Source organism: Stomoxys calcitrans, chromosome 2 (genome assembly GCF_963082655.1).
Source record: "Stomoxys calcitrans chromosome 2, idStoCalc2.1, whole genome shotgun sequence".
NCBI lineage: Eukaryota > Metazoa > Arthropoda > Insecta > Diptera > Muscidae > Stomoxys > Stomoxys calcitrans.
In genome coordinates, this window is record NC_081553.1 from 156,323,274 (window position 1) to 156,445,169 (window position 121,896).

The 121,896-nt window shown below is 38.8% G+C and overlaps 1 protein-coding gene and 2 long non-coding RNA genes across 3 annotated transcripts; 1 reads left to right on the forward strand and 2 right to left on the reverse strand.

Annotated features, from left to right (window-relative positions):
- The first annotated feature begins 4,644 nt into the window (after positions 1-4,644).
- On the forward strand, positions 4,645-5,729 carry LOC106091544 (uncharacterized). Its single transcript, XR_001222015.2, has 3 exons — positions 4,645-4,777; positions 4,830-4,928; positions 5,526-5,729. It is a non-coding gene; the product is annotated as an uncharacterized LOC106091544 (long non-coding RNA).
- Positions 5,730-10,576: 4,847 nt separating this feature from the next.
- On the reverse strand, positions 10,577-114,075 carry LOC106091543 (proton-associated sugar transporter A). Its single transcript, XM_059363490.1, has 8 exons — positions 114,040-114,075; positions 113,503-113,949; positions 80,819-81,081; positions 80,454-80,738; positions 61,940-62,271; positions 28,174-28,619; positions 11,094-11,268; positions 10,577-11,026 (listed from the first exon to the last, which is right to left on the reverse strand). Exons 2-8 carry the CDS (start codon positions 113,688-113,690, stop codon positions 10,796-10,798), a joined length of 1,920 nt encoding a protein of 639 aa, XP_059219473.1. The 5' UTR covers positions 113,691-113,949; positions 114,040-114,075; the 3' UTR covers positions 10,577-10,795.
- On the reverse strand, positions 30,268-31,682 carry LOC131995214 (uncharacterized). The gene is made up of 3 exons (XR_009397269.1): positions 31,615-31,682; positions 31,040-31,284; positions 30,268-30,981 (listed from the first exon to the last, which is right to left on the reverse strand). It is a non-coding gene; the product is annotated as an uncharacterized LOC131995214 (long non-coding RNA).
- Positions 114,076-121,896: the final 7,821 nt, after the last annotated feature.

Here is a 121,896-nt window from a genome sequence, read left to right on the forward strand (position 1 = left end):
ATACTAATTTCGTCATTCTGTTTGTAACTACTCGAAATATTCGTCTGAGACCCCATAAAGTATATATATTCTTGATCGTCGTGAAATTTTATGTCGATCTAGCCATGTCCGTCCGTCTGTCCGTCCGTCCGTCCGTCCGTCTGTCTGTCGAAAGCACGCTAACTTTCGAAGGAGTAAAGCTAGCCGCTTGAAATTTTGCACAAATACTTCTTATTAGTGTAGGTCGGTTGGTATTGTAAATGGGCCATATCGGTCCATGTTTTGATATAGCTGCCATATAAACCGATATTGGGTCTTGACTTCTTGAGCCTCTAGCGTGCGCAATTCTTATCCGATTGGAATGAAATTTTGCATAACGTGTTTTGCTATGATATCCAACAACTGTGCTTAGTATGGTTAAAATCGGTCCATAACCTGATATAGCTGCCATATAAACCGATCTTGGGTCTTGACTTCTTGAGCCTCTAGCGTGCGCAATTCTTATCCGATTGAAATGAAATTTTGCACGACGTGTTTTGTTATTATATCCAACAACTGTGCCAAGTATGGTTCAAATCGGTCCATAACCTGATATAGCTACCATATAAACCGATCTTGGGTCTTGACTTCTTGACCCTCTACAGGGCGCAATTCTTATCTGATTGGAATGGAATTTCGCACGACGTGTTTTGTTATGATACCCAACAACTGTGCCAAGTATGGTTCAAATCGGTTCATAACCTGATATAGCTACCATATAAACCGATCTTGGGTCTTGACTTCTTGACCCCCTAGAGGGCACAATTCTTATCCGATTTGAATGAATTTTTGCACGAAGTATTTCGTTATGATATCCAACAACTGTGCCAGGTATGGTTCAAATCGGTTCATAACCTGATATAGCTGTCATATAAACAGATCTGGGGATTTGATTTCTTGAGCTTCTGGAGGGCGCAATTCCTATCCGATTTGGCTGAAATTTTGCATGACGTATTTTATTTTTACTTTCAACAACTGTGTCAAATAAGGTTCAAATCGGTTCATAACCTGATATAGCTGCCATATAAACCGATCTGGGATCTTGACTTCTTGACCCCTAGAGGTCGCAATTATTATCCGATATGCCTGAAATTTTGTACGATGGATCCTCTCATGACCATCAACAAACGTGTTTATTATGGTCTGAATCGGTCTATAGCCCGATACAGATCCCATATAAATCGTTCTCTCTATTTTACTTCGTGAGTCCCAATGGGCGCAATTCTTATACGAATTGGCTGAAATTTTACACAGGTCTCCAACATATAATTTAATTGTGGTCCGAACCGGACCATATCTTGATATCGTTTTAATAGCAGAGCAACTCTTTTCTTATATCCTTTTTTGCCTAAGAAGAGATGCCGGGAAAAGAACTCGACAAATGCGATCCATGGTGGAGGGTATATAAGATTCGGCCCGGCCGAACTTAGCACGCTTTTACTTGTTACTTTCAACAACTGTGTCAAATAAGGTTCAAATCGGTTCATAACCTGATATAGCTGCCATATAAGCCGATCTGGGATCTTGACTTCTTGACCCCTAGAGGTCGCAATTATTATCCGATATGCCTGAAATTTTGTACGACGGATCCTCTCATGACCATCAATCCCATATAAATCGTTCTCCCTATTTTATTTCGTGAGCCCCAATGGGCGCAATTCTTATACGAATTGGCTGAAATTTTACACAGGTCTCTAACATATAATTTAATTGTGGTCCGAACCGGACCATATCTTGATATCGTTTAAATAGCAGAGCAACTCTTTTCTTATATCCTTTTTTGCCTAAGAAGAGATGCCGGGAAAAGAACTCGACAAATGCGATCCATGGTGGAGGGTATATAAGATTCGGCCCGGCCGAACTTAGCACGCTTTTACTTGTTTCTTCTAACAGGGTCACAGTGCCTCGATCTGCCTTTCTTACAAGTAGAAAAACTTCAATATTGCTTTTACATTTCTACGAAAAAATAACTGCTTCGTATTCATTTAAGTAACAGGTTTTAATGAATTTTCTACATTTTTTAAATGAATTGTTTTATTGTCCCAATTATTTTGAACAACCTAAAATTGGACTTTTTGTGGTTATAGAACTTTCTTGGTTAAATATCTGTACATGTCACGGCACTTTTATAACAAGAAAAGTTTTTCAGAGTTTTTTTTTATGAACATAACTATGTATAAAGTAACTTATGACATTTCTCTCCGCAACGAAAACTATACTAGAGCTACGTACTGTCCTTTATAAGAGAATTTAAAAATACCCAAATAATTTAGTTAAACGATACTATATCATAAGTAATGGGCAAAGACCCAACAGCTGCCGCGGTGGCATCAGACCGTAGCATGTTGTCCAACCCTCCTATAGGTGTGAGTGCCTTGGCATCTGTAGTCGAGAGTAATGTTTCAAGGGCACAACCAGTTTTCATACTAACAAACGAGGAAGAGACGGATAAACCTGAAGGATGCGCAGTTCGTCCTCAGCTTTTAAGTAAAGGTTGTGTTTCCGACTAAAATTCAGATAGCGACAGTGTCAATGAAACAGTCATCGCAGCCGGAACGAGAGATGAGTACAGAGGGATAACGGCAGTAGTGAGCGAGGACTTTGCTAAGCTTACAAGAAGACCGAGAAAGCAATCCGGGGTGCGTCGAAGCGTCGAGCGAAAGGGATTGAACTTACATTTTAAGCACTTCTGCGGCAGCTGGAGAGAGAATTAGATCTCTCAAAAATCATAACACTGCTAAAACGTTGAAAAAGAGCTCCCCACTTTCAACTACTCAGGAAAGACTAATCCAGCCCTCCCGCAATTAAGACTTCAAACTGTGTCCTGCGGAATAGGAACGAAGGAATCGCATACGGCCCCTGAGTCTTCATGAACAGTCCTTCAAAAGGACGCCAAAGCCATCACGGAAGGGGAAGATGGTCGCTATGAAAGGTAAGGAGGTTCTTTCTTCTAGCGCTGAAACTCACGCTATAGATCATGTATATCTACCTTACGGCTTCTGGGCGGTAGATACCAATCCACAAGATGATAATTTGGGTGGTCTCTGCGAATACAGAACAGAATATTATTCCACCGCGTGTCACAGAGCAGACGAGACCACACTGGCGCTGCATAACTTACCACCGACCGGCCAATTGCTTTGTATGTAGTCAAAAAGGTTTCTTTATCAGCATCCCAAGTGCTGCCAGCAAGTGACATGAGGACCTTGTTTCTGCTTTTGACTTTATCGCAAATTGCTGTGGCATGTGGGGAGAATGTATAAGAGCTGTCAAATGTGACGCCAAGTATTTTGAGAGGTAGACGTTCAACCTATCGTTTTGGTAGGGTTTTTCAACATACACACAATTAATTAATTACTGAATAACTCACCAGGGATGACTCAAAATAAATTCACTTTTTATCGTTTCTGTGTATTCGTTAAGAGTGCAGAATAAAACCATGGTTGTCGAGGGGCCAAATACAGTTCCAAAGGGTCCTACCGCTTAAAGTTTCAGCAAAAAGAGGCACAAGTTCTGATATTGACTATAACTGGTACGAGTGTTAAGGAATCTCTTCCAAATTTTGTTGATTCTCTGTAGGGAATGCGTTAATCGGAAAACAGGGCTATATGGCACCAGCGTAGAAATCTGGGTATGCACCTCTAGCGAAATTTTCGGTTGCAACCGAGAAACTTATGTCCCCACTGAATAATAGTTGCGTAGAATGCAAGATTTCGACAAACAACAATTTTTAATTTTGGCCAAATATTAATCATTTTACATATGTACTAAAATTAATCGGCCTATCAAAACATACATTTTCATTCGTAATTGCAAGAAAAAAATCTTCAATGTCTGCAATGCAAGCGAAATTTTCGGCAAATGTATCGGCAACGAAAACTTCTCTTAGAATATGTCTATGCATTTCTTATGGTAACGAAAATTTTGCAGAGGTGCATACTGCCCTTAACGGCGAAAATGGGTTGTAAAAGAGCATTTCTGTGCTTAAATCGGGAGATCGGCATAGTTATACCTTGAAATTGGGGCAAAAATACGAAATTGGGATCACAAGATTTCTTTACCACATAATTACCAGGTAGTGCACCGTAAACAGCTCAGTATAATTTTTTCTCCCGAAGTGCACTATATGTCAACGAGTTTTGGTCGTGTGTGTGCATTCTAGTGAAAAACACATACAAACAACGAAAAATGATGCGAACTAGTAATATACACAGCATCAGAGTTGCACTAATCACTGATTTTGAGTGATAGGGCACTCAATATTGTGTTGTTGGGAAACTGCCACTGCCACTGCCTGTAAATGAATATATTTTGGGTGTTATATCAAGATAAACGCATCTTTGAGCATAAGGCGGCAGGGTGACTTCAACAAACAGACGGTCGGCCAAGTCTAAATTCTCTAAAAATAAGGATGATCTATTACTTTGCAGTGTTGAAAACGTATATCTGATGTGTTTCAAATGGAACTGCATCTTTTTTTTTCTTTGGTATTGCGTATAAAAACATATGCCGCATATTTGGGTTTGGTAGGATTTTTCTTAAATTTTGGTTTGGTAGGATTTTTCTTAAATTTTGGTAGGAAATAATTTTCTTGAGTGGCAACACTGGTTATCGATTGTTATTTTTTTCTATCGAAATTTTGATAAAGTTTGCAAAATTAAAAAAAATCAAAGCTGACAAAAGAACGCTAACAGCAGCAAGAAAATTGCGCTTCTCAATGTTGATTTCAATTAAAAAACTTTAAAAGTTCCACCTTATGGTAATTTTTCTAAATATTCGGCTTACGATAACTTGTAATCCTATCATTTTAGGAATCATTAATATTGTGAGAAATTTTGGCTAAACTCGAAAACATTCTTAAACAACATTGAGCCTACTGCTTAACATTTTGCAAAAATTAATTAATTTATGTAAGTTTTTAATGAGACGAATCAGCCTTTGTTTAGGTCTCACAACTATATATTTTTTAAACTTTGTTTCTTGGGTTATTATGACACGCAACGGTTGGTAAATAATCTCATAGGTGAGATTTTGGGCATCTAGATATATAGGGTTATTGGCCGATTTGGACTATGCTGAGCTTGGCAGTTAAAAGTCATAACAGAGTCCATTGTGACACCACAGTAGCGACAAACCAAGGCCTCTGGTGGAAATCAAATCCGCGATTCCCTCATTGGCAATACGAGCATGCAACCAACTCGGTTACCGGGGAGCCAATAGGAACTTAGTTTTTTAATAAAAGTTAAAAAAATACTCTAAAAAGTATCAAAAAAACAAAAACTAAAATAATGATGCATGTGTTACTACCACCATACTCTCTTCGGTATATTACTAATATATGTAACACCTACAGACTTCGTGTCTTGGGAAACCTTTGGTTTGGAACATTTCTTTCATTGACATCATTCACTATAAGTGATGAAATACGAAATTTACCAAAATTTAAGATACTTGTTTTTATGCATATATTATTGGCGGTACTTATGTGAATTTTATTGTAATTACAGATTTCATTTCTTTGGAGACTCATGGTTAAATTTGATGTGGGATATTTCTTCTTTTGACACTATGCCCCTTAAGTAGAATATTGTAGGAGATTTTGGTTAAATTAGCTAAAATATGCTAAAATAACACTTTAAGGCGTCAGCAAATAATTTTTGTATGAAATTTGCAAATTTATATTTTAACTTCATTAAAAAGTTTTATATGTACATGTATAGCCTATTTGAAAACTTCTAGTGAAATTTGATGGAGAATATTTCATCCTTTGAGACTTTTTCTAAAAAATGAAGTTTCATGTTCTAAATAATATGACAGAAATTCAAGCAAAAAAAGTTGAATACAATTTTGTGTTTTTTGCCGAAATTGTTAACGAGGTTTTCACGATATGTAATAGTAACTTATAGTCGAATTTGGTAAGAAAAAATTTTCACATCATCCTCCTAAAATGAAGTTTTATTGGCGTTTGGCATCAATTTTCAAAAAGTATTATTTTATTCCTAAAATGTACTTTACCATTTTGGTGATAGCTGGCGTTCAGGTTAAGTTTGGGGTTTAGATGCAAATAGAGGCCTATAGTATCATTTTATGGCGAAATTTTTTGTAGAATATTTTGACCAGCCAAAAGTTAATTTAAAATGAGTTGTAATGCTTTTTCAAAAACGGGACCAAAAAGACCACTAAGTGAGTCGATTGAGGGTTAAAATGTTTTACAAAAGTATTTGTCGCAGCTTTGTCTGTAATATTGCCAACAAGTAAAAGCGTGCTAAGTTCGGCCGGGCCGAATCTTATATACCCTCCACCATGGATCGCATTTGTCGAGTTCTTTTCCCGGCATCACTTCTTAGGCAAAAAAGGATATAAGAAAAGAGTTGCCCTGCTATTAAAACGATATCAAGATATGGTCCGGTTCGGACCACAATTAAATTATATGTTGGAGACCTGTGTAAAATTTCAGTCAATTCGTATAAGAATTGCGCCCATTGGGGCTCACGAAGTAAAATAGAGAGAACGATTTATATGGGATCTGTATCGGGCTATAGACCGATTCAGACCATAATAAACACGTTTGTTGATGGTCATGAGAGGATCCGTCGTACAAAATTTCAGGCATATCGGATAATAACTGCAACCTCTAGGAGTCAAGAAGTCAAGACCCAAGATCGGTTTATATGGCAGCTATATAAGGTTATGGACTGATTTAAACCATACTTGGCACAGTTGTTGGATATCATAATAAAACACGTCGTGCAAAATTTCATCCCAATCGGATAAGAATTGCGCACTCTAGAGGCTCAAGAAGTCAAGACCCAAGATCGGTTTATATGGCAGCTATATCAGGTTATGAACCGATTTGAACCATACTTAGCACAGTTGTTGGATATCATAACAAAACACGTCGTGCGAAATTCCATTTCAATCGGATAAGAATTGCGCCCTCTAGAGGCTCAAGAAGTCAAGACCCAAGATCGGTTTATATGGCAGCTATATCAGGTTATGGACCGATTTGAACCATACTTGGCACAATTGTTGGATATCATAAAAAAACACGCCGTACAAAATTTCATTCGAATCGGATAAGAATTGCGCACTCTAGAGGCTCAAGAAGTCAAGACCCAAGATCGGTTTATATGGCAGCTATATCAAAACATGAACCGATATGGCCCATTTACAATACCAACCGACCTACACTAATAAGAAGTATTTGTGCAAAATTTCAAGCGGCTAGCTTTACTCCTTCGGAAGTTAGCGTGCTTTCGACAGACAGACGGACGGACGGACGGACAGACGGACGGACATGGCTAGATCGACATAAAATGTCACGACGATCAAGAATATATATACTTTATGGGGTCTCAGACGAATATTTCGAGTAGTTACAAACAGAATGACGAAATTAGTATACCCCCCATCTTATGGTGGAGGGTATAAAAATTTTAAAGTTACTGAAATTAACGATAGTATCGATAGTTATCGATTTTTTTTTTTAAATATCGAATGTTGCGAATATAAATAGTTTGCCAGCTCTTGTGTGTGGCCTGATGCCATGATGATACAATCACCTGGTACATCCGGTAGGTTTCCACCAGATTCTCGGTCCCAAGGATGTGGAACAATGAAGAGGGTCTACCCATACAAATTGTGAGCTGCGAGTATAGAGGGGACATCTTTTCGCTCCGCTATCTACACTGCCTGGGGCGCAATGATCGACTTGGTAAGAAAGATGGACATCCCCCAGCTCAAAAAGGAGACGGTCCTCATCAAGGAATGGGCAGCAACGGGCGCGACGGACGACATTTTAAGATTCTTAGGCAAGCAAAACCAAGGTTTGGTCGCGGAGAAATGGGAGGTCTTCCACAGAGAAGGTAAGGAGTAAGGAACTCTCCTTGTGGTTGACATTGGATGGATATTATCGCAAAAGTTAATTTTTTTGCAAAAGTAACCTGCGTGATGTTACCAACGATAATTCACAAAATAGAAGTAATACAGGGTGACTCTAACGCAAAAAAATCAGCATGTACGGAAATTATCAATGATTTTTAGCTACTGTCGCCAGAATATTAAGCTGTGAATAAACTAATTCCATTCCGGAGGACGTATGTGGACTTCGTTCATAAAAGTGGGAATACCAAATTAAAGGGGAGATCAACACTTTTAATTTGGTATACCACACTTAACCCAGAACTGTTTTTCGTAAAAAACTTCCAGATTTTTGTTTTGAAGCTGGATGTCTGGACACAAATTCAATCTAGAAGCCATTAATGAACTTCCTTAAAAAAAGTGCTGCCCTCCAGTTTCTTAACAGAAATCTGGAAGGATTATTCTACGAAAAACAGTTCTGGGGTAAGTGTAGTATAAAAAATTAAAGGTATTGATCTCTCCTTTAATTCGGTATACGCACTTTTTTGAACGAAGTCCTTTTATGGCTTCCACACTGGATCTAGTGTCCTGACCTCCAGTTTCAAAATAGAAATCTGGAAGGATTGTGGTACGAAAAATTGATATCCCCTTCAATTTGGCATGTCGACTTTGTTGAACGAAGGCATTTACGTTCTACAGAATGGAATTAGTTTATTCACAGCTTAATATTCTGGCGACGGTAGCTAAAAACGGTTGATAATTTCTGTACATGTTGATTTTTTTGCGTAAGAGTCAATACAGGTTGACTCTTACTGCCATCTTGCGAGTTATCGTTGGTGGTTATCGTTGGTAACTTCACGCAGGTGTAAAACTAAACAAAAATAAGCAATCAGACGCTGAATGTATCCTTTAAGATACACTGGGCCTATAGAGGGCGCAATTTACCTCCGATTAGACTAACATTTTGTACAATGATTTCTCTCATGACTTCTAACTGACTTTATAAGCCTTTGTTTTATTTGGTCTGTGCATTATAAATCGATCTCCTGTTTTTTACTTCTCATTTTCAGTTGGTATATAGGTGATGGGAAATTAACGATAGTATCGATATTTATTATTAAAACTATCGAAAATATCGAATGTTGCGATTATCGATAGTTTGTCAGCTCTAGTGCAGTGATGGAAAACTCAATCAGCCTAAAGACGATGTGTCCATCACACACTCCTAAGTACCATTTACTGAAGGACCAATGATTGAGGTCATTCACCGGCGCGAAACAGCTACACACGCTCTGATAGAGAAAATCAGCAAGGGCAAGATTCATATTGCCTTAATTCAAGAGCCGTGGACGATTCGAAACAAAGGGCGAAGCTCTGACAGAATTCTTGACTACGAACGACCTAATTACACTTATACACCTTAATTTGGTAATACCGCTACCATTGTTAAAAGGATGAGGTAGGAAGTTTTAGATGTGACAATATGTCCGAAAAATCTGATCGTTGAAGGATTGGAGGAGCTCCGTGAAGTAGGATTGAAATGGGGCTTGGATCCGAGGACGGCCCATTGGCTCCACAGGAGCGTGTTAAGACCAATACTTACTTACGCCTCAGTAGTTTGATGGACGGCGATGGAGTGAAAATGCAACGTAAAGATAATACAACAGGTTCAGAGAATTTGTTGATGAGGACTACATCTACTAGGGCACTAGAGACTATTCTAGACATTTGACCCATAGACATACAGTTTAGTATTAGGCAGCCACCGCGGCTATGAGACTTAAGACGATGAAAGAATAAATAGAGGATAGGACACGTCATATCATCGCGGTATAATCGAGGCGATGATAGGAAACTGTACGTAGGATGACGAAGATCCTATGGGGTGATCCGGATCGTGAAAAGACGAGTCTATTTATGAAAGGAAGTAAGAAGGAGATCAGTATAGCTTTCGGTATCATAGCGGGACACACGAGCTCACTTGTGCAATATCGGTGCGGCAAGTGATAGCATGTGGGAAAGATGATGAGGCGTTGGAGCATTTCCTATGTCATTATCTGGCTTTGGCAGCTAACAGATACCGGCAATTAGGTAGGAACATAATACCAGACATGAACCAACTTAGGGGCGTGGTATGGAAAACAATTAAGGATTTTGTAAGTAGCACAGAATTCCCAAACTTCAATGATAGTTTAATATATTCTTAATTTTGCACCTTATTATTAAATCTATAAATCTTTAAATGAAGGTCAAAATATCCTTCGAAGGCTCAAAATTTGCTTTCTGACTGGTGTGCTCCACAAATAGCGTCTTGCAAATAAGAGCGTCATTAAATGTTGAAATTTAAAATTAAAGTTCATTATTTGGATTTTTCAAAAATACAAATTTAAGAGTCATCTGCGAAGTAAACTTAGCAACAGTCAGCGATCGAAATTCGAATCGCAAGGTTATGTCTGTTGGTATAAATCGACTTAAAATTTTGATGATTCGCTTCTTTGGCTGACGTTCATTACCAAAATCCTTAGATCAAGGACAAAATTCTGAAGTTAGAATAAACTTTTGTATTAGTGTGGAATTTGGATGTAATAAAAGAGCACAGCAGACAAACCGAGAATGGATACCGATTGATCCATATATATGGGACCTATCGCCCATTTAGAATCCCAATCGGCCTAAACAAAAAAAATATTCGTGAAAATTTTGGAGTAAATAGCTTTATTCATTCGTAAAATAGCGTACTTCTGCAGACGGGCGGACATCGCAAAATCGTCTTTTAAGATTATGGTTGCATTCTATACTGGATAGATTGGTTGGATGACTGGAGTATCACGACATTTTGCTGTTAACTGAATATACATATACATACATACTACATACGGGTATGTTTTTAAAAATGCTTTTGAGAACCCTTATATTATTAAAGATCTAGGTACATAATTTGTGTTGCTGATAAAGCACCACAAAAGCTAAGAAAACTTGCTGTGCCAACCACTGCTGTAGTAGTCCCAGATACAGATACGATTGTCCCCATGCATATTGACAATATGAACTGAGCGAGGAAGACCATGCTGCTAACAATTGCTACATCTGTACCTAAGCCTCGAACACCAGATCCCAATTTTGCCGCTCCATCTGTATCCAGTTCGAACTGTTAAAAAAATGTGCATACATAAAATAATTAAAAAAAACAAACAAATGAGTTCTTTATTACTTACTGTCCCCATGGAATGGTAGTGCGCAATCAGGAGATAAGGCATTGTAAAAAGGGTAGAATACATAACACCTGCTGCCCAACTAAATAAAATTACGCTGGTTTTAGCCCTTGTTATTGCCATTAACATCATTCCGCAGCAGTAGAATAGTAGACCGCCTACATAAACGTTTTTAGCTCTGAAAAAATTAAAAAAATATATATTTTTGAATTATTCCAAGTCATTGTTTCTTATATAACTTCTTAAAATGCAGTAGTTAATGGTGGGTATAAATTAATTTAGTTCCAGATACGGGTTGACATTGAGTTTTAGTATTGACCTTATAAAAAATGAAGTTTACGAAACAAATAACAAAAAGACATCAACATGATCTGTTGATTTTTTCCGTTTCATTTTGTTATTGGCATATACATTGGACGAACGTGAATTTTATGTACCAATCTAGCAGGCCCGTTGCGCTTCGCTACACCCTAAAATGACTGAGAAAATATATAATGCAAGTTGCAATTACACGTCATGTGCTTCACATATGTGCTGTCACATGCAGAAAAAAGTGGTTCATTAAAATAATTAAAAAAACTTATTCGAGTTAATTTGGAATTTGGCAAGTAATTTTATTAAACCAAAATTCTATTCAACAAGTAAAATATTCCTTTGCTAGACAATGCTTTTATTAAGTCATGATAAAAGTTTCGTTGTTTTCAGTTCAACGATCCGTAAAATCAATTTTCTTTAAGCTGAATACAAATTTGTAAAAAAATATTTCATAAAGTTTTCTAAATTTGAATAGTTTTGAGCAACTTGAAAAAGCACAAGTTTTGACTTGAATTTTTTTTTTAAATGTAGTTGTTTTGTAAGATTTTTTAACTAAACTGAGCGAAACCACAAACTTTCTAGGAATACCAAGATTTGCTTAATTCAATTAAAAATTTCTTAATTAAATTGCCATATTCAATTGAAATTTTTATATCCCCCACCATAGGATGGGGGTATACTAATTTCGTCATTCTGTTTGTAACACCCCGAAATATTCGTCTTAGACCCCATAAAGTATATATATTCATGATCCTCATGACATTTTATGTCGATCTAGCCATGTCCGCCCGTCCGTTCGTCTGTCTAGCCGCTGAAATTTTGCACAAATACTTCTTATTAGTGTAGGTCGGTTGGGATTGTAAGTGGGCCATATCGGTCCATGTTTTGATATAGCTGCCATATAAACCAATCTTGGATCTTGCCTTCTTGAGCCCCTACAGGGCGCTATTTTTACCCGATTTGGCTGAAATTTTGAACGACGTGTTTTGTCATGACTTCCATGAACTGTGCCAATTATGATTTAAATCGGTCCATAACCTGATATAGCTGCCATATAAACCGATCTTGAATTTTGACTTCTTGAGCCACTAGTAGACGCAATTCTTATCCGATTTGGTTGAAATTTTGCATGAGTTGTTATGATTTCCAACAACTGTGCCAAGAACGGGTGAAATCGATGCATAACCTGATATAGCTGTCATATAAACCAATCTGGGGTCTTGACTTTTTGAGCCTTTAGAGGGCGCAAATCCTATACGATTTCGCCAAATTTTGAACGAAGTATTTCGTTATGACTTATTATTATTATTATTATTTATTAATAGATTGATTAAGAAATACAAAATAATACATGCATGTATATAATATTGATTCTTAAGCATACAATCTATATATGGCTTAGCACATATGCTGCTTGCCATGTTAAAATATTTAATCATTTATATAATTTTCAAACATCAAAACAGTTTATTATTAATTTTCTATATTTGATACAGCTTTCTAAATAAGAGTACAGAGAGGTAAGATTCGTGCCATTTAGTATGTTTAATGTTTCATTTTCTTCGAGACTTATTTTGTTAAAATAAAGTTTCCTAAATTCTTTCAAAATAGGACATTTTCCAATAAAATGTAAAGTATTTTCAGGTTCATCTGTGTTACAGATAGAACATATGCCAGTAGTGTTACTTCGAAATGCCCTGGAATTCAGATCAAGCAATCCACCTCTGGCTTTAATGATCAAGCTGGTAGCACGAGCAGAAAGATTCTCTGTCAGTGTTGGGATCATATTATAATCAAGATATGGGTAGAGATCGTGAAACTGAGAATTTCTGGCTGCCGATTCAAAACTATATCGTTCCTTTACATTCAAGGCATCAATTATTTCCCTCCAATAGGCGCATAAGGGCAATCTATTGTTGGCGGGCAGATAGTTCAAATCCTGACATAATTCCGACCACACTTTTGCCCAGGAAATATTTAGTTTAAGGATTTCCTCTGCTAGAATTCGAGGAAGTCTACTAACTTCTAGTTGAAGTACCCTCTTGATGTAAAGAAAATGAGTTTTAAGGGTGGAGGAGTATAAGGAGTATAGTCCGGATTCTAGATACAACATATAATTAGGTGTGTTGTCAGGTAAGTAAAACATCTTTTTAATGAAAAAACGAAACAACTTTTCAACATCATCATATTTTTCGTAACCCCATACTTGAGCAGCATAACACATGATAGACTTTGAACAAGAGTCAAATATTTTTAATTTATTATCGTGAGAGATTCTTGGGTTATTTATATATTTCGACCACGTGGAGTTAATAGCAATTTTCGATGCCGATAATTTGTTCTTTAAATGGTCTTTGAAAGACAAATTGTACGCGATTTCCACACCGAGATAAGTATATCTGTTAACTATTTCTATATCTTCATCGTTGTAGCGGAAACGAAGACCGGACGATATCCTAGTACTCTTTCTAAAAACCATAACTTTCGACTTAGTAAGGTTTACTTTTAAGCTCCATGTACTGCAATATTCCTGCAAAGTGTCAATCATAATCTGTAAATCTTTAGGTGTATCAGACAAGATCACAATATCGTCGGCATAGAGTAGTATCTTCACGTGTGTGTTCGCGATATTTATTCCTCCAGTTAGAGCATCGGGTAAGTCATTTAAATATAGTGAAAAAAGAACTGGGCTAAGAATACATCCCTGTTTCACTCCCGACTCTACAGGAAAATATTCCGAGTATGTATTTCCATCCCATACTCTGCTTTTAGTATTCTTGTACAGTAATGTCACTATCGATACAATTTTCGTTGAAAGTCCTAAAGATGAGAGTTTGTAGAACAGACTGTTTCTTGGGATAAGATCAAAAGCCGCGGAAAAATCAACAAAAAAGGCATAAGTGGTCTTACCTTTAGCCTGGTTCAACTTCACAATGCTAACTAAATTGAAAATGTTGTCAATCGTAGAATAATCCTTTCTGAAGCCAGCCTGAAATTCATTCAAAATACTATTCATTGACAACCAATTCGTTATCCTATTCAAAAGAATAGAGTTGAAAATTTTACAAACCGAGTCAATAAGCGATAAGCCTCTGTAGTTGCTTGGTACGTTTACATCCCCTTTTTTGTGTAATGGAATCAGAATGGATTCAGTGAATGTGATTGGTATGTCTCCCTTAAGGAAGATTTGATTGAAAACGTATAACAGTTTTTGAAGGAAACATCTGGGAGCATGTCTGTAGAACTCATAAGGGATACCATCCTGCCCTGGGGACTTATTCGGTTTCAACTTCCTTATAACATTATATAATTCATAATATTCAATAGGGGAATCTAAGAACGGGTCTACGAAAAACGGCATGCACCAACTAATTTCCTGGGATTGACCAGACTTATCCAAAAGCGAGCTGAAATATCGTTTGAACTCATTTGCATCAATGTTTCCTTTCATGCTGTTCGAACTGGTACTTAATGATTTAGATAGTTCCCACCATTCCTTGCTACACTTTACTTCGTCTAACCTCATCAAGTTGTTGTTAAAATATTCCAACTTCTTTTCACTACACAGCCTTCGAAAACTTTTCCTTGATGAGTAATAGAGCCTCCTATTGTTCTCCGTATTCATTCTTTTGTACAATTTTAGCCTTCTGTACATAACAGACCGTGCACGGAAGCAAGACCAATCAAACCATCTTTGCCTAGGTTCAAAAAATTTTCTATTCCTCCTGTGGATATGAGCCTGTCTAATTGCCCGAGAAATGCTCTCGACCATAACATCAACAGGTAAACTATTTATTTGACCTAGATCAAGTAGCATGGAATTAAGTTTTCGTACATACTGTGCTTTATATATTCCTTTCCAATAAAGACGGTGTTGAATGTTGTTATCGCCTCCACTGCCCATTAGCCTAGGAATTCTGATTTGAAGGCACAAAGGCATGTGGTCAGAATATGGTTTAGGGGGAATCACAAGTTTCTCGACATAATGAATGAAAGTAGTGGAACAGATACAGTAATCAATAACAGAGTTACCCATTACACCGCAGAAACTGTATTCTCCCTCAACGTCGCCATCTATCCTACCATTTAATATAATACCGCCAATGTTCTCAACAATGTTCAATAGTTGTTTCCCACGAGAGTTTGTAGTTATATCTTTGGACTTTCTAACGGAATTAATATGAGAAATACCACGAATCATGTTGTTGTCTAAAATCTGGACGTTGCCAATTCTGGCATTCATATCTCCCATTAGGCAAAAGTTTGTTGGGCCAAGATCCAATAAAAAGGAGTCAAATTTTTCAGCCTCATGCTTCCAGCTAGTACAGTTTATGTAGATGGGAATTAAATAGACTGTGTTACCGCAAATATTTAAAGATAGAAATGGATAAGAGTATGACGTTATAAAGTTAGCTTTGAGTGAGATTTTTAACTCTTTTTTGAATCCATAGAGGCCTCCTCCACTTGCTCTACCAAATCTATTCATTTTAATTGCGTCCACCCAGTGTAGGTAGTAGTTTTTGAGGTATGACGAAAAGTTTGATCGTTTATTTGCAGTTACATGTGTTTCAAATAAAAGGAAAACATCAAAATTATTTAAAAAAGTTACAAAATTACCAGAATTGAGACAACTTTGTAGATTTGAAACATTATAAGATAGTATATGGCACGAATCAAACTGCTATTGTGTGAAAGAACCTGAGCTTACATTACTTGAATTAACTGGTTTTTGACAGTGAACTTCAAAAGAACAATTTCGTTATGACTTTCAACAACTGTGCAAAGTATGATTCAAATCGGTCCATAACCTGATATAGTGAAACTATTTTGAACGGATATTTATTCAAATTGAACTATTTGCCACTAATTACCTGATGGGTAAAACTTACTAAAAATTTGATTTTTTTCTTTGTTTTAATATATGTAACTTTAACCAAATTAGATTAAAATTTGCCAAACTTTTTTTATTATATTATTGTATAATAAGTGTTTTACTTTATTTTATGCGCCCTATTTTTCTGAGTGGAGGGAAATTTTTACCTTTTTAAATGAAACACTGTAAAATGCCGTACAAATTAACAATTGTTGGTTTTATTGAATAAAACTTAAATGATGAGTTGAAGTACATGATTTGATACACTCAAAAAAAGGTGACTCAATGGTTGAGTTAGGTAAGTTTAGGTAAGAGTGGCAGTCCATTGCAGACTTACTTAGACAATTTAAAGTCTATTGTGATACCAAGGCTTCTGGCGGGAATCGAACCCACGACCCCTGCACTGGTAATCCAAGCACGCTACCGACTCGGCTACCGGGGCGCCCCACGTGAGTTAAAATAAACTTCTTTCGAATAAACTTAAACATAGCGCTTAAGACACTTTTATTCGTTTTTAGTTAATGTAGATTTAAAATATAATTACATCAAATGAACTTCGTTATGGTTCAACGTTTTATAAATTAAACTAAATTATGCTTTACTCAGTGCATATGGTGAACAATCGTGAAAGATATTTTTAACTGAAATCAACACAATTCACTTATTCTGTTGATGAAATAAAATATCCAAAATAATAAGTGTGTGGTAATACATCTGAACAACATTTAGGCAACATTTCGGCTTCTATTCCGTTCAGATTAAACCAATGCGCATGAAGTGATTCATTTAGTTGTTGATGTATTATTTATGCTCATATTAATCCTTTGTTTAATTTTATCAATATATTTTAAATTTACACGTTACGAATATAAATTTCGTATATATTAACTATTAAAATAAAAACATACACACATTTAGTTTTCAATGGCTTTGGAAAATTTTCCACGACCTTTCTTGGAAAATGCGTACATCACACTGAGCGTTATGCATCACGGGAATGGTTTGCAGCTGTTACCTGTGTGTGTGTTGCTGACGCCTTTTTGTCGGCGGCACATGCGAATGATGCATAACTGCACAGCCCAGGCGAATAGAGGAAAATGTAAAACGCGAATTTTCCTTTTTAAATAAAAATTTGTGTCAGTAATAAAGCTTTAAAGGCTTCTAAGGCATTTTATGTAGAGTTTCTAAAGTGGATCTATTTATTCTATACAAAGTGAAGTCACAAATCAAACGTTCTTGTATTATGATATTCATGTGATTAATGTATGACTGACAACAACGTGTTTAAAAAGCACCTTTGTAATTGCATTAAAGCTATGTTTGGTATTATAGGTTATAGGTTTATAAGAAGCATTGAACTCAACATAACAATATGTTTATATTGGGTAAATAAAAACGTTGTTTGCTATAGAATTATTTAACTTGTTGAGAAGAAACTTGGTTAAGTAAAATGACTTGCCAAACCCACGTTAGTGAACTATTTGCCAGTAATTACAGATGTGTAAAACTAACTAAAAATTTGCATTTTTTTCTTTTTCTGTTATGAAAAATTGAATATCCTCAATCGAGAGACATTTATACCGGTGATTTCAACGGTTTATTCTGCAAAAAAATATTCCAAAGCAACCTCGCAATGGACTAAAATTGCTGGTGATATGATCGGTAATTTATGTTAATAGGGGTAATTATACCCCAAACTTCTTGCAGGGATGAGTATCGCTTTTACAAACAGCTCAAAACTGGTTCTCGTTTCACGTTTCCTCTTGGTCTGTAAGTAATGGAAGTGATTGTTGACTAACGTAAAAACAAAAGGAAAACGAAGATAATGAAATTTACACTGTTAAACAGCTAAAAATGTTTGCAAAAATGATTACAATAAAACATAAAAAAATAATAGCTTCGCTGCAATTTCTATGTCAAAAATTATTAAAGCAATTAACAACTTGTTTGAAAAGTTGTTATAAGTAAGTCAATACCATGTTTAATCGGTCAAATTTACGTCTATATTTATTCTGTGTACCCTTGTTCTAATTTTAAGTGTAATATTCGTACTCTACTCCTATAGACCTTTTACTTGAGCTCTTTTGTTTACACAGCGCTCTTTTGTTTTGTTTATTCTAGCTGGAGATCATATTCAATGCTTTTTATTCAGAGAATGGCACAGCAAAGAACTTATTAAAGTTCGGCAAGTGTGTGTTGTTGACAAAACACTTTGACTGGCATGGTAGATCATTATTTCTGATACGCCATGTTTCTTCATCCACACCTTTAACCAATTGATTATGGTGCTCTACATACCCAGCGACTATTGAGTCAATAGTCGTTGGGTATGTATTCAATTTGACAAAAGGTGTTGAAGAAGATACAAGGCGTATCAGAAATTACGAACCACTATGCCAGTCGAAGTGTTTCGACAACAGCAAGTTCTTTGCTATGCTATTGCACAGTGTTGCCAAATCCAAAAATCTTGGATACACGAAACTTCACAAAGTCAATGTGTAGCAATTATGCACAATTTCGGGACCCTACTGGGTTCAGAGGCTTATCCATGGGTCTTGAAAGTTGGTCACCTCCAGTATGTCAAATTTTGTATTGCTTCCCAAACAGTCAGTTATGGACCGATCGGATTGATTCTTTTTTTAAAGATTCAACCGAAAGCTCTTAAAAGTTTAAACATTGGACTTACAACGATTTTTTTTTTTAAATTTTTTTCAAGAACCGTCGGTATTTCTGAAATTTTGAAACTATTTGTAAACCGTTTGAGGGGTTATAAAAATCTACGAGTATTGAAAAAAAATTGTGCAATTTGTTACTTTCTGTTAAAAGTTATTTGCTTCAGAATCTAAAATTTCCGAAAACCTCAACATTTTGATTTTTTTTGCTAAAAATGTAACAGTTGAGTAGAGCGGACGTGATTTCATTTCGCTTCTCGAAGAAAAAAACCCGTATCTCGGAATAAGTACATATTACGAAAAAGTTTAAAGCCTTTCAGGAGTAGGATCAAAAGGTCCAAAGACCCTGCAGTGGTGGCATCAGACCGTAGCATATTGTCCTCCCCTCCTATAGATGTGGGTGCCTTGGCACCTGTAGTCGAGAGTATTGCTTCAAGCGCACAACCAGTCGTCAGACTAACAAATGAGGAAGAGATCGATAAGCCGGAGGGATGCACAGTTCGTCCCCAGCCTTTTAGTGAAGGTGGTGTTTCCAAGCAAACCGTGAAAGCGGACATGGAACCATTACCGGCTTTCTCAAGTTTCGGATAGACAAAGATCCTTATATTAAAACATCAGGTAGTGCAGTGACGGAAAATACAATGCAACCTAAAGAAAAGGGAGCGGACGATGAGACCATAACCTATTCCCAAGAAGCTCATTTACTCACGAATTGGAAGACGATAGAAGATAGGCAAAAATCCTAATATTGGAACATCAGATAGTGAAGGGACGGAAGACTCAATGCAACCTAACGAACACAGACCCGATGGTGGTACCATTACCGACTTTCTCAAGATTTGGATACGCAAAGAACCTTTTACTGAAACAGCAGGCAGTGCAGTGACTAGAAAGTCAATGCAGCTTAAAGAACGGAACGGACGGTGAGACCATCACCCACTCTCAAGAATCCCAGTTAATGGAGGATCACTGATTGAGGTCATCTAGATAAACCTCCAACGGAGCGAGACAGCTACACACGCTCTGATGGAGAAAATGAGCAAGGGCAAGATTCATATTGCCTTCATTCAGGAGCCATTGGCGATCTGGAACAAAGTTTCTGGACTGAACCGAGGCCCTGCGTTATTTTTCATATAAATTTAAATGATATATTTTCCCCAGAGTTGTTGACGTCGGATGCAACAGTGAGATAGGGAGCATACCTGACAGGTGGAACATACCTGCCATCACTTTATCTGCCTTTTGACTCTTCGACACCGCCACCCACTTCGGAGCTGCAACGGTTGGTGAGGAAAGCAAAACAGACAGGAAAAAAAAGGTACTAATAGGGTGCGATGCGAACTCTCACCACATTTCGTATGGTAGTACTAACATTAATAAGCGCGGCCAAACCTCGGCAGAGTTCTTGAATACTAACGACATGATAATAATGTTAGTACTGGGATGTGTACTACACACGGCTCAAGGAAAACAAAAAGATTACCAGAGCGGCAAATCGTGCCTCCTGGAAGCTTTTCTGCGAACAGGTCGATAGCTTTAATATCGCCGCCAAGATGAAAAACTTTCTCTCAAAAACCCATGTACTGAAACGTAGACGACGTGGGACTGAGAGCGGAGACAACGGAGGACATGTTGAAGCTTTTGATGAAAACGCATTTTCCACGGGATACGAAGGGTCTCACGGAGATACTGGAATCTTTAAATAATGAGGATGATTGAAGGGTTATCATAACGGAATTTATGGTGAAGGAATCCTTGAAGAGCTTCAAACCATTTAAGTCACCAGGACCTGATGAAATATTTCCGGCGTTACTACAAACGGAGGTCGACTAACTGGCGCCTCATCTGGCAACTATTTTCACAGCGTGCCTAGGACTTCCATATACTCCGCAAGTCTGGCAGGAGACCAGGGTGGTATTTATATCCAAGCCTGGAAAGACAAGTTATGTGACATCAAAGACCTACAGACCTTTAAGCCTTACTTACTTTTTACTGGAAATCATCGAACTTATTGTAGACCGGGTGGAGAAGTGGATAAACCATCCGCTAAGCAACAGGTGGATAAATTGTGGGTAACCTATTACGGATGCTGACTGAGTGGGATTTGCTATGCAGCCGATGGGATCTGCTATGCAGATGATGTTATAATACATCTTAGGGGTAAGGATCCGAACCAGTTATGCAGAAGGGTGGAAAGGGTCTTGCTTATGGCATTTGACTGTGCTAGACCCAGGGGTCTCAATGATAACCCAGAGAAGACTGAAATATGCCCTTTCACGGGGAAGACGAATGCGGACCAATTTAACGCACCACGTTCTCTCAATAAAACGGTCTCGATGTTTGACAAGGTCAAATACTTAAGAGTGATCTTGGGTAGGAAACTTATTGGGAAGTGTCTCACTCAGGAGCGTACTGAGATGGCTCACAGATGATGGGAATTATGTAGACAGGCCATAGGCTCGAAACAGGGCCTGAATCCAAGGATAGTTCACTGGGTCTACAGGAGCGTGATTAGACCAATACTTACATTCACCTCAGTAGTTTGGTTGACTGCTATGGAGAAAAAGTGCAACATGAGAACAATGGATTGAGATACCTGAGACGACACTTGAGGAACTCTAGTATTTCCATCTGGATGATCATGTGATACGGATGGATCAAAGCTGGAGGTCAGAGTGGGCCTGGGGGTCTACATTCAGAACGAAGGACTGAGATCTGTTTTAGACTGCCTGACCATAATACCGTCCTGCAGGCGGAGATGCGGGCGATCACGGAATGCATAAGCTGGTGTCGTGCTAAGCGAGGTCGTGGAGTGTAAACTTCTTTATGGACAGTAAAATTGCCGTAAGGGCAATACCGGGACGGTAAGATCACGAACAGTCTTGCAGTGTAAGAAGGAGATTAACGCCTTCTCTGAGGATGGCACAATCCGCATCGTTTGGGTGGCGGGCCATAACGGAGCAAGGGCGAATGAAAGGGCAAACGATTGGCAATGAACTTGGTTAACCCGAAGCCTTTTGGGTCGACGCAGTCCGAGTTAAGGCCGTGGGCGACTGTGGAACAGCGAAACAGTCGATAGGACGGCGAAAATCCTATGCGATCGTGGGAGGACGAGGCTATCACTGAAAGGAAGTAAGGAGGAGGTCAGTATAGCTTTTGGTATCATAACGGAACAAATGGGACTACGAGAATAGGTGCGGCAAGTGATAGAATGTGTAGGGCATGTGGGGAAGATGATGAGACGTTAGAGCATTTCTTATGCCATTGCCCGGCTCACGCGGCTAAAAGACACCGGTACTTAGGTGGGGACATAACACCAGACATAAACCAACTTAGCGGAGTGGTATGGATTAATTAAGGATTTTTGTAGGTAGCACGGAGTTCCTAATATAAAACTTTCTTTTTCAAGGTTACTTTTTAATTTTTAGAGCGCACAACAAACCGATTACTGGCTTAGGGTATGTCCATAGTGGCATGGGGCGGATTAATATCCGCACCCTCTTTTCAACCTAATCTTACCTAATATTTATCTGGTACAATAAATAAAAAAATGTTACACAAAAAGAGACATGCCAATCCTAAAAACATTAAGGGAAAGAACTTACCATCAGGGACAAAGATAGCTTGAAAAACGCACAAGACAAGCAAGAGGGAAATATGATTAGCCAAACAAAATTAAATCATAATAAAAATATCTCTTTTAATGTAGAAAAGTGAGCGAAAATATCCCTTAGACATGTTGGACAGAAATCGGTACGAAGATTGTTCCGAAATTGTTCAGACGTGTCGGACATCCGACATTTGGTTTGCTGGATAGATACACACATACTCACTCATTTTTTGGCAATAATTTAATATCTACTTTGCTGAGATCCTATTACGAGTACAAAATATTAAATTAGGGTTATTGTATTCATTTGACACCATGAAAAAACTCATAACAAAAAATGTTGACTGTTTTTTAAGGGAGTATATCTTTTACAAGCTGCTATTAAAAATGTTACAAAAGTGCATTTACACATTTAGAGGACCGTATATTCCTTTTTTCACTCCGCGCCAACTAAAAATTGTTTATATTAAACTAGTTCTTACAACGTGATAGAATTCATACTGACAAGCCTATACAATTAATAGTTGTTGTTGTTGTAGCAGTGTGTTGTACACTGAGGCGGTAGCCCTTGCCGATGAAGGAATCCATCGAGTCAATCCGGTACGTACAACTAGTAACAAGCTTCAGTAAAAATTTGAAGCTTATTACAAATTTGTACATCAGATTCGTAGGTAACTCTCAAGGAACTTTAATTTTATACCCATTTTGTGAAGCCCCGTAGACACCTTGGACCAAAATCTTATAACAGATGTGTACTCAACTTCCAAACAGCTTTCATTTGATACCCATATTGTCCCAACCGGTAAATATGTCCTGTCCGTCCGCCTCCCCTTCGGATATCAAAAAATGTAGTTCCATATTTTCGCCGGGAGCTCTACCATCTGTGAAAATTCCATGAAAATCGGTTGAGCCGTTTTTGAGTCTATACGGAACAGACAAACAAACGAGGCGCAACAATTTCATTTTTATATAATAGAAGACTGTAACCAAATCTAGTAAGAATTTAAGCCTCTTGGGGCTCAAGATGTCAAAAAGGTATTCGGTTTATATGGGGACTATGCCTATGTAGTATTGGACTTATCGAGACATTATCCAGTGTAGGTATTAGAGGGCATAGTGTACTTTGTATACTAAATTTCAGCCAATCGGATAAAAGTTAAGGCTTATAAGAGAGAAGCGCCCCGGAAGCTGAGTTGATATCGAGTTCGGATCACCAATGCGGGGTTGTAGGTTGGACTCTGACCAGAATCTTTGATTTGTTATATAACAATGGCCAAAAATTGAGGTAGTGAATCTGATTTAAGACTGCCATTATAACTTAAATTGTCCTAACACTACATGAATAAAAATAACCTGCGCGAAATTTCAAGCGGATAGTTTAATTCGTTCGAACGGATGGATAAGTGAAATTGACCAAGGGCATATTTTAGGATCTTATAAACAAAATGATTCGATTAGAATACCTAATACGAGTAAAGTGGTGGTTGGTTTACGAACCAAGTTTCACTTTACCAATTGTTGTTTTTATCGCTACTACGCCTTTTGTTGTAATAATTTGGGCTCGCTTGATGCTTCTCTTTCTAAATTAAAATTTGATTACAACATGCATTCAACCATCGATTTGATAAGCTCTGCAAACTAAATGCAAAGAAAATCTTTCATTTTGAAAATTATTTAACTGGGACATAGGGTATAATAATCATTTTGCAAGAGGAGTGGGAGTTCCCGGGATTGAATAATATATCCCGATTTCTTGGGAAGCGAATAAAACTGGGAAAAGTGTGCGGCAGCTGCTGCGGCTATGAGACTAAAGGCAATGGGAGAATGGATAGAGGATACGATCAGATCGCACCATCGTGATATAATCGAGGCGACGATAGGAAACCTGGTACACGCAGAAAAATGGTGAGCATAAAATAAAGTAAAAAATTTGATTAAAATTAGTTAGCCCATTTTAATCTAATTTGGTTCGGCGCGATTTTAGTAAGTTTTACATGTTTGCAATAAGTTGCAAATATTGGGTTGCCCAAAAAGTAATTGTCGGTAATATAGTAGTAATATAGTCGGCGGTGACAAATTTTTTCAACGGCTTGTGACTCTGTAATTGCATTCTTTCTTCTGTCAGTTATCAGCTGTTACTTTTAGCTTGCTTTAGAAAAAGAGTGCGCGAAATTTTGTTTACATTTGTTTGTTTGGCGTCAATTTTAATATGGGTGCCACGTGTATTGAAAGAAATTCATTTAACAAACCGAATCAACGCTTGTGATATGCGCCTTAAACGCAATGAATTCGATCCGTTTTTAAAACGAATCATAACTGGAGATGAAAAATGGATTGTTTACAACCACGTTAGTCGAAACGATCATGGTCCAAGCATGGTGAACCAGCTCAAACCACTTCAAAGGCTGATATCCACCAAAAGAGGTTATGCTGTCTGTTTGGTGGGATTGGAAGGGTGTGGTATATTTTGAGCTGCTGCCAAGGAACCAAACGAATTGAATACAGCCATCAAGGAGAAGCGACCAGAATTGGTCAATCGTAAAGGTGTCATATTCCACCAGGACAACGCTAGACCGCACACATCTTTGGTCACTCGCCAAAAACTGAGTGAGCTTGGCTGGGAACTTTTGATGCATCCACCATATAGCCCTGACCTTGCACCATCAGACTACCATTTATTTCGATCTTTGCAGAACTCCTTAAATGGTAAAACTTTCGGCAATGATGAGGCTATAAAATCGCACTTGGTTCAGTTTTTTGCAGATAAAGGCCAGAAGTTCTATGAGCGTGGAATACTAAATTTGCCAGGAAGATGGCAAAAGGTTATCGAACAAAACGGCAATTATATATTTGATTAAAGTTCATTCTTAGTTTTAATAAAAATGCATTTACTTTCTTTTTAAAAATCCGCAATTACTTTTTAGGCAACCCAATATATGGGAGCTATATTTAAATCTGAACCTATTTCGACCAAACTTTATGGATATTGTGGAAGTCGTCGCGGAAAGCGTTGCACAAAATTTTGGGAATATTGGTAATGCGCTTGCAGTGGCTCTAGCATATATATATATATATATATATATATATATATATAAATATATATATATATATATAAATATATATATATATATATATATATATATATATATATATATATATAAATATATATATATATATATATATATATATATATATATATATATATATATATATATATATATATATATATATATATATATATATATATATATATGAAAGCTATATCTAAATCTAAACCAATTTTTATGAAATGCACCAGTAATGTCTAGAGAAAATCCTTCCTGCCAAATTTCGACCGAATCGGCTGGCAAATGACTATTTTATTGCATTATTACTGCAAATTGGACGAACATATATATGGGAGCTATATCTAAATCTGAACCTATTTTTTTCAATTTCAAAAGGCTTCGTCTCTAGGCCGAAAAAAATGCCTGTACCAATTTGAGATCAAAGAGAGACCAAAGACGATCAGATGAAAACTGCGACCTGTAGTTTGTACACAAATTAACATGGACAGACGGACATAGCTAAATCGAATCAGAAAGTGATATTGAGTCGATCGGTATACTATCAATCTTTTCTTACAAATGGTCAAATTTCCAATCAATTGTCTAATTAAAGATAAAATAAGGCCAATTAGTTTTTCTAATAAATGTGAGCCAATTTTCAATTAAATTTTTAATTGAAAAATTTACTCCAAAATATGGTTATGATCAATTTTATGATTGAATACATTTTTAGTTCCAATTAAATTAATTGACAAATTTTTATGTTTTTTTAATCTAAGTTTCATTGAAAATGGAACCATTTACACAATACACTTTTCGGTGCTTTACGCATTCATTTTTATACCCTCCACCATAAGATGGGGGGTATACTAATTTCGTCATTCTGTTTGTAACTACTCGAAATATTCGTCTGAGACCCCATAAAGTATATATATTCTTGATCGTCGTAACATTTTATGTCGATCTAGCCATGTCCGTCCGTCTGTCCGTCCGTCCGTCCGTCCGTCCGTCCGTCCGTCCGTCCGTCCGTCCTTTCGTCCGTCCGTCTGTCTGTCGAAAGCACGCTAACTTCCGAAGGAGTAAAGCTAGCCGCTTGAAATTTTGCACAAATACTTCTTATTAGTGTAGGTCGGTTGGTATTGTAAATGGGCCATATCGGTCCATGTTTTGATATAGCTGCCATATAAACCGATCTTGGGTCTTGACTTCTTGAGCCTCTAGAGTGCGCAATTCTTATCCGATTGGAATGAAACTTTGCACGACGTGTTTCGTTATGATATCCAACAACTGCGCCAAGTATAGTTCAAATCGGTCCATAACCTGATATAGCTGCCATATAAACCGATCTTGGGTCTTGACTTCTTGAGCCTCTAGCGTGCGCAATTCTTATCCGATCAGAATGAAATTTTGCACGACATGTTTTGTTATTATATTGAACAACTGTGCCAAGTATGGTTCAAATCGGTCCATAACCTGATATAGCTGCCATATAAACCGATCTTGGGTCTTGACTTCTTGAGCCTCTAGAGTGCGCAATTCTTATCCGATTGAAATGAAATTTTGCACGACGTGTTTTGTTATTATATCCAACAACTGTGCCAAGTATGGTTTAAATCGGTCCATAACCTTATATAGCTGCCATATAAACCGATCTTGGGTCTTGAATTCTTGAGCCTCTAGAGTGCGCAATTCTTATGCGATTGAAATGAAATTTTGCACGACGTGTTTTGTTATTATATCCAACAACTGTGCCAAGTATGGTTTAAATCGGTCCATAACCTGATATAGCTGCCATATAAACCGATCTTGGGTCTTGACTTCTTGAGCCTCTAGAGATCACAATTCTTATCCGATTTGAATGAATTTTTGCACGGAGTATTTCGTTATGATATCCAACAACTGTGCCAAGTATGGTTGAAATCGGTCCATAACCTTATATAGCTGTTATATAAACAGATCTGGGGATTTGACTTCTTGAGCTTTTAGAGGGCGCTATTCCTATCCGATTTGGCTGAAATTTTGCATGACGTATTTTATTTTTACTTTCAACAACTGTGTCAAATAAGGTTCAAATCGGTTCATAACCTGATATAGCTGCCATATAAACCGATCTGGGATCTTGACTTCTTGACCCCTAGAGGTCGCAATTATTATATTATGATATGCCTGAAATATTGTACGACGGATCCTCTCATGACCATCAACAAACGTGTTTATTATGGTCTTATTCGGTCTATAGATACAGATCCCATATTTATACAGATCCCATATAAATCATTCTCTCTATTTTACTTCGTGAGCCCCAATGGGCGCAATTCTTATACGAATTGGCTGAAATTTTACACAGGTCTCCAACATATAATTTAATTGTGGTCCGAACCGGACCATATCTTGATATCGTTTTAATAGCAGGGCAACTCTTTTCTTATATCCTTTTTTGCCTAAGAAGAGATGCCGGGAAAAGAACTCGACAAATGCGATCCATGGTGGAGGGTATATAAGGTTCGGCCCGGCCGAACTTAGCACGCTTTTACTTGTTTTTATGTAAAGTATGTATTGTACTTACTTGAATCGCTGTATGAGTTTCTCTATAACTAGTGAATAACAAGCACATGACAGCGAATACATAGCCATTCCCCAACAACCAAACCGGACGCCTTCTTCGTATAAAATTTGCGACTTTGATCCTTCCAAAGCCTTTGGGTCCCCTTTAAAAACGGCCTCGCCCACAAAGTCCGTGAAATACAATGAGTAGCAGACATGTGCCATCCAGCAAAAGAGATTTGTCAAACAGACCATACGCATGGAGTGAGGCATGTATACAATAGATAATAAGTAGTGGGACAGTGTTTCTACTGCCTGTTCGGCTTCAGCAGTTTGGTTTTCAGTTGTGTACAGGGGGGGTTGTGTGCTGTCAGAATTAATAAACGAGGTTTCACCAACGGCATTATTGTCTGTTTCATCACCGAAGTAATCGGATTGCTCTGGGACAGTTGGTTGTGGATTTTCAAACTAAAAAGGAGAAAAAAAAACTTAGTGGTAGATTTTTCTACTCATACACACAGAAAATTGCATCGTTTGTTAAAAAATTGTAAATTTTCCTGCAATAAATTATTTTCAAATTTAAACAACCGAAAGTATAAATTGGTTGTCAGCAGGTACTCGCTTTCTAAGTCAACATATAGGTGTATTCTCAATAAAAAAATAAGTTTTAGGAAGAACTTCGATAAGCAAAAATTCTAAAGTTAGAGACAATATTCATTTTGTAGGATATCTGCCAATTTGAATTCTCTAGGACTATTTGCAAATCGCGAAAACAAAAATAATTTAAAGACACAAAAAATCTATAAAAAAAAAACGAACGGGGACCGCCTCTCACCAAAAACATCCCCTAAAGGGGACAAATTTACGACCATAACAACATGGGGCTCAAATGAAAGGTATTTGGGAGTAAAGCACGAATTTGATATCAATATTCGGGAAAAGTGGCTATGGGTCACCCCACCCCCACAACAACACCCAAATAGGAAGTATTTGTTGACTATTGCAATACGAGGCTCAAATAAGAGGGTTTTCAGAGTAGAACACGAATCCGATATATATTTTCAAGGCCAACTCACTGAGTGGCCGCTCATCCTCCAAAACACCCCCCAAGCCGGTCATGTTTGCCGACTATGGAAATATGGGGCTCAAATTAAAGGTATGTGGCAATAGACCACGGATCTGATATCAACATTAGGGGCAAACTGTCTACCGGACGTCCCATTGTCATAACAACCCCCAAATAGGACGTATTTGCTTACCAAGGCAATTTGGGTCTTAAAGTGGAACTAAATATTCATAGTTTCTAGGGCGAATACCCCAAACCGGACATATTTGCTGAGTTTTAAAATAAGGAGTTTAAATGAGATTAGAAAACGAATTTGATATCCCATTTTGAGGCCAATGGCAAAATGGGGTTCAAATAAATGATATGGATATATTGTATGAGAATAGATTACATTGTTGATATATTTTCCGGGCTTAGTATTTGGGGGACCACCCCAATCGCCAAACACCCCTAAATCGAGCATATTTACCCACCATGTCAATGTGGAGCTTAAATGAAAGGTATTGGGGTTAGAGCAAGAATTGATACCCATTTTCGGGACCAATTTTCTGGGGTCTACCCCTTTCCCAAAATACCCCACAAACATCAATTTTTTAGTGACCATCGCAATATGGGGCTCAAATAAAGGTATTTGGGAGTAGAATACGGATTTGATATCCAAATGTAGGACCATATATTTAGGGCATCACCCCAAAACACCATCAAAGGGAAAACATTTTTCGAACATGTCAATATGTGGCTCAAATGAAAGGTATTTGAGATTAGAAAACGAATTTGATAATCTATTTTGGGACCATGTGTTACGGCGACGCCTCATCCTGTAAACTCCTCTTAAGCCAATGGCAATATAGGGCTTAAATAAACGGTATTTGAGAGAAGAGCACGATGCTGATATTTTTTCAGGCTCAAGTATCTGGGGGACCACCTCTCCCCCAAAAATACCATTAAATCAGACATCATGAGAATATCGGGCTGAAATGAAGTATTTTAAGAATGGAGTACACCTTACATCCTAACTTAAATTCGTAGACCAATAAATATCATATGGGATTCAGATAAAAGCACTTATATTGTTAAGCTGTTAGTCAAGCAATATACTATTTTCGTAGCATGGTATTTCACTAAAACATCTTTAATTGTCGAAAATAAATATTCCAAGGAAACTTTTGTTCCATATAAAGTAAAAGAAAGCGCAGCGGAGCGGGCCCGGGTCAACTAGTTGTAAATATAGGAGGCCAATTGGTCGGTTCCGAACGTGAAATAAAATTTTCACCGAACTCGACATTCAATAAGTCCATTGTTACGCTTGCTGTGTCGCATGTGGCACCGCCTTGTTGAAGCCACATATCATGAAAGACAAACTCTTGCATTTTGGGCAAAAAAAAAATTAGATACCATCTCACGTTAGCGCTCATCATGCACAGGTATGTTACGATTCGCCTTATCTTTCAAGAAGTACGGCCCAATGATGCCACCAGCCCATAAACCTCCACCAAACTGTGACTTTTCCTGGCAATTCTGCTTATTTATGTACCCATTGAGACAAAAATGAGCTTCGAACTTTCATTAACTTTCTGAACTTTCTTAACAGAGCACGCATTTTGATAATAAAATTCAATAATTTGTTTGTGAGATGTTTGCCCCTGTTTCCTAATGAAATGTTAAAAAAACTTGCAGTATACAATTGCCATTTCTTGCGGGCTTTAACTTTCAACCCGATATTGAAAGAAACAAGTAAAAGCGGAATCTTGGGAACCATGGCTTCTGCAAAAAATTCATACAAAATAAATTAAGTTAAAGGACATAATTTCATTCTACATACCAAACTTCTATCAATCCAGCAAAAATTAACACTTCTACGAACCGAACAAGGATGATCGAGAGTCGGTTTATATGGGAGCTATATCAGGTTTTAGACTAATTCGGACCGTACTTGGCACAGTTGTTGGAAGTCACAACAGAACACTACATGGAAAATTTCAGCAATCGGACAAAAATTGCGGCTTGTAAGGGCTCAAAAAATCAAATCGGGAGATCGGTTTATATGGGGGGCTCGGCCCCCACCCCCTATAGAAAAAAAAAACATTTTATTTATACTAACTATATTAAACACAAAATTTTATATCTATAATATTCTGCAGACAGAATTTTGATCAGACCAGGACCAGCTTAAAATTATTTTTTTTAAGTGAACAATTTTAATGAAATTTTTTCTTAACAAATTTGAAAGAAATTTTTTCTAAAGATAAAATTTCAGCGTAATATTTTTAAAGACAACATTTCATCACAATGTTTTCTAAAGACAATATTTTAATAATTCAGCGTTTTGTTTCTTTCTCTTCAGCCCGGGCCGGGCCCCCCAATTAAATTATTTTCTTTTAGACAAAATTTCATTACTATTTTTCCCAAAGACAATATTTCAATAAAATGTTTTCTAAAGACTACATTTTAATGATTATTTTCTCAAGACTATATTTCAGTGAAAAATTTTCTAAAGACAAACTTTTGCCCAGACTATCTTGAAATTATTTTATGAAGTCAAAATTTCAATAAAATTTTTTTGTGCCTGCTCAATGCATTTTGCGACACTATATTTTTTTATTATGCTTTCTGTCCCAAATAGAAACAAAAACAGAATGAAATATCAGAAAATGAATTTTTTTTCTATGTGTAAGCATAGAATTTGAAAGATTTTTTTCCTAAAGGCAAACTTTCAATAAAATATTGTCTAACGGCAAAATGTTGCTCAGTCTTGGGCATCCTCGAAATTATTTTTCCAAAAGAAAGATTTCGATAAATTTCAATAACATCTTTTCAAACGAAAACTTTTTGCTAAAATTTTTTCTATAGACAATTTTTAATAAATATTTTTTAACAAAATTTAACCCATAACGCTTGACCCTCGATTCCCTTGTCCAATTCGGATGACATTTTATATATTCATAATTTAGGGCATTTATATAGACGTAGTCACTTTTTTTTGAAACAAAATTTTTTTGACGGAAATTAAAAAAAAAATCATTTAAATATATGTTTTGTTTTATTTCCTAAGCCACAATGTGTTTATAAAAAAAATCAATTTTAACATGTTATAATAATGTGGCGAAGAAACTTGGATTTAATTACATCGACATAAAATAGCACCAGCTGGCTTATCGCCATAAATTTATTTTTTTAGTATAGAAACCATCAAATGCAACAAGTCACTAAAATGGAGTCCAGAAATCTCACTCCTAAGAATTTTGAGTATAATTTTTGTTGGATATTGTTGGATGTAAAAATTGTCGACTTTGGACAAGCCAATTTTCCCCAAAACATGGTCTTATATTACGGGAAAATTAGTTTTTATCCAGTTTTAGTCATCCACTTTACGCCAATCCAAATTTCATTAGGATACCTCTTTCCTAGCCCGAGCTGAAATTTTTTTAAGACAGCTTCATTCATGGGTACTTTCTATCCATTCGTATTTAATGGGTTAATGACATTTTCTTTAAAGACCGCCTAGATTAATTCATTTACATTTTAAAATAATTATTTCAAATGAAAAAATTCCGTTTTGTGTTTGGAATTTCATAATTCACGATATAGTATTTAAGGCAATTGATGCGTGGCTCATAGTGAGTTAGGATCGAAATCTATCAGACAATAGCAAGCAGCGTTGATTCTAGTAGAAATTTGTAAGTTCTGCAGGTTTCGACGCAGTGAATTATTTTTTAAAAAATCTTAAAATTTACTTTTTGTATTATTGATTTTCTTCCAAAAAATCTTTTTACAATGAAAGATTACAATGGAAAGATCTTACTACCCACCTTAAATAAAGAAATGTTTTAAAGTAATATTAGTCGGCAGACTTTTATCAATGGGAGTTTTATATGAAACTTACAGTTGTCGCTAGGTCATTCGACATCAATTATTTATTTATTTCATCTACCGAGCGCAAATTAGTGAGCAAAGAAAGAAAAAAGTTTACAACTGCAATAACATGAAATTCTCTTCGTATTTCTGATATCTAGTTTTACCACATTTTCTTATTTTATCTCCAATAAATTAGGAAAACTTTAGTGCTTATAAAGACATTATGCAAATTATAGGAATATACTCCAATTCACTTGATATATCCTGCCATGTAAGACAGAAAAATTCAAGTTACTGTAATCGCGATAAGAGATATTCGCCACTTCCTCGCTCACGGTAAAATTGTGCGCTATAAAAATAAGATTGTGTTTCGAAAAACAAGGTACGGAAATCTGATCGTGGATTGTTCACAAAAAAACAGAACTAAGAGTGTATTTGAAGCAGCTGTAAAAAGAGTGGGGTTTGTAAATTTGTAGGTGAAAGGCCTAGTTTAAGCTATCTCCTTCCTTTAATTTATTTTTTATACGCCAATAGTTGGATGCAAGTTTTATCGCACATCTTTTCCATCAAAAAAAGTATTTTCGATCGATTTTAATAAAGTACGGAGTAGAAAATAGCGGCATCATTTAAGCAGAACGTAGATGGCTTGTCGTACAAATTGGTCAAAACTTATTTTTTTGAATTATTTAACATTTATATTTAGTTGCCCAATTTTTTCAATTTGTTTGAATAACATTTTATGGCAATAAAAGTCGTTTAAAATCAATTGACAGACATAAACAAAAACCTATTAAAATCTTAAAACTTGTTTGAGAATAAACAAACAAAACAAAATTTTATATATAAAAATCATTTTGTGTTTGTTTGTTTGCATGTTTGTGTGTTCCTTATATGTAGTTTCAGAAACGGCTGAACCGATTTTCTTGAAATTTCCACAGATGGTACATATTGACCCCGTGGTGAAAATAGGGTACTACATTTTTTGATATCTGAAGGTGGGGCGGACCCTCCCCCTTACCCTAATTTTCAGAAACGCCAGATCTCAGAGCTGGGTGGTGCGATTTAAGCGAAATATTGTGTGCTTTCATATATTGTAGTACCCCAAAAATAAAATTTGGGGGACTGTCCCACCCTAAACCCTACCAAACATATATTTACACAAATCCCGACAATATGGGACTCAAATGAAAGGTATTTAGGATAAGAAAACGTATCTGATATCCAATTGTCGGACCCCAAGCCCCAAACCACCCCTAAGTCTGACATATTTACCGACCATGGCAATATGGGACTCAAATGAAAGGTATTTGCGAGTAGAATACGAATCTGATACCCAAATGAGGGACCACGTTTCTAGGAGTCCACCCTTTCCCAAAACACCCTCCAAACAGGACTTATTTACTGACCATGGGAATATGGGGCCTAAATAAAAGGTATTTGAATGCACAATACGAATCTGATATCCAAATATGGGACCAAGTGTTTGGGGGGCCGCCTCTCACCAAAAACATCCCCCAAAGGGGACAAATTTACGACCATAGCAATATGGGGCTCAAATGAAAGGTCTTTGGGAGTAAAGCACGAATTTGATATCAATACTCGGGAAAAGTGTCTATGGGGCCACCCCACCTCCACAATACCACCCAAATAGTAAGTATTTTCTGACTATGGAAATATGAGGCTCAAATAAGAGGGTTTTTAAACTAGAACACAAATCCGATATATATTTTCAAGGCCAACTCACTGAGTGGCCGCGCATCCCCCAAAACACCACCCCAATCCGAGCATGTTTGCCGACTATGGAAATATGGGGCTCAAATTAAAGGTATGTGGGAGTAGACCACGTATCTGATATCAAAATTAGGGGCCAACTGTCTAGCGGACGTCCTACCACCATAACAACCCCCAAATAGGACGTATTTGCTCACCAAGACAATTTGGGTCTTAAAGAGAGTGGGACTAAATATTTTTAGGGCCAATACCCCAAACCGGACATATTTGCTGACTTTTGCAATAAGGAGTTTAAATGAGATTAGAAAACGAATTAGATATCCAATTTTGAGGCCAATGGCAATATGGGGTTCAAATAAATGATATATAGATATATAAGAATAGGGCACGTTGGTGATATATTTTCAGGGCTTAGAATTTGGGGACCACCCCACTCCCCAAAACACCTAAATCGGGCATATTTACCGACCGTGACAATGTGGGGCTTAAATGAAAGGTATTGGGGGTTGAGCAAGAATTGATACCCATTTTCGGGATCAATTTTCTGAGGGTCTACCCCTTTCCCAAAATACCCCACAAACATCAATTTTTACTGACCATCGCAATATGGGGCTCAAATAAATGTATTTGGGAGTAGAATACGAATTTCATATCCAAATGTAGGACCATGTACTAAGGGCATCACCCCTTTCCCAAAACACCCCCAAAGAAAAAAATTGTTCGACCATGCCAATATGTGGCTCAAATGAAAGGTATTTGAGATTAGAAAACGAATTTGATAACCAATTTTGGGGCCATGTGTTTGGGGGACGCCTCATCCTGTAAACTCCTCTTCAGCCAATGGCAATATGGGGTTTACATAAATGGCATTTGAGACAAGAGCACGATGCTGGTATTTTTCAGGCTCAAGTGTCTGGGGGACCACCTCACCCCCGAAAACACCTCTAAATACGGGAAAACATGAGAACATCGGGCTGAAATGAAGTATTTTAAGAATGGAGTACACCTTACATCCAAACTTAAATTCGTAGACCAATAAAGTTCATATCGGATTCAGATAAAGGCACTTATATTGTAAAACTGTTAGTCAAGCGATATACTATTTTCGTAGCATGGTATTTTACTAAAAGATCTTTAATTGTCAAAAATAAATATGAAATATGAAGGTTTTGAAAGATAAAGATCGGCCTATAAATAGTGTGTACAAAGTTTAGCTCTGACTTTAACTAAATGTCACCGCCTATGGGCCAATTCCTGCACCCAATAGCGACTAAATTTTCAAAAAAAAGTTTGAGGTATCTTCACCAATTTCACAGTAACAGAAGAATTTAGGCAAATTTGGAAAAATGTGGGGTGGCCCCCCCAAATAAAATACTGCCTACGTCCCTGATGGGAGATATATCCAAATCTGAACCGATGTGATCCATTTGCAATCCCTAACGACATATATCAATGTTAAGTGTCTGTGTAAAATTTCAAGCGGCTAGCTTTACGCGCTATCGAGATTTCGACAGACGGACGGACATATTTTAGCAGTTCGGCCCGACCGGACTTAGCACGCTTTTACTTGTTGTGATTAATTTATAACTCCGGCGATATGCCAAAAATGTTACTAAAATCCATCCCACACATGATAATGCCATACGAAGGAAAAAATATTTTATATATTTATAATATCTTTAACGGCATAAAACTTTTTTAAAGTTTCTTAAATTTAATTTTTTTTCTAAAAATGTACTTCGACTTTGCGCTTCTTTTTATTTTACCCACAAAATTATTTTGTTGTTTGAATTGTGTCTAGCGTAGACCAACAGGTTTTGTTCTTGTTCATATTAAAATAGAAAAGCAAAATAGAAACCCTTTAATCAGTGTATGCAAAACGTTGGGTCATATTAGGTAAACCTATTTATTTACACACCGTGCCCTATGAACTGTCATTAAGTTAACAACATCAAACTGAGCAGGATCTCCGACTACCTGAAGGGCGGATGGTGTACTTGAGGAGGATGAGACTTCGAGTCAGGGACTGGATTGGGTGTCTACTCTGATGCACTTAATATCAGTATGTCTCTGAGACTGCCGGACGAGTGTACGGTCTTTCAAGCAGAGGTCTGTGCCATTGCAGTAGCCGCAATAGAAATTCTGGCAAGGGGCCTACCGCCCTCGAAACTCAGAATTTATGCGGACACTATGGCGGCGCTCAAGGCCTTGGGGTCGAGTATGGCGAGGTCGAGATGCGTGGCGGATTGTTTGGAATCCTTGGATAGGTTCCGGGCCTATGATGTGACGCTGACATGGTTTCCCGGGCATGAGGAGATTCCGGACGAGTGCGCCAGGAGTGGTTTGTCTGCGCCGGGCGGACCAGTCATCGGTTTTGCCTACGTGCCATTTGTCGAGCTACTGAACTTAGTAAAGGGGAAAGCCTGGGCGGCGTCCGTGGCGAGATGGGACCCGGTGGATGGTTGCCGGACTGCGAAGGCGCTATGGCCGGTCATCGACCGGAGGAGGACGAGGGAATTGCTGGCGTTCGATAAGGGTCGATGAGTACTTTGACAGGGGTCATAACCGGACACTGTGCCACAGGCCACATGGCGGCGCGCATGGAGATACCGCACAATGACTTCTGTAGGAGTTGCCTCGATGAGGATGAGGAGGAGACCATTGAGCACTTGCTTTGTTCCTGTCCGGATCTGCAGAGACGTAGGCTTTTCTCACTGGAGAGCCGTTTCTTCTGTGATCTGGGTGAACTTGCGAACGTACCTCTGGTATCTCTCCTGAGATTTGTTGAGGGAACAAGATGGTTCCGCAGGGGCGCTGACACGGGCTCCGGCGTAGGTAGGTCGCCGGCAATCATTTGATATGTTTGTGCTATGTACAAAAATATATATTTGTTGTCAAAAACATAAAAAATATTATAAGTGAAAGTAAAGCACTTTCAATTCAATTGAAAAAAAAATACTTCAGGTATTTAGAAAAATTAATGTAATAGAAATTTAACACGATCGAGATCAATTTTTTAGTAGCCATGTTGGATTTGTATTTTCTTTGAAGGCAACGATTTTCGCTTTAAAGTTATCAATTTATCCATTTTGTCGTTATTTCTTCCATTCATTTTAACTGTTTTTCTTTTAACGTACATACCGAAACGATGCACTAACAACAACCCCTCTACTGCTGCTGTAAGTCCAGCTGCTTCGTCAGTCAGTCTCTTCTCCTCATAATGACCTCCACCAGTTCTTTTAATGAATGAAGCCTTATTAAATGTCAGCTTCTTTTTCACATTATGCTTTTGATATGCATAAACCTAAAATATTGATACACATATTAAACATAATATTTTCAAATTATCCTTGGCCTTGGTTTGTGCCAACATTTATACGAGACATAGAGTCTCTGCTAATTTCCAAAACTTTATAAAAATGGCACAAATCTTGATCTCAAGGTTGTAAAACGAATTCAAATTGATTTCTCAGACCAACCGAAATTTTACAATTCGATTGATAAATCTCGAAATAAAATGCCTTGATTAGGCCCCGGCTTCTTTAATGACCTCCAACATTTTTGTAAAGTATAGTCCCAATCGGTCCATAACCCTCATATAAACATCCCGATTTTACTTCCTAAGTGCCTAGATGGCGTAATTATTATTTGATTTGATTTTGTTTTTGATTATTTCACTTGATTTTTATTTTTCTTGCAATTTCCAACATCCATGCCACGTATGGTCTGAATCCGTGGGTATTGCTCCCATATAAACAGGTTATCCGACTTTACTTCTTAAGCACATACCGGAAGCAATTCCTAGCCGAGTTTTAAAGAAACAAGTAAAAACGCATTAAGTTCGGTCGTGCTGAACTTTGGATACCCACTACCCTTATATATTTATTATCCTATATTATCATAAACCTTTCGTAGAGCAGAGATAAGCATGTCCGCCTATGACGCTGAACGCTGAGGCCTAGTGTAACTCAATGTTCCAAATTTCAGCGAAATCGGGTAACAAATGGGGCTTTAATCGGTTTAAAATCCTTAATCGGAAGATCGGTCTACATGGCAGCTAATCTTATATATAAAAATCAATTTGTGTTTGTTTGTAGGTTTGTTTGTTTGTTTGTTTGTACGTTTGTGTGTTCCTTATAGACCCAGAAACGGCTGAACCGATTTTCTTGAAATTTCCACAGATGGTGCATAATGACCCCGTGGTGAAAATGGGGTACTACATTTTTTGATATCTGAAGGGGGGGCGGACCCTCCCCCTTGCCCTAATTTTCAGAAACACCAGATCTCGGAGATGGGTGGTGCGATGGGTGTGTGCTCTCATATAGTACCCAAACATATATTTAGACCAATCACGACAATATGGGATAAAAATGAAAGGTATTTAGAATAAGAAAACGTATCAGATATCCAATTGTCGGACCAAGTGCTAGGGGGACCACCCCAAGCCTCAAAACACCCCTAAATCGGACATATTTACCGATCATGGCAATATGGGACTCAAATGAAAGGTATTTTCGAGTAGAATACGAATCTGATATCCAAATGTGGGACCACGTTTCTGGGGGTCCACCCCTTCCCCAAAACACCCCCCCAAACAGGACTTATTTAGTGACCATGGGAATATGGGGCTTAAATAAAAGGTATTTGAGTGGAGAATTGAAATCTGATATCCAAATATGGGACCAAGTGTTTGGGGGCCGCCTCTCCCCAAAAACATCCCCCAAAGGGGACAAATTTACGACCATAACCATATGGAGCTCAAATGAAAGGTCTTTGGGAGTAAAGCACGAATCTGATATCAATATTTGGGAAAAGTGTCTATGGGCCCACCCCACTCCCACAACAATACCCAAATAGTAAGTATTTGCTGACTTTTGCAATATAAGGCTCAAATAAGAGGGTTTTTAGAGTGGAACACGAATCCGATATATTTTTCCAATGCCAACTAACTGAGTGGCCGTCCATCCCCCAAAACACCCCCCAAGCCGGCCACGTTTGCTCACCAAGACAATTTGGGTCTTAAGGAGAGTGGAACTAAATATTTATAGTTTTTAGGGCCAATACCCCAAACCGGACATATTTGCTGACTTTTGCAATAAGGAGTTTAAATGAGATTAGAAAACGAATTTGATATCCAATTTTGAGACCAATGGCAAAATGGAGTTCAAATAAATGATATATAGATATATGAGGATAGAACACGATGCTGATATATTTTCCGGGCATAGCGTTTGGGGGACCAGCTCAATCCCCAAATCACCCCTAAATCGGTCATATTTACCGACGATGTCAATGTGGAGCTTAAATGAAAGGTATTGGGGTTAGAGCAAGAATCGATACCCACTTTCGGGACCAATTTTCTGGGGGTCTACCACTTTCCCAAAATACCCCACAAACATCAATTTTTTAGTGACCATCGCAATATGGGGCTCAAATAAAGGTATTTGGGAGTAGAATTCGAATTTGATATCCAAATGTAGAACCATATATTAAGGGCATCACCCCTTTCCCAAAACACCCCCAAAGAAAAAAATTGTTCGACCATGGCAATATGTGGCTCAAATGGAAGGTATTTGAGATTAGAAAACGAATTTGATAACCAATTTTGGGGCCATGTGTTTGGGGGACGCCTCATCCTGTAAACTCCTCTTCAGCCAATGGCAATCTGTGGTTTAAATAAATTGTATTTGAGACAAGAGCACGATGCTGATATTTTTCCAGGCTCAAGTATCTGGGGGGACCACCTCACCCCCGAAAACACCTCTAAATACGGGAAAACATGAGAATATCGGGCTGAAATGAAGTATTTTAAGAATGGAGTACACCTTACATCCAAACTTAAATTCGTAGACCAATAAAGTTCATATGGGATTCAGATAAAGGTACTTATAATGTAAAACTGTTAGTCAAGCGATATACTATTTTCGTAGTATGGTATTGTAAAGGGTGATTTTTTTGAGGTTAGGATTTTCATGCATTAGTATTTGACAGATCACGTGGGAGCAACGCTTGCAAATCATTGAATTTTATTACCAAAATCAGTGTTCGGTTCGAAATGTGTTCAAATTTTGACAATTTTGTTCAGCGATGAGGCTCATTTCTGGTTGAATGGCTACGTAAATAAGCAAAATTGCCGCATTTGGAGTGAAGAGCAACCAGAAGCCGTTCAAGAACTGCCCATGCATCCCGAAAAATGCACTGTTTGGTGTGGTTTGTACGCTGGTGGAATCATTGGACCGTATTTTTTCAAAGATGCTGTTGGACGCAACGTTACGGTGAATGAACACATTTCGAACCGAACACTGATTTTGGTAATAAAATTCAATGATTTGCAAGCGTTGCTCGTTAGTAAGTCTATTCATGATGAAATGTCAAAGCATACTGAGCATCTTTCTCTTTGACACCATGTCTGAAATCCCACGTGATCTGTCAAATACTAATGCATGAAAATCCTAACCTCAAAAAAATCACCCTTTACTAAAATATCTTTAATTGTCGAAAATAAATATTCCAAGGAAAATTTTGTTCTATATAAAGTAAAAGAATGCGCAGCAGAGCGGGCCCGGGTCAGCTAGTAAGATAATAAAGGAAGAAAAAAAAAAACATAATTAAAGCCATAAGCTTTGACATTGTTAAAAAAGGTAGACCATTCACAGATGCTAAAAGAATTATTGTCGAAACAATGAAAAAACTAAATTATATTCATATATTTAGAATCACTACTCTTGCGACGTAAAAATGTTCCCCGTAATACTGTTAATTTTTGAGCAATAATAAAAGCAAAATTTTATCTAAATTTTTTTTCTTGTTTAGAAAAGACATCGAAAACATAACTTAGAAATGAATAGATTTTCCCCTTATTTGTAAACTAAAATTGTTTTAAGTCTTTTTCAATTTTTTCCACATTTTTCCACATTGGAAAATCCATGTTTGTCGCGATTACTTTTTTTATTTACAAATGTAAATAGAAAAATAATATCTAATAATAAATTCTTCCAAGTCTTTTCTTCAAAATCTTTTATTTAAAACAAAGTAGTGTGAAAATAATAATTATCACATTAAAATAAAAATAAATTCTTCCATATAGATTTATATATATATTGCAACTATGTTTTACATAGTAATAACTTCTAAACAGGAATTTCTTTTATTAACAAAAAATATTTTTTATCCACTACCAAAATATTTTCTTACTATTTACGTTTCATTCAAATTTTCTTACAAAGCGTGAAAAAAATAACACACCCCACACGCGTTAACATGTCGATGTCTGTTTGAGCACTGAATGCTGGCACAGAATTTCTTGCTGTGCCTTTTAGTCTCGTTCACACTCACTATCCCATTTTCATTTTGGCCAAAAAATTCGCTGCCGCTCCACTCCCGCCCCGGAAAAACACCCCTGCTCCGCCCCGAATCCGTGGTTTCTACTTAGAATTGCAACAGTTAAAAAAAATAGAAGACAGAGAAAGACCAAACCAATCAAGTGCCAATAAAAATCCATCCACAGCAAATGAATAGGCTAGGTTGGGTTTGGGTAGTAGTCTACCATCAGACTCACTTAGATGTTTTCGTCCATTGTGATACGACTGGAACAGAAGAAGGAAGATGCTTTTTAGTTCCTACCGTTGAACCATCCAGATCGCTTTAAATATCTTAATCAGACAGGCGCTCAAAGAAATGAGCAACCAAGGTGGAACTCCCTCTGACTGCTAGTGCGGGACACACATACAGAAGGTGTTCTATAATCTCTTCTTCTTCGATGCCCTCACAGCTTCTGCAAAAGTCGTTGCTGGCAACCTTCGGTCTGCCAGTTTGTTTTCCGATTAGAAAGCGGCCTGTCATGACGGACACAATGATTAAGACGCCTGTTCTAGCCAGTGACAGCAAAGCGGTAGACCTATTCAAGAAATTCGTTCTCCAGGGATTAAATCGCTGTCTGAGAAGATAATAATGCCAATAGTCATTTTGGCAGTATATCTTAGCCATTCAACCACTTCCTTAATTGCAAGGATCTCCGCTTGATACACACTGCAGTAGTCGGGTAATGTTTTAACCCCAAAGCCTATCTGGTCGTCTAGTTTGGAACCATCCATATAGAAGTCTAAGTAACTTCTATTCTCACAGTGTCCGTAGCCGCCACATGACCAAAGAGAAAGCTCCCTTAACCTCACAGCAGTGGTCGTAGCAATTTGTCTAGCCACAATGTCCAGAGGCATTAGATGTGGTATTAAATTCAGTGCATCAGATGGTGTCGTCCTCAGTGCGGCTGTGATGCACAAACAAGCCATCCTTTGGATCCGGTTGACTATTGCACAGTTGGTCCATTATAGGTCTGACATCTGCAGTATATACCAAATGCATGAAGAGCGATCTAAATCCCCATATTTTGCCAATTGCGCTCTGGCAGGTGCATAGGGATAGCAAAACACCCAGGTATTTTGCGCTTTCTATAAATGGAACATTCTCTCCTCCCAAAGAGACAGGTGCCATTGTAGGTAACCTGCATCTCCTGCAGAAGAGAACTACTTCTGTATTTATACCTAGACCACTTTTGGTAGCCCACTTCGCTGTTGCACGTAGAGCTTCCTGAAGTGTATCTCTTTTTGTCGAATTGTCGAGCACTTTTGTCACATTGAACCGCTTCTTCAGGTGTCGAAAAACTTTGACTTCTCATTTTATTTTTTACGTACGGGAATAAAAAGAAGTCATTCGGTGCCAAGTCAAAACTATACGGCGGATGACTCATCAAACCGATGTTGTTGAGCAGGTGTGTGAGAGATCGAATTGTCGTGGTGAAGAGTGTTCCATCTTCGGCGGTTGGTTTTCCTGATTTCTTGGAAGACAACTGGCAAACAAATGGTGGTGTACCACTCAGAATTGACTGTTCAGCGTTGTTCTAGTAGTACGTTTGCGACATGTTCAGTTTTTCTGAAAAAAACAGGCGATCATTCGCTTGGAAGTTCTTCGTGCACGAGCAACTTTTATTGAACTTGGCTTATCTTGAAACACCCATACAGCCGAATGCTGTTTACTTTCGGGCTCATACGCGTAAATCCACGATTCATAACCTGCCACGATGTCATAGATGTGTTTCGATGCACCGCGATCGTATTTTTGGAGCATTTCTTTCGACCAATCGACACGAGCCTTTTTTGAGCGATTGACAAATTATGACGATCTTGCAATGTCAGGGTTTTGAAACAACAACTGATTTTGGAAGACCTTCAGGAAATTCGTCTAGGAGTGAACTACGACCTCGGTCGAATTCACCATACCATCGATAAACACTGGTCCTTATTGGAGCTTCATCGCCAAAAATTGAATTAAGTTCATCGATGCACTGTTGTTGAGTCGAAAGTTGTAAAAAATATCCCACGAAAATGTTCACGATTTAATTCCATTTTTTGGGGGAGGATAGCGCTCGTATGTCAAAACGTTCTAAGTACGCATAACCTCAAAAATGTCAAGCTTACGATAGAGTTGTCAATTGGCAGTTTGCAAAACAAGGGATGTCCAATCCCGAAATATAAAGGCAACCCTCGTATATGACATGCTGAAACAAGCAGAGTATATCTCCCTAAGCCAAGGAACCAGTCTATCAGGCACAGATTGTAATTCAACCGGTGATACATCATCAGGGCCTGGCGGCTTAAAGGAGTCGAAACTTCTTATCACCCAAAGGATTTTCGGCTCAGACACAATCTGCCTAATAACCTCCGAGGAATGCATACCAGTGACAACCTCTTCTGGCGCAACGATTTCCATTGGAGAATTTCCCGGGAAATGTGTACCAACGAGTAGTTCTAGAGTTACCTCACTAGACACTGCCCATACGTTCTCTGACTTCTGTATATTCCCTATCATAATAGGTCTCGAGAACATAATCTTCCTTAGTCTAGAGGCCTCAGAGCTGCAAAGTTCTACCCAGGATTTTTTCTGAGCCTTTCTCAGCACGCCCTTATATTTTCTTAGCTCAGCCTAATAGATGTCCCAATCGTGTGATGCTCTTGTGCTTTTCGGTCTGGTCCGACATGGCGGTCGCTTTTTGCCCTTTGGCTTGGCGTTAGGACATGCTGACACAAGCGAGTCATTCAGGGTCTTCGTGATCCGCTTGACCATTATGTCTATATCCTCCACAGTTGCCACTTCCTTTTCTGGTTTAGAAGGGATAGACGTGCAGACGTGTATACTGGCTTGAAAAAAATAATCCAGCTTCTGAGAATCAATTTGCAATTCTTGGCAGCTAGACGGAAAGTGGTGAGAGTTAAAACCAAGATGAATCCTCTATACCACCACCAACCTATGTGTATAATGTAAGGAATATTTAACTATTGATGTCGCTTCTGTTTCAAGCCATACCTGATCAATACGAAATAAAATCTCTGTATAGTGATCACACTCAGAAAAGAATTTGCTGAAAACAGCAAACACTGTATGCTAACTATTATAGTATAGTATTATCGAAAAAGTACTCTTGTTTGAAATTTGATTTGACTGATTGCTAAAAAGTCTGTTGTTTGCTGAAAATCTTGTTAATCTATTTATTTATTTATTTATACTATTTTATTATTTATTTATAATATGTACCAAATTTCAGATAATGATAATTATTGGGAATAAACAACCACGAAGTACGTGCTCAACAAACTGTGTGTGCCCTAATTGCACAACAGTTTGTTTGTTATCATATCAAATTCAGCAGTTTTATGTTTTTAATATTTTGCAGATTTTTGACGATTTTGATAGAACAATAGCAGGGAAAATGTTTGCTAACTGCAACTGTCATATGTTTGCTATGTCACCGTACAGAGAAAAAGTTGGCCGAAAATTTAAGATTTTTCCTTCTTCGTTTCCTTTCCTTAGTTTAAGCAAAGAACTAAAACTTGAAAATAAAGATCTTATTTTTTTATTTAATTTCCTATTTACTAACGGACACGATCATACCTTTCGATCGCTGATTGGTTCTTATTTTAAGTCACAGTTGACTGTCCAATTTTTTTTTCCAAAAATTGTTTTTTTTTAAACTTAACATCTTAACCGAAAACAAAAACTAAACATTTAAAGACGTTCCTATTTCTAAGTCTAATTTGTGTCTTTAACTAAGGTACACCATTGTCTTGTCCCAAAGCCAATTCCATAACTTTCAACCATACTTTGACATGCACTTTAGATTTTTGTCTTTAATAAAAAGACGCAAAATCACGGATCTTTTAACCTATCATCTAAAATAAAAACTCCTTGATATAAGAAAAAATATCTTTCACCAAAGAAAATGCTTCCTTAAAAAGTCATAAAATTTTTCATCTTTAAATTATGTTTACTTATCTTTGGATCGAATCTTTGAAATTGGGACCAACATTTTTTCAGTGTACAAACCAAAAAATTAAAAAGGGTTCAAAATGATCCTTAAAATTATGCATACTATAGACGTTAAAGTATTGAAGCATGAGCTTCTGAGGCCGGAGTCGGACTATTGAGCCGGTGTTGGGTTGTGGTTCGGAGTTGAGCACGCTTGGTCCGACTCCGAACCTCTCGTTGACTCCGGCTTAATACACCGTATTCTTGGAATTAAAGGCCACAATTCCCTTTGAGTTCACGATCTATACCTAATATTTGTTAATAATTGTTCTACTAATAGAACTCGTGAAAATCTTTAACGAGGTACTAACTCAGTGGTAACTTCGTTCGCCCTTATCTTCTAATTTTATTACCATCCTACGTACACATGCGCACACATGTGCTTTATGACATACTTGATAGGGTCGTAGTAATTGTCTATAACACACAGTACACAGGCGCCACGAACCTAAACATCAAATAGATATGAAACACTTATGCTTCACATTCCTTATCATGGGAAGTGCAATATCTCTACGCCTTATCGCAATATTCATGACTTTAAAATCTATTTTCTATGCGACTAAACATCATCGAAACATATGTTCATATTTTTATGAACATTCTCCCGGGGGCACAAATTTATATAGGTATATGATTCAATTTAGGTATAAGATTAAATTAAAGTAAAATACTTAGAATTATATTACTACAACTACCAGTATAAGGAAGTATGATTTTCTTGCAATGATGGACGCTATTTCCGAAGCCTTGGTGATTAACATCGGACAAAATAGATAATCATCAACGATAGTAATGGTGCTCTGTACAACTATCGTGTCAAATTTATCGTAGTCTAGCTTGGATATTCTACTTCATTCGGCAGGGGTAACTCCTCCAAGTTTTAGTGTTCAAGGGGCCATACTTTATTCAATACTCCATCTTTAGACTTCACCGTCACCACTCTCACAATTCCATCCTTCCCCGGATGAACGTCTATTACTCTCGCTAATTGGCCAAAGAGCTGGATTTGTTTCCTCGTTCCTGGGGATCACAACTTGTCCTACTAGAATATTTTTCCTTGCGATTCTCCTTCCATTTTCTCCAAAAATGAATTTTAATCCTTTGAAGTAGTTTTCATCTATCCATATACCCAAGGTTTCCTTCTTCTAATCTTGTTGGATGCTCTAATAACGGTTTTGCATTGCATTTTTACTGATTTAATGGTTTTGAATATAATACAGCTTCGACCTGTGCCATTACTATACTCAACTCCTTGTAAGTCAGCTTTGTTTCTATTTCATATTCTCCATAATTTGATTTCCACCATGCAAGGTGTATAGGTGAGGTTGCCTGATGATATTATCCCCTAAACTCGATTTCTGAATAAGTTTCGGATGTTTTTGGTAGTATGGCAAGGATGAGAATTGCAGTCTTCATACTACCCACATTACTCCAAATTGGTCTAATCGTGGAAATAGTGAAGCCAATTTGCTACGATGATCTAAAACACCAGGAACTGCCAACTGCTTCAACTCATTAGGCCATTCCCGTTCTTGATGTTGCTTAATAGGAATTCGTTCAGCCTGTGTAATGTTTTGTTTTATTACCTTTTACTCTTTTAATAAATCGTAAGACATATACCAAGATTCTTTTTTGTTTGGTGAATGATGAAAACTTCAACAGCCTTTCGTTTATAAAGAGTAACTTTTTAGCTTATTATCTTTTTGGCAACACGCACGTTTCGTGTTTTGTTTCACTGTCAAACATTTTCAGTTTGGTCTATAATTTAACCATGAATCGTCTTACAAACGAACAACGCTTATAAATTATTGAATTTTGTGATCCAAATGCGTGTCCTGTTAAGAAAGTTCATCGCTCTTTTCTTCCATTTTATGGTCAGTTTAGTCAACCCACTGAAGCGGCTATTTTGGGCTATTGTGACTAAATTTCACATCAAATTTACCTCATTGGACATTAAACCACAAACAAGCTTACGTAGAGTGCGAACTGAAGAAAATATCGCGCCTGTATCGGCAAGTCTTAATGATGACCATCAATTATCGATTCGTCACCGTTCGCAGAAATTGAGCCTATGTTACTCAACAACGTGGACAATTTTGCTGAAGGATTTAGGGATGAAGCCTTTCAAAATACAGCTGATGCAAGAATTGAAGTCGAACGACCTACCGCAACGCAGAATTTTTGGTGAATGGGCTCTTGGAAAGTTGGCCGAAGATCCACTTTTTTATAGCGACGAAGCTAATTTTTGCCTCAATGGGTACGTAAATAAGCAGAATTGTCGATTTGGAGTAAAGATCAGCCAGAAGCATTGCAAGTTCTGGTGGCATCATTGGACCATACTTCTTCAAAGATGATGTGAATAGTACCGTAACTGTGAATGGTGGGCGCTACCGTGAGATGATATCCAACATTTTTTTTTACCAAAATGGAAGAGCTTGACTTGCATGACATTTGGTTTCAACAAGACGGTGCCTTATGCCACACAGCACTCGTAACAATGGACTTATTGAGAGTCGAGTTCGGTGAACATTTTATTTCACGATCGGGACTGCTCAATTGGCCACCTACATCGTGCGATTTAACGCCTTTAGACTATGTTTTGTATTTGTTCTTAAAGTACTTTTGTATTTCTGCCATCTATTGTTCTGCAGGGTTGGCTTTTTTGTCTTCTAACAGGCTTCTTGTCTTGTTTGTTAGTTTTTCAATTTGATGGAAAACAAGTAAAAAGGCGTTGGATACCAACCACTACCAAAAATGCATACCTTATGCCCCATAGCAGCTATATCGAAATATGTTCCGATGTGGACCAAATACTAATAAGAACAAGTCATTGTTCAATTGTGTATAACAAAATACCGATAGTTTTAGGAGCTATATCTAAGAATAAACCGATCTGAACCATATGCGACACGGATGTCGAAAAGCCTAATATAAGTCACTCTGTCAAATTTCAGTGAAATGGGATTATAAATGCGCCTTTTATGTGAGCAAGACTTTAAATCGAGATATCGGTCGATATGGCAGCTATATCCAAATCTTCACCGTTTAGGGCCAAGTTGCAGAAACATGTCGAAGAGCCTTACACAACCCACTGTCCCAAATTTCGGCGAAATCGGACAATAAATGCGCCGTTTATGGCCCCAAAACCTTAAATAGAGAGATCGGACTATATGGCACCTATATCCAAATCTGGACCGATCTGTGTCATATTGCAGATGTATTTAGAGGGGCTTAACTTAACTCACTATCCCAAATTTCGACGACATCGGACAATAAATGCGTCTTTTATGGGCCCAAAGCCTTAAATCTAGAGATCGGTCTATATGGCAGCTATATTCAAATCTGGACCGATCTGGGCCAAGTTGAAGAATGATGTGGACTGCCCTAACACAACTCACTGTCCCAAATTTCAGCAAAATCGGAAAATAAATGTGGCTTTTATGGGCCTAAGACCCTATAACGGCTGATCGGTCTATATGGCAGCTATTTCCAAATCTGAACCGATCTGGGCCAAAGTGAAGAAGGATGTCAACTGGTCTAACACAACTCACTGTCCAAAATTTCAGCGTAATCGACTAATAAATGTGGCTTTTATGGGCCTAAGACCCTAAATCGGCGGATCGGTCTATATGGGGGCTATATGAACATATAGTCCGATGTAACCCATCATAGAACTTAATCTGCCTATGGACAAAAAAAGAATCTATGCAAACTTTCAGCTCTATATCTCTATTTTTAAAGACTGTAGCGTGATTTCAACTAACAGACGGACGGACATGGCTAGATCGTCCTAGATTTTTACGCTGATCACGAATATATATACTTTATAGGGTCGGAAATGGATATTTCGATGTGTTGCAAACGGAATGACAAAATGAATTAACCCCTATCCTTCGGTGGTGGGTATAAAAATGTCAATGAAATATTGGTCATCATTTGTACCATATGCAAATATTTTCGTGTGGTTTATTTTAAATTCCTCACTTCATTTTATTTTAATGTTATGGCCTTGAAGTGTTTTTTGTTTTCTTCTTTGAAAAATATTCGTCGTTATATTTTTCTGAGGGTTATTTTTCCAACCTTTGGACTTCCCTGCAATTATCGCTAGTTACAAAATTTTCGAAGGACCAATTTTCTTTAATATAAACGCCACACTTTCTTTTGAGTATAAGATCTATACTAAATATTTATTGATAAATGTTCTATTACTAGAACTCATGAAAATCTGAAAACGTATCTTCTAATTTTATTACTATTAGTGCAAATGAGTTTTATGACGTACATAAAAGGGTCGTAGTAATTGTCCATAACAAAAAGCACACAGGCGCCACGAACCTAAACATCAAATAGCCATGAAGCACTTATGCTTCACATTTCTTATCATGGGAAGCGCATTATCTCTACGCCTTATCGCAATATTCGTGACTTTAATTTTTCTATTTCTATTTTCTATGTGACTAAAACATCACCCAAATATATGTTCATATTTGTATTAACACTCTGTCCCAGGGTCGTCGGAGTCGCGATAGGCTCCGCAGCCCTGGTTACTAGACTTTGAATATCATAGCAAATTTCGAAGCTTCTCGACCAATGAAAATTTTTCCTTTTTGCACAAACTGTCAATAATATGGTCATAACTATTGTACGTGGTGAATTTTTAAGCTCAGTTTTTTTTTGTTTTTATATCCTTCACCATAGAATGGGGGTATACACATTCCGTCATTCCGTTTGTAACTCATCAAAATATTGATCTGTGATCTAACAAAGTATATACATATATTATTGATCGTATTGAAGTTTTAAATCGATTTAGCCATGTCCGTCCGTCTGTCTGTCTGTCTGAAGGAATGAAGTTAAGCGCTTGGAATTTTGCGCAAATACTTCTTATTAGTGCAAGTCTGTTGGGATGGGCTAAATCGGTCCATGTTTTGGTATAGATGGCATATAAACCGATCTCGGATCTTGACTTCGGAGAAGGAGAGGGCTTAATTATTATCCGATTTAGCTGATATTGAGAATATATGCAGTGTTTTATTTTATCTTCCATCAAACATGAAAAGTATGGTCTAAATCGGTTTTTAACCTGATATAGCACCCATATAAACCGATCTCCCGATTCTTATCCATTTGGCTGAAAGTTTGTTCAGTGATTCCACTATGGTCTCCAACATCCAAACCAAGTATGGCAAATTTTATCAGTTATCCTTTGTGTGCCTATAAAGAGATACCGGGCAAAGAACTTTACAAATACGATCCATGATGGAGATTATATAAGATTCTGCCCGGCCGAACTTAGTACACTTTAATCTAATAAACACTTCAATTTTCATCATTAGCTGGAAATTTGTTTGAATCGAAAAATTGGTTTTTGTTGCCCTGCAGCTCAGGTACAAATGGTTCATAAGGTCCTACAAAAATTCCATAGGAACAGGGGCCAAATTTCTCATATATCAATGAGTGCTGTCCTTTCAAGTTTAAGATCAATGATCTTAAACAGCATCAGGAGGGATAACCACCGCGGAGCATGTCTTCGGATATTCTTAACAGAATTCGAACCGAGGCGTACGGCGCCATAGACGGACATGCTTACCTCTGCGCCACGATGGCTACCGTTCCAAAGTTCATTTAATTCAACATTGTTATTAATGTTGTTTAAAATGAGCTTAATAAAATAATTTCTCGATTAGGCTTGGAGAACATTTGCTTATAATGCTGTGGAGAACACCTGCTGCACATCGAAGAGCGCATCAAAGAAGAAAGAAGATGTTTGGGAATGAACTAGTTTTGCTTAGACGCATGCCATCTGTAAAATGCTTAATATCTAGGAACAAACAAATACAAAACACTTATCGCCTATTTCCATACGCAGGCTATTTTACACTTTTAACTACCCGAGTAAAAAAAATTGATATGGCCAGATCGAATTATAACTGCCATTAGATATATTTGGATCAAAACATATCTAATTAGATACAATTTGGATTTTCAAATTGTATCTAATTAAATCTCCAGAAGATTTACCATGAAGAAAGCCCGACCCAGAGGGTCGCTGGCAGCCACAGCACTAGGTACGACAATTGCGCCCTCTATAGGCTCAGGAAGTCAAGACCCAAGATCGGTTTATATGACAGGTATATCAAAACATGGACCGATTTGGCCCATTTACAATGTCAACTGACTTACACAAATAAGAATTATTCGTACAAAATTTCACGCGGCTACCTTTACTCCTTCGAAAGTTAGTGCGCTTTCGACAGACAGACGGACGGACATGGCTAGATCGACTTAAATGACATGACGATCAAGAATATATATACTTTATGGGGTCTCGGATGAATATTTTGAGGAGTTACAAATAGAATGACGAAATTAGTATACGCCCATCCTATGGTGGAGGGTATAAAAAGAAAAATTAAAGAACTTTGTTTGGTTACATTTGTTACGAAAATGCAACGGAAACTCAGTTTTCATTTCATGTTGGCTCAAATTGATAAACTTTCCATTCACGCTTTTAATGAATGTCATATTTCCACATAGTTAAGCACTTAGTACCACAAATTAAAATGTTTCCAAAGAGTTTTGTACCCACCACCACAGGAAAGGAGGTATATTCATTTAGTCATTCCGTTTGCAACATCGTAATATCCATTTCATACCCTAAAAAGTATATATATTTCTAATCGTGATTTTTCGAACATCTTTCAGCTGAAATCTGAATATAATACCCACCTATAAGAACAATGAATATCACTTACTTCTACATTCGTGTACCTACATATGCTCAATCTACAATAAAAGTTAGTGTACAATCTAAATTGGTTGCTTTTTTATTTCGGGATTAGAGAACAAAAATAAATATTAATCATCGAAAGTTGTTTATGGTTTTTCAAAATATTCCCCATTAAGATTTATACACTTTTCCATGCGTTTGAACCAATTGTCGAAAAACGTTGACCTCACATTTTATTTTTTATGTACGGGAATAAAAAGAAGCCTTTCGGTGCCAAGTCAGGACTAAACATCGGATGACTCATCGAATCGATGTTTGGAGTGCTCAAAAATGCAGTTGTTTGAGTCAATGTGTGGGAGCTCCAATTGTCGTGGTGAAGAGTGATCCGTCTTCGGCGGTTGGTTTTCCTTATTTCTTGGAAGACAACTGACAAACAAATGGTGGTGTACCACTCAGAATTGACTGTTCTGCGTTGCGACGTGTCCAGTTTTACCGAAAAAACAGGCGATAATTTGCTTGGAAGTGCTTCGTGCGCGAGCAACTTCTGTTGGATTTGGCTCATCTTGATACACTCATACAGTCGACTGCTATTTACTTTCGGGCTCATATGAGTAAATCCACGATTTATCATCTGTCACGATGTCATAGACGTGTTTCGAAGCATTGCGATCGTATTTTGGAGCGTTTCTTTCGACCAATCGACACGAGAACAAACTTTTTTAACGGTCAAATGTTTCTGCAATATTGAATGCATTCTGGTACCTAGATCTTGGTTAAGCCAAGCCTAGATTTTGGTTAAGCCAAGATCTACCCAAGTACGCCACATGTCCCCCAAAACAAATATAGCAAATTGGGATCCCACAGAGAGATGATGCCGGTTATTTACCTTGGCAGAAAACTTAAATGGAAGAAACACATCCAAGCTAAATGGAAGGCTCCCCTTATACCGTCCCATTGTGTAAGGAAGATTTTTTTGAAAATAGAGAGACGCCTTCATATTTTTCCTTTTGATCCTAATAAATGAAATACGAAATATCATGAAGATCGGTTAGCGATAATACGTACCGCAAAGGCATTCAAAATTGGAAAAGTGATTTTTTTGGGACCCATTGGAGGATTTTAGGTCTTATAATTTAATTTGTGCACAAAGTAAGTCCTTATATGGCACTTATTGTTAACTGAGCACAAGTTGCATTTAGAAGCACTAGTTTTGCACTAAATATTGACTCAGAATTACAATCCTAGTTCGCTTTAACCATGTCCGTCTGGGCGCGAATCTGCCTGTTTGCTTTTTGTAACCAAGGTACAGGTAGCATATGATATCAAATCATCATGAAATTTTTCACATATGTATCACTTTTTTGACTTAACTTTATTGAGATAAGTCGTGTACAAAGAAGCGAACCATTCCATAAAATAATTTGGAAATGTCTGAAGAATCACTGAAAAAAAACGTAAGTGCAACAGTTAAGCATGGTGGTGGTTCAATAATGGTTTGGGGTTTTTATTGATGGAACAATGGAAGCCAAAGCGTATGTAACCATTTTAAAATGGGTTTCCAAGATAAAGAATTTATGTTCCAGGAAAATAACGACCCCACCAACACAGCACATATAGAAAATCTTTGGTCACATTTGGAATCCCGGATTGGACAACTCCAAATTTCATCTAGGTCAATCCTCAAACAAGTGTCGCGGTAATAATGGGACAAAATCACTCCAGAAATGTGTCGAAAATTGTTAGAATCGATGCCAAGACGATTGGACGCCATCTGTTCCAATAAGGATTATCATCATACAAAGTACTAAATGTGATCAATATATATTCCTAATTTTGTGATAAATTTACCGACGAATACGTTTGCGGGAAAGTTTTTTTATTTGAGGTTTAGTCACCTTTCAGAATTCTTTCGATTGGTATAGTAGTAATGTAATTTTTTAAACGATCCTCACAAAATTTTAATGTTGCTAAATTTTGGCCGAAATTTCTACTTCTAAGCAAAAAAAATGTTTAAAAATTCTAAAAATTTCACCTTAAGGTGGGTATTAAGTTCCGATTTCACAGTAAAACCCCATATAAAAAAATGCTGACATAAATCTGTGAAAACATTTTCATTTACGATTTACTTTACTTTAATTGGCTATGACAGAATATTTGTTCCAATAGCCGAGCTTATAATAGCGTTCCAAGTGCCCCGATCTTCTGCGCTTATTCTAAACTCTCTGACACCAAGTTTCGGGCTTTTGGTCTTCCCGGTTTGCTTGTACCACCGTGTTTGCCTTCAAAAGACTTCTTTGCTGGTCCTTCGTCATCCGTTCTGACAACATGACCTAGCCAACGCAGCCGTTGTATTCTGATGCGTGTATGCTATGCTATCGCTCGTGGTTCATACGTCGCCTATATTCTCCCATATCGCAAACTGGTAGATATATTTTACGAAGAATCTTTCTCTCAAATACTCCAAGCACTGCCTCATCTGCTTTCACTGTTACCTATGTTTCAGAACCATAAAACAGCACGGGTAGTATCAGTGTCTTGTATAGTGTAAGAGAGATGGACTTATTTCTAAACTGGTTACTTAGTCCAAAGTAGCATCTGTTCGCCAGTACTATTCTTAGCTTTATCTCAAAATTGGTGTCATTCATTTCGGTTACGGCTGTGCCGAGGTAGATAAAGTTACTGACTGTCTCAATGTTGTGGTTCCCTACTTTCTCCATTTTCTTTATCTGATCGGTTGTGCAGCTTTTTGGGAGTTGAAATCATCCATTTCGACTTATCTCCATTTACTGCCAGAACCATTTTCAACTGACTCTCTTTCGATTCTTTCAAAGGCTGCAGTTACTACTTCCGGTGACCGACCTATGATATCAAGGTCGTCGGCATAGGCGAGTAGCATGTGTTCTCTTGTGATTGGTGTGCCATATCCATCCACGTCTGCATCTCGTATAATCTTTTCCAACAGGATCTTAAGAGATCACACGATAGGCTGTCTCCTTGTCTGAAACATCGTTTGGTATTAAATGGTTCGGAGAGATTCTTTCCTATTCTTACTGAGGAACGCGTATCAGCAAGTGTCATCCTGCAGAGTCTTATTAATTTTGCATGGATACCAAACTCAGACTTGGCTTGAAATACCTTTGAACGTAAAGGAGTATCGAAGGCGGCTTTGTAGTCAACAAAGAGATTGTAGATGTTGATTTGTCCTTCTCGGGTCTTTTTCAGGATTTGGCGCAGTGTGAATATCTGGTCCAGGGTGGATTCACCAGGTTTAAAGCCGCATTGATAGGGCCCAATTATCTCATTGATTGTAGAGTTTAATCTTTCACACAGTACGCTCGAGAGTATCTTGTATGCGATGGGGAGGAGACTTATTCCTCTGTAGTTGGCACATTCCGTCGTGTTTCCTTTCTTGTGTACGGGACATAGTATGCTGAGGTTCTAATCATCGGGTATGCGCTCTTCTAGCCAGATTGCGCAGATAAGCTGATACATACGCCTTATCAGCGTGACGCCTTCGGTCTTAAATAGTTCAGCGGGTAACCCGTCGGCTCCTGCTGCCTTGTTGTTCTTTAGTCGGGTCACTGCTACTTGGACCTCATTCTGACTAGAAGGTAAACATTCTATACCATCATCAGGGATTGGTTCTGCGGTATCCTCTTCGCCGCCAACATCGGACACTAGCAGTTGGGTAAAATGTTCTTTCCATATCCTCAGCATATTATCTGTGTCAGTTACCAGATTTCCTTCTTTGTCTCTGCAGGAGGATGTGCCTGCACCAAAGCCATCGGTTTGATGTTTAATTCTTTGGTAGAATTTCCGGACTTCATTTTGACTCCTGTACATCTCAATTCGCTTACACTAACACTCACATCTTTCCATTTCCTTTTTATTTCTGCGGAATAGACTTTCTCCTCTCTCCTTTTCTCCCGATACTCTCCTTCATCTGGCGCGTTGCTAGTGATTGCAGGGTAGCTCTATAAGCCGCGTTCTTGGCTTGCATCTCGACACTCTTGGTCGTACCATGGGTTTCTTGAAGGAGGCTTCCGGTACCCAAGTACGGAATTCGCGTCATTTTCCATGGAGTGGGCAATAGTTTGCATTTTCCATGGAGTGGGATTTGGTTTTCCTCTGCCCTATTATATCATCGGAACAAGGAGTGCTTTCATCAAGCAGTTGGGTCAGTCGAGTGGAGTATGCCGCTGCCATTTGTTGTGTTTGCAGCTTTTCAATGTCCAGATTCCGTGCAGTGTCAGATCGTACTTTCCTCGCCATGTTCAAACGGGTGCGAACCTTTGCTGCAACAAGGTAATGGCCCGAATCTATGTTCGCTCCACGGATCGAACGTACATCTAACACGCTGGATGAATGCCTTCCATCTATCACAACGTGATCAATTTCACTTCCTTTCACTTCCTGTAAGGCGGTAATGTCTGCCTTGTACTTCTCTAATACATCCGCCAGCGCGTATACTGCACCTTCTCTATAAAGAGTGTGGACATTCCAAGTGCAGATCCGCAAAACATGCTCCTTTTTTCGTTTGCGTGGGTTGTCAAGGTTGGGGGGGTCCGTTTTTACTATTTCTTTGTTTCTCATAGTAGTTCTCATAGTTTTCCGGGGGCGGGTTACTGGCCCAGCGCCCAAACCGCATGGGTTTTGTGGGATTGCACATGTATCCTTCGTTGTGGCGAGCCACTTGCTGCAAGATCCGACGCTCGCCTCCAGCCGCCCCTAACCTAGGAACAGACGCTGATGTTGGTCATTGGTTATTTGAAGGCGCCAATAACTCGCCTTGTCATCTCGAGTATCATTGGCACTCAGTATTTAATTAGGAGCCAGTGCCACCTGACTCTTCACTGAGACTCTCCTCTCGAAAATCGCTGACTGCCTTCGGCCGCATTTGCAGTTACTCCGCATAAAAACGGAGTTTTCCACCATCCGCAATCTGTGGACGCGCCCGGTAGCTTTCAGCTAAGCTTCTCGTGATAACGATGGACACCACGCAAGTAGACCCGATAAATATAGCAATTTTTTGCTCACCAATTGCTATATAATACACAGGTGTGTGTGTTCGTTAACTTATATTACTGTAACATTTTGGCCAATAAAAATTTGCAAAAGAGTAAGAAACTTCTGCGGGGGATAAAACATCCAGCAGAAATTCGCAACCTCTCATTTCTAAAACTCTCAGAATGTTTTTCGCTCTTACACACACACAATAACTCTCTCTCTTACTAAAAAACGAACGACTTTCCGTAAAAATGTGTGCAAATTTTTGAGTACGCGACCACTCTCATTGCTGCGTAGTGTTGCCATATCTTCTAAATTACCTTAAAAGTGGGCGAGAAAACCAAATTTGTTAACAGTTGGTTTATCCCCACGATAAATTAATGTGGCGGTTTGCCAACACGATCTTTATTTTTTCTACGAGAAACCCGTACTAAGTGTTTAAAGTGTTTGCCCTTTATGAAATCAGCTGACGCAAAGTGGAATATAATCGAAAAAAATGGTAAAAAATATGCCATTTGAGAACGGAAGGAGATACCTCTTTCAAATTTGGCATGGTTAGAACTGAGGTGTTATCGAGTGTTTTATTATATAAAACATACATTTTTATTCGTAGTTGCCAGAAAAAATTCACCAGTCTCCTTTGTCACTCTGTTACGCAAAGAAAATATCATTTGAGCTGCGTACCTGCAAGTGAAATTTTCGGTAACGGAACCGGTAACGAAAAATTTGCCAGAGGTGCATACTGCGCTTTAAGGCGAAGATCGTTATGTTTTTGAATGAAATAAAATGCGAAGTTTTAAATTTTCGTCAAAAATCCTTTCCTTTGCGCAGACGGAGTTCCTAAAAAATTTACCACAGATGAAGGACAAATTTACGACTAATGTTTAACAGCACTTTCCTATTAAAAGAGATTTGTTTGTTGCAAAAATATATCAAACGTTTTATTCTATTGCGTATGGAGGCAATCAATTGAGGCCGAGGTTGGGGCGAGACACTTTTTTATCGGCATATTCTTCGATTGAGGGAAATATTATAGTTCATGCTACACGGACGGATCAAAGCTACAAGGGAACAGATCTTGCGCCTGTATTGAGGACCCAGAGACCAAGCTCCGTTTTCTCTTGTTGGCCATTTTAGGTTAGGTAAGGTTTAGGTGGCAATCAGACGTTTTCGTCCATTGCTGGCCAAAGGAGGAATGCGTTAAGTGGAACAGTAACGCGAGTTTGTCTAGTATGAACATCTTCTCGGACAGTTAACTGTCTATAAGGGCAATAACAACCAAGACGGTAGGGTCAAGTACAGTTTTGGAGTTCAGAGTCAACTAAGTCCTTACGACCCACTTGACTCCTTAACTAAAAGTAACATTATCGTAATATTTAAAAAAAAAAATACCTTGTTAACCAGCACCGATAGCTTGAGATGGTACAGTGTCATTTAGGGATTATGTCAGGAGCACGAAAATCCTTGAACAGATTGACTGTTCATGATTTAGGGCCACATCAAGCCGATTACCGACTTAGGGTTGGCATTCTACTCTGCTTTCGGAACAGTCGCGGAAATTTTTAATTGTTCCGCGAGCGGAATTTGATCAAAATCTGCACTTATGGTTTAATTTGTTTTTTCTCAAATAAATAAAATAGCACAAAGAAAAAATTAACCATTGAAACCAATACAATGCCAATACAATTTCTTTTTGCCATTTTCCTCACTCTAAACAGAGTACTATTTTTTCGCCTATATTCCTCCAGCGTTTCGCCGACTTTTTTTATATGGAGTTTGACAGCATTGCGCCTAAAAAGCTGAACAGAATACTCTGTTTTGGGTACATATGTGGCTTAAGAAGGGTTAAGGGTTTTGCAGACCAGCACCAATAATTCGAAAAAATACATGCTCTATTTTTATTAACAACTAGCTGACCCGGGCCCGCACCGGTGCGACTTCTTTTACTTTATATGGAACAAAATTTTCCTCGGAATATTTATTTTCGACAATTGAAGAGCTCTTAGAGAAATACCATGCTACGAAAATAGTATATCGGTTGACAAACAGTTTAACAATATAAGTGCCTTTATCAGATTCCCATCTTTATTGGTATACGAATTTAAGTTTGGATGTAAAATACTTTATTTCAGCCCGATATTCTCATGATATCTGATTTAAGGGTGTTTTCGGGGGAGAGGTGGTCCCCTAGACACTTGGCCCTAAAAAATATTAGCATAGTGATCTTCTTTCAAATACCATTTATTTAAGCCCCATATTGCCATTGGTTTAGGGGAGTTTACACGATGAGGCGTCCTCCAAACACATGGCTCCAAAATAGGTTATCAAATTCGTTTTCTAATCTCAAATACCTTTCATTTGAGCCACATATTAGCATGGTCGAAAAATGTTTACCCTTTGGGGGGTGTTTTGGGGAAAGGGTTATGCCCTAAATACATGATCCTACATTTGGATATCAAATTCGTATTCTACTTCCAAATACCTTTATTTAAGCCCCATATTGCGATGGTCAGTAAAAAATTGCTGTTTGTGGGGTATTTTGGGAAAGAGGTAGTCCCCCTAATACCTTTCATTTAAACTCCACATTGACATGGTCGGTAAATATGCCCGATTTAGGGGTGTTTTGGGGATTGGGGTGATCCCCCAAACACTAAGCCCGGAAAATATATCAGCAACGTGCTCTATTCTCATATATCTACATATCATTTATTTCAACCCCATATTGCCATTGGCCTCAAAATTGGATGTCAAATTCGTTTTCTAATCTGATTTAAACTCCTTATTGGAAAAGTCAGCAAATATGTCCGCTTTGGGGTATTGACCCCAAAAACTATGAATATTTAGTTCCACTCTCTTTAAGACCCAAATTGTCTTGGTGAGCAAATACGTCCTATTTGGGGGTTGTTATGGTGGTGGGATGTCCGCTAGATATTTGGCCCCTAATGTTGATATCAGATAAGTGGTCTACTCCCATAAACCTTTAATTTGAGCCCCATATTTCCATAGTCGGCAAACATGGCCGGCTTGTGTGGTGTTTTGGGGGATTGAGTTGGCCTTGAAAATATGTATTGGATTCGTGTTCTACTCTAAAAACCCTCTTATTTGAGCCTAATATTGCAATAGTAGTATAGGGTGGCCCCATAGACACTTTTCCCGAATATTGATATCAGTTTCTTGTTTTACTCCCAAAGACCTTTCATTTGAGCCCCACATTGTTTGGTCGTAAATTTGTCTTCTTTGGGGGATGTTGTCGGGAATGGGCGGCCGCTCAAACACTTGGCCCCACACTCTCTTTAAGACCCAAATTGTCTTGTCCTTTGTCCTATTTGGGGGTTGTTATGGTGGTGGGACGTCCGCCAGACAGTTGGCCCCTCATGTTGATATCAGATACGTGGGCTACTCCTACATACCTTTAATTTGAACCCCATATTTCCATAGTCAGCAAACATGACCGACTTGGGGGGTGCTTTGGGGGATGGGCGGCCACTCAGTGAGTTGGCCTTGAAAATATATATCGGTTTCGTGTTCCACTTTAAAAACCCTCTTATATGAGCCTCATATTGCAATAGTCAGAAAATACTTACTATTTGGGTAGTGTTGTGGGGGTGGCGTGGCCCCATAGACACTTTTCCCGAATATTGATATCAAATTCATGCTTTACTCCCAAAAACCTTTCATTTGAGCCCCATATTGCTATGGTCGTAAATTTGTCCCCTTTGGGAGATGTTTTTGGTGAGAGGCGGCCCCCAAATACCTGGTCCCATATTTGGATATCAGATTCGTACACTACATTCAAATACATTTTATTTAATTTATGTTTGGTAGGTTTTAGGGTGGGGCACATCCGCTAAATCAGACAGATTCTTTTAATTTAATAGTTATTTTACTTTTAATAGTTATTTGATGAAATTTTAAAGTCAGTTTATAAAGCAAAATGTGTGTAAAGCTGGTTTAAAACCGATTGTGTCAACAAATTTGTATTCAAACACATATTAGGATATTTTAGGCAAATGGTTAAATGCTGAACGGGCTACTTACCCCATTCGATTTTTCATCTGCTGTATTCAAATCCGTGTCACCCAAAGCTCCATAATTTATAGATCCATCTTCTAAGCGGTCTGTCTCATTTTTACATGATTTTGTTTTTGCTGGAGTTAAAGCCCAAAGCGGGATTTCTTTAAAACTTGATATAGTTAACGAGACGCAAATTATAAAGATAACAGTTATTATCGTAAATACTGCTTTTACATGTCCACCTAAACGGCGACCAATAGAAGTAGCGTCCCAATTAATGCCTCCCATGGAGTATCCCATAAATCCGCCAAGTCCTGCCATTATCGTAAATGTCGATAAGCCTTTAGCATGATCGTCTGAAAAGAAAATAGTATTAAATTCGTTAAAAAATATTGAGCAATTCATGATGGAAATGTTGTTTGGCCGTTCTGAAATTTTTATAGCCACCACAAGATGTAACCTTATCTAATTAATACAGTTGGTGTGGATATCGCTTAAATTAAACTACGACGCTGACCCAAAACTTAAAGATTTCGACCTTGATCTATGGATTTTGGTAGTGATTTGTTTCAGCTAAACATATGTGGATTCCCGGACAAAATTATTGGCACAATGATATTTAGCGATAAGAACAACAAATATATACAATAAGGCCGAATCTTATATACCATCCACCATGGATCGCAATTGTTAAGTTCTTTAAATTACTTTTTGAAATATATATGAGCTATATGAAGTTATTGACCGACATAAACCGTACAAGTCATAGAAAAATATCACCTCGAAAATTTCAGGAAAATTAAATAATAGATGCGCCCTCAAGTGGCGCAGAAAGTCAAATTGGGAGATGGATAAGAATTGCGCTATCTAGGACTCAAATCAAATCAGGAGATCGATTTATATGACAGCTATATCAGGATATTGACTGATTTAGGTCATACTCAGTACAATTGTTTGAAGTCATACCAAAACGATATGTGCAAAATTTCAACCAAATTGGATAGCAATTGCACCCTCCAGAAGCTCAAGAAGTCTAATCGGGAGATCGGTTTATATAGCAGCTATACCAGGATATGGGCTGGTTTAGACCATGCTTAACACAGTTGTTGGAAGGCATACCAAAACGATATGTGCAAAATTTCAGCCAAATCGGATATAAATTGCGCCCGATTTATATGGCGGCTATATCAGGTTATGTACTGATTTAGACTATACTTAGCACAGTTGTTGGAAATCATAACAAAACACCGCACGCAAAAATTCAGCCAAATCGGATAAGAATTGCCCCTTCTAGAAGCTCAAGAAGTCTAATCGGGAGATCGGTTTATATGGCAGCTATATCCGTATATGGGCTGATTTAGACCATGCTTAGCACAGTTTTTGCAAGTCAAAACAAAACACTTTATGCAAAATTTCGCCCAAATCGGATAAGATTTGATTTATATGGCAGCTACATCAAAACATGGATCGATTTCGAACATTTACAATCCCAATCGACCTACACTAATAAGAAGTATTTTTTGCAAAATTTCAAGTTAGCGTGCTTTCGACAGACAAATGTCATGACGATCAAGAATATATATACTTTAAGGGTTTTTATACAAATATTTCGAGGTGTTACAAACGGAATGGTGAAATTACTATAACTCCATCCTATGGTGGAGGTTATAAAAACAAGGAAAAAATTTTTGAATTTTTCTGCAATAATTTATTTAGCAAAAATTTGTTGTTGAAAGGCACTCTGTGGAAGCCAACATATAACAACAAAAACAAATATAATTCATAAGCAACAAAACAAAACCATTAAACAGTAGCACATGTGATTTGATGTGAAGTTGTGGTTTGTTTTATTTTCTTTGATCGGCTCGCGCCGTTTGTTTTCGTTCGTTTATAGCCGCTCTCGGCGGTTTCTCCGTCATGCTCTCTACTCTACTCTAAAACAGGGATGATAAATGAGGTTAGCGAAATGGTATTGAAAACAAGTTAAATTGGTGCTTTTTGTAGTACCATTACTTGATTATGGCCGTAACTTCCTCTTATTACTAAAAACAAGTAAAAGCGTGCTAAGTTTGGCCGAATCTTGGGAACCCACCTCCATGATTTCTGCTAAAATATGGGAGATATATCTGGTTATAGACTTGGTACAGTTGTTGAGAGTCATAACAGAACACTATATGCAAAATTTCGGCAAAACGGGATAAAAATTGCGGCTTGTAAGGGCTCAAGAAGTCCCATCGAGAGATCGGTTTTTGTGGGAGCTATATCAGGTTATAGACCGGTAGTCATAACAGAACACTATTTGCAAAATTTCAGCCAAATCGGACAAAAATTGCAGCTTCGAAGAGCTCAAGAAGTCAAATCGGGAGATCGGTTAATATGGGAGCTATATGAGGTTAAAGAACGATTTAAACCGTACTTTGCACAATTGTTGGAAGTCACAACAGAACACTATGTGCTTGGCATAGTTGTTGGTAGTCATAACAGAACACTATGTGCAAAATTTGAGCCTAATCGGACAAAAATTGCGGCTTGTAAGGGCTCATGATGTCAAATCGGAAGATCGGTTTATATGGGAGCTATATCGGAATCTGAACCGATATGATCCATTTGCAATCTCTAACGACCTACATCAATATTAAGTATGTGAGCAAAATTTCAAGTGGCTAGCTTCACGCCTCCGACCGCTGTCGTGATTTCGACAGACGGACGGACATGGCTAGTTCGACTCAGAATGAGGAGACGATCAAGAACATATATTCTTTATGGGGTTCTAGATTAATATTTCGAGGTGTTACAAACGGAATGACTAGATTAGTATACTCCTATCCTATGGTGGTGAGTATAAAAATTCGTTTATAGGCATAACAATGGGGAATACCTATAACATCTGCAGGTCATTTCATTCGTATATAAAGCAACTGTATTTTGACTGCGAAAATTCCTTTTAAAAACAGTGGGAATAACTTATGTCTGTGAGTACAGTCTGATTCTAGTTTTCAGTTCATTGATAAGGGACGTCCTTGTTATGGCCGAATCTAACTTTATTTGATGAGATAGCTCCCATATAGACCGAAAATTAAGAAATGTTTAACGCTTGAAGGCAAATAGAGCATATTTTTCGTTAGATTACTTTTAAATAAGGAAACATTAGTTGCATTCGACTATTCTATATCTCTTCCAACCATGTTCCAAATAGTTTATGTACAGACTCACATTCCGATGTAGTCGCCATATTATTGACCAATTTCTTAATTGCCTTTTTGTGCTCACGAAGGGCTCATTCAGTCGATTTCTATGACAGGCTCACAGAGATCCAACCAACCCTCTGCTTTTTTTATACCCTCCACCATAGGATGGGTGGTATACTAATTTCGTCATTCTGATTGTAACTACTCGAAATATTCGTCTGAGACCCCATAGAGTATATATATTCTTGATCGTCGGGACATTTTATGTTGATCTAGCCATGTCCGTCCGTCCGTCTGTCTGTCGAAAGCACGCTAACTTCCGAAGGAGTAAAGCTAGCCGCTTGAAATTTTGCACAAATACTCCTTATTAGTGTAGGTCGGTTGGTATTGTAAATGGGCCATATCGGTCCATGTTTTGATAAAGCTGCCATATAAACCGATCTTGGGTCTTGACTTCTTGAGCCTCTAGAGTGCGCAGTTCTTATCCGATTGGAATGAAATTTTGCACGACGTGTTTTGTTATGATATCCAACAACTGTGCCAAGTATGGTTCAAATCGGTCCATAACCTAATATAGCTTCCATATAAACCGATCTTGGGTCTTGACTTCTTGAGCCTCTAGAGTGCGCAATTCTTATCCGATTGGAATGAAATTTTGCGCGACGTGTTTTGTTATGATATCCAACAACTGTGCCAGTATGGTTTAAATGGGTCCATAACCTGACACATCTGCCATATAAATCGATCTTGGGTCTTGACTTCTTGAACCTCTAGAGTGCGCAATTCTTATCCGATTTGAATGACATTTTGCACGACGTGTTTTGTTATGATATCCAACAACTGTGCCAAGTATGGTTAAAATCGGTCCATAACCTGATATAGCTGCCATATAAACCGATCTGGGATCTAGACTTCTTGAGCCTCTAGAGGTCGCAATTATTATCCGATATGCCTGAAATTTTGTACGACGGATCCTCTCATGACCATCAACGAACTTGTTTATTATGGTCTGAATCGGTCTATAGCCCGATGCAGCTCCCATATAAATCGTTCTCTCTATTTTACTTCTTGAGCCCCCAATGGGCGCAATTCTTATTCGAATTGGCTGAAATTTTACACAGTTCTTTAACATATAATTTAATGTGGTCCGAACCAGACCATATCTTGATATCGCTCCAATAGCAGAGCAAAGCTTTTCTTATATCTTTTTTTTTGCCTAAGAAGAGATGCCGGGAAAAGAACTCGACAGATGCGATACATGGTGGAGGGTATATAAGATTCGGCCCGTCCGAACTTAGCACGCTTTTACTTGTTTTATTTAAGTCCATAGATAATAAATACCCTTACAGACTAATAACAATATATTTACAAATGTATTAACCTAAGAATTTAAAAATAATATAATTTTCCTTTTTAAACTTTCTCGATTCTTAGATAGATCTTTTACATTTTTCAGTTGATTAAATTGATAACATAGGTGTCGAAAAGCATCATTATTGGCATAGATGGTTTTATAATAAGAAATTTTCAAAAGATCAAAATATCTGGTAGGTCTGATAGGAACGTTAAAGAAAATTCGACTCAAAAGAAAGCAGGAATCTATTTGACCATGAATTTATTTAGTCAAAAACGTAATGTTTAGCATGGTTCTACGACTTTTTAACATAGAAAGCTTTTTAAGATTTAATCGGTACTCATACGAAGGTAATGAACTTCTGTCCCACCCATTTCGACGGAGACAAAATAGTAGAAATTGTTTTTTTAACTGATTCTATCAAATCAGAATGAATATTGTAGTACGGATCTCATACCACTGAACCGTACTCGAGATTACTTCTAACTAGCTACGTATATAAGTTTTTCGTCACAGAGAAATCATTAAGTTCTTTACTCCAGCGTTTCATAAAGCCAAGAGCACTACGTGCTTTGTTTACAACCATTGAGATGTGTTGTCGGAAGTTTAAGCGTTGATCTAGAAGAAATCCAAGGTCTTTAAAGCTATAGACTCCTTCAAGTTGATTGGAAGCCAAAAAGTAGCTAGTTTTAAGAGAGGTTATTCTTGAAAATGATATGTGTTTGCATTTGGAAATATTAAGTTCCATAAAGTTCTGGTTGCACCATTCGTAAAGAGTATCAAGGTCATACTGAAGATAACACTGTTCATCAGAGTCTCTCGTTGATCTGAAGATCTTAACATCATCTGCATACATCAAAATATTCGAGTGCTTTAAAGCAAAAGGGAGATCGTACTTTAGCTTTATATCTAAGAAAGTTCGGTAAACTATTACAACGGCGCTTTGTAGTAGGATTTAGGATTTGATTTCAATTGATTTCTAATTTTATTCAAATAACTACCATGCGCCAATTTGTTTTCTTTATTACATTCGCATCTTGTTAATGAATACATCAAAAAGTCAGACGTTGAGCCTGAGCGTTTAAACCTTTTATATAATTTATTCTTCTTGTTCTTCAGCCTAGAAAGATTGGTTGTATCCCATGGAGATGCGTTGCAAAAAGTAGTTTTAGGGACAGATTGAGAAATAAAGTCAAGTTGCACAGTATAAAAAGTTGAAATCATTTCATTGATATCTTTAGATCTGAAAATTTCATTCCAATAAACAGATGAGAGTAGTGAGTTCTGTTTGATGTAATCAGTTTTAGCAAAACAGTACATTTTTCAATTGCTACATCTCTTTTAACTTTAAGAGTGGGATAGGGTATAAGTAATTTGAGTGTCGGATGATATCTATCCTCAGGACTTACAACCGGATCATTAGAACTTAAACATAGCTCAGATGGTTGATTAACGAAAACAGGATCGAGTAATTTAGAAAATGAATTGTTTATATAATTAATTTGAAAAAGACCAAAATTTAACAATATGCCGATGCATTCATCAGAAATGCCATTTGGTATCACTGGTGTTAAATCATTTGACTCGGACGAATGAATCCAGTTAATTTGAGGAAGATTAAAATCACCAAGGGCAATCAATGTGTCTCTTGGTTGAGACGACTTAAATGCTGATTGGATTGCAGATACGTGTTTTAAATAAATATCCTCACATGAAGAGGGTAGAACGTAAGAACATAAAATAAATATTGAAACATTTTTCAAAAATATTTTTACGGCTACAAATTCAATATCCAAGGAAGATTCCACTATTATTTCTTCAGAAGGAAATTCAGTGGAGATCGCTATTAGCACACCACCGCCAGATTTTTTCATTTTATCGTTCCGATCACGCCTATATATTTGATATTTAGAATGTAATATTTCAGAGTCGTATACCTTATTCTGAAGACAAGGGTCGCAATTAATGTTTATTGAAAAGCTCTACTCAATAAAATTACAACAAGGAAACTCTCTATTTATTTGTGAGAGGATTACAGCAGTTTCACTAGAAACTCTTTTATTAGTGTTATTGTTTTGTTTGTAGTCTTCTTTTTCAACTTTGCAAAAACTTAATATGCACTTTTGTTTTTGATTTGTTATGTCTTCTAATGCACTTTTTAATATATTCAACGCAAGAAATGTGTCACCAGATTGATTCATTCAAAATCGTGTTTTTATTTTTATTCGTAGTGATCACAACTGAAACTATGAAAAATTGCGTTTTTAATGCGAGCTTTAAAGAACACGTCCACTCTCAATGACAGCTTAGAAGTTATTTGTTAGTTTAAGGTTCACGGAAACCATCGTCGTAGGTATACAAATGTTTAATCCTGCTCCTTTTTACTTGTTCAGGTGACTGGCAAATGCCGTTACTGCAAGTAATATCCTCAGCATTGGAGTTTTACATTTATATCATTAATAATATTCACGAAAAACTTTAGGAATAATGAATGGATTTTTGCTAAAGCCGATAGGTAATGATGAAGCCAATTATAAAGTTTAAACTCTACAATTTTTTAAGTCTTCGAATATATATAATGAAAATTGGATAGTCTCGAAAAAGTACCAAAAGGCTCGCGGGGATACCGTGGTACTTTTGATATTTAAAAAGTATCAAAAAAAGTACCAATATATCAAAATTCTCATCCCTGCACTTAAACAGCTATGCCCAAAATGAAAATGGAACTGTATTAGAGATGATAAATGAATTTGGCAAAATGGTATTAAAAACAACAAAAAAGGCACCATTTTTTACTCCATACGGTCATAAAAAAAACAAAACAAAAATAATGTAAACAGTTTTGGGAGTTTTTCTCAAATCATGTGGATATGGGCTGCAATGTAAACGGTGTAGAAAATTTTCCAATTTTTATACCCTCCACCATAGGATGGGGGGTATACTAATTTCGTCATTCTGTTTGTAACACCTCGAAATATGCATCTAAGACCCCATAAAGTATATGTATTCTTAATCGTCATGCATTTTGTACTTTTTGGCACAAAAATTTACGATTTGTGAAAAAACATTCAGTCACCCAACATATTTTTCCTAGTTGTATACATGTCAAATTTCGGAGCTCTAGCTCAATTCGTATAGAAAGTATTAATTAGTAGCAAATGTGGTACTAAACGTACATTTTCTCCCATATCCTGTACTATTTTTATACCCTCCACCATAAGATGGGGGGTATACTAATTTTGTCATTCTGATTGTAACTACTCGAAATATACGTCTGAGACCCCATAAAGTATATATATTCTTGATCGTCGTGAAATTTTATGTCGATCTAGCCATGTCCGTCCGTCTGTCTGTCGAAAGCACGCTAACTTCCGAAGGAGTAAAGCTAGCCGCTTGAAATTTTGCACAAATACTTCTTATTAGTGTAGGTCGGTTGGTATTGTAAATGGGCCATATCGGCCCATGTTTTGATATAGCTGCCATATAAACCGATCTTGGGTCTTGACTTCTTGAGCCTCTAGAGGGCGCAATTCTTATCAGATTGGAATGAAATTTTGCACGACGTGTTTTGTTATGATATCCAACATTTGTGCCAAGTATGGTTCAAATCGGTCCATAACCTTATATAGCTGTCATATAAACCGATCTTGGATCTTGACTTCTTGAGCCTCTAGAGGGCGCAATTCTTATGCAATTTGAATGAATTTTGGCTTGTAGTATTTTGTTATGATATCCAACAACTGTACCAAATATGGTTCAAATCGGTTCATAACCTGATATAGCTGCCATATAAACCGATCTGGGATCTTGACTTCTTGAGCCTCTACAGGCCGCAATTATTATCCGATTTGCCTAAAAATTTGTACGACGGATCCTCTCATGAACATTAACATACCTGTTTATTATGGTCTGAATCGGTCTATAGCCCGATACAGCTCCCATATAAATCGATCTCTCTATTTTAGTTCTTGAGCCCACAAAGAGCGCAATTCTTATTCGAATTGGCTGACATTTTACACAGGTCTCCAACATATAATTTAATTGTAGTCCAAACCGGACCATATCTTGATATCGCTCTAATAGCAGAGCAAATCTTTTCTTTTATTTTTTTTTTTTGCCTAAGAAGAGATGTCGAGAAAAGAACTCGACAAAAGCGATCCATGGTGGAGGGTATATAAGATTCGGCCCGGCCGAACTTAGCACGCTTTTACTTGTTTATATTTCACAACAACAATCAATTTGTGCCAAATTTCGGAGTTCTAGCTCTAACCGTTCGCCTAGTGCAGAGTTCACTTTTTTCGTACCTTTTATTTTTTTAACTATATGGTATAAAGTTATTAAAATAAAAAAACACAGCAATTAATGATATCGGTTATTTCGTGCCATAACGACATCCAAAGTTGAATGAACTTCTTTCTAAGGAATTAATTTTATAAAATCCCACTAAAAAGTGTTTGGTGAAGTTTATCTAATTTTGCGGATTTTTGGGGTCAAAGTTGTTTGATTGGGTTTCAGGGTGGGGATTGCGAATTGCTGTGTGGCAATAGATATGGAACATTATATATAACACAATAGTAGATGTATGCTCACACTCAAACAATTTTTAATCTCAATATTAGTTAAAATGAACTAAATGTGTACAATATTGAACATTATATAGCGATAAGAATTTTTAACCTCAATATTAGTTAAAATGAACTAAATGTGTACAATATTGAACTTTATATAGCGATAAGAATTTTATGCTCGTTGTTCGTTCAAGAATTTCTTAACAGCTAGGGAATTATTTTACCATATTATTCATTCACTTTAAACTTCCCACAAAATTATCTTAGTTCATAAGGACTTAAACTGAAATTAAAATTATTAAAAAAAATCTCCTTTCCTATCTTTGGACGATCCAAGTGGAGATTGGCGGACACACCTTTATTAGACAACCCATTTAGTTCCGCTTGTCTTCCACGCCACGCTATCAATCGCTCAGCTGTTTTAAAGAAGACAAATTTAATATGAAACATTGCAATTATAAATTAAACAACACTTTTCCTTTTTGTCGGAGCTGAGAGTTAAACCAAGAATCTTCTGCTTGCAAGCAGACACTCTGCGCAAGCAGATCCACATGATGTGGATCATGTTTGTTTGAATTAAACACCAATTTCAATATCAATATTTGCTAACAATACAATAGCTAAACATTTTCGAACTTTTGTATACCCTCTACCATAGGATAGGGGTATACGAATTTCGTCATTCGGTTTGTAGCACCTCGAAATATGCGTCTAAGACGCCTTAAAGTTTGTATAATCTTGATCGTCATGATATCTAATCAAGTCCGTCCGTCTGTCTGTTACAATAACGCTAACCTTCGAAGGAGCAAAGCTAGGTGCTTGAAATTTTGCACATATAACTTCTTATTAATGTGGGTCGGCTGGGAATGGAACTGGGCAAAATCGGTCCATGTTGTGCTATAGGTTAGGTAAGGTTTAAAAGAAGGTGCGGATATTAAGCCGCCCCCTTCCACTATGGACATACACCTAAGCCAGTAATCGACTTGTTGTACGCTCTAAATACTAAAAAAGTAACCTCGGAAAAGATAATCTTAGTTGGGATTTCCGTGCTACTTACAAAATCCCTAATTGTTTTCCATACCACGCCCTTTAGTTGGTTTATGTCTAGTATTGTGTCCCCACCTAAGTGCCGGTATATGTTAGCCGCAAAAGTGGGACAATGACATAAAAAATGCTCCAACGCCTCATCATCTTCTCTACATGTCCTATACATGCTATCACTTGCGGCTCCGATTTTACTCACAATCCGGATCTCCCCAAAGGATTTTCGTCATCCTACCGACCTTTCGCTGTTCCACAGCACACGGCCTTAACTTGGACTGCGTCGGCTCGAAAGGCTTCGGGTTAACCAAGTTCATTGACGACAGTCCTCTGGCTTTCACTGCCAAATCGCCTGCCCTTTTATTTCCCCTTACTCCGTTATGGCCCGGAACACAAACGATGCGGATTTTGCCATCCTCAGAGAAGGCGTTATTCTCCTTCTTACAATGCAAGACTATTCGTGATCTTACCGTCCTGGTTGTTATTGCCCTTATGGCCATTTTACTGTCGGCAAAGATGTTCCCACTCGACGTCCTCGCGTTAGCACCACATCAACTCACTCATTCCGTGATCGCCTTGATGGCCAGAGAAAGAGTGTTCCATAGAGCCCATCCAATCCTAAATTATCATCCAATTCTCTTTGAGCTCATCGATTAGATTTTCCGAACACGTCGTCACATCTAAAACCTCCCGCCTAAACATTTTAACAAAGGTAGCAGTATTACCAATATTAAGTATTATCAGGTCGTTAGGTAAGATTTAAGTGGCAGTCTTCCATCAGATGTACTTAGTCGTTTTCGCCCATTGTGATATCACAGAAATAGAAGAAGGAAGATGCCTTCTAGATCCTACCGTTGATCTATCCAGATTGCTTTTATAAGCCCAGCAACTTGCGAATTTTCACATCCGCTACATCAGACAGGCTCTCAATGAAATGAGAACCTAAAGTGGAACTCCTTCTGACTGCTAGTGCGGGACACACCCTGGGATGTGTAGGGTTGTTCCTAGTTTCGCATGCTCGTCTTATTTACGATGTCCTGGGATATCTTTGTAGCCCGGCACCCAGAACAGGTGAATTTTAATTGTTCAGCCATCTGGTTGAGAGATCTGCGACAGCCGAGTGCGATTTTTGCTTTCAGAGATACGTTCTCCGGGGATTCTATGGCTGCCAATCGTCGTTATTACATTATATCTTTACCATTCCACCACTTCCTTAATTGCAAGGATCTCCGCTTGATACACACTGAAAAAGTCGGGTAACATTTTCGATAAGACCAGTTTTACAATAGATCTTTAGAGTACACCCCGAAGTCCACCTGGTTGTTTAGTTTGGAACCATCCGTATAGAAGTCTATGTTACTTCTGTTACCAGGGATATCGTAGTTCCGATCAGTTCTATCAGGAATGGTGGTATAGTAATTTTTATCAAAAAGCGGCTCAGGTAGGGTGTAATCCACACTGTCCGTATCAAGGATAGTATCAAGGATAACACAGTGTCCGTAGCCACCACATGACCAATGAGAAAGCTCCCTTAACCTCACGGTAGTGGTGGTTGTAGACCTCCGTGAAGTGTTCCTCTGCTGACCATCTTTTTAGATCCACAGAGTAAGTAAGTAGTAAGTTATTAATAAACTTTCCTACGGTAGAGTTGATGCCTAGAATCTCCAACTCCTTCATGATTGACGTCGGTTTTATATTATTGAAAGCACCTTCAATGTCAAAAAATGCTACCATTGTATATTCCTTGACAGCGAGAAAACCCCTTTGTGCCGACTAGGTCATGAAGGCATGTTTCAGTGGATTTGGCTTTACTATATGCATGCTGCTGCTGCGACAGAACGCCTGCTGGGATTTTTGCCCTATGATATATTTCTATCAACCTCTCAGGAGTCTTAAGCATAAAGGATGATAGATTTAGGACGAAAATCTTTCCCTTTCGTGTGGTAAGGTTTTCCTGCTTTCAGAATGAAAATTAATGTCATATATACCCACAGGTATATGTGACATTCTGATACAATCCCTAAGCCAGGGAACCGGTGATACATCATCAGGGCCTGACGAATTAAAGGAGTCGAAATTTCTTATCGCCCAAAGGATTTTCGACTCAGATACAATTTCCCTAATAGACTCCGACGAATGCATATCAGTGACAACCTATTCTGGCTCCACGTTGTCCTTTGGAGAACTTCGCGGAAATGTGTATCAACGAGTAGATGTATTGTTTCCTCACTAGACATTGTCCATACATTCTCAGACTTTTGAATATACCCCACCGTAATTGGTCTCGAGGACAGAATCTTCCTTAGTCTAGAGGCCTCTGATGTATCCTCCACGGAGCTGCAGAATTCTACCCAGGAGTTGTTCTGAGCCTTTCTCAGCTCGCCCTTATATTTTCTTAGCTTAGCCTAATAGATGTGCCAATCGTGTGATGCTGTTGTGGCCTTTGCCCTTTTGGGGAGTTTTCTGCAGCTCTTCGTTAGACCAACCAGTGCGGGGGTCCACCGTGGTTGTCGCTGTTTGCCCCTTGGCTTTTCACTAGGACATTCTGACACAAGAGAGTCATTCAGAGCCTTCGTGATCCGCTTGACCATTATGTCTATATCCTTCACAGTTGCCTCTTCCTTTTCTAGTCTAGAAGGGATAGACGTGCAGAATTTGTGCCGAAATGTATTCCAATCCGTCTTTCTTCTGTTTAGCCGAGGGACCAGTATAACGAAGATGATCATCCAACACTTCCTAGTCGCATATTCTTGCGCTTATATCGTCCGATACAAAGGTAATATCTAGTACCTTCTGCCTGTTCCCGGTAATGAAGTTCGGTTTATCCCCTTTATTACAAATCGCCAGTTTGCAGCTTATAATATATTCGATAAGAAGCTCACCGCTTTCGTTGATATCCTAACTTCTTCATATCTGTCGATGTGGAGAAGTTTGGCTTTCTTTTTCCCTGCAGAAGTGGCTTCAACCAGCAAACTTAAGGTTTGAAGGTTGCGACTCTGAATCGTTTGCCTTTCCCCGTACCCTTGAGTAGTTTTAATCCTGGAATTCTTAGTCCATGAACCATTACTCCACACACCCATGGTTCCTGATTAAGAACCACGTCAAATCTCCCTGCCATCAGGAGGACGTTTAGTGCCGCCAAAGCGGCCTAAGGATAGGTTTAAGTGGCAGTCTGCCTTCTAGTTCCCACCGTTGAACTATCCAGATCGCTGTAAAAAGCGCAATAACTTGCGAATGTTCACATCCGCTAAATCAGATAGGCTCTCAAAGAAATGAGAACCTAAAGTGGGACTCCTTCTGATTCCTAGTGCGGGAAACACACACAGAAGGTGTTCTATAGTCTCTTCTTCTTCAATGTCCCCACAGCTTCTGCAAAAGTCGTTGCTGGCAACCTTCAGTCTGTCAGCATGTTTTCCGATTAGACAGTGACCTGTCATTCCGGACACAATGACTGAGACGTCTGTTCTAGCCAACGACACCAAAGTGGTAGACCTCTTTAAGTCTAGATTAGGCTACATAGCTTTTAAATGCTCAACGCCTCCTCTTTGTGACAATCTATCATTCGTTGTCCTCGGGCCTTATCCTGAAAACTTAACTCACATGTTGCTGCATACCCACAGATTCCAGTATCCCTGGAATGTGAAGGGTAGTTCCTAGTCTCGCAAGCTCATCCGCTTTACAACTCCCTGGGATATCTCTATGGCCCGGCATTCAGAACATGTGAATTTCTAACTGCTCAGCCATCTCGTTGAGAGAATTGCGGCAGTCGAGGGCGGTTTTTGTGTGTCAGAAATACATTCTCCAGGAATTTAATGGCTGCCTGGCTGTCTGAGAAAGCGGCCTTACAATGGTGGAGATTAATCAGCAGAAACTGGACCACAGTAAGGATTCAGGCCTTCCACTACTGTTGCGTTAGCCTCGTCTTCTGATTCGGTCAGGAGTTCATCCTCACAAGATTCGTTAGAGAGTTAATTCAGGTGAGAAAACAGAGAATTAACTCTTTCTCAGCACACTGAACACTTACGGAGTGGACGATTTCTCCTTAGATGCTTCACTAGCTGCTGCAGTCGAAGTACTTTTTGAGTTCCATCCTTCCCTACAGGAGCACACCTTGAGCCCACCCACTCAAAGCTTGTCGGTAAGGATCCGAACCATCTATGCAGAAGGGCCTAAAGGGTCGTCCATAGGCCCATAGTCACTGCGACTATGAGACTTAAGGCGATGCACAGTGGGAGTAAATCAAAACAAAGTAGTAAAAAATTTGCCGTATGAGAACGGGTAGACATATCTCCTGGGATATAGAAATATAGCTGAGGTGTAAGTGAGATCGTGTGCAAAATTTTAAGGCCCTAGGTGTTCCGGCCGCCTCTTCGCAGGCCCCTAAACTCGGTCACCTCGATTCGGATCAAAGCTAGAGGACAGAGTGTGCCTTGGGGTCTACATTGAGAACCCAGGGACTGATATATGTTTTAGACTGCCTGACTATAATACGGCTCTGCAAGCAGAGATCCGGAATCACTAAATGCGTGAGGTGGTTTCGTGTTAATGCGAGGACTTCGAGTATGAACATCTTTACGGACAGTTAACAGGCCATAAGGGCAAGAACAACCAGGACGGTAAGATCACGAACAGTCTTGGAATGCATAAAGGAGATTAACGCCAACTCTGAGGATGGCACGATCCGTATCGTTTGGGTACCGGACCACGGCAGGGTTAGGGGAATGAAAGAGCAGATGATTAAGCAGTGAAGGCTAGAGGACTGCGTCAATAAACTTGACTAACCCGGAGCCTTTCGGAGCGACGGAGTTTGAGCGTGGGCGGCGCAATTCCTATGGGGATATCCGGATCGTAAAAAGACGATGCTTTTACTGAAAGGAAGTAAGAAGAAGGCCAGTATAGCTTTCAGTATCATAACGGGGCACATAGGACTACGAGTGATAGCAAGTGTTGAGCATGCGGAAGATGATGAGACGTTGGAGTATTTCCTATGTAATTGTGGCATGTATGCATTTTCACTAAAATAAGGGTATACCAACGGAACAATGAAAGTGCATAAATTATTGACATGAAGTGAACATATATTTTTATACGCACCATCATAGGATAGCGGGTATATTAATTTAGGCACTTCATTTGCAAGATATCGAAATATCAATTTCCGACCCTCCAAAGTAAATATATTACTATTCGTCACAAAATTCTAAGACGATTTCACTATATACTTTTGTCTGTCTGTTGTCTGCCTTTAAAAAAATTGAGATATTCAGCTGAAATTTGGCACAAATCTATATTTTTTATGCAGGCTAAATCTTGAACGGGCAAATCCTATCATATTTGGATGTAGTTGCTAAATAGACTGATGCTCGATTAAGGTTATTGAGCCTATTAAAGACGAATTTATTATTCGATTTTGTTGAATTTCAAACGGCAAGTTCTTTTAAACCCCTTGACATCTTTGCTAAACATGGTCCCGATCGAACTATATTTAGATATAGTTGCCATACAGACCGATCTTCTGAAATAGGGTCTTAAAGCATTAAAAAGTGCATTTATTATCGGATTTCGCTGAAATCTGTCAATTTAGGGTATTAACCCCGTAAAAGGGGTGAGCACCCCACCGGGACAATGGAAACCACTTTTTGCGTTTTTGGTTAAATAAGAGTGGAAAAAATGTAAGCATTCTTAGGCCATCCATCTCCAAAATTTCGCCTTAAATATGGATATCAAATTCGTGCTCTTCTCCCAAATACCTTTAATTTGAGCCCTATATTCCCAACGTACGTAAATGTACGTATACGTAAATATAACTACATATACGTAAATATGTATGGTTTAGGGGGGTTGTAGGACCCCCAAACACTTGGTCCCAAAATTGGACATCTAATTTGTTTTGTACTCCCAAATATGTTTCTTTTGAATCCCATGTCGATATGGTGGATCAATTAACCTATTTGAGGTGATTTTAGTCGATAAAGCGCCACCTAGATACTTGGACACAATTTTGAATGTTATATTCGTAACCTAATCCTAATTATCTTTCATATGAGTCCCAAATAGCCATGTTCGGCTAATGGGGATTTTTGGATGTGAGACGAGCACCCATTACTTGGACTTGATTTTTATCCCATATTCGTAATCTACTTCCAAATGCCTTTCATTTGAGCCCCATATTGATATAAACTCCAAATTCTTTTTAGCTATTCATAGCTAAAAAAAATAGTCGAAGCAGTCGGCGGCGAAAATCAACTTGAAACAAAATTAATTTTGACTCTTTCAATTTTTCGACTCTGTGTTTTTTTTCGACTCTTTTTTGACTTTAAAGTCGATTATTCGATTTTTTTAAGCAAACAAAGTCGACTTGGTTTTTTTGACTTTTTAACACAAATCGTAAATGATGACTCGGAATTTCCTCTCGGCAACTATCACATCGGAAGGGGGTGTCAGTTCACTGATGCGGCGATTGGTGTACTCTCTAAAGCCAGCCCAAGCGGCCTTCTTCTGATTGATAAACGTCCGGCGCTCAGAGGTTATGAAGTCGGGTGGTCGGTCGATGTTGTGAATTATGGGGAGGTGGTCTGATCCCAAAGAATTGACGGATTGCCAGGATACGTCACTCAGGAGATCAGGGGATGCAATGGAAATATTTGGCGAGCTGCTACACCTCCTCGTAATGGTAGTGGGGGCATCCTCATTCACCGTACAAAACGTGGAGCCTTTAATCTGCTCTGACAAAGCAATGCAATGATATAGCTGCTTTATAAACCTATCTTGGGTCTTGACTTCTTGAGCCTCTAGAGGGCACAATTCTCTCGATTTGACTGAAATTTTAAACGTAGAGTTCTGGTATCACTTCCAACAACTGTGTTAAGTATTATTCAAATCGTTTCATAATCTGGTATAGCTGTCATATAAACCGATCTTGGATCTTGACTTCTTGAGCCAATAGAGCGCGTAATTCTTATCCGATTTGGCTGAAATTTTGTACAACGGCTTCTCTCATGACCTTCAACATACGTGTCTAATATGGTCTGAATCGATCAATACAGCTTCCATATAAAGCTATCTCTCGATTTTGCTTCTTGAGCCCCTACAAGGCGCAATTCTTATCCGAATGAACTGAAATATTACACAATGACTTCTACAATGTTCAGCATTCATTTATGGTCCGAATCGGACTATAACTTGCTAAAGCTGCAATAGCATAACAGTTATTATTCAATATTCTTTGTTTGCCCAAAAAGAGATACCGCGCATAGAACTCGACAAATGCGATCCATGGTGGAGGGTATATAAAACTCGCCCCGGCCTAATTAAGCACGCTCTTACTTGTTTAAATAGTTTTGTGTTTCTTTATTTATTAAATTCAAAGGTGTGTTTTAGTTGAAATTACAACAACATGCATGCATTTCAGTAAGATCGACATACTCACTTTTGTTCAGCTGATAAATTGGTTGGTGCCATATTAATTTTTATATGTAAATGGCAACATTTTGGCCAAAGAAACCCAAAAAAATCAAATGTGGTAACCTTGCCAAACCAATGAAAGATCGATTTTCGTAAAATTTTCCCCCAAAAACGTAGTACCGGCCTTAAGATTTTCTTTTTCGAGGTTACTTTTTAGTATTTAGAGCGCACAACAAGCCGATTGGGTTTCAACCCAACCCAAACTAGTGACACAATAAAAAAAGTGGCTCTTCATCGTCGAAAGTAAATGTTAAAATTGATATTATAGTCACACAACGATAACGCTGAGTATATGCACTCTGAACGGCCACACATCATGATGGCAGCCGGTTGTACGTACCGGATTGACCCGATGGAATCCTCCTTCGGCAAGGGCTGCCGTCTCGGTGTACACCACACTGCTACAACAACAACAACAACATCATCGTAGCCATCGAACTTTACCCCCTTCTTGTCAAAGATATAGAAGAGCCTCAAAAAGGGCACCAAAACCACTCCTTATGGTGATAGCTCTAGTCACAATCTTCCTATGTCCCTTTTGCTAGTGGTGCGTTAATTATCTTACCTATCAGTATCGTATGAACTCAACACACATATGTGTGGTCTCTGGTTACGATGGAGACATACGTCTATGAAATTGAAATCAATTCCAGCCCAATTGGAATTGAGCTGGATTTACCCTGCCCTGTCGTGGAATGTTAACTGCATACGAATCGAATCGGCGAATCGAATTTTCTTCGCGTTGTTTACAAATGTTGACATATCAAGTTCCCAAAAAGGATGCTATGTTGTAGCAATTCGCCGATGGGGCACTTCTAAATACGCCTTGCTTTTATTGTAATGAAAGAAGTCGCGCAGTAGGTCCTTAATTGGATATTCGTCAGTAGATTTTCAAACAATGAAGTAACAGTTAATATTCTTACCTGGGACGCATACATCCAAAAGGTATGCCCTGGAGGGGCTTTGGCATGCATCAGCATCAAAATCTAATAACACTGTGCCAAGAACTGTAAAAAATATTCCCCAAGGGTGAGAGGTTTTTTTCATTGATGGCAACTCCGTCTCTGATGCTGTCGATCGATGTGGAGATATGTTAATGTTATTGTGCGTCCCATTAATGGTCAAATTCATAGCAGATATTTGAATATGTGGATCCACATCACCAAATGCATAACCCAAATCTTCACCGTTGGGTACCAAAAGCAACCCTTTAATATGAATAATAAAAAATAAATTATAAAAATACAAATGTTCAACTATTCCTAGTTTATAATCTGTTTGATATTACCGAGAAAAACGCCGATGGACAGCAGAATAATAAACGGCCTTCTTCTCCCCATATTTAGTTTGCAACGGTCGCTCATGGAACCCAGAATTGGTGTAAGAAAAAAACCCACCAATGGCGACAATGCCCAGACCAAAGTCATATGTTGATGTTCAACCCCAATCTTAAGGAGAGTGGGCGAAACAAACGCAGTTTCAGCAGCATATGAAAATTCAATGCCCATCACAGCGGCAGACACACGAACCAGCTCCATGCGAGTTTTATGTCTGCAATTATTAAAGGAGAAACGAAGCATTAAAAGTTAAATCCAATAAACCCCTAAGGCAATAACATTACATTTGTCTTTTTTATATCGAATTTGTAAAATGAGCTTCTCTATCTACGTTAAAATGAAAAATAATGATAGCATTCTGGGCGTAGCCAGGATTTTATTAAGGGTGGTGGGGGGCGGGGGGGGATGGGGTGTGTGGCTGTGGAGAGATTCACCCTACATTTTTTCAAAATGATAAATTGGCAATATTATGTTAAATGTAATTGTGAAATTGGTAGATACCTAAAATTTTTTATTGAATGTTTTGGTCGATTCTGGGTGCAGGAACTGACCCATCGGCGGTGACATTTAGTCATAATGTCAGAGCTAAATTTTGTACTGCTTGCCAACACACTGTTTTAGGCTAATCCTTATCTTTCAAATCCTTCAAAATGTACTTGTATTTGCGAATATTTTAGCTGTATAGTGATAGTTTCGGCTAATCATTTTCAGTATATTGATGAAATTCTTTCATTTGCGCTCATGTTAATACGCTTTCAAACTAGGTTTATAATGGTTTTAAATTAATTATATTTTCACAAGATATTACGCAAACAAACTGAAAACTTTAAGCAACTACAATATAATTGTTAAATATTAAAAAAAAAAATTCTTCTTCGAACTTTATCAAAATCTATCGAAAATCCATTTTTAATAGAAGAGATGTCCGGTAAAAATTGCATCAAACTATTGCCCTAAATGCTTATAATTTGCATCATGTCTTTATAAGTCCTAAGATATTCTACTTTATTGGTAGCACTAAAAATATAAATACAAAGAGTTTCTACATTATTGCAGTTGTAAACTTCTTTGTCCATTTTATTTGCGTTGTAAATTTTATTTGATTTATTTACGTCAGCTAATAAATAATTTAAGCCCTCCTCAAAAATTATTATTTTCATTAAGAAATTTCTCTAGTTACACTAGCCGAAAGTAGAATAGCGATCCAATCGCCACGATCTTCTGCGCCCAACTTATATTCTTTGACTCCAAGTTTCGAGGTGTCTCCCACAACTTGATCTTTCCATTGCGTGTACCACCGTGTTTGCCTTCAAAAGACTTCTTTGCTGGAGCTTCTTCATCCATTCTGACAAAATGACCTAGCCAACGCAGCCGTTGAATTTCGATACGTGTAACTATGCTATCGTCGTCATATAGCTCGTGGTTCATACGACGCCTTTCGTTCTCCATTAACGCAAACTGGTCCTTAGATTTTACGAAGAATCTTTCAATCCAAAATGCCCACTTATTGATCTAAAATGCTTTCATAACTAAAAACTACTGTCTAATAGGATGAAAAAATTCAAATTCTAACACATTTCCTTACTTTGGGAATTTGGGAAAATTGTAATTTTGTGAAAATAAAAATTTAATATGAAAAATTATAAGAAAAAAACAAATGAATAGATCGTAAACACTTTTTTTGGGGTTTTGCAAATAAATGCGTCCTAAAACCAATTTCAGGCATAGATGGTTTCCAAATCAACAGTTTTTAGAAAATTTTCTGATGCGCCAAATATAGCTTGGGGACCTGGACTTTGCGTTTTGAGAACTCCAGGGGTTTTTCCAATTTTTTTAATGAAAAATTGCCTATTTTGAAGTACATTTAGCACATACATGTAGCTACATATTTTTCGTGTGCAGGAATTCGCAACAATTTTAGTAAAAAGTTTTTGGAAAAATTTCCATTAAGATTTTTGCTTAAAAAAATTTTTTTATAATTTTTTGTTTAAAAACAATCCTAAAATGCAAACTTTTGAAAAAATACATTGCAATTTCATTAAAATTTAGTTTTAAAAAAAATTTATTCAAATTTGTATTTAGAGAATATTTTGGGAAAATGATGTCGTTTGAAAAGATTTTAATGAAATTTATTGAAATTTATCTTAAAAAAAAATACGTTTGGGCCCAGGCCAAAGCAACATTTTGTCCTTAGACAACATTTTATTAAAATTGTCATTGAAGTTTTTTCGATGAGATTCAGTCTTATGAAAAAATTTCATTAAAATGTCGCCTTTAGGCGCGGCTTATTATGCGTTTTAAATACTAAAAAGTAACCAGGAAAAAGAAAATCTAGTTTAGGAATTCTGTGCTTCTTACAAAATCCTTAATTGTTTTCCGTACGACGTCCCTAAGTTGGTTCATGCCTGGTATTGTATCTTCACCTAAATACCGGGGTCCCGCGAAAGCCGGGAAATGATATAGGAAATTCTCCAACGCGAGGCGGCGCTTGCCAAAATTACATTTTGTCTTTCTAAAATACTAAACGTGAAATTTTTTCTTTGTATGTTAGGGCGGACATAATTTAATTTCATAATTTTTCGTTTGTATCTCCTTCGAGACGGCAAAAAAACTTAAAAAAAAATTTCGGCAGAGACCGGCCGGGATTCGAACCAGAGCACACGGAGCAGCAGCGAGAGCCGTTGTCTAGAGTTCGAAGCCATGAATACAACTTCCAAAAAATGCACACAAATGACATGTGTACGGAAGCTAAGTAATTGTATAGAAAAGAATTCTATCACCACAAAGAAAATACATATGGTGGAAAAGAACAGCTAGTGTGAAAGGTGTCCTACTTGTGTTAGTGTCGTGCTTACATCGTACGACCTACCAATTTATGGTCCTTGAAGCCTCCGCACCTTATATGGCCGATGAGTTATTCCAAATAAATGACGAAACGCGTCCCATAATGGTTGGTGTGTGTTATGATCTCTGGCTTTCCTTTTCTATTGCAAAAATATCCGATCAATGAGCTTGTCTCGAAGGAGAAACAAACGAAATTTTGTCATTTAAGAAAATTTTACTGAAATTTTGTGTTCAGAATAAATTTAATTTAAATATTTTCCTTTAGACAAAATAATATGGTTGTGGGGGGTATGGGATTGACTTGATCCCGATAGCCCCCCACCCCCGGCTACGTTCCTGATAGAATTATTGCTGCCCAGAACCATTAAGTCAATGGGGGGTATTTAAAACTATGTCAGAAAGAGGAGTACAATTAAAATTTGGATAATCAGAGATAGTCGGTATGACGATTTTTTTTTTGAATTTTCGACTGGATAAAAGTTACCGTGGAGTCCGCGATAAAATTTTTTTTTTTCAGAAAAAATTTTCAGCGGTGGTTTTCCTGGTATTGTGCCCCCCTAAATGCCGGTGTCTGCTAGGCGCGAAAGCCGGGCAATGACATAGGAAATGCTCCAACGTCTCATCATTTTCCCACATACCCCTATGCTATCACTTGCAGCACCGATTTTACATAAGTGAGCTCGTAGCCCTATATGTCTTGGTATGATACCGAAAGCTCTACCCTACTCCTTCTTACTTCCTTTCTATAAAAGCCTTCTCATAATCTGGATTTGAGCGTTTGTAGCCCACTCCCTTAACTCGAAATTCGTCGACCCAAAAGGCTTAGCGTTAACAAAGTTTATTGACGGCAGTCCTCTGGCCTTCAGTGCCAATTCGACTGCTTCTCCATTCCCCATTACTCCGCTATGGCCCGACACCCAAACGATGCGGATTGTACCATCCTCAGAGAAGGCGTTAATCCAGGAGGTTGTTGTTGCCCTGATGGCATCCGTTAAGATGTTCACACTAGACATCCTTGCGTTAACATCACACCATCTCAAGCATTCCGTGATCGCCCCGATCTCTGCTTGCAGTCCTCAATGTAAACAGCTAGGCCCACTCTGTTCTCTAGCTTTGATACATTTGTGTAGCATGATCTTCCAAACGGCAATACCAGGGTTCCGTCAAACCAAGACTGCTCTGTTGGCAGCAGTGCCTCGCACTCGACCACAAGTGTCGTCTAAGGTATCCGATCGGACCATTTCATTCCTTCCAGGATTCTCTATCAATTCTGCTATCGCACAGTGGGAGAGAATAAAAAAAAAAACAAGTAAAAGCGTGCTAAGTTCGGCCGGGCCGAATCTTATATACCCTCCACCATGGATCGCATTTGTCGAGTTCTTTCCCGGCATCTCTTCTTAGGCAAAAAAGGATATAAGAAAAGATTTGCTCTGCTATAAGAGCGATATTAAGATATGGCCCGGTTTGGACCACAATTAAATTGTGGTAGAGACCTGTATAAAATGTCAGCCAATTTGAATAAGTTATCGGTTATGAACCGATTTGAACCTTATTTGACACAGTTGTTGAAAGTAAGAAAAAAATACGTCCTGCAAAATTTCGGATAGGAATTGCGCCCTCTCAAGTCAAGTCCCCAGATCTGTTTATATGGCAGCTATATCAGGTTATGGACTGATTTCAACCATACTCGGCACAGTTGTTGGATATCATAATAAAACACGTCTTGCAAAAATTCATTCCAATCGGATAAGAATTGCGCAGTCTAGAGGCTCAAGAAGTCAAGACCCTAGATCGGTTTATATGGCAGCTATATCAAAACGTGGACCGATATGGCCCATTAACAATACCAACCGACCCACATAATAAGAAGTATTTGTGCAAAATTTCAAGCGGCTAGCTTTACTCCTTCGGAAGTTAGCGTGCTTTCGACAGACAGACGGACGGACGGACAGACGGACGGACATGGCTAGATCGACATAAAATTGCACGACGATCAAGAATATATATACTTTATGGGGTGTCAGATGAATATTTCGAGTAGTTACAAACAGAATGACGAAATTAGTATACCCACCATCCTATGGTGGAGGGTATAACTAGTAAAAAATATGTCGTGTGAGAACGGATGAAGATATCTCTTTGAAATTACAAATGGTTAGAGCTGAAGTGTTAGCGAGTTGTCCGGATGCCTTTTGGTAGGCCCCTAAAGTTACTTTTACTTTAATTGGCTATGTCAGAATATTTCTTCCACTAGCCGAACGTAGAATAGCGTTCCAAGCGCCTCGATCTTCTGCGCTCATTCTAAAATTTCTGACACCAAGTTGCGAGGTGTCTCCCACAACTTGATCTTTCCATCGGGCTTTTGGTCTTCCCGGTTTGCGTGTACCACCGTGTTTGCCTTCAAAAGACTTCTTTGCTGGAGCTTCTTTGTCCATACTGACAACATGACCTAGCCAACGCAGCCGTTGTATTTTGATGCGTGTAACTATGCATTCGTCGTCATACAGCTCATGCAGCTCGTGGTTCATACGTCCCCTATATTCTCCGTTAACGCAAACTGGTCCATATATATTACGAAGAATCTTTCTCTCAAATGCTCCAATCACTGCCTCATCTGCTTTCACAAGTACCCATGCTTCAGAACCATTAACAGCACGGGTAGTATCAGTGTCTTGTAAAGTGTAGTCTTCGTCTGTCGAGAGGTGGCCTTGTTTTTTAAACTGCTTACTTAGTCCAAAGTAGCATCTGTTTGCCAGTATTATTCTTCGCTTAATCTCAAAACTGGTGTCATTCGTTTCGGTTACGGCGGTGCCGAGGTAAATAAAGTTACTGACTATCTCAAAGTTGTGGTTCCCAACTTTCTCCATGTTCTTTATCTGCTCGGTTGTGCAAGGCTTTTTGGGAGTGGAAACCATCCATTTCGTCTTATTTCCATTTACTGCCAGACCCATTTTCACTGACTCTCTTTCGATTCTTTCAAAGGCTGCAGTTACTACTTCCGGTGACCGACCTATGATATCGATATCGTCGGCATAGGCGAGTAGCATGTGCTCTCTTGTGATTAGTGTGCCATATCTATTCACTTCTGCATCTCGTATAATCTTCTCCAGCAGGCGATTAAAGAGATCACACGATAGGCTGTCTCCTTGTCTGAAACCTCGTTTGGTATTAAATGATTCGGAGAGATTCTTTCCTTACTACGTAAAGGAGTATCGAAGGCGGCTTTGTAGTCAACAAAGAGGTGGAAGGTGTTGATTTGTCCTTCTCGGGTCTTTTCCAGGATTTGGCGCAGTGTGAATATCTGGTCTAGGGTGGATTTACCTGGTCTAAATCCGCATTGATAGGGCCCAATTATCTCATTGACTTTAGGTTTTAATCTTTCACACAGTACGCTCGAGAGTATCTTGTATGCGATGGGGAGGAGTTATATTCCTCCGTAGTTGGTACATTCCATCTTGTCTCCTTTTTTGTGTACGGGACATAGTATGCTGAGGTTTCAATCATCGAGTATGCGTTCTTTTAGCCAGATTGCGCAGACAAGCTGATGCATACGCCTTATCAGCGTGTCGCCTCCGGTCTTAAATAGTTCAGCGGGTAACCCGTCGGCTCCTGCTGCCTTGTTGTTCTTTAGTCGGGTTACTGCTACTTGGAACTCATTCTGACTAGGAGATTAACATTCTATGCCATCATCAGGGATTGGTTCTGCGGTATCCTCTTCGCCGCCAACATCGGACACTAGCAGTTGGGTAAAATGTTCTTTCCATATCCTCAGCATGTTGTCTGTGTCAGTTACCAGATTTCCTTCTTTGTCTCTGCAGGAGGATGTGCCTGCACCAAAGCCATCGGTTTGGTGTTTAATTCTTTAGTAGAATTTCCGGACTTCATTCTGACTCCTGTACATCTCAATTCGCTCGCACTCACGTCTTTCCATTTCTTTTTTCTTTCTGCGGAATAGACTTTCTCCTCTCTCCTTTTCTCCCGATACCCTCCTTCATCTGGCGCGTTGCTACTGATTGCTGGGTTGCTCTATATGCTGCATTCTTGGCTTCAGTAGCATCTCGACACTCTTGGTCGAACCATGGGTTTTTTGGAGGAGGCTTCCGGTATCCAAGTACGGATTTCGCGGCATTTTCCATGGAGTGGGCAATTGTTTGCCACTGCGCCATTATATCATCGGAACATGGAGTGCTTTCATCAAGCAGTTGGGTCAGTCGAGTGGAGTATGCCGCTGCCATTTGTTGTGTCTGCAGCTTTTCAATGTCCAGCTTCCGTGCAGTGTCAGATCGTACTTTCCTCATCATGTTCAAACGGGTGCGAACCTTTGCTGCAACAAGGTAATGATCCGAATCTATATTCGCTCCACGGATCGATCGTACATCTAACACGCTGGATGAATGCCTTCCATCTATCACAACGTGATCAATTTGGTCCTTCGTGTTTTGATCGGGTGACAGCCATGTGGCTTTGTGGATATTTTTATGTTGAAATCTGGTGCTACTAACTACCATGTTTTTTGCCGCGGCGAAATCTATCAGCCTCAACCTATTACTGGATGTTATCTCGTGGAGGCTAAACTTTCCGACTGTTGGACCAAAAATGTCTTTCTTCCCTATTTTCGCATTAAAATCTCCCAGAACGATTTTAATATCATGGGCGGAGCAGCGGTCATATTCTCTCTCTAGGTGCTCGTAGAGAATATCCTTGGTCTGCTCATCTTTGTCTTCCGTCAGGGCATGGGCACAAATATGGCTGATGTTGAAGAATTTGGCTTTTATGCGGATTGTGGCTAGCCTCTCATCCACCGGAGTAAAGCTGGATACTAGGTGTTTCAGTCTCCAGCTAACCACAAATCCGCAGCCAAATTCATGCCTCGTGTTATGGCAGCTATAGTATAGTTCGTCACCGTTTGGTGTTGTAGTAACGCCATTCCCAGTCCTTCGCACTTCCTGTAAGGCGGTTATATCTGCCTTGTACTTCCTAATACATCCGCCAGCGCGTATACTGCACCTTCTCTATAAAGAGTGCGGACATTCCAGGTACAGATCCGCAAATCATGGTCCTTTTTTCGTTTGCGTGGGTCGTCAACGTTGGGGGGGGGGGGGGGGGGGGGGGGGGTCCGTTTTTACTATTCCTTTGTTTTTCATAGTAGTTCTATGTTTTCCGAGGGCGGGTTACTGGCCCAGCGCCCCAACCGCATGGGTTTGTGGGATTGCATGTATCCCTCGTTGTGGCGAGCCGCTTGCTCCAAGATCCGACGCTCGCCGCCAGCCGTCCCTAATCTGGGAACAGACGCTGATGTTGGCCATTGGTTATTTGAAGGCGCCAATAACTCGCCTTGTCATCTCGAGAATCATTGGCACTCAGTATTTAATTAAGAGCCAGTGCCACTTGACTCCTCACTGAGACTCTCCTCTCGAAAATCGCTGACTGCCCGCGGCCGCATTTGCAGCTACTCCGCATAAAAACGGAGCTTTCCACCATCCGCAACCTGTGGACGCGCCCGGTAGCTTTCAGCTAAGCTTCCCGTGATAACGATGGGACACAAGTCGGAGCTCAAAGTTCCAGCCTGTGTAGTGCCCATAGTCATCCCGTATCGGCCGGGGGCCCCTAAAGTTGGTCACCTCAATATTTCGAAAAATTGCTCGGCCTGCCAAATCTTCATTTGTGGTCCGATTTTCAAAAGTGGCCTTAACACACTAAAAATAAGTTTTGCCGGCATTTTGTTACAAGTTTTTTCAATAAAAACTTATCAATGAAAATACTTTTTTTTTAATGAAAAAATGCAAAAGATACACTTTTTCACATTTTTTGAATTCCAGACTATATAATTTTTGACTGAATTATCAGATGTGGAGGCCACCGTAGCGCAGAGGGAAGCATGTCCGCCTATGACACTGATCGCATGGGTTAAAATCCTGGCGAGAACATCAGAAGAAAATTTCAGCGGTGGTTATGCCTCCTTATACTGACAACATTTGTAAGGAACTATGCCATTTGAAAAAAATGGTATGGCAGTCATGTAAAAAAACTTCTCCCCAAAGAGGTGCCAGAGCACTGCGGCTCGCCAATCGGACTTGGCTATAAGAAGGAGGCTCCTTATCTTTCTAGAAACGGACAGGACTCATTGATATGTGAGAAGTTTGCCCCTGTTCCTTAATGGAAAGTTCTTGGACAAATTTGCATTTGCAATCAGATGTGGACACTTGTTGCGGGAAAGTTTTTGTTAATTTTATCACAAACCGCAAATGCAATCATAAATTACAAAACTCGAAGCCATTCTCGGCCAAAATTTCAAATAATAAAAATTAAAACTTGTGTATCCCCGAAATCAGTGGAAATATTATAGACCTCAAGCTAACTTTTTGTACGGATTTTGGGCACTACCTAGCAAGAGGAGAGTTTTGAAAATCGGACTGCATATGCAAATTTGGTAGCCCGAAGAATTTTTCGAAAAGCCGAGGCGATTAACTTTAGGTATCTACCGAAAGGACAGCATAGGGCCTTTCAATTTTGCACACGATCTCGCTTACACTTCAATTCTAACCATTCCAAATTTGAAAGAGATATCTCTGCCCGTTCTCACACGGTTCATTTTTTACAAGTTTTTCTTGATTTTCTTCCCCGTGGATTGCCGTAAGTCTCTTTGCCTCATACTTAATCTGTATGTCTATGGGTCAGATATCTAGAATAGTCTCCAGTGCCCTAGTGACCGTGGTCCTCATCGTTACGCTATGTCAAGACAACATGTTCTCTGAACCTTAATTGCTGTCCACCATACTACTGAGGGGTAAGTAAGTATTGTTCTAATCGCGCTTCTGTAAAGCCAGTGGACTATCCTCGGATTCGGTACGCCCCTGAATGTGACACTTCCAATTCAGTTTCCTGTCCAACATCACTCCAAAGTATTTGACCCTGCCAGATAACGAAATCGTTCTATTGAGGAAACGTGGTGCATCAAATTGGACCACCTTTGTCTTCCTCGTGAATAGGCAGATTCCAGTCTTCTCTGGGCTAAAATTGAGACCCCTAGGTTTAGTTCAGTCGTATGCCATCTGCAAGATTCTAAGATTCCCTAAGAAGTATTACAATATAACATCGTCTGCGTAGCAGACGGGTTCAAATTCCTCCTTAGCCAGCATCCGAAATAGGTTATTTATTGTGGTCACACAAAGGAGTGGTGACAAAATGTTCCCTGTGCCACTTTCTTCCTTATATTTATGTCCTGCCAGGCTTTCGAAATATATGCAAGTCCCACGCACGTTGTGAAATATTAGCCAGAGCGGGCGCCAGATAGTCGGCCTCCTTCTGCAGTTACGCTGGAAATATTCCATCAGGTCCGGGTGACTTAAATGGTTTGAAGCTCCTCGAGGCTTCCTTTACCATAATTTCCTTTGTCTCCGTGAGTCCAGTAGTATCCTGGGGAAAATGAGTTTTCATCAAAAGCCTCAACATAATCTCCGAGTCTCTGCTCTCAACCCCATGTTTTCTACTAACGGTTCAATTTGGACATGAATTTTTAAGAGAAATCTTTTCATCTTAGCGGCGACCTATTGGCAGAAAAGATTCCAGGAGGCACGTTTTGCCGCCCTGACAATCTTATTGTATTCCTTGAGCCCAATGTAATACACATTCCAATAAAATTCCGCTTTTTAACGACGTGCTCTGTTCTAAAGTCTGCGGACCTTTTTCCCAATATTGCGAATATCCCCGTTGATCTAGGGATTTTCTTGGGCTGATTTCCTTTTTCGAAGAGGATAACTATATTCGAAAGAAATCGTAATCCTGTTGACATTTTCGTCAATGTCTCTTGGATTGGACAATCTAAATTATCGTCCCCAAGTCTTCTTATGAGTAGTCTTCCCAATTGTGTGCAGTTGGTTTTCAACTTATTTCGTAATGTAGCGATGGTCAGAGAAGGAGCTCTCCATGGAGACCCTCTTGTCTTGAACCTATTAGTATCTCATTTCTTTCTGTCTTACTTATCTCACCAGCCGTTGCAGCTCCAACGTGGGTGGCGGTGTCGGAGAGTCTAAAGGCAGATAAAGTTATGCCAGGTATGTTCCACCGTCTCCCTGTCTCACCACTGTTGCATCCGACGTTCTGGGTAAATTTATAATTAACTCTGGGGAAAATATATAATTAAAATTTCTTCGATCCTCGCCAGAGTACCAGTGTTAGCATAGAATAATTGGTAGTTGATATAGCTCTGTCCTGAAACTTTGTTCCGGTTCCTCCATGGCTCCTGAGTTAAAGCAACATGGATCTTGTCCTTGCTAATTTTTTTCATCAGAGCGTGTGTAGCTGTCTCGCTCCGGTGGAGGTTTATCTGAATGACCTCAATCATTGGTCCTTCAGTATATGGGCTCATTGGGAGTGGGTGATGGTCTCATCGTCCGCTCCCTATTTTTTGTGCTGCGTTGAGTTTCCCATCATTGCACTGACTGATGTTTTATATCCAAGTTTCTGAATCTTGAGAGAGTCAGTAATGGTTCCATCGTCGGCTTCTTATTCGTTAGGCTGTATTGAGTTTTCCGTCCCTGCACTGCCTGATAGTTTAATCTTAGGATCATTGTCTATCCTAGTCTTCCAAATCTGGAGTAAATGGGCTTCTTGGGAATAAGTGATGGTCTCATCGTCGGCTTCCTGGTCTTAAGGCTGTATTGAGTTACCAGTCATTTTACTGCCTGATTTTTCAATATTAGGGTCATTGCATATCGTAGTCTTTCGAATCTTAAGAGAGTCGGTGGTGGTTCCATCGTCGGATGCCTTTTCGTTAGGCTCGTCCCTGCACTGCCTGATGTTTTAATATTAGGGTCTTTGCTTATCCGTCTTCCCAATATCGAGAGAGTCGGTGGTGGGCTCGTCGCTGGCCCCCTGTTTGGTAGGTGGTATTGAGTCACCTGTCACTTCACGGTCTGTTGTCTTAATATAAGGATCCTTGCCTATCCTTGTGTTACCAATCGTGAAAAAGACAGCAATATAAGATTCGGCCGGGCCGAATCTTATATTCCCTCCACCATGGATCGCATTTGTCGAGTTGTTTTCCCGGCATCTCTTCTTAGGCTAAAAAGGATATAAGAAAAGAGTTGCTCTGCTATTAAAACGATATCAAGATATGGTCCAGTTCGGACCACAATTAAATTATATGTTGGAAAATTTTTTGCCAATTCGTATAAGAATTGCGCCCATTGGGGCTCACGAAGTAAAATAGAGAGAACGATTTATATGGGATCTGTATCGGGCTATAGACCGATTCAGAACATAATAAACACGTTTGTTGATGGTCATGAGAGGATCCGTCGTACAAAATTTCAGGCATATCGGATAATAATGGCGACCTCTAGGGGTCAAGAAGTCAAGATCCCAGATCGGTTTATATGACAGCTATATCAGGTTATGAACCGATTTGAAACTTATTTAAAACAGTTGTTGAAAGTAAAAATGAAATACGTCATGCAAAATTTCAGCCAAATCGGATAAGAATTGCGCACTCTAGAGGCTCAAGAAGTCAAGACCCAAGATCGGTTTATATGGCAGCTATATCAGGTTATGAACCGATTTGAACCATACTTGGCACAGTTGTTGGATATCATAACAAAACACGTCGTGCAAAATTTCATTCTGATCGGATAAGAATTGCGCACGCTAGAGGCTCAAGAAGTCAAGACCCAAGATCGGTTTATATGGCAGCTATATCAGGTTATGAACCGATTTGAACCGTACTTGGCACAGTTGTTGGATATCATAAGAAAACACGTCGTGCAAAATTTCATTCCAATCGGATAAGAATTGCGCACTCTAGAGACTCAAGAAGTCAAGACCCCAGATCGGTTTATATGGCAGCTATATCAGGTTATGGGCCGATTTGAACCATACTTGGCACAGTTGTTGGATATCGTTACAAAACACGTCGTGCAAAATTTCATTCCAATCGGATAAGAATTGCGCAGTCTAGAGGCTCAATGAAGTCAAGACCCCAGATCGGTTTATATGGCAGCTATATCAGGTTATGAATCGATTTGAACCATACTTGGCACAGTTGTTGAATATAATATCGAAACACGTCGTGCTAAATTTCATCCCAATCGGATAAGAATTGCGCAGTCTAGAGGCTCAAGAAGTCAAGACCCAAGATCGGTTTATATGGCAGCTATATCAAAACATGGACCGATATGGCCCATTTACAATACCAACCGACCTACACTAATAAGAAGTATTTGTGCAAAATTTCAAGCGGCTAGCTTTACTCCTTCGGAAGTTAGCGTGCTTTCGACAGACAGACGAACGGACGGACGGACGGACGGACGGACAGACGGACGGACAGACGGACGGACATGGCTAGATCGACATAAAATTGCACGACGATCAAGAATATATATACTTCATGGGGTCTCAGACGAATATTTCGAGTAGTTACAAACAGAATGACGAAATTAGTATACCCCCCATCTTATGGTGGAGGGTATAAAAACAGTTCTAGAATTATCTCGACACAACCTTCCAGATGTGAAATAATACGCAACTGCACTTGAACAATATGAGTTCAGGTAGTTGACGATAACAGCATCGCTATGGACTGTTATTTACCCCACTTCTTAGAATAAACTCCTGAGCGATGAGTTGGGCGGGGAGTGAGTCGTAAAGGTGGAGTCCCAAGTTTGTTTCGCTCTCCAATCAGTTGCCTTCACGCTCTGGTCTAGGGATAGCTTCTTTTCTAACAGTCGCTCACTTGTTGCTATGCAACGTGCCTTCCGCGCTCTCTTTGAAATTCCCCCTCACAGGCTCGTACCCGGATGTAATTTGATTCTGTCGCGGGCTTTCTCATTTCGGGAGTGTGGACTTCGCTAAACCTAGATATGGACTTCATCGGAATTCCGGAAAGTATCGAAAGAGTGAGGCAGACAGTTGTGAGTTCTGTCCGACTTTTGGCTCGCCAACGCGTAGGTCGGGCCCGTGCCCCCAACCAAAATTATTTTGTCTTAAGAAAAAATTAAAAATTTAAAATAAAATTTTGGAGGAGTTTTGGGTTGGACTGGCCCGATGGGTACTTTGACTCAAATTCGGTATTCGTATTCTTCTCTCCAATGGTTTTCATTTGATACCTATTTTGTCCCGATCGGTCCACTTTTGATTTTGGGTTGAGTTTTTGGCATAAGGGGGAGTGTCCGGCCCCTGCCGATATCAAATAATTATATAGCCAGACCAACCTACACAATATGCGAAAATTTCGAGAAAATCCGTTTTACAGTCTTACTAAAAACAAAATTTTTTTTTAGACAAAATTTCAAATTGAGCCTGACGCACTTCGATTTTTTTTAATTCAAAATTTCATTACATTGTAAGCACATTTTCTGACAATAATTTTGGATCTTGGTAGAAATGGATATGACATAACAACCAACTAATAGAAAAAATATTAATGTCATGCCACCCAATGACATTTGGCCCAAAATGAATAAACGAAAATTCTTAGTCCACGAACCATTCCTCCATACACCCATGGTTACTGGATAAGAAGCACGTCAAATCCCCCTGCTATCAGGAGGAACTTTAGTGCCGCCGAAGCGGCCTTAAAATTTTGGAGATTTATCTGTATCCGGACAATAGTCAGGAATTAGAATTTCCACCACTGTTTTGTTAGCCTCGACTTCTGATTCCGGCAGGAGAACTCCTCATAAGACTCGTTACATTTTGTCATGATGAGCTTCCGTGCGCATCCAGAGGCAGGGAAGAAAGCTGTGAAACCACTCTTCCTCAGAACACTGGCTATTTGCGGTGTGGACGATTCCTCCTTAAATGCTTCACTAGCTGCTGCTGTCGAAGTACTTTCTGAGTTCCGTGCTTCCGCGCTGGCGCACACCTTGAGCCCAGTCCAACTAGATGACCTACCCACACAGGGCTTATGGGGTCCTGTTTCGATGCCTTTCCTTTCTGTCTCGATTGTGGCAGGAGGATTTTCAGTCTCCTGTAGTCTGCCAGACTTTAGCTACGTGGCCTCAGTCAAGTGTTCAGCAACAACTGCTGAGTCGTCTCCTGATTCCCCTCTATAGACCTTCAGTTTCAACTTGGATTATAGGATGCAACTCTTAAGACTTGTTAAGGTCTGTGAGACAGCCTTATCCAATCTACCAATTTTCTAGTCGGTGGTTGAAAGATTGGGATTACATTCCCTTAGTATTTCAAGTATCGATTCAGGATCTGAGGGAATCTAAAGGAATATCTCCCTTCTTGAATAAATCTAGTGCTGCACCTGGCCAGATCTCACCATTCTTTCTTAGTGCACAACGAAACATTTCAATTGAGCCTTGACATCCGAAAGCAATTAATCTGTATCGGTCCCGATAACATCCTGCATCGTGAAATTCTGGAGGAGACCCAGGAAATTCCGCAAAAACATCGGAGTATACTAATGAGAGTCCAGTATACTCCCAATTATTCCTGGTAAGCAGCCCTGTTCTTCTCCCTTGTCTACAACTGCTATCACCAAACTGTCCCCAGCGACATTGGCAAAGGTTCTTGGATATTGTTCGCCCTAGTTGTTTTAGGCATGGGATGCCCTTCAGTTGACCGCAGCCTTTTGGCTGACTATGCAGTTTTCGAATCTAGACGCGTAGTCTTTGGGGTAGCCTGTGCAGCGATTTCCCGAGCCCAATTTATGGAGTCTCTCTCCCTTTAAGTGAGAGTTTTAGGATCATTCGCACCAAGCCTCTCAATAAACCTGAGAGCAATGCGTCTTCTATTAATCCAACCTCTTAAAGAGCGTATTGGTTTGCAGGGGAAGGTCGATGGCTTAGGCAAATTATAGGCGAAAGAAAAGGTTCGGCCTTGTCCTTTAGATTCGAACCATGTGTCTTCGTCAAAAGCCCCTGCAGACCAGTCGCCTGTCGGCTAGTGGAGCCTGGAGCAGCCGCTTCACCTGCCGTGGCAGACAAAATGCTACGGCCTGATATCACCACCGCAGCTGTTTGGTCTTTGGTGTCCATTCTAAGCCTACTCCCGGGCTCTAGATCTGCCGCTCCATTGGAAAAAAAAATATATCGTTTTTGTATAAAAAAGCACGAGATTTTTTTGGAAAAATGTTTCGCCTGCGGCAGTTTTTCATAAAAAAAATAATATCCTTCGGCTACACTTTCAAATATAAAAAGATGTTATCCTTCAATCGGAAATCGGTTGCGTAAATATTTTCCAGAAAAAAATTTTATAATAAAAAAATCGCCTAAGGCCATTTTCCATAAAATGTATACTCTTTTACATGCAAGAAAAATGAACCTGTTCCAAAAGATGAAAACAAAACTACATTTCTGCTTAAAACAAACTCATTCAAAAAGTTTATTTTAATTTCACAAGCTAAACTTGTATAACCGTGGTATTCCAAAGCTGTTTGATATTCCTTTTTCACATTACCCAATTTGAATTCATTCTACAATGATTTTTGCATTAGATGATCTATATGAAATCAATGTTAATTTGTTGGCTTTAGAAAATTTGCTGAATTTGGGTATTACGACATTCGTCATCTTGGGCGAAGTAATGCCACACCAAAATGTTTGTTCCAGCTCAATGCATTTTGCGACACTACATTTTGCCTAAAATTTTTATACCCTCCACCATAAGATGGGGGGGTATACTAATTTCGTCATTCTGTTTGTAACTACTCGAAATATTCGTCTGAGACCCCATAAAGTATATATATTCTTGATCGTCGCGACATTTTATGTCAATCTAGCCATGTCCGTCCGTCTGTCTGTCGAAAGCACGCTAACTTCCGAAGGAGTAAAGCTATGACAATTTTACTGTCGGTAAAGATGTTCACACTCGACGTCCTCGCGTAAGCACCACACTACCTCACGCAGTCGGAGAACGCCCGGATCTCCGCCATATTAAAATTGTTTTATTTTATGACTTGGGAGCTGAGATTAGTACTAATTACGATTCATTTTAAGTATGTATGTATATAACTTATATTGTTTATAATACACTTTACAGACATCGTTGCCGACAACGAAGAGAAGCTCAAACTGGAATCGATTTTTTTTCTTTTTTTTTAGAGCCATGGGACCATTACGAAAAACCAAACGGCAAATGCTCTTAAGTAATATTTTTCATGTTTTATCCGCAATTTAACCCTATGAAATAAAAAGTTTTTTATTATTATTGTGAAAAATATCAATTATTTATTTTTAGTAAAACAGTAAACAAGTTATTTAAAAAAATAGCAAAGTTCAAGTGAATTGTTTATTGAGTTAATAACTACTTTTATTCGAGTTTTGAGCTTATCATAAATCCAAATTGGAAAATTGTAAATCAATAATACTAATTCCTATATAGGTCCGATTATAGAAGTTTTTCAATTGAATGTACAAATTTCTCAATTGAACATAGTTCTTCTTTTTTTCTGTGAATTTAGTTATGCCAAACCGGTCAAAATGACCGTTTATTTTTTATCTGGATCATTTTAAGATTGAAACAATTTTTTAAAAAACTATGTAACTTTTCAAAACTAAATATATTTCTCTGCAATGAAAAAGGCAAGCCAGAGAACAGCACATACAACAACCACTATGGAGCGTTTCGCCTTTGGTTAGAAGACTTTTCAACCATATTAGGTATGATGGCTTCAAGGGTCGTTCGCTGGTATGTTGTACTTATATCGTATTTATTGCAAAAACGCCACTATGATATAAATACCGCATTTCCCACGCTCGACAACCCTGCCCGCTAGCTGTTTCTTTCACATGTGTTTGTGTAATGGCAGATTTTTTGACTACACATTTATACTACTCCCATGGCATACACATGATGCTGTACGTCTTTTGTAAGTTGTATTGATGGCTTCGACAGACAATCTCTGGCTTCCCTTTTCCATTGCAATATAGGAGCTCATTAAGCATTGAAAAAGAAAACTAGGAAATTAATCTTCTGATCTTCGCCCTAACAGCAAAAAACCGCATACAACCAAAACACCACCCAAGTGAAATGTGTGCCGAACGGGACAATCTGGGAGTCAAATGAAAGGTATTTAAAATTAGAGTACGAGTATGATGTTAAAACTGGATACGAGTCCCCTGGGGACTAAAACTCCCCAAATAGGCACATTGTACGATCATCTAAAAATGGAACTCAAATGAAAGATGTTCCCGAGGTTCGAAATCGAGCAATTATCAAAATCCCGGTGGGTAGGAAAACACTTATCGAAAATAAGTCCGCCATTTCTGAACGGATAAAGATATCTTCACAAAATTTTATATGGTTATAGACCATATAAGGTGTTATCCAAACTTCAAAATTTTTGAAAAGCGGACCATAAATGAGCTTATGGCAGCTAGAACCAAATGTTGTAGGTCTGAGGTTACTATAATGGAGTCCCGAGCCTTCTAGGGCCCTGAAATATATATTCTGGATAGCACATCAGCTGTAACCATTTAAAATTTTGTGAAGATATCTATATTCGTTCGCATATGGCAGACTTATTTCCAGAAATATATTCCCCATAACACTTTTATGAAATTTTGAAAATTGGATCACAAATGAAGATTTGGCAGCCCGTCAAATTTTTCAAAATGTCGAGGTAAACAAATTTAGGGGCCTGCCAAGAGTCTCCCGGACTACTTAGGGGTTTGAAATTATCTCTATCGTTCTCAAACGGCATATTTTTTACGGTTCTATCCCACTGTGCAATGTCCCATCATCTTCCCCACATGCTATCAGTTGCGCACCTATTTTGCCTAAGTTATGATGCCGAAAGCTGTACTGGTCTCCTTCTTACTTCTTTTCAGTAATAGCCCCGTCTTCTCACGAACCGGATCTCCCCATAGGATTTTTGTCGTCCTACTGACTGTTTCGCTGTTCCACAGTGTTACATGCGAATTCTTCGCCCACGCCATTAACTCGGACTGCGTCGACCCGAAAGGCTTCGTGTTAACCAAGGTTATTGACGGCAGTTCTCTGGCCTTCACTGCCAAATAGTCTGGTTTCTAATTCCCAGTTACTCCGCTTTGGCCCGGCACCCAAACAATGCGGATTGTGCCATCCTCAGAGAAGGTGTTAATCTCCTTCTTACACTCCAAGACTGTTAATGACCTCACCGTCCTGGTTGTTATTGCCCTCATGGCCTGTTTACTGTCCGTTAAGATGTTTACTATCGACGTCCTCGCGAGTAAGCCAAACCACCGCACACATTCCGTGACCTTCCGGATTACCGTCTGCAGGACCGTATTATGGTAAGGTAGTCGGAAAAGGATCTCAGTCCCTGGATTCCCAACGTAGACTTCCAGGTTCACTCTGTCCTCTAGCTTTGATCCGTCCGTGTGGCATGAACTTCCAGATGGCAACACCAAAGTTCCGTCAATCCAAGACTATACCGCTGACAGCGGTGTCTCGCACTCGACCTCAAGTGTCGTCTCGGGTAGCCGATCGGAAACCTGTTATATTCCTCCAGGTTTCTAATCGCCGCCTGGACTATACAGATGTAGTGTGACATGCTCCTATCCTCTATCCATTCTAGATATCTTTCCATTATAGTTTAAACTTTATCATTTACATTCGCAATAATTTTTCGATCGAAGTGATTTAACTCTACAGACATGAGGTAATGATTCTGTGTAACAGAGCATTTCTTTCCAATTCGCATATTTGTATACCCACCACCGTAGGAGAGGAGGTTGTTGTTGTTGTTGTTGTAGCAGCTTATTGTGTACTATCTTTCGTCTGCTTGATTCTGTTGAGTGTCAAGACCCAGGAACTCCGCAACTAAGATGGGGTGCGTCCACAGGGATCTGGGTCTGAGTCGAGTGGGTCTGGCCGGGCAGTTAAACAGGTGACGTGTATCGTGCGGTCCCTGGTTACATACATCTTGCTCGTCGGCATCAATCCTAGCTCTGTGGGAATTGAGGCGGCTGCATCTGCCGGAACGTAATTGAGCCAGAACCACTCTGGTTTGCCGGGGGAGGTCGATTGCTTCGGGTACAATGGGTGGCGGTCGTTCTTCAAGGACTACATTCACCCGGTAGCCAATTAACGCGTCTGCTACCGTGTCTGCATGAATGTTGTTCAGACCCGCTTGATATGCCGCTTGATCTAGAGGTTCTCTCTTGTAGCGCTGGACCTCACGCTCTAGATCGTGTAGATCTACCTTAAGGCTTCTGGGCGGTGGGTATCTATCCACAAGATGATGATTTGGATGATTTCTGCGATAACAGCCCAAAAGGTATTGCTTAGACAGCATGTAATTATGTCTTCGCACTGGTACGATCTTTGTCTCCTGATGGAGGTGGTCCACATGAGAACTAAGGAGACAGCCCATAGCAGTTCGGAGGGCGGCATTCTGACAGATCTGAATATTATTCCACCGCGTGTCACAAAGTTGACGTGACCACACTGGCGCTGCATAACTTACCACAGATCGGCCAATTGCTTTGTACGTGGTCAACAAGGTTTCTTTGTCTGCACCCCAAGTGCTGCCAGCGAGTGACTTGAGGACCTTGTTTCTACTTTTGACTTTATTGCAGATTGCTGTGGCATGTGGGGAGAAAGTGTAGGAGCTGTCAAATGTGACGCCAAGTATTTTGGGACACTTGATGGTCGGAATCATTTCTCCATCGACCATCACAGTCAGCTCAGAATTCACCTCACGCGTATTTGTAGTGAACAGTGTGGCTGAAGATTTGGTGGCGGATATCTTCAGATTTCTTGCAGCGAAATATGATGCAAGCTCGTTGAGGTAGACGTTCAACCTATCGCAGATGTCATCAATGGGTGGGGGGCCTGATGCCATGATCGTACAATCGTCCGCATATGATACGATCTCTATGCCGCCTGGAGGAGGTGGGATGGAGGATAGGTAGAGGTTAAACAGAGCCGGAGATATCACCCCACCTTGGGGAACTCCCTGTTTCACTCTACGGTGTTTTGACTTCTTATCCCTAAATTCCACAAATGACTGGCGGCCACACAGATAATTCGCGACCCAACGTTTCAGGCCTGGCTGGAGGGACGTGTTGACGATGTCCTCAAATAATTTGGCATGGCTGACCGTGTCGAATGCCTTCGATAGGTCCAGTGCCACAAGGACCGTCCTATCACATGGCCTGGGTTGATTGAAGCCACAGCAAATGTGTGTGGTGATGACATGCAAAGCTGTTGTTGTGCTGTGCAGTCTCCGAAATCCGTGTTGATGCTCGGCGAATGGAAATTCTCCTACGAGGCTCGGGAGGAGTAATGCCTTAAGCGTCTTAGCCACTGGTGAGAGAAGGGAGATCGGTCTGTACGACTCCCCCAAACTCGGGTCTTTACCAGGCTTCAGTAGCGGGATCACTCTGCCCATTTTCCAGACATCGGGAACTATAAGAGTGTTCAATGACAGGTTAAGGACAGTGGTAAGGTACTCAACTCCAGGTAAATCCAGATTCTTCAGCATCAATGTAGAGATTCCGTCGGGGCCTAACGCCTTGGAAGATTTGGCGCCACGGATGACATTCGTAACTTCGCCCACGGTAAATTGTGATGGCTGTTCATCGGCTCGCAGACCACGAATACGGCGAATGGCTCTCCTCTATGCCCTGTCTCTCTCGGGATGCACAATAAATTGACGGTTGAACAACCTGGCGCATCTCTTCGGATTAGTCACGGTTATCTCGCCAAAAGTGACTGAGGTCCTGTCGTCCCGTCTACCGGGGTTCGAGAGAGACTTAACGGTGGCCCACAGTTTGCCTGCACCGGTGCCTAAGTTACATTGCTCCAAGTGTTCCAGCCACAAATTCCGCTTATGTTCGTTGACTACCCTGTTTATTTCCAGATTCAGCTCGCTGATTCTGGGGTTAGCGGGGTCCATAGCACGAATCCCATCACGCTCGTCTGCGAGTACCACTGCTTGTGCCGGGAAATTGGGTCGCACTTGCGGTATTCGACCGGCTGGTATAAAGCGAGCGGCTGCTGCGTTGATGATGTCTCGGAATTTCCTCTCGGCCACAAGCACATCAGAGGGGGGTGGCAGTTCATTGAAGCGGCGATTGATATACTCTCTGAAGCCAGTCCAATTGGCCTTCTTGTAATTGATGAACGTCCGGCGCTCAGAGGTTATGAAGTCGGGTGGTCGGTCGATGGTGAGGATTATGGGGAGGTGGTCTGACCCCAAAGAGATGACGGCTTGCCAGGATACGTCACTCAGGAGATCAGGGGATGCGATTGAGATGTCTGGCGAGCTGCTGCACCTCCTCGTAATCCTAGTGGGGGCATCCTCATTCACCGTGCAAAACGTGGTGCTATCTATCTGCTCTGCCAAAGCTATGCCACGCTGGTCGTTACCTAGGGGAGAATGCCATGACGAGTGATGTGCATTAAAATCCCCCAGAACCAGACGACTATGGCCAGATAGCAACCCACTTTTGTCGGGGCTGTAGGCCTGGCCATTAATCGGGACACAGCTACCAACCGGCGGTATATACACGTTATATATCTCTATCTCGGCAGTACCAGACCTGACTGCTACCCCCATACATTCCATGTATGGGTCACTAGCGTCAAGCGCAGGCGAGATAGGTCTATACTGCACGGAATGGTGTATAACGGAGGCCAATCCCCCACCTCCATTCCTTGAGCGATCCTTACGTAGCACATTGTAACCGTGACAACTGTGCAAGCTGCAGGTGTTAGTCAGCTTTGTCTCCTGGATCGCTGCGACCGATATGCTCTTCCGACTCATAAAATCTACAATCTCATCAATCTTGCCTCGCAGTCCATTGCAGTTTAACTGCAAGAACGATACACTTCCCGGCACTGGCCTGGCAATAGTAGGGCTAGGTTGCATAAATTGCCGTACGGGAGAGGTCGGGGGGGTCACATAGTCCGACGACTAGGACGCCGAAGGCGACGACGGCGATGCTTGTGACCCACTGCTGGCTATGTTCGCACAGCACCTAGCGACATAGGCAGTATGACTACACTCCCGTAGCGAAGTTAGGCCAGAGCAAGAACGGAAATGTACCCACTCCAAGCACCGGTTACACCTCACCGACACTGACCGATGATGAAGGCGGTTCTGGCAAACGGAACAGAACCAGGGTCCGGGGTTCTTTTCAATCCCGGCACGGACCAGAAGCATACGGAGAAGGCACTCCGGGATATGACTCTCCCATGACGAAAAAAGAAGAACACGTACACTGAGGCGGCAGCCCTTGCCGATGAAGATTCCATCGGGTCAATCCGGTGCGTACAACCGGCTGCCATGGGATTGTATGATAGGGGGTATATTTATTTAGTCATTCCGCTTGCAACACATCGAAATATCAATTTCCGACCCTACAAAGTATATATACTTCGGATCGTCGTAAAATTCCAAGACGATTTAACGATGTCCGTGTCTGTTGTAATCACTCTACAGCCTTCAAACATTGAAATATTGAGCTGAAATTTGACGCAGATACATCTTTTTGATGCACGCTGGTTAAGTTCTTGAACGGGCCAAATCAGATCATATTTAAATATAGCTGCTATATAGACCGATCTGCCGATAAAGTGTCTAATGCCCATAAATGCCTTTTTTTTTATCCGATTTCTCTGAAATTTGAGTGAGTGATTCTAGGCCTCGAAACATCTAACCCAAATTTGGTCCATATCGGATTATATTTATATATAGCTGTCATATAGACCGATCTGCCGATAAAGGGTCTGAAGCGCATTAGAACTTTATATATTGGGTTGCCCAAAAAGTAATTGCGGATTTTTTAAAAGAAAGTAAATGCATTTTTAATAGAACTTAGAATGAATTTTAATCAAATGTACTTTTTTTTACACTTTTTTTTCTAAAGCAAGCTAAAAGTAACAGCTGATAACTGACAGAAGAAAGAATGCAATTACAGAGTCACAAGCTGTGAAAAAATTTGTCAACGCCGACTATATGAAAAATCCGCAATTACTTTTTGGGCAACCCAATAATATTTAAATTTCTTTAATGGATAATTTTAGTCGCTAATCTGTTCAGGAAGGGTTTCATTGGTAGTGATATTTGGACATAAAACAAGAGCCAAACTTTGTGTTGCTTGCCAAATAGATATTTTTGTGCGGATATCTTAGTTTTATAGTGAGATTGGGCTTTTCAATTCGGCGAGCTGGTTAGTATTTTGATTACTCTTGTTAAATCCATATTGCAAAAATTTTTTACTTTGCGCTAGTATTACTTTGTATCAAAATTGGTTATTTGATTTCAACAGGATATTGTCTCGTTTTCCACAATCGGTTTTATGTTATACTTTTTTTTATAAAAAACCACGTATATAAACTAAAAACAGTAAGCAAAACAAATTTTTATTCATGTCAAAAAATTAAATTTTGGTCAATTTTTATAAAAAATACCACTTTTATTATGATCAAATGACGTTAAGATCTCTTCGAATTTCATTAAAACCTACCGAAAATTCTTTTCGGTGGATAGATAGGGTAAAAATTTCATGCAACTATTGCAGCAAAGAAGTTAGTACCAAAATAGTAAATACTAGAAATAAACATTTTCCAATTTATTGAAAACATTTTCCAATTTATGACATTCTCGAAATTTTTTGTCAACATTTGACTGGCAAATTTTCACCACATGAAAAATGTTTTTGCATGTTTGACTTTCGAGCCAATTTTAATATAAACATTTTTATACCCTCCACCATAGGATGGGGGTATACTAATTTCCTCATTCTGTTTGTTACTCCTCGAAATATGCGTCTAAGATCCCATAAATATATATTTTCTTGATCGTCGTGACGTTTTAAGTCGATCTAGCCATGTCCGTCCGTCCGTCTGTCTGTCGAAAGCACGCTAACTTTTGAAGGAGTAGAGCTAGCAGCTTGAAATTTTGCACAAATACTTCTTATCAGTGTAGGTCGGTTGGTATTGTAAATGGGCCAAATCGGTGCATGTTTTGATATAGCTGCCATATAAACCGATCTTGGGTCTTGACTTCTTGAGCCTCTAGAGGACCGATTTCAACCAACTGTACTAGGTATGATTGAAATCGGTCCATAACCTGGTATAGCTGCCATATAAACCGATCTTGGGTCTTGACTTCTTGAGCTTTTAGAAGGGGGAATTCTTATCCGATTTAACTGAAGTTTTGCGCATATTGTTTTGATATCACTTCCAACATTTGTGCGAAGTATGGTTCAAATCGGTCCATAACCTGATATAGCTGCCATATTAACCGATCTTGGGTCTTGACTTCTTGAGTCTCTAGAGGGCGCAATTCTCATTAAATTTGGCTGTAATTTTGCACATGGTGTTTGGTATCACTTCCGACAACTGTGCCAAGTATGGTCCAAATCGGTTTATACCCTGATATAGCTGCCATATAAACCGATCTGGGATCTTGAGTTCTTGAGCCTCTAGAGAGCGCAATTCTCATCCGATTTGGCATAAATTTTGTACAACGGCTTCTCCCATGGCCTTCAATATACGTGTGCAATATAGTCTGAATCGATCTATAGCTTGACACAGCTCCCATATAAACCGATTTCGCTTCTTGAGCCCCGAATCGGACTATAACTTGATAAAGCTCCTCCTCCTTCTCCTCCTCCGTCCATATTCATTATTCTTTGTTTGACTAAAAAGAGATACTGTGCAAAGAACTCGACAGATGCGATCCATGGGTGGAGGGTATATAAGATTCGGCTCGGCCGAACTTAGCACGTTCATACTTGTTTTTTTTTTTTTTGAATATTTCATGAAAGTATTCACTTCAAAGAAATTATTAGTTATATTTTGTTTAAAAAATTTCAGAAATTAAAAAAAATGACAATATATTGCATTTAAGTCTTTCAGGCCAATTCTGAAAATTCACTGGAAAATGGATTAGGGAACAAACTCCCAGTAAATTGTTATTCAGAATAGGGGAAAAGGGAGCAGGGAATAAACTGCCACGGAATTGTTATTCAGAATAGAGCTGTTTATTATGCAATTATAAGCCACAAGTGGCCGATTAACCATCACAATATTCAACATGTATAACAACTACTCATAAAAAAATATATTAATAAAAACATATTGAAAGAAGAAATTATCTATACTCCCGTTGTAAACGTTTTAGGATATTTGAATTTCATAATGCTTACAAATGCGCAAGGAATCTAGTAACTTCCAACATTAAAGCCAAAAAAATTGCTTATTTTAGCAGGAAATTTCAGGAGGCATTAAATACAAAAGATACCTGGAGGCATATTAAGTCATTGGAATAGGGGGCGATAATATAGCAGTTGATGATAATGTGGATTTGGATGCAATTAATGAAAGTGTTTTAAATATATCTCTACCAAGGCCCAGTATTAACTTTTATGGGAATGTACTAAGTAATATTGACAATGATATACTCGGAATCAGCTTTTTGATTTCGGACACTTTGAACCATATGACATCATCGATGCCGTCAAATCAATTAAATCTAATGCTGTAGGATCTGATCTAATTGATCCTCAAATAAAAATTTCCCCATATTCTGCCATACATTTGTTATTTCTTTAACAATATTATATTGAGCTGCTATCCACAATCCTGGAATCAGGCAAGAGTAGTCCAGGTACCGAAAAATAATCAAAAATTTAGACCTGTAGCCATATTTTCATATAAAGGGTGATTTTTTTGAGGTTAGGATTTTCATGCATTAGTATTTGACAGATCACGTGGGATTTCAGACATGGTGTCAAAGAGAAAGATGCTCAGTATGCTTTGACATTTCATCGTGAATAGACTTACTAACGAGCAACGCTTGCAAATCATTGAATTTTATTACCAAAATCAGTGTTCGGTTCGAAATGTGTTCATTCACCGTAACGTTGCGTCCAACAGCATCTTTGAAAAAATACGGTCCAATGCTTCCACCAGCGTACAAACCACACCAAACAGTGCATTTTTCGGGATGCATGGGCAGTTCTTGAACGGCTTCTGGTTGCTCTTCACTCCAAATGCGGCAATTTTGCTTATTTACGTAGCCATTCAACCAGAAATGAGCCTCATCGCTGAACAAAATTTGTCAAAATTTGAACACATTTCGAACCGAACACTGATTTTGGTAATAAAATTCAATGATTTGCAAGCGTTGCTCGTTAGTAAGTCTATTCATGATGAAATGTCAAAGCATACTGAGCATCTTTCTCTTTGACACCATGTCTGAAATCCCACGTGATCTGTCAAATACTAATGCATGAAAATCCTAACCTCAAAAAAATCACCCTTTATTTCGAAGATATTTGAACACCTTTTGAACAAACAATTTTCGCAACATATTGCGGATAACTCGCTTTTAACCAACCTCCAATCAGGATTCCGGCCGAAGCACAGTTGCACTACTGCACTTTTTTTGTTGAAGATTTAAGAAGTAATATTGATCGCAACAAAATCACTTTTCTGGTTCTGTTAGATCATTTTAAGGCGTTTAACTCTGTTGACCCCAAAATTCTCTGTCTTGAACACTTAAATTTTTTTTTAAATTTTCCGAATCTTCAACAAATCTGATTCATTCCTATCTTCCCTTCCCAAACAGTTGCAGAGTTGTAGTATATATATGTATGCCGATGATGTTCAACTGTATATAAGCACGTCAACTGAGAAAAAAAATGATACCATAGATCGTCTGAATAACGACCTTAACAATATTAATGCGTGGGCGAATGCGAATGGCCTTCAATTGAACCCCTCGAAGTCAAAATGCATAGCCATTTCCAGAAATCGCACAATATTGCCACTAAATATTAATATTGTAATTAATGGTTCTGCAATCGAAATGGTGACCTCAGCGAGTAATCTTGGCGTAGTTTTTGATGATAAATTATCATGGGCGAATCATATTAACTCGGCAGTTGGCAAGACGTATGGTGTATTAAGGACCTTATAAATGAGTCGCTCGTATACTCCCATAGAAATTAGAATGCTCTTGGCAAAAACATATATCCTGCCAAACCTTTTATATTCTTGTGAAATGTGAAAATATATTACTTAATTTTTACTTTATAGCTAAGTTGCAAATCAAAACTGTACGATTACCTAACCCATACATACTCTGGGCCGATGTACCACAATAAACCTCTCAACAGAATATTGGGCCTTATCAGAGCATGAACCAGTTTAGTCTTTATAGACCATGGTAGCAATAGATCGCAATTATGTAGGCGGCGCAAAGAGCAATATGTACGCGATACAAGCAAGTCTACCGAGAAAATTACATTAAAATATTATGTTTTTAGAAAAAATCGATTGAATTTTCGTTTCTGTAGAAATTTTATTGAAATTTCGCTTGTAGAAACATTTTTTTTCTTTTGAAATTTTGTTTTTAGAAAAATTTCATAAAGAAAATTTTTTATAACCAGTTTTTTTAAATTTTGTCTTCAGAAAAAATTGTACAGAAACATTGTTTTACTTAACATAATTGTTATTTTATCATTAATATTTGTGTAGCTGAGCGGACCGAATACACCTAGTATGAATATAACACATGTATTCTTGCTATGGATTCACAATTACTTACTTACTTACTTTAAATGGCTACGACAGAATATTTGTTCCACTAGCAGAACGTAGAATAGCGTTCCAAGCGCCTCACAATTATTATGGCAAAATGAAATATTGGGTTGCCCAAAAAGTAATTGCGGATTTTTTAAAACAAAGTAAATGCATTTTTAACAAAACTTAGAATGAACTTTAATCAAATATATAATTGTCATTTTGTTCAATAACCTTTTGGCCATCTTCCTGGCAAATTTAGTATTCCACGCTCATAGAACTGCTGGCCTTTATCTGCAAAAAACTGAACCAAGTGCGATTTTATAGCCTCATCATTGCCGAAAGTTTTACCACTTAAGGAGTTCTGCAAAGATCGAAATAAATGGTAGTCTGATGGCGCAAGGTCAGGGCTATATGGTGGATGCATCAAAAGTTCCCAGCCAAGCTCACTCAGTTTTTGGCGAGTGACCAAAGATGTGTGCGGTCTAGCGTTGTCCTGGTGGAATATGACACCTTTACGATTGACCAATTCTGGTCGCTTCTCCTTGATGGCTGTATTCAATTTGTCCAATTGTTGACAGTAAACATCCGAATTAATCGTTTGGTTCCTTGGAAGCAGCTCAAAATATACCACACCCTTCCAATCCCACCAAACAGACAGCATAACCTTCTTTTGGTGGATATCAGCCTTTGAAGTAGTTTGAGCTGGTTCAACATGCTTGGACCATGATCGTTTTCGACTAATGTTGTTGTCAACAATCCATTTTTCATCTCCAGTTATGATTCGTTTTAAAAACGGATCGAATTCATTGCGTTTAGATGCATATCACAAGCGTTGATTCGGTTTGTTAAATGAATTTCTTTCAATACATGTGGTACCCAAATATCAAGCTTTTTCACCAGTCCAAGACTTTTTATGTGATAATGAACGGTTGATTTTGGTATATTTAACTTCTCTCCTATATCACGCTCAGTTACATGACGATCCAATTCGATTAATGCTTTGATTTGGTCATCATCAACTTCATTTGGCCGACCTGAAAAATCCGCAATTACTTTTTGGGCAACCCAATATATCATATGAAAAGTTAAATTTGTTCTTATTTGAAGAAATACCGTTCCTTGGACACCATATTCCCTGCAAATTGGGTTTTGGTAGTATTTTGATAAAATTCAGCGAACAGTGGTACCATTTATACAAGGAGTCACAATGACCGGGTTTTTCCATCTATCACATACGTATCTCCGTATTTGTTTTTAGATTAATTATTCTAAAGATCGCACCGATTTTATAAAATGCTGCATACTTTTCGAACAAAAAAGTTTTTTTTCAATTGAAATTGAAAAATCGTTCTAAACGATCGGTTGGTATACCTAGCGTTAAACAAAACATTCTCACCTTTCCTCCGGTGCTAAAATTTCTTTGACCCAGACGTGTTCTATTCCATTTGACTTTGATGAATATATAGTACCTGAGTAAACGATTAAAAAAAAACCTTGTGTAAACAGCACAGTAATAGAGACAAAAAAAAAATAGTTCGCCAGATTGCGAGAAATCGCTCTCAATAGCAAATATTGTGATTTAATTTTTTGCTTCCTTAGTTTTAACATATTTACTGATGACTACCATTAAAGTTTTGAAATCGGTGATGATAAAAAATTTGATTTTTGGCTAGTGAAATTGCATCCTGAACCACCATGCGACGCTGAAGTAGGCGGCCGAAAGTGGTCTAGGTGTTAATCCATCGAAGACGTCTCCTGTCAATGGCACCTGTCTCCTTCAGAATAGAGAACGTACCATTTATTTAAACCCCAAATTCCTAGGTGCCTTGCTGAAATTGAACTTTAAATCCAACATTTTGGAAAATGCGATAGAGGCAAGTCTTGTCCTATACAACTGCCAGAGAGCCATTGCTAAAAGTGGGGGCCTTAACCGCGTATCATGCATTTGCTGTATACTATAGTTTTCAGATCCCTCCGACTCTTTTACGAGTACGAAAAATTCATTCATTCACTTTAATGCCATATTTAAGGTGGTGTTATATACCATGTGCATCCGTGTACATTCCCGTGGCCGTTCTTGTCAGAAAAAGTTAAAGTAAATAGATTTGATTTCGTCGTTGGAGTCGTGTTTGGACATCAAAGATTGCTTAGGTAATAGGTCTTTACTTTTGTGTGTGTTGCTAATGATAGATGTACTTTTTGAGTAGAGAAGTTGACTCCGGATGTTTATTATTTCATAATACACTTGCCTAACGTTTGACTAGGATGGCATGTTGCTATCATTGAACTGTTTACTAATCAGTGATTAGATGGAAGTATGTAATCTTTTAGTGGTATATTAGACTGATGATTTATCATGATGATTCATTCACCTTTTTTCTCGTTTTCGAAATCGCTATCTCCATAGCCTGTTCAATGCACTTTGCAACACCTCATTTTGCCCTAACTTATTAAGGGGTTTTTATTGGGTTGCTCAAAAAGTATTTGTCGGCAATATAGTAGTAATATAGTCGGCGTTGACAAATTTTTTCAACGGCTTGTGACTCTGTAATTGCATTCTTTCTTCTGTCAGTTATCAGCTGTTGTTGTTTTGTTGTTCTATTTAAATAAAAATAAATCAAAGCTGGCAACAATTCCTGCAAGAGTATGAAACAATTGTATTTATTTGTGGCCAACAACAATGGATGAACCCTCCACCGTGGATCGCATTTGTCGAGCTCTTGCCACGGTATCTCTTTTTAGGCAAACAAAGGATGAAAAAGAATTGCTATGTTATTGGAACAACATCAAGTTATGGTTCATTTCGGACCATAATTGAACTGAATATTGGGGACCATAGTAGAAGTCATTGTGTAAAATTTCAGCCAAATCTAGTAAGAATTGTGCACTTTAGGAGCTGAAGAAGTAAAATAGGGAGATCGGTTTATAGGGGAGCTGTATTAGGCCATAAACCGATTCATGCCATATTCGACACGTATGTTAAAGGTCATGAGAGAAGCCGTTGAAAAAAATTTCAGCCAAATCGGATAATAATTGCGCCCATTAGGGGCCCAAGAAGTCAAGATCCCATGTCGGTTAATATGGCAGCTATATCGGGTTAGGGACCGATTTGAACTTCAGCCTTAGCACAGTTGTTGAAAGTCATAACAAAACACCTCATGCAAAATTTCAGTTAAATCGGATAAGAATTGTGCCCTCTACCGGCTCAAGAAGTCAAGATCCCAGATCGGTGTATATGACAGCTATATCAAAACGTGGACCGATATAGCCCATTTACAATCCCGACCGATCTACACTAATAAGAAGTATTTGTGCAAAATTTCAAGCGCCTAGCTCTACTCCTTCGAAAGTTAGCGTGCTTTCGACAGACAGACGGACGGACATGGCTAGTTCGACTTAAAATGTCATGACGATCAAGAATATACATATATACTTTATGGGGTCTTAGATGAATATTTCGAGGAGTAACAAACAGAATGACGAAACTAGTAGGGTATAAAAAGGTTGGTTTGGTATATATACAAACGCACACAAGCTTTAGACAAATAAATTTAATCAACAATCAACTTTTAAACTGAGCATATGAATAAGATTTGTTTGTCGCTCAAAAATTGTTTAGCACTCTCTGAAATCGAGAAACTCTTTTATTTAACTTTTTTAAACAACATTAATGGCTTTTATCATTGAAATTTAAATTGGTTACTAAAGAAATCGCACTCATCGGTAGGTCTCTGTCTGATTGGAAAGCATGCTGATGTGTATACAAAAGGTTGGAGTTAAAGATTTGTGAAGAAGCTGTGACGACATCGAGAAAGATCAAACTATAGAACATCTGTTGTGCGCCTGTTCTTCTTATTTCTTGAGGACTTTTCTGATTTTGCGAATGTGAACACTCTCAAGTTATTAGGCTTTTTAAAGAGACTAGGGTATGTCCATACTGGCATGGGAGGAATAATATCCGCACACTCTTTTCATCCTAGACTAAACTAAAGCGATCTGGCTTGTCCATTAGTAGAAACTAAAAGGCAACTTTCATGTTCGGGTTCTGTGGTATCACAATGGACTTTAATCTCTAAGTGTGTCTAATTTCAGGATGTCCAAAAACTAACCTAACCTTACCTAGTGCGATGAAGCGTTTGCGAATTGAGTACCACTAATCAATAAATTTCAAACGTACGTTCAGAACAACAACGAAACGTTATTGTCGCTTAGCGTTTAAAGCCAGTATAAGTCTGTTCGCATAAAAAAAATGATAAATTTGTTTGGATTTCTTAGCTTGAGATAATATTAACAAGAAAATAATAAAATTTGATCAAACCTGTAAATGTGTGAATAGTCCTGATTAGCATTAGCATTGCCTTTCAATTGATCATTGGCGGTCGTCTTAGCCAATTCCACTATGTTGCTTGGATTTTGTTCGCGAAAATTTGATATTTTCTCCCGCACATTATCCCGCCACTGATGAAATCGACCTGTAAATCCTTGGTATTCGTGTAACTTCTCCATTCTAGTCTTTCTCAAGTTTTGTGTTTATGCAATTTTCTTGGGGGTTGTTGTATGACATTCAAAAGATATTTGACCTCGTGGTATTGACATTCAGGTCAGTTTAATCGCACGTTTAATTTTCTGTTACACAGACGATATAGTTCCTATTAATTTAATTAGCTCTTGATGGTATGGCCACTACGATATTTTTTAAATTCTTAACATTAAGATACTGTTTTTTGTTTTATCTCTAAAAATCATTTTTCACTTTAATTTTGTACTGAAAGATTTAAAAATCATTTTAAAAGTCAGAATCTAGAATTCGATTCCAACAGATTTAGAAAAGTCCGCTTCTTAAAATCATATTAACTCCGGTTCTTTTATTATGTGTACTCTGAATGGAAACGGAAAATAGACTAAAGACATCGCATCGAACGGGAAAGAAACATTCCATAGGGTTTCATTGGCATGCGCACTTGAAACTAATCAACATTTGTACAGCAAAGCGATGCAGTGAAACCTCTCAAGTTAACATTAACGGCAATGTTAGCAAAGCGTTACTGTAAATGTAGACACTTGCCAATTTTGAATTTCCAAGGTTCTAAAAGCTTCAAAGAACTGCTTACATTCGTCGACTGAGAAATAAGTTGTAATGGTATTATCCCAGTTCGTCTACAGTCTTTTATTATTATTGTATTTTGGCAACTGCAATCACAATAATTTTGCAAATTTATCTCTATGTTAAGTTCCGACAAACGGAAATCGTAACAAGTAAAAAGGCATTAAGTTCGGCCGGGCCGAACTTTGGATAGCCACCACCTGTAAACCCCCTTTCGTCCCAATCCGATGAAAATTGAATAACTTACGCACCCAAATTCGTCACGGACATTGAGTGGTCATATAAATATAAGTCACTGTTGAATTTTGTATTTCAAATTTCAACAAAATCGGGTAACAAATAAAGCTTTTATGAGCTTCAGACCCTTAACCGGCATATCGGTCTATATAACAGCTATATCTGCATACAGTCTTATTTACAATATTTGGGTCGGATGGCGTGTGGCCCAAAACTACTCACTGTTTTAAATTTCAGTGAAATTGGATAAAAAATAAGGCTTTTATGGCCTTCAGACCTTTTATCGGGAGATCGGTCTATATGGGAGCTATATCTAAATATAGTCCGATCCAAACCATATTTGGGGCGGGCGTCGGGAGACCTAAAACTACCCAATCGGATAAAAAATTAAGCTTTTATGGGCTTCAGACCCTTAACCGGCATATGCATCTATATGACAGTTATATCTAAATACAATCCTATTTTTACTACATTTACGTCGGATGGCGGGTGGCCTAAAACTACTCACTGTTTCAAATTTCAGTGAAATTGCATAAAAAATAATGCTTTTATGGGCTTCAGACCTTTTATCGGGAGATCGGTCTATATGGTATCTATATCTAAATATAGTTCGATCCAAACCATATTTGGGGCGGACGTCGGGAGACCTAAAGCTACCTATTGTTTAAAATTTCAGTGAAATCGGGCAATAAATAGTGCTTTTATGGGCTTCAGACACTTTATCGGGAGATTGGTCTATATGACAGCTATATCTAAATATAGTCCGATCTGAACCATATTTGGGTCAGATGTTGGTAGGCCAGAAACTACTCTCTGTTTTAAATTTCAGCGAAATTGAACAAAAAATAAAGCTTTATTGGGCTTCAGACTCTTTAGCGGCAGATCGGTCTATATGGCAGTTATATCTAAATATAGTCTCATCTGAACCATATTTGGGTCAGATTTCGGGAGGCCTAAAACTACTCACTGTTTAAAATTTCAGCAAAATCGGATGAAAATTAAGTTTTTATGGTCATTAGACCCTTTATCGAAAAATCGGTCTATATAGCAGCTATATCCAAATATGGTCCGATTTTGCCCATTCAAGAACTTAACCAGCGTGCATCAAAAAGACGTATCTGCGCCAAATTTCAGCTCAATATCTCAAGTTTTGAAGCCTGTAGTGTGATTACAACAGACGGACGGACAGACACACGGACACCGTTAAATCGTCTTGAAATTTTACGACAATCCGAAGTATATATACTTTGTAGGGTCGGAAATTGGTATTTCGCTGTGTTGCAAGCGAAATGATTAAATAAATATACCCCCTATCCTACGGCGGTGGGTATACAAATATGCGAATTGGAAATAAATGCTCTGTTACACAGAATCATTACCTCATGTCTGTAGAGTTAAATCACATCGCTCGAAAAATTATTGCGAATGTAAATGATAAAGTTTAAACTATAATGGATAGATATCTAGAATGGATAGAGGATAGAAGCATGTCACACTATAACTGTATAGTCCAGGCGGCGATTAGAAACCTGGAGGAATATAAGAGGTTTCCGATCGGCTGCCCGAGACGACACTTGAGGTCGAGTGCGAGGCACTGCTGTCCGCGGTATAGTCTTAGATTGACGGAACTTTGGTGTTGCCATCTGGAAGTTTATGCCACACGGACGGATCAAAGCTAGAGGACAGAGTGAACCTGGAAGTCTACGTTGAGAATCCAGGGACTGAGATCTTTTACCGACTGCCTTACCATAATACGGTCCTGCAGACGGTGACCCGGGAGGTCGCGGAATGTGTGCGGTGGTTTGGCTTTCTCGCGAGGACGTCGATAATAAACATCTTAACGGACAGTAAACAGGCCATCAAGGCAATAACAACCAGGACGGTGAGGTCATTAACAGTCTTGGAGTGTAAGAAGGAGATTAACACCTTCTCTGAGGATGGCACAATCCGCATCGTTTGGGTGCCGGGCCAAAGCGGAGTAACTGGGAATTAGAAACCAGACTATTTGGCAGTGAAGGCCAGAGAACTGCCGTCAATAAACTTGGTTAACCCGAAGCCTTTCGGGTCGACGCATTCCGAGTTAATGGCGTGGGCGAAGAATTCGCATGTAACACTGTGGAACAGCGAAACAGTCGGTAGGACGACAAAAATCCTATGGGAAGATCCGGTTCGTGAGAAGACGGGGCTATTACTGAAAAGAAGTAAGAAGGAGACCAGTATAGCTTTCGGTATCATAACTTAGGCAAAATAGGTGCGCAACTGATAGCATGTGAAGGGCATGTGGGAAAGATGATGAGACATTGCACAGTGGGATAGAACCGTAAAAAATATGCCGTTTGGGAACGATAGAGATAATTTGAAACCCCTAAGTAGTCCTGGAGCCTCTTGGCAGGTCCCTGAATTTGTTTACCTCGACATTTTGAAAAATTTGACGGGCTGCCAAATCTTCATTTGTGATCCAATTTTCAAAATTTCATAAAAGTGTTATGGGGAATATATTTCTGGAAATAAGTCTGCCATATGCGAACGAATATAGATATCTTCACAAAATTTTATATGGTTACAGCTGATGTGCTATCCAGAATATATATTTCAGGGCCCTAGAAGGCTCGGGATTCCATTGGTGGGCCTTCAAATATAGTAACCTCAGACCTACAACATTTGGTTCTAGGTGCCATAAGTTCATTTATGGTCCGCTTTTCAAAAATTTTTTTGAAGTTTGGATAACACCTTATATGGTCTATAACCATATAAAATTTTGTGAAGATATCTTTATCCGTTCACAAGTGGCGGACTTATTTTCGATAATTGTTTTCCTACCCACCGTGCGTACTGAGATTAGCTGTTGAATTCCGTAATGGAACTAAATATTCAACATTTCAAGCAAATCGAATAAAAATTGTCAAGTGTTCGAGAAATCAAATGTGATCTCCGTTGAATGGTAGCTAAATCATGGTATATACCGTTTTGATTCATACTTGGCATGTATGTTGGAAGTTATAACAGACCTCAGCCTGCTTTGGCAAATAACATATAATGTATGTCCTGCAAGTGATTAAGAAACCAAATCAAAAGATGAATATGGAATATAAGTTTACATCCAAGGTTTATTTAACTCTTGACCGAGGTTTATTTAACTCTTGACCATGACGTTGAACCCCTGGGATCGAAGCTTTGCATGAACATGAAAATAAACTTGCGTCGTACTTTGATGGAATTTTCATGGGTAAATATCTACAAAAAGATTTTATTCCTTATTAAAAATCAACTGATTTCAGGCAAACAAAATTATTTGTCAGCAAACAAAAATTTGAACACAGATGAGCAAATATTTTCCTCTTTCTAAGGCAAACATTTATTTTTCTCCTACAATTTATTGCAAGGCAAATAAGCTTTGTTACAAAACGAATCTAGAGCTGAGCAAAGGCGTATTTGTGATGCGATTTCGCTGATAATTGGAACACTATCCGATATATATCCGATATTTTTTCTCCGATTGTGATAAAATTTGTGAGTCGAATTTAAACCCCTTAAACCTCCATGCGTTTTAACATAATTGCGCCAACCACAACATGCACCCAAATGGAAAACCGACCGGGCAAGATGAGTCTCTTTGTAAGTAGAGTACGAATCTGATATTGTTATACAGTGCTTTAAACAAAAAAGGAGCCGTTGAGTGGTGCGAACGTTTGGAGTATGCTAGAAAAGACCCAACAGCTGCGGTGGTGGCGTCAGACCGTAGGGTGTTGTTCTCCCCTCCTATAGGTGTGGGTGCCTTAGCACCTGTAGTCGAGAGTTATGCTTTAAGCGCACAACTAGCCGTCAGACTTAATAATGAGGTAGAGACGGATGAACCAGAGGGATGCAGAGTTTGTCCCCAGCCTTAAAGTAAAGGGGGTGTTTCCGACTGGGTTTCAAATGAAACAGTCATCGCAGCCGATTCGTGATATGAGGATAGCTGGATGATGGCAGAAGTCAGCGATGGCTTTGATAAGCTCACAAGAAGACCGGAAAAGCGATCCGGGGCACGACGAAGGAGACAGAGGAATATGGACCGGCAGGGCAATCGGGCGCAAGTGCTGGATGCTAGAAGGGATAGAACTAACATACCAACCACTTCTACGGAAGCTGGAAAGAGAATCAGATCTCCTGAACAGTTTAACACTACTAAAATTCTGAAGAAAAAAAGAGCTTTCCGCTTTCCAGTACTCTGGGAAGAACAAACACCAACTGTGTGTTTATATTCAAAGATTTTTATACCCAACACCGAAGGATGGGGGTATATTCATTTTGTATTTCCGTTTGCAACACATCGAAATATCCATTTCCGACCCTATATATATACTTTATATTCTTGATCAGCGTAAAAATCTAAGACGATCTAGCCAAGCCCGTCCGTCTGTCTGTTGAAATCACACTACAGCCTTTAAAAATAGACATATTGAGCTGAAATTTTGCACAGATTCTTTTTTTGTCCATAAGCAGGTGGGCTATATCGGCGTAGATCTTGATATAGCCCCTATATAGACCAATGCGCCGATTTAGGGTCTTAGGCCCATAAAAGCCAAAATTATTATCCAATTTAGCTGAAATTTGGGACAGTGAGTTGTGTTAGGCCAGTCCACATCCTTCTTTAATTTGGCCCAGATCGGTCCAGATTTGGATATAGCTGCCATATAGACCGATCTCTCGATTTAAGGTTTGGACTAATAAAAGGCGCATTTATTGTCCGATGTCGATGAAACTTATAATAGTGAGTTAAGCTAAGCCCCTCGACATACTTCTGCAATATGGCACAGATCGGTTCAGATGTGGATATAGCTGGCATATAGACCGATCTCTAGATTTAAGGTTTTGGGCCAATAAAAGGCGCAAATATTGTCCGATGTTGTCGAAATTTGGGACAGTGAGTTGTGTTAGGCCACTCGACATTCTTCTTCAATTTGGTTCAGATCGGTCCAGATTTGCATATGGCTGCCATATAGACCGATCTCTCGACTTAAGGTTTTGGGCCCATAAAAGGCGCATTTATTGTCCCATTTCGTAAAAATTTGGGACAGTGAGTTGTGTTAGGCTCATCTAAATTTTTCTGCAACTTGGCCCAAAATCATATAGACCGATATCTCGATTTGAAGTCTTGGCCACATAAAAGGCGCATTTATAATCCGATTTCACTGAAATTTGACACAGTGACTTATATAAGGCTCTTCGACATCCGTGTCGTATATGGTTCAAATCAGTTTCTTTTTATGTGTAGCTACTAAAAATATCAATATTTTGTTATACACAATTGAACAATGACTTGTACTTATTAGTATTTAGTCCAAATCGGAACATATTTCGATATAGCTGCTATGCGGCATTAGGTATGCATTTTTCACTGGCTTTTGACGAAAGGTGGTTTACATATATACCCGAGGTGGTGGGTATCCAAAGTTCGGCCCGGCCGAACTTAACGCCTTTTTACTTGTTAAATATTTGTGTTGGAAGTCATATTGAAAAATGTTGTTTTTTATTTTCAAAGAGAGAATTCAAAAATTGCGTTAGGATATTGATCAAAAATATGTGTTTTTTCCCGACGAAGGAACCATCAAAGACTTTCTCGAAATTAGGAAGACTACACTCTGAAAAATGGTGCGTATAAAGTAAAGTAAAAAACTTAGTTCAAATTAATTAGCCAATTTTAAACTAATTCGGTTACATTTTGATTAAAACAAGGAAAAAATGCACGAATTTAGTAAGATTTACTCACCTGTTATTAGTGGCAAATAGTTCAAAAACTTGGGTTTTGGAAAGTAATTTTACTTAGCCAAGTTTCTTCTAGGCAAGTTAAATATTCCTACAGCAAACAACGTTATTATTTACCCGATAGGAACATGTTGTTATTTTGAGTTCAACATATATTGCAACCTATATTCTTCAAATTGAACAAATGTTCGTTCAAAATAGTTTATAAATTTCCTAAATTTGAGAAATATTGAAGAAATTTAATTCAAACATAAGTCTTAAACATAGTTTGACAGATTTTTTAACAGAGATGATTAAATCCATTAACTTCTCAGTGATACCAAGCCTACCCTTAATGGATTTACTAAGGTGCGTTTTAAAGAAGTTGTTTGTGAGATGTGAAATCATCACTCGATTAAAAACTTAGAATATTATAATACAAGCACGTTTGTGGCTTCATTTTGTATAGGATAATAGAAACATAGTTGAACCCCAAAATAAAATGCTCTTAGAAACCTAAAAGGTTGATGGCTGATTCAAATTCTTATTTAAAAAGCAAACGGCGCGCTTCCATACAATGCTGTTAGCGACAACTACCTCAGGTTATCATAAAAACAAATATGCATATGCCATTGAATAACATGGGACATCCAGAGCAAAACGCATTTCGCGTATGCCGCCGACGAAAAGGCCTCATGCGTGCACTGATGCACAAACACACAGCCAATAGATGAAAACTACGCAAACAAGAACCCGAATACCGTGTCGCATGGAAGCCAATGCTACGCTCAATGTGATGTACGCATTCTGTGAAAAAGTTGTGGACGGTTGTTGTTGTTGTAGCAGTTTATTGTGTTCTATCTTTCGTCTGCTTGATTCTGTTGAGGGTCAAGACCCAGGAACTCTGCGACTAAGATGGGGTGCGTCCACAGGGATCTGGGTCTGCGTCGAGTGGGTCTGGCCGGGCAGTTAAACAGGTGACGTGTATCGTGCGGTCCCTGGTTACAATCGGGACATACATCTTGCACGTCGGCATCAATCCTAGCTCTGTGGGAATTGAGGCGGCTGAATCTGCCAGAACGTAATTGAGCCAGAACCACTCTGGTTTGCCGGGGGAGGTCGATTTCTCCGGGTGCAATGGGTGGCGGTCGCTCTCCAAAGACTACATTCACCCGGTAGCCATTTACCGCATCTGCTACAGTGTCTGCATGAATGTTGTTCAGACCCGCTTGATCTAGAGGTTCTCTCTTGTAGCGCTGAACCTCACGCTCTAGATCGTGTAGATCTATCGTAAGCAGAGATGGTCCGTAAGACGATTTTTTGGGTTTCCGACTGTCAAAAAGTTGTAAAAGTCGAAAACGTCGTATACTTGTATAAAACGTAGAAAAAGTCGCAAACGTCATAAACCTTAATAACTCAGTGTAAAAGTTTGATTTTTAACAAATATTATTGTCACTTATTTGTTGTATATAGAAGAGTTTATATGTAAAAAAATTTCGAAATAAAAGAAATATTAAGTTTTTTTTTTAATTTTTGCATTTACATTTTTCACACAATAAATTGGAAATATACGCAAATTTCAAGTCAATTTATAAAGTAAGGTTTAAGGATTTTTTTGTGAAGCAAAAAATCAATAAATTATTA

What these genes read in the sequence shown, in the direction of transcription:
- LOC106091543 (XM_059363490.1), bottom strand. Translation starts at nt 113,690, where the DNA reads ATGGAGAAGTTACACGAATACCAAGGATTTACAGGTCGATTTCATCAG. An exon ending in TTTGGATGTATGCGTCCCAG is followed by an intron (nt 62,272 to 80,453) that starts GTAAGAATATTA and finishes TTTTCTTTTCAG; the next exon opens with ACGATCATGCTAAAGGCTTA. An exon ending in CAGATGAAAAATCGAATGGG is followed by an intron (nt 28,620 to 61,939) that starts GTAAGTAGCCCG and finishes TCTCCTTTTTAG; the next exon opens with TTTGAAAATCCACAACCAAC.